The 144,179-nt window shown below is 41.6% G+C and overlaps 2 protein-coding genes across 13 annotated transcripts; both read left to right on the top strand.

The window, feature by feature from the left end:
• The first annotated feature begins 6,186 nt into the window (after positions 1 to 6,186).
• On the top strand, positions 6,187 to 18,577 carry NSMCE4A (NSE4 homolog A, SMC5-SMC6 complex component). The gene is made up of 11 exons (XM_061364195.1): positions 6,187 to 6,472; positions 7,751 to 7,831; positions 8,431 to 8,561; positions 9,664 to 9,809; positions 11,925 to 12,024; positions 13,555 to 13,645; positions 14,531 to 14,625; positions 15,391 to 15,439; positions 16,088 to 16,179; positions 16,718 to 16,809; positions 18,028 to 18,577. Exons 1-10 carry the CDS (start codon positions 6,223 to 6,225, stop codon positions 16,799 to 16,801), a joined length of 1,119 nt encoding a protein of 372 aa, XP_061220179.1. The 5' UTR covers positions 6,187 to 6,222; the 3' UTR covers positions 16,802 to 16,809; positions 18,028 to 18,577.
• Positions 18,578 to 18,683: 106 nt separating this feature from the next.
• ATE1 (arginyltransferase 1) lies at positions 18,684 to 106,217 on the top strand. 12 transcript variants are annotated; one of them, XM_061364174.1, is made up of 13 exons: positions 18,684 to 18,998; positions 20,555 to 20,618; positions 22,431 to 22,493; positions 23,170 to 23,273; positions 24,129 to 24,401; positions 29,625 to 29,857; positions 31,473 to 31,601; positions 32,601 to 32,729; positions 41,203 to 41,235; positions 48,150 to 48,331; positions 52,524 to 52,623; positions 82,505 to 82,625; positions 103,080 to 106,217. In XM_061364174.1, exons 1-13 carry the CDS (start codon positions 18,911 to 18,913, stop codon positions 103,256 to 103,258), a joined length of 1,698 nt encoding a protein of 565 aa, XP_061220158.1. In that variant the 5' UTR covers positions 18,684 to 18,910; the 3' UTR covers positions 103,259 to 106,217. The 12 variants fall into 12 exon arrangements, with proteins under 12 accessions (XP_061220158.1, XP_061220168.1, XP_061220155.1 ...); XM_061364171.1 differs by lacking the exon at positions 18,684 to 18,998 and adding an exon at positions 19,083 to 19,353; XM_061364173.1 differs by lacking the exon at positions 18,684 to 18,998 and adding an exon at positions 19,084 to 19,353 and having other exon boundaries at positions 24,129 to 24,398.
• Positions 106,218 to 144,179: the final 37,962 nt, after the last annotated feature.

The raw sequence follows: 144,179 nt of genomic DNA on the forward strand, positions 1-144,179 counted from the left end.
CATGCAGCCTTCTCTTCTCCAGGCTGAATGGCCCCAAATTTCTCAGCCTATAATGAAACCTTCCAAGTCATTAAGGAGTTCCTGGTACCAGTGAGGGTCTGACCTTGCCACAGTTTTTTTCCCTGACAAGTTTGGGCCTCAGGATTTTTTTCAGAGTTCTATTAATAATTATTCTTCTATATACCTCTGAAAAGACTGTTTGAAACAAGCACAATATATACCAGGATCTGATGGGCTGTAACCTAATCCACTCTGCTGAAAGAGTATCTGGTGACAGATTTTTATCTCCCATAGGGTTATCTCTAAATATGAAATAAAAGCTTCTGCAAGAACCAAGTGTATGAACATGCACTTCTACATTGCTAAACCATTTCTGTTTAAGTCAGCTGTGCTCATTAGAAGAAATTGCCCTCATCTGCGTTTGCTGCAGAGCTGGCATCTGAACAGCAAGGATCTCAGAGGTTTTGTTTCTGATGTTTCCCATTAGTCTCAGCCCCATTTCAGATTATGAGGGTTATTTTTATGTCTGGAGCAGCCATCACTGGGCAACAGGTCCTGTGTTGCCAAGTTCTTGGACATGCATTATCTCTTCATCTTGAATGGTAGCATTTATCTTGGTGTATTCAAGGGAAAATCAGAGGGATTATGCTTTAAAATCATAAGCAACACTCTTGGGCAGTAACTGAACTGTCTCATTTAAAAATGTGCCTTTCTCCTAAAAATGTGCATTTCTTCATTAATGCCAAGGAATGGCTGCTAACAGATCAGTGATCTTTGCATCAGAAGAACAATATTTCAGAACTGGACAAATTACTAGATTTGATACTGAATCAGTGGTGGTAGATCCATGGTTTATTTGCTCACTGGCATCTGAGATGTACAGTGAACACCACTGGTCATTCACTTCTCAGCATTGTAAAGAAACCCCATTACTGTTTTGTGTTTGCTGACAATAGAGTTGCCTGTTGCTGAAATATGGTATCTCCAGGAGCTGTTGTATATCGAGGTATATAGAAAGTATGCAGCATTAAGAATTATAATTCAATTGGAGATCCTCTGCTGAATGCCAGAAACTTAGTGCGCATTTCTGCACTCTGAGAGGAGGCAGAAGAGGGAATGGTGAAATCTGCACACAGTGAATCTCTGCTAACACATTTGAAATATTTCTTTTCAGGTTTCTCTATGTGAGTCTTCTCATTTCAATACAATTTTGCATATACGCATGTATGAGAACTGAGTGAAAAAAACAGTCATGGTGGGTAAAAACAATTTGAAAGCTCACAATCAGCTGGAGACAGACCATCTTCTTAAGTTCCTGTTTTCACTGTTCACAAGAACAATGGGTATATATGCACAGTAATGCCCAGGAAACTAGAGATGAATCATCTGGACAAGCAGAACTCAAAGTAAAAGCTACAGGGGAATGTCTGGCAGTATTGCAAAATGTTTAGCTCATATTAATCATAGTCAGATGATATTAAAAAATTGTAACTCACATATACTCGCATTTGTTAAACCTGTATTTGCATCCTGACATCTGGACTCACAGGGAGGAGAAAGTCCACACACATTAAGGGCATGCAAGGTAGTTACTTAATACTATTCCCTTATAATTCCCGTTTTTCTGAAGCTGTTTCTGTGTGTTTCTGTGTGTTGTGAGTTTACAGAAGACAACAGCTTTATTGTGGCAGGTGAGGTCTGGGACATGAGAGGTGATATTGCATGTGCTGTAAATTAGTTTTCAGATAAATAACGTTAACACTTAAAACAGAGGCAGTGGAATAGGAAGCAGAATCTGCTGGTTTCATTATACCACTTCTGGTTTCCAGCTGTTAAGCTGTGTTTGAAAATCAGCTACTGCTCCTGTTTTCCTAAGAAAATAATTGCCAGGGGGATGCCATATGACTGTGAATGGGAAGGGAATGCTGCTTTGAATCCTCTTAGATAATGCACAATATGCCCTTCCTATAGCTGAGACTGGTAACCTGTCCTATAGCCTGATACACTGGTTTTAGCCCTCATTCTTCTGCTTTTCCACGCTTTTCTCTGACTGTATCGGGATGCTGCTGCCTACAACACTGCTACAGCACAGGTCAAAAATCATTCACTTGATAAGATAGTTCATGGACAACTGTTGCAGCAAGAGCTATAAATACAGGATCTAGCTACTGCACAATGCAGGTACTTCTTCCTACTGAAATCAACAGGAGTTAAGAGCCCAGACATCTGTGTAGATCTAAGGCAGGCCTGCAGAATGTATGTGCAGAATCATCTGTGCTGACACAATGGCTCTGCATCACCCCCCAGTCGTGAGACAGTACCCATGGCTGTGCTGACTGACACCACCACCCCTGAAACTCTGTTCTCCTGTAAAAAGATGCAGTTATAGCTTTATACTCTATCCTCCCAGACTCAGTTTCTTCAGCTGACCCAATATACTTGGTTATGCCATCTGAAACTGCCAGTCTGTTCTCTGGAACACAGAAGAAGATAGAATAGAAATTAGGAATCCTTACAGCCTCCACCTTCTGTCTCACACATAGCTGCAAGGTGTGTAGTGTGACTGGTCAACGTGAAGAGCAGCAGCAGGCTTTTCCTATCATTCCTCCCACTTCCAAGTGACGTGCATAGCTTCAGTGAAAGGTTTTTTGTGGTGAAACTGAAAACTGAATTCAGATTAACCACCACTCATCTATGTGGAGTGGTCTTACTTTACATATCAATACAAGCTACAGAAGAAATGTGACAGAAACTGTTAAAATCCTTCTATAGTGCGCAACATTGTTAAAAGTGAATTTATAGGCTGCACGGTATTTGTTGCACTCTTGTGCTTTTTAATGTTTAATTTTTGGTTAATGTGGCTTGCGTCTCTAAGAACACTTTGTTAGTGTATTGTATATTTGAGACAAAGAGGCATCTGTGGGATATTTTGCTCTTGTACCTAATGAGTGAAAGGCCTTTCTTGTCTAAGTACTAGGAAAGGTCAAACACAGACTTCAGGAGAGCAAGCATCATCTTCAGAAATGCAAGATTAGTGTTTGCATGAAACTGGATACAATAGGGTTTCCTCAGCAAGGTATGGAGCCTTTCACCTCATATTGAACCTTCCACCACTTTGCATTTTGTACTGTATTCCAAAGTCTTTGGCATAGGGAATATTCCTTACCACGTGTTTGTGTACTGAATTGTACAATGGGCTCCAGTCTTGTTTGGATCCTCTCTTGAGACTTTCTGCGTTAGGGTCCAAAAGCGTATTACTCATAATGAATTTGCAATGCAAATTCAACAGCACTCTATTAGTCACACAGAGTATGAGAATAGAAAATTGTTCAAGAGTCCAATTCAATAACTTTGGACTGAAAAATTAAGTATTTTAAGCATATTTTGAAAGGCAGTTTATGCATAGCTGCACTCTGTAGTCCAGCAGAAGCACTGGTTTGGGGAAGACAAGGTAGAACCATGACTGTATATTGAATCAGTTTGATCTATGGAGGTGCTCTAGAACACCTTCTGAAGACACTCTAATAAAACACCACAGCAATTAGAGCAACACGGTAGTATTAACCACACAATGAAGTGCTAATGCTGTGTATTTATATTTTGTAGGATTCATTTGAATCCTTGAACAAACTTGAAAATTAAGCTGAGAAAGCTGCAAATAAATTCCTAATTGAAAAGGTGCAATTTTAAAGTCATCAGGAAAGTACCTAGGAATCAGCTTTTCATGTACCATAGTGTTATTCTAAGCTTCTATTATAATAAAAAGTTATATTGATACTATAAAGTATCACCCATTGCCTTTGAAACAATGTATTTGGTTGACATCCTCCTTTAGGTAGCTTTGTTGGAGTAAATGGGTTTACACAAGGAATTCATTTTGATAGGCAGTATCACTGCATGGATCAGAGCATTTGTGAACTTGCAAAGAGTTTCCCATTAACAGCATCGAGCCATAGTAAATCGTGCATTCAGGTTTTGCCTCAAGTTTCACAAGTGTATTAAGCTCTCATGGGAACCCAACACACCTCTGGGTTAATGCTCAACTAAATTATTAAACTATAAGAAATTTAGGGGATGACTGACATGCACTATGAAGAAAAGAAGATTGTGTTTGGGGAGTTCAGTGGGATAGAAATCCCTGCTCCTGTATGTGTTCTTTTAAAACATCTGGGATTCATCAATGCAACTAACAGTAGGTTTTCGTTATTTTGTTGCCCTCTTAATAAAATGACTTTGATTTTCAGTTGAGATTACAGAATATTCATCCCAATGCCTTTCCTGTAATATGAAGTGTATTTCATCCTGTATCAATAATGTGAAAGATTCCCAGGTTTGAAAATCTAAATGCTAGTGTTCACTATAGCTAGAATGCTCTTTTGCCTTCTTTATCTGACTTATGTCAATATACATTAACAGTGAGAGTCAGCTGGAAGATGCAGCAGTCTTGCAACTGTGAATCCTGTGTAAGAGACTTTGCTTTAGAACCAGTATAAAACTGGCCTTAGATGGTGCAAATGATGATGAAGCCACTTCTTTTTGTGTCTCTGGCTGCTATACCAGACAATGTCCAGCCCACTGAAGACCTCAAGAAGTCATGGTGAAAGTGTGAAGGGTCCAGACTCTTGCCTCCTGTTTCACAATTTACTGAAAGAGTAGAAACTTCAATGCAATTCTGCCACTATGTTTGACCACCACGTGGTATGTTGAAGCAGAGAGCAGTGTTGTAACATCATGAAATGAGTAAGGGGAGTTACTTGCTGTAGGTAACCAGGAAAGCAGGAATTAAACCTTTAGCATATATGGCTGGTTTAAATTACTTACAGTTGCCCAGAGAAGCTGTGGCTGCCCCATCCCTGGCAGTGTTCAAGGCCAGGTTGGACACAGGGGCTTGGAGCAAGCTGCTCCAGTGGAAGGTGTGCCTGCCTGTGGCAGGGGTTGGAGCTGGATGAGGTTTAAGGTCCCTTCCAACACAAACCAGTCTGGGATTCTATGGTTATAGCAATTTGATATTATTACATATTCTTTTAATACTCATGAGCATCTTGTGCAAACTCTATACTCACAACTGAAAGAGAGTGCTAATGATTGTTTTATCTGATTGGTGTGATAATATAAAGCAGAAGTCTATTTTAAGGAATTCTTAAAGTAGGATCATCAGGATGTCAGAAATAATCACTCAGCACACTTCCTAAATTGCTGCTATTTATACAAGAGAACGGTGAGAAAATAAGAGCAATGAGGGGCATTACAAAACCCACTGCTCCAAATCAGAAGCCAGATTCGTTACACTAAACTCAATTCTAATGGCACTGGCAATGGGAAAGGAATAGAATGTGAGGAGAAAACATGTATTAAAGATTTATTTTTCTTTTAGTCTGTAATGTACAATGTTCATGATTAAATGAGCATTTAATTGCCTGATTTTCCAGACTTGTAATGCTTGGTTGGATAAAACTACTGAAGGCACATTTCTTCCTGTTGAATTACTAATACACTTGCTTACATTTAACTCTGCTTTATTGTCTTTGGTATAAACAACACAACTGGTCATGATTAACTAATTTAGGAGTCTATTCCTCTTCAAAGAATACATTAGTTACTTTATTTTCTGGAGCAGAGAGCTTAGTGATTAACCTATACATGTATATGGAAACATGTATTAGAGATGTTCCGACAAGGGCATCATCCTTTTGTCTGCAGTTTTCCCCTCTTCTGCTCCTCAAACCTTAGAGAAGCTTAAAAGCAGATGAAAACCGTGTTACCACCAGGTTCATCCTGACACTTTCACTCCTCCCCCTCTAGGGCTTTCCTGTTTAAGTTTTTAGAGGCAGGAAAGTCACTTAATCCAAGGGGTAAAAAGCCCCATCTCGGCCGTGCGTGAGCGGATGTTTCGGGGATTTATTCCAAACAGCTCAGGCGCCGTTTATTTTTGACCGAGACAGAGACAAAGACAAAGCCCAAGGACAGGGACCGGCGCGGCCCCGCCTGGGGCTGACAGCCGCGGCGGCTGCTGCTGCACTCCCCCTCATTGCCTCAGAGCGGAGCTGGCGCCCGCCATGACCCCTGCCTGCGGAGGCCTTGGCCCCACCTCCCGCTGCTGTTTGACCCTCCCGGGCCACCGTCGCGCCCGGTAGCGGCGTCTCCGCGGCCTTGGCGCGCTCGGCGGTGCTGGGCTGGGCTGGCCGGCCCGCGGCTGCCGAGGGCCCGCGGCGCCACGCAGCGATGTCGGGGGCGAGCAGCAACGACGGGGTCGCCTCTCCCTCGGGGAGTTCGAGCTCGGAGCGCGGCCGCGCCTCGCTGCCGTCCACCTCGCGGAACGGCGCCGTGCCGCAGCGGCGGTTGCAGGGCCGCTCGCCGGGCTCCGCCGACGGAGACATGGAGGAGGACGAGCAGCCGCAGCGGCTGGAGGGCGATGAGCGCAGCAGGAGGATCATCCGGAACCAGTACCGGGAGCTCATCTACAGCGTGCAGCGTAAGCCCGGGAGCGGCGGCCGGAGCCCGGCCTCGCGGTGTTGAGGAGCCCGTAACGCTGCCCTGAACACCGGGCTCCTGGGGCTTCTGAATCGATGGGCCTGCGGTTGGATCCAGTTCTTGCCTCCCTGGAAGAGTTTACATGCCCTGGGATAGCAAGGGTATGAGGGATTTTCCAGCCCTAACTGCATTGCAGCGGGCCAAACTGTCAGCTTTAGACCTGGAGCTAAACGCAGAGCCTTTAATTTTGTCTTAATGGTGTTTGAGCTTTAATTTGGGTGCAGGTTATCTGCCCCGCCTTGAAAGTTGTTCGTGGGCTTTCCGCAAGTGCTGGGATTTTTAGCGAACCTTTAGGTAGATGTGTCAGCAGTTCTCATCTATGTCGTTGGAGCGTGATGGTTTTCTCATAGAAGCATCATGGTTGTTGGAGTACACCCTGCTGCATTAACGGTGTGCAGGGCTGGTGTTTTCTGCATGCTCAGTAAATGTGTGTGTTGTTTTACAAGGGAATACAATGCAATTCATGGATTATCCGGGCTGTGTTAAGCAGAAACCAGCAGTGGTATGTGAGGTCATTGAGATGGCGTAAGTCTGTAAAAGCGGTGTTGTGAGTAGCTGTTTAGAACTGGACCTCTGAAGCCCTGTTAAATCCTACATAGACTGTGATATACAAGTGACTGTGTTTGACGGGGTGATCTTCAGAAGTCATCAAGCATTCATTTGGGGGGTTTGTTTGTTTGATTCATGAAAATCCTTAGTAACCTAAAGGTAAGATGAAAAACATGGTAGCTGGTAGCAGCTTTGATGCAGATACAGGTATTTTACTGGAACCATGAGGGATCTGCTAACATAAATTCACAGAATCCCAGGCAGGTTTGGGTTGGAAGGGACCTTAAATGCCCATCCAGTTCCAACCCCTGCCACGGGCAGGGACACCTTCCACTGGAGCAGCTTGCTCCAAGCCCCTGTGTCCAACCTGGCCTTGAACACTGCCAGGGATGGGGCAGCCACAGCTTCTCTGGGCACCCTGTGCCAGTGCCTCAGCATCCTATGGTACAATATAGATCCATTGAAGGAAATTAAAAATTACTTCAAACTGAGTTAATGCATACACATTAATAAAAAATGGAGCCTAACATAATCTTGCAATTAATGTACTTAACTATATTCTGTATTTTTGTGTGTGTGTGACCCAGCGAGTTCTGATTAAGGTGTGAATCTGTATTTCTCGATGCTTCTATATTTAAGTAACATAAGATTTCATTTGTTTGTCCCCCAGAAAATCGTGAGGATATGCTGAGTTCAAAAAGCAACAGGCTGACAGAAGCTTTGGAAGAAGCCAATAAACTGTTTAGTGGAGGTAAAGCAAACTCTGTGGTCCTTGTTATAGAGGCTTTTGCTTGACAGTTGGCCAAGTGTGAGGCGATGATGCCTTGGAAACAAAAAAGGGTGAGAGAGTGAAGTTGAAAGTCAAGTACTTTACCAGAATTATTAAGGTATAACTTAAAACAGATATGTTTAGTTGAAGAGGAATTATTTGAATACATTGATATGAGAAAACTAATATTACTTTAGTGTTTATTTGCACTTGGAAAAATGCTCACTGCTTTATCTTGACACTGCAGAACTATACATAAGCAGTAGATATAGAAGCTATCAGTTAGAGGGGTTCATTTCACTTAGAGAGATGGAAAACATGTCAATAAAGAAGGCATTTTATTCTTTGGGGTGCTGTGTTATTTTTCCATTCTTGGTTTTGACAGTGTCATCCTCTCCTTTTCCTTTTCTCTTATTTTTTAATGCAAATGCTATTATAAGGATTATGTAAGTACAGGTGTTAGAGGTCATTGCAACAAAATGATTTATAAAGTTTTATACCTAGAATAGTCTGTATGCTGAATTTTCTTATTGTTTTTTTGACAATTTCATCTTATTAACATAAAATCTTTCCTGTAACAGTTTCCAGTGCACGAGAGGCTGCCCTTGATGCCCAGTTTCTTGTCTTAGCATCAAATCTAGGAAAGGAGAAGGCCAATGAGTTGCACTCTGAAATGACAACATTTGATTCACTAGTGTTTGCAGAAGACTTGGTAAGTTCTAGACTGACTTTGCCAACAGTTTTGCTAGGGGTTTGCCCTGTTTGTTTTAGAACAAGTTTTCAGGCAGTACAGGACAGTTCTGATGGAATTTAACTCTTCCTGTGCATTTCTTTGATTAACTTTCTGTTTAGTGTTGGTAATTGTTCTAAACTATGTATTGAGTATTTCCAGTATGCAGAGGGGAAAATATAACTTAAAATGCAGACATCGCCTCCCATTGGTGCATTGGTGCTACTTTATCACACTTTGGTTTGTGCTCTTAAGGTAGCCTTGTACACTTCTTTTATGCTCACTGTTTTGTAGCTTCAGCAGCTCTGAGTAGTTTCTTTATTCTCTCCACTGCTTTATGTGGTTTTGGAGTTCTTAAGGCCCCACGTCACTGACATGGGACTTTAGATTACCTGCATGCTTTTAGACTTGACATGTTTGCCTCTTTATACTGTGAACGGGTGGAACAGTCAGTTTAGAACAGCTTTGAAGAAGAATTTGGATTTTTTCTTCCTCCCCTCCCTGAAAATTTTCTCTTGTGTTACAGCAGATTAATGAGGAGTGTGAGTCTTTGGCCAAGTGTAGAACTCTGCAATATAAAAAAAACCCATCAAGTTAAATAGGGAGGTCTGGCTGCTGGCTGTAAGGTTGAGTCAAATAAGCTGTTTTATGGTGTTGAGGAGCTAAGCTCCCTGGAAGCATGTGGTGTTCAGAAACTGTGAGACACCTTAGCTTTATAGTGCAATTTAAGTAGTCCTGAAATGGTTTGGGTTGGAAGGGACCTTAAAGCTCATCTAGTTCCAACAGCCTGCCATGGGCAGGAACACCTTCTACTATCCTACAAGGTCATTTCATTAAAGTTCTGTTGGAATATAAGCAGTTTTATTTACCTATAGCTCTTTTTTCCAATGCTTGCTGTGAATATGAGTGTGTATGTGAGTGTTTTTCTGTTTTCACAGTATCTGCAGGAAAGTCGAGGTTCTTGTGCAGTGATATTAAGTATTAGTCTAGCAACACAAACACTGTGATATAGTATTTCACCATTAAAGTATTTGCTGATCTTTCTGTAAGTGAATTTTCATTGCAGCTTTTTTTTATCTTCTAGTTAACTTTTATGGGTATAAATCGCATAGAAGCAGAAGAAAATGATGATTCTGAGAGCATTTCAGGCTATTTGCCTAGTGATGCCTGGCATAAACTGGGAGAAGAAGCAGAAAAGTACTTCAGAAGAGCACCTTCTTTTCACTACATGTAAGTTTATTTAAGGAAATAGTATAAACTGCAGCACAAGTCAATGGCCTTAATTGATTCTTATCATTAATGCCCTGGGCTTGAATAGAGTTTAATCTTGGGTCACAGAGTATCAACAAGAACTCACGTGTGCTCTCTTTTCTTATGGTACGGTGAACTCCTTGTCTTCAAAGTATTTCATAATGTTTCTTTGATTTTGATTTGGCTTGGCTGCAAAATAGCATCACTTGTATCTAGTAGAGAAAGCAAGATATTCTTAATTTACGTGCTTCAGGCCAAACCCAGTAGAAGCGATCATCTTTCTTTCAAAAGCTGACTCTTCCCTCATCTTTCTTTCCCTGTACAAGTTGCAGCCAGAATCATGAATACAGGAAGGCTTTTCCCCCAGGTCTGTCCCTCAGGGTCTGTATCTTTTACCTGATGATTCTGTTCTTAAGAAGAGACTAACAGTTCTTCTCATATATCTGTGTTAATGGGTTGTCTTTTAGAATCTTGCGTTCTGTCTCTGCCTTCAGAAAAAATCACCTGATTACTTTCAAGTGGCCTGTGTAGAACCAGCATCATCTCTCGTTTTGCGTAAGGAACCATTGGTAGGAGCCTTTTTAGCTGCTGTTAGGTGACCCGTAGTCACCTGGCTTATAGACAACTCTTCAATTTAAATCTCTCATAAAGACAGCCATAGCAGGATCTAGTTGAATTAAATATCAGCAGTAGAGTTGAGAGAGTATTAAATAGTTGTCTATGCTTTCACACTTGTTCCACCCCCCAATAAGTCTCACTGTAAGAAGGCTGCTGAATATACTAATTTTGATCATACAATATCTGATATTTAATGATGGATGGCTCATTAAGATAATTCAAACTTGGCTTTGCACGTTCAAGCTCTAAAAGATAAGTATTTTCCAAACCTTTTTATTTTAAGACAAAACTGGCTGCAAGAAAAACTGTTTTCTCATTAATAACATTTTGACTTAAGTAATGATGGACTTCATTTTACACACATCTCCTTTTGATGGAGGATGTGTGAATATAAAGTGTTAATATAATCCAGTGTAGTTCTCAGTTTAGGAAAAGAACTGCTGATTTCTGACTATCGTTGATAGGTTCAAATTTAAAGAGGGGAAGTTTAGATTGGATATAAGGAAGAAGTTCTTTACAGTAAGGGTGATGAGGCAGTGGAATGTGTTGCCCAAGGAAGCTGTGAGCACTCTATACCTGGCAGTGTGCATGGCCAGGTTGGACAGAACCTTGGGTGACATGGTTTAGTGTGAGGCGTCCCTGCCCATGGCAAGGGGGTTGGAACTTGATCTTAAGGTCTTTTCCAAGCCAAACTATTCTATGCTTCTCTGCTTATCTGAGACCTGAGTTATTTTTTTCTCATGGTTAGTCTGTGATTTCTGAAGTGGAGCAATTGCAGCTCAAGACATGGAAAAATAAGTCCTGTAAAATATTTGTGTACCTGCTGAACTACCTTGAATTGAGTCTCAATTCACACTCTCTCCTTTTAGGCATCTAGTTCGGTGGAGATTCAAGGCACCCAAAGTTAGGCACCTAAGTTCCTTAATATAGTCAATGGAGAGAGGTAAGCACTTCAAGAAAGTGCTGAAATCTACCACATATATTGCACTGTTTAATGAGAAATGTTGGGTCTTGTCTTAGTGTAGTGAATGTTCCTATGATTGACTGTATATGAGAAAACTGTAAACCTGAACTTACAGAAACTAAACAATAGGTAAAAAAGAGATAAGTACTGTATGGAGAGAGTTTTCAGACAGGAAAGTCTGTAATAAATTCAAAAGGAGATAGAGGAGGGTACGAATTTCATTTCTTACTTAGCTTTCAGAAAAGGAGATTTAAAGTTTTCTGTTAAAGTTGGAATAATGGCACCAAATTTTATGCATCTGTTGTTAACTCTGCTATGAGGCTGCCAACATATATTGGGAACAACCTTAGGGGATGGTTGTTTATGGAAATCTGCGTGTGATGAGGCTTTATTTTTAGACATCGGTCATTACTTTGCATCTTTATCAGCAGATCAATTTGCTCACTTTATAGATTTCTTAGCATATCATATAAAATATATTTCCATATATGTGCTCTTTTTGTCTTGGTTAGGTTGGGATCTTTCAAGTCTGATCCTCCTGTACCAAGGCAACGGATTGAGAGACAGAAAAAAACTACAGGAACAGAAGGAAAAAGGGCAATGCCTGCTCAGGTTTGTGAACTGTTATCTTTATTGATGATTTCTTATGGCACAGTTATTACAACTGACTTGTAAATCTTTCTAGTTCATGTTGGTTTGGGGTTCGTTGTTAGGAACTGTGTAGTGCTAAAGGATTCAGGCTAAAGAATTCAGACTTCGCTATTAGGCTTCTCAATTTGTTTTGTGTGGACTGCAGTATTTCACTGAGTGGAAGGAAGTAGGATTTACAGCCTGATTTTACAAGTTCAGATTAGTTTATTTGCTCTGATACTTGTTGCTTTGAAAGGAAATGAAAAGAAACTTCTCTATATTAGTGTGTTTTCAACTTTTACTTAAAAAGCATCTAACAGTCTACATCATTTGCACAGAAATGCACATAACAGCAGACTAATTGACTCCCTTAATCACTGTTTTCTCTGCTGTTTTCCCATTCATTCTGTTGTACTCTGGCAGAAAGGCCAAAGTCTGAGAATACTTCCAGGGAGGCTTCCTTTGAACTAATAAACCATGTTGATATAGGGAACCTCTGGCTGATAATGCCAGTATGTAGAGGCAACATCATAGAATCACAAACCGGTTTGGGTTGGCTTATCCAGTTCCAACCCCTGCCACGGGCAGGGACACCTTCTTCTAGAGCAGGTTGCTTCAAGCCCCCGTGTCCAACGTGGCCTTGAACGCTGCCAGAGATGTGGCAGACACAGCTTCTCTGGGCACCCTCATAGTGAAAACGTTGAGTATGGCTTTTTAAATGCAGCCTACTTCATAATAATCCAAATAGTGATAGAAAATATTCTGATACAGTTTGTACTGGGAAGAAGAGGAGCTGGGGATTTTGAGACAGTTGTTTCCAAAAGCAAGTGACTGCTGTTTGTGGTTTGCTTAGGGAAACGCTGATGATCACATCACATCACATCTATGTAAATCTGTGTTGGATATAGTTATGTGTAGAAGTTTCTGTAGCTTGCAAGGTGGTCAAAGGGAAATTGTTACCTAACAGGAGCAGCAAACAGGTTGCTGAGGGCTGCTTGAGAAGCGTATTTGGTACTGTGCAGGGTACAGTACTTGGAGGGTGGAGTCCCCTGCTGTACAGCTCATGAGCAAATCTAAAATCACAGTCCTGTCCTTTGACCATGCTAAACTTCACTTTTCTTACATGTAAACTTAGGTGCTTTTCTGAAAAGATCTTTAACTTTTCCTTCTTTTAATGAACTGCTCTTCTGCACTTAAAAATGAACTTCTACAATAAACTCACAAACTGTGTGCCATTAGGCATAACTCGGAACTATTGGGAAGTCAACGTAGCCCTGTAAATAGGCTGAAAACATACAAGCTACAGCCTTTCAGGTTTATTCTTTAAGATGGAAACTGGTTCCTAAACCACTGTGTAAGTTGTCTTATGTTTCATATGTGTCTGTGACTGTGCATATGTGGCATAGAGAGAAAAATACACCTTTTAAGTTAGGTGTTCATAAAAGGCCCTTTTCATCTTCTTGTCTTACCACAGGGGTTATTTGAGGTGAAACTGTGTTTCTTTTTTTCCAGTTAAAAAAAATGGAGGAGTCTCATCAGGAAGCTACAGAAAAAGAAGTAGAGAGGATCTTGGGGTTATTGCAGACTCATTTTCAAAATGATCGTAAGTATGATTCCAGTAAGCTTTTAAAACATTAATTTAAGAAGATGAACGCTCTTAATCTACAGTTAAGAGTGATTAGACTATAGCAACAAAATTAGTTGGAGTTAGCGAGTAGAAGACTCTCAGACACGTTGAGAGGGCTGGGCTTGTTCAGCTTAGAGAAGACTGGGGAGACCTTAGAGCAGCTGCAATACCTAGAGGTATATACCTACAAGAAATCTGGAGAGGGGCTTTGGACAAGGGCCTGCAGGGACAGGCCAAGGGGAATGGCTTTAACCTGCTGGAGGGGAGACTGAGATGAGCTCTTAGGCAGAAGCTCTTCCCTGTGAGGGTGCTGAGGCGCTGGCACAGGGTGCCCAGAGAAGCTGTGGCTGCCCCATCCCTGGCAGTGTTCAAGGCCAGGTTGGACACAGGGGCTTGGAGCAAGCTGCTCTAGTGGAAGGTGTCCCTGCCTGTGGCAGGGGTTGGAGCTGGATGAGCTTTAAGGTCCTTTCTACCCAAACCAGTCTGGAATTTTATGGTTCTTCCAGGATTCTGTGAAATCTTCATGTTGAAGGATAGAGGCTATTTTTATGAACACTAATTGACTGCTGCTTGCTACAAAGTAAATTTAAACCCTATCCTTTCTCTCTTACTACAACATGCCATTTTTTAGAGGGGATCAAATAGTTACCAAGTGTGTGTATGTGTGCGGCAAAAGATGGAAGAAAACACTCATCTCTAGAACCTGTTTCTTTCTTCAGGCAACTGGGAATTCAGCTTTGTAACTGAACGGACATAAACAGTCAAGCAGCTTTTAAAAGGAGCCCTGGCTTTATGTTTGCATATATTAGGTCTGTGTACCACCTGTTTATTTTTTTAACAACCCCTTTTTTCTATGTCCAGCTAGTACTCCTATTTCCTTCTTTGATCTTGTGATTGATCCCAACTCCTTTGCACGCACTGTGGAAAACATCTTTCATGTGTCCTTCATTATAAGGGTAAGGTCTGACATGTTCTTGAAATCTTATTTTGGATATTGGAGTTATCTAGAAAGATGATTTTTTGTTTTTATGGCTTCAAGTTTGACAGATTAGGATTTAAATATTAGGAATCCTAATTTGTTTTCTACAAAGTCTGTGATATTTTAGTAATTGAATAAAAAAGAAACCAGAGTTGACAGTATAATATTTTTTATTAGATTTTTCTATTATAGTTAATGTACCAGCAAAACCATAATGAAACTTCTGCTGTTACACACATCTCAAAAAGGGATTCTGCCTCACATTATGTTAGATTTTAGAAGAGCAGTCAGGCAGTATAGAAGCGTTATTGAGGCTGAAGGAAAGTATGTTAGTGGAGTGTTTAATACACCTTTTGAATCTGTAGATTTGCACTTCATACTTAGTTTGTCAAATAACATGAATTTGGGAAAACAGAAAAACTTACAGAGATATTTGTCTAAATTCGGGTTTATAGTGAAAAGTGATGTGATCATGGAGGGTTCACTCCAGTATATTTAATGAATAATGGTTTTTAATAAAACTGATTTTTTTTTTCTAATCCAAGTTGCCAATTGTCCTATATCATCTGCATTCTTTGTGAATGAATGAATGCTGTATTTAAACTATTCTTATTTGGTATGCCAGTTATGACTGTATATCAATACATGTACTTGTTTATGATGTAATATATTAAAATATGATATCTCAGTGCATTACCTTAATCATGCCTAACTTATGAAACTGTAAATCCTGTCTTTTCAGGATGGTTTTGCAAGAATAAAGCTGGATGATGATAAATTGCCAATAATAGGTAAAATCTAACTTTAAAAGTCTAATTGTTGGGGGTTTATTTTGTTATTGAAAAGTAGCTACATCTTGCATGTTTAGGAAGTTTCAGGTGTATTTTTAGCTGCAGGAGTAGAGATCTGGGGATATCCAGTGAGTGTAATTGAAGGCATAATGAGATTTATGAGAGGAACCGGAGGTATTGAGTCTGTTAATAAAAGGAAAGGGAATAACATTTTATTTCAAAGTGGTATCTTCACTAATACATAAATGAACATTGTTAGGTTTTGCTGAGAAAACAGATTTTTGGATGCAGGAAGTCTCCTTTACCTGTGTTGGGAAGTGCTGCATCTTCAGAACAGTTGTAAGGGAAATGCCATCCTATGTAGGAGGTCTTTAGCTTTCATTCTCATGGGATATCAGTGGGATTACAACTGGTGGGATTTTGGAAAGGGTGAAATACTTAGATCCTTCTGTGAGTGAAATGTTAGTTCCTCAATTTTTAGGAGTTAAGACTAAAGAAATTTCTTAAGGAGTGTATGATACAGGCTGTTGCTGGAGACTATCTTTGTGCAGCATGTGTCACTGATTTGCTTTTTGTGAAGCTTTTGTACTCCTGGAGGAGACTGACTTAATGAGTATAAGGACTCTGGAAATGCTGTATTTTGCACAGAGCCTTCAGAAGACAACGAGGAAAGGGAGGATGGCCGTAGTGCTGGAGCACGGAACCAGGTTGTCTTGTCTCTGAACTACAAAGACTGGAAGGTATAACAGATAGCTCTCGATACTTTTGTTAAGTGTAGGACTATATGTACTGCATTGTTACGTACTCTGATGAGGACAGGAGTTCCTGTATTATCACTGCATTTAACTTTATGGATTCCAGAACTATCACAAATCTAGTGAATGCTTTTAACTGCAAGAACACTGACAATTGGGATAGCAATTTCATCTTTGATCCTTGAAGCCTGCCCAGTTTAAGTTGTGCAGTGACTTGCTTTTACTGTTTTGTATAAGGACTGCATAAATAGCATCTGTTTCTTCCCTTCCTGAATGATAGTTGCCTTTAGAGGAAAAGTTCTCTTTTCAGTTTCCTCACTGCTTGCTGTTTGTACTAGATCTTAAAACAAAAAGTAGTTTTTAGCATGTACAACTCCTCTCCTTTGTACCTTACTCAAATATACTTAGTAATTTGAAGTAGTGCTTCAGTATGAGAAACTTTATTACTTATGTGATGGTAACTTCAATGAAATGGAAATAATTCAGTTCTTGTAACTTACATGCTTTTGTCATCTCTAACCAGGAGATTGTAGAAACATTTGAAATAACAGAACCCATGATTAGCCCTCCTTATAATAGCAATGAAGATGAAATGGAGACAGATTAATTCTTCAGGTAAGTTCTTTTAATAAATTGAACTAAATAAGGATACTTATTTTTTTTAGTAAATCAAACAAAATAAAAAAGGATACAGTGAATGAGTTCCTTATGCATGTTGAAGAACTGCAGGGAAACTACCTGTGACTTATAAATGTAGAGAAACTATGAGCAGGGCAACTTCATAACATCTGGAACATTGTTGATGTCTTAATGGAACAAAGTAATCTGATCTTCTGTGCAGTAGTTAAATGAAAGAACCCTTTATTTAGAGAAGAGATTCAGAGCAGCCCTGCAGAGAAGGACTTGGGGGTGCTGGTCAATGAGAAACTGAACATGAGCCAGCTTCAGTGTGCGCTTGCAGCCCAGAAGGCAACTGTATCCTGGAGCGTGACCAGCAGGTGGAAGGAGGTGATCCTGCCCCTTTATTCTGCTCTTGTGAGACCTCACTTGGAGCATTGTGTGCAGTTCTGGTGTCCTCAACATAAAAAGGACATGGAACTGTTGGAACAAGTCCAGAGGAGGCCACGAGAATGATCAGGGGACTGGAGCACCTCCTGTATGAAGACAGGCTGAGAAAGTTGGGGCTGTTCAGCCTGGAGAAGAGAAGGCTGCGTGGAGACCTCATAGCAGCCTTCCAGTATCTGAAGGGGGTCTATAGGGATGCTGGGGAAGCACTCTTCACTGATATACTGATAGGACAGGGGGTAAGAGGTTAAAACTTAAAACAGGGGAAGTTTAGATCGGATATGAGGAAGAACTTTCCTGTGAGGGTGGTGAGGCACTGGAATGGGTTGCCCAGGGAGGTTGTGAATGCTCGACCCCTGGCAGTGTTCAAGGCCAGGTTGGACAGAGCCTTGGTTTAGAGCGAGGTGTCCCTGCCCATGGCAGGGGGATTGGAACTTGATGATCTTAAGGTCCTTTCCAACCCCAACTGTTTTATGATTCTATTTTTACATGTGTCAGTCAGTTAAGTGGCATACTTAATGCAGTGCTGTGAAGAATCATAGCTTAGTTTTTGTACCTTTTAACCAATTGACAGCTGATGTTGTTAATAGATTAGCGTGAAGGACTTGTGGGGGGAAAAAGAAGGGAACACCATCAGGTTCCCTCTAAAACCCATTCAGCCATTGCATTGAGTTCTTTTATTGCCACAGTTGTTTGCTAATCCAAATCTTAATGCATGTTGTCTTACTGGCTTTTTTCTTTTTTTTTTTTTCCTTTCTTTGCCCCTAGGTGCCTTACAGGAAATATTTTAAAATGTTTTATTCAGAAAGTGTTTTATATGTATATATGTTGTAAAATTATTTCTATTAGAACATCTCAACACTTCCTATGTGCTGGTTTGTTTCTACCTGTCACGGGTTTATTACCATATACCTCCTGTTTATTAGGGCTTAGTTTGCTGCTTTACATAAAGTTTACAGATGCTTCTAAGTAAAAATGAAATGCTATCCCCCTTCATACATCCCTTGCCTCTCCCCAGGAGCAGCCTGCAGGTGGAATTTACATGGTTAACCATCTCTGCTGTGATAATCCTGTTATCTAGATGAGTTTGGGTGCTGAAGGAGAAACTGATGATGTCTTTCTCCTCTTAGTCCCCTGAAAACCAAGGTTTGAGTTTGCAAGTTCAATCTCAGTGGCACTTAAAAGTCCTCCTTCCTTGGACTTAGTTAAAAAGACATCAGGTGTATCTGGTTTTGTAACAAGGCAGGACAGCTGTATGTGGCCATGACAGTATTTTTTTAATTCAAAATAAATAAACTTTAGCTCCATCTCCAGAAAATCCTCTTTGGAGGAGGACTGTCTCCGGAGTTTTTAGGACTTTATCATCAGGCAGGGTTCTGATCAAGCAGCTGGGGTAGGAGGTCCTGCTGATGCTGTTAGAGCGTGTTTCTGGGGGTGATAACGTGGGCAGGCCCTGAGGGCGTGTGAAAGCACAGTTCCACCATCTCTGCTCATCTAGACCAGAACGCAGAGCTCTTTTAGAGCAGCTCCAGCAAACGGGGCCAGGCCTCCTCCGAGGGCCGTCTCCACCTCGCTTCGCCCCGGCGGGGCGCTGCGGGCAGGGTGGCTGGGGCGGGCAGGGCCGCTAGGGCGAGGCGGGCAGCCGGACGCCATGCCTGTCGCCGTGGTGGAGTACAAAGGCCGGAAGGAGGGCTACCGCTGCGGTTACTGCGCGTCGGAGCAGGGGAAGGTCTCCGCCGGTAAGCAGGAGAAGGCGGGACGGGACGGGACGGGACTGGGCTGAGACACCGGTCTTAATGCGGCGGGGCAGCGCGGCCGCCCTCACTAAAGATGGCGGGTCCGCCATTTCCTGTGGACGCTCGCCGTGCGCTGCCCGTAGCAAAGATGGCGGCGGCGGCTGTTTCCGGTAGGCCGGGGGAGCGGTGTATGGCTGCGGGCAGGGCGCTGTCCTGAGCCGGGCGGCGGGGCAGGACTAGAGGGGCACCGCGGAGATGGCGGCGGCCGGCGGCTCTCCGAGCATCGTCGAGTACTTCGGCGGAGAGGATGGCTACCGCTGCGGCTACTGCAAGAACGAGACCGGCAACCTCTCCCACGGTGCGGCCCGCGGGCAGGGCGGGCTGTGAGGGCCGGGACGCTACCGAAGGTAGCTGGAGGCCACCGAGCTGCTTCAGCCTGGGGCTGAGGGAGGCCTGTGAGCGGCGGCGTGCAGCAGCCTCCGCCTTGCCTCCGTCCTGCCGGGAGCGAGCACTGCCCTTCTCCCGCGCCCCCTGCTCTGGGCATGGGGGCTCCGAGCTGCCCGGGGCACCCGAGGCAGCCCGCAGAGCCAGGCCGGGCCGGTGTGGGGCCGCGGAGGCCATGGGCTCGCCGGGAAACCTCGCCTTATGGTCGGGATGGATAGGAGTGCTTCTCCAGGCTAGGGTGAACCATGAGAAATAACGGGAAAGCCGTGTAGAGAGTGAAGTGTTTAATTGCTGCTATAATAATAACATGCACCCTAAGTAAGGATGTAGTTAGGGTCTCTCCCTAAGCGTTCTCTCGGTGCAGTTTTACTCCTGAGGCACAGCTGTCCTGCCTGACCCTTCACCACGGGGTTAACCCAGGGCTCAGTGTGTTGGCCTGGCCCTGCTCGATGACTCTAGATGTGTGGCTGGACAGGTTTAGCTTAGGACAGCTCGATGGGAAGCGGATGATGTGCTTTCCTGGGTGAAGAGATGACAGACATTCCTTGAGCTCTGCTCCACCTGGCAGCTGCCTGGGCAACTGCTGTCCAAGGGATCCCTGGGAATGGTGTGTGTCAGCTTCAGCGCTGCTCAGAGGAATTCTGGCTCCGTGTTTCCAACAGTTTAGAACAAGATTAAGGAGCAATTCTGTGTTATTTTGTTGGGGTATCTCTGGCAAAGATAGCAGGCAGAGTAGTGTAGAATCAGAATAGCCTGGGCTAGAAGGCACCTTCAAAGCTCACCTGGTCCAACCCCCTCCCTGCAATGAGCAGGGACATCTTCAACTAGATCAGGTTGCCCCGATGGCCTGGAATGTCTCCAGGTAAGGCACATCCACCGCCTCTCTGTGCCAGTATTTTACCACAGTTTTATTTGCAAGTTGGTTTGCATTTCAAGGTCTGCATTAGTTTTGGTGATTTTACACTTTGTGTGTTGACATCAGTAATTTATGACAGTCATTTATTTGTAACTCGCCGTGAGCCACTCAGATTTACAGTCATATTTTTGTGTATGTTCTTGTGTTTTAAAGCACGACCATGGTCAGTCAAGTATGTTGACTACATTATTTATTGCAGGTATGTGGGCGCATTCAATGACAGTTCAAGATTACCAGGATCTCATAGACAGAGGGTGGCGAAGGTAAGTTTAAAACAAAAACCAAAGCCCTGTTGACGGGTTAGATACAGTTTAGAATCCAGTTTTAAAACTTAGATCTTTGTCCTGGGTTCAGCAGTAGCAGTCATTTTTCTCTTACTTAGTAGCTGGTGCAGTGCTGTGGTTTTGACTTTCAGCCTGGGAACGGTGCTGATAACACCGATGGTTTTAGTTACTGCTCAGATGTTCAGTCTGACCAAGGACTCTGTGAGTCTCACGCTCTGCCAGGGAGGAGGGGAAGCTTTGAGGAAGCAGAGACAGGACACCTGACCCAAACTGACCAAAGAGGTATTCCATACCACAGCACGTCATGGCCAGGATGTAACTGGGAGTTACCTGGAAGGGCTGGTGTACTGCTGGGTCAGGCTGGGTATCGGTTGGCAGGTGGTGAGCAGTTGTATTCTCTTCCCTTGTTATTTCCCTTATCATTATTATTATTGGTGGTAGCAGCAGTGATTTGTGTTGTACCTTAGTTACTGGACTTCCCTTATCTCAACCCATGGGAGTTATATTCTTTCGTTTCTCTTCTCCCTCCCTCTGGGAGCAGGGGAAGGGAAGAAGGCAGGAAGTGAGAGAGAGACTGCATTGGCTGACTGGGCTTAACCACGACAGTCTGTGAAAAGCCATTGACTAGTTTCTCATAGTAATTGCAATAGAACTGTCTCTGCAGTGCTCTTTGAAGTTTTGCAACACGACTGAACAGGAAAATACTCACAAGGGCCCTTACAGCTCGCCCAGTTCCATCCCCCTGCCATGGGCAGGGACATCTTCCACTAGAGCAGCTTGCTCCAAGCCCCTGTGTCCAACCTGGCCTTGAACACTGCCAGGGATGGGGCAGCCACAGCTTCTCTGGGCACCCTGGGCCAGCGCCTCAGCACCCTCACAGGGAAGAGCTTCTGCCTAGCACCTAAAATTTTAGAAAGATAGTATTTTAATATAGTAGCAGAAAGCTGAAGAACTTGCTTCTTGGTTTCTGTTACTCATCAGGTAATATTTTGATATTATTTTAGAGAAGATATTCAGAGCAGCCCTGCAGAGAAGGACTTGGGGGTGTTGGTTGAGGAAATGAACATGAGCCGGCTTCAGTGTGTGCTTGCAGCCCAGAAAGCAACCATATCCTGGGCTGCATCAAAAAGAGCTTAACCAGCAGGTCAAAGGAGGTGATCCTGCCCCTCTACTCTGCTCTTGTGAGACCTCACTTGGAGTATTGTGTGCAGTTCTGGTGTCCTCAACATAAAAAGGACATGGAACTGTTGGAACAAGTCCAGAGGAGGCCATGAGGATGATCAGGGGCTGGAGCAGCTCCCGTATGAAGACAGGCTGAGAAAGTTGGGGCTGTTCAGCCTGGAGAAGAGAAGGCTGCGTGGAGACCTCATAGCAGCCTTCCAGTATCTGAAGGGGGCCTATAGGGATGCTGGGGAGGGACTCTTCATTAGGGACTGTAGTGATAGGACAAGGGGTAATGGGTTAAAACTGAAACAGGGGAAGTTTAGATTGGATATAAGGAGGAAATTCTTTCCTGTGAGTGTGGTGAGGCACTGGAATGGGTTTCCCAGGGAAGTTGTGAATGCTCCATCCCTGGCAGTGTTCAAGGCCAGGTTGGACGAGGCCTTGGGTGAGATGGTTTAGTGTGAGGTGTCCCTGCCCATGGCAGGGGGGTTGGAACTTGATGATCTTAAGCTCCTTTCCAACCCTAACTGTTCTATGATTCTATGATTTGAACAGAAAAGGTTAGTCTTACATTTATTTTGTAGTATAAGCAACAACAAATGGATGTATCTTTGTTATTATTTTTAGAAGTGGAAAATATGTCTACAAACCCATCATGAATCAGACATGTTGCCCTCAATACACAATAAGGTAAGAAGCTCAAAATCTACTACTGTGATTTGACTGCCTCAGGTATGTTCAACCGTTTGTGTTTACTGCTTTACATATGTAAGAGCACTCGAAGGGTTTATCTACTTGTAATGATACTTTGAAGGCTAAATAAGTGCTGTTGGGTTTGTGCATAGGCACAGCAGTGGCTCTCTGATAGTTCCCTATAAGCAATCTACTAAGTGTACACCCTTGCCTTTTGCATCTGGGTTGCAATCGAAAGAGTCCTGTGATTGCTGTCTTGCTGGCTGGTTTCAGGTGAATTATAATGTCTGTATCCCACAAACACTGTCTTAGTAGCCCAAATAAGAGAGGCTGTCAGTTAAACAAAGAATCTATTGTATTAGCCTCCTAGGAAGGCTTTTATGCACTGCTTGAGGTCACCTTGGCATATTTTAGTGATTATTGTGATATACACACAAAGCATGGCATAAAGACTGACATTATGCAGTACAGGTATTATATGTGTATAAGATATTATGCAGTATAATGTTATTAACTCAAAAGTGGTGATGAAATATTTGGCCACTTCATATAAGGAAAGTTAAGAAAAAGAAAATACATCTGTAGTGTAATTTTTTTAAGTGGTTCCTTAACCTATATTATTTCTGAAATAATCTTTCCCCAAAGAAATGGTGGTAATCTTTTTTTTTTTAAGGTGTCAGGCTTTGCATTTTCAGACCTCCAAATCTCACAAGAAAGTTCTGAAGAAAATGCTGAAGTTCCTTTCCAAAGGAGACGTTCCCAAAGTAGTGAGTGAAGGTAAAGAAATTCTTCATGTTTGAAAATGGACACTGATGGTTGAAAAGAGGATCAGGTACCTGCTTGAATGATCAAATGGCTGATATGCCTTGATCCAAGGGCTGGAGCAGCCCTGCTCTAGAGCCAGGCTTGAGAGAGCTGGGCTGGTTCAGCCTGGAGAAGAGAAGGCTTCTGAAGGGGAGACCTCAGAGCAGCTCCAGTGCCTAAAGGGGCTCCAGGAAATGTGGAGAGGGGCTTGGGGCAAGGGCCGGTAGGTACAGGCCAAGGGGAATGGCTTGAACCTGCCCGAGGGGAGACTGAGCTGAGCTCTTAGGCAGAAGCTCTTCCCTGTGAGGGTGCTGAGGCGCTGGCACAGGGTGCCCAGAGAAGCTGTGGCTGCCCCATCCCTGGCAGTGCTCAAGGCCAGGTTGGACACAGGGGCTTGGAGCAAGCTGCTCCAGTGGAAGGGGTCCCTGCCCGTGGCAGAGAAAAGAGAAAAGCAAGTAGGGAAAGGGGGGTTTTTCTTTCAGGTGATTCAACAGTCACACCTCATTTATCCAACAGCAAAGCCACCTATTTTCAGTTGTGGTGGAACTTGTGTTTGTTTCTGAATCATTATAGTTTGCCTCTTGTGTGTATGTGAGGCTTTTTTTTTTGATCTTTTTTCTTTTAGTTATTATTTGCTTGAAGTTATGGCATGAAATTAGTTGAATGACCCATTTTGGTGGAGAAAACTGTTCTATAGTGACTCAGGGCTGTAAAGGAAGTTTTCTGTGTTTTGACTATACGGTTGTAAAGTTTAGTATTAATGGTGCAAAATGTGAGTGGTGGTCATGCAGATTGAAATTCACTCATGCAGTTGTTAATTACTTACAGAAGAGCCTATGGATTCTCATATAGAGGATGCGGGCACCTGTGACTTTGCCTACAAAGGTGAATCGCATGTCAGTCAGTCTGAACTGACTCCCCTGGGTGTGGATCACACTGAGAGGGCGGAGGATGAAGATCAGGACACAGGAGAAAAGAAAGAAGAGGGGAATGTGCAGAAGGTGGAATCAGATTCTCTTCGGCTACATGCAGATAAAGAGACACCAGTCCCTGGAGAACCATCACATTCGGCTAAAGTTCACGCACCACCTAAGCCAGGTAGTAATTGGAATACACTGTCACGACTCACATATTGTTGAAGTCCTTTGTTTAATCTTGCCTAGCACATCAGTAATAATTTCTATTTCCAATACTCTTCCTAGTTTGTGGAATTTTATGGTGTAAATTAAGAGGTGCTGCATGGTACTTCTTTTCTTAGTTTTTTCTGAAAGTTGCATTAATTTTCATTATATTTATTGAGAATACATATCTACAGCTGATAGTTTTCTATGAGGTGATTGAAGCTCATCAGACATTGGGACCAGTTTCCAATTTGGGATACTTTTGTGTGCAGAATGAGATGGACATCCAGTTTTTTCTTTCCACTGTAGGATGTGGTGACTCAGGTTTTATGCACCTTGAGGAATGTTTCATAGAATCATAGAACATCTCAGATTGAAAGAGACCCATGAGGATCATCAAGTCCAGCTCTCTGAGTTGGATTCTGTGACTGTGCAAGACTAAGAGCTGGATACAGCTTTGGCTGCAGGAGTGCTAGTTACTCAGTTAGGTTAAGGCATAACCTTGCCTCTTGTACAGCAGTGGGAAATCAATTTAAGACGCAAGAAAAACATCTTAGTGTTGTTTTTATATTTCTTCATTTCTGTAAGCCATCTTCTTCTAGTACGGTTTGTATTGTTTACAGCCTGTGAATACACCCTTGAGAATAACTTCTTTAAGGCTGTATTTTTTATGCTCTTACAGGCTACTTGCCACAGATCTAACTGGCACCGGAAACACATCGGGTATATTGTTGTGTTGTTATTTGTAGGATTAAGGAGAATTGTATAGCTTTCTGCTGATTAAAAGACCTAAGGAAGTAGAGACACTTCTGGTCTTCTATAAAAAAATGACATTTTCTAGGTAAGCAGATTTAACAGATTAAAAAAACTATTTAGGAGCTTTCCTTGCTTTACGTATTGGTTAACTTTAGATTAGAAAACCAGTGTCGCTGGAGGATGTGAGCAGCCCAGAGGAGAAGGACTTGAGGGTGCTGGCTGACGAGAAGCTTCCCATGACGTGACTTCAGTGTGTGCTCGAGCCCAGAACCCCCCGGTGTGCTGGGCTGCATCTCTAGAGCGTGAGCAGCAGATTAAGGAAGGGGGTTCTCCCGCTCTGCTATGCTCTGGGGAGACCCCCCCTGCAGTCCTGATCCTGCTCTGGGGCAGCAGCACAAGAGGGACGTGGAGCTGTTGGAGCGAGGCCAGAGGAGGCCATTGAGATGCTGAAAGGGCTGGAGCAGCTCTGCTCTGGAGCCAGGCTGAGAGAGCTGGGCTGGGTCAGCCTGGAGAAGAGAAGGCTCCTGAAGGGGAGACCTTAGAGCAGCTCCAGTGGCCAAGGGGCTGCAGGAAACCTGGAGAGGGGCTTGGGACAAGGGCCTGTAGGGACAGGCCAAGGGGAATGGCTTGAACCTGCCCGAGGGGAGACTGAGCTGAGCTCTTAGGCAGAAGCTCTTCCCTGTGAGGGTGCTGAGGCGCTGGCACAGGGTGCCCAGAGAAGCTGTGGCTGCCCCATCCCTGGCAGTGTCCAAGGCCAGGTTGGACACAGGGGCTTGGAGCAAGCTGCTCTAGTGGAAGGGGTCCCTGCCTGTGGCAGGGGTTGGAACTGAATGAGCTTTAAGCTATTTTCCAACACAAACCATTCTTTGTCACGCATATTTTCAGAACCCTCTTGTTTTTTAAATGACTAATAAAAAACTCTGATTTACGTGAACTTCAATTGGGGAACAAACGAAGTCGCCATTGACAGCAGATGGCAGCCTTGGGTAAAGAGTCTGTGTGTTAAGTATGCCTTTTGTTTGGAAAAGGTGAGAGATACGGGCTTCAGTTCTGTGACAAATAAAATCAGGTAAAACTTTAAACACTGGAAATACAGATAAAGAAAGCTTGAGTCATTGTGCTCTTTGGGTTTACTTCTATAGAGGAGAAATAGTCATAGAATCATAGAATAGTTTGGGTTGGAAAGGACTTAAGACCCTCTAGTTCCAACCCCCCCTCCCATGGGCTGAGTTGCCTCACACTAGACCATGTCATTCAAGGCTCTGTGCTTCTTCCTTTCTGGGGGTTTAAAATGAAATAGAAAAGTGAATAATAAATGTATCAGAAAGCTTATTTAATTAATCTTCAGTATTTTTTTTTAGGGTACGTTGTGTCATAGGTCAAATGTAGTTTAAAATTTTCCAGGTAGAAAGATGTTTAGTTTTCATCTTGGAAAATGTAGACTTGTTCCATAATCAGATTGTTTAATTGCATTTTTATTCCATTATAAGCAAAACAGGTCATTGTCCTATAGGAATAATGGGCTGTTTCTGCACAGTTTCAGATGGAAAGAAGGTTTGCTTATGTCTGCATGCACATTCATTGTTTTAAGAAGTTTTTCTTGCTAACTTTCAGCTTATAGGAGACATGAAACAGATCCTGATACAGATGAAATACTAATTCTTCAACTGTATCATGAGTATTTTAAATAAACTCTTCCTCTGACTTGTTTGCCTGTGGACAGGTCACATAAGATCTGTAATTTCCTCATAGGATTTGTCCTTTTCTGGTGAATAATTTTAGCTCTATGGTTGAAACAAATACTTTAAAACCTTAGCTGAGAGGTAAGAACTCTAGATCATATAGTGGGGGTGTCTAAAGAGTGCCAAAGTGGTATTGACTTGTGTTCTAAGTCCATGAGATGCTCTCAGCATTTCAGCTCTCATGGAGAAACCAGACTGGGACTTGTCTGGGTGAGCCATTATGAGCTTGCTACTAGCTTGCCCCAGGAATATGCTTATAAGCTCTGTAAATTCTGTATGGTATGCACATTAAAAAGAATAGTTTATAGCCTTACTGATGCTTAAAAGAGTTGTCCCAATACAAAGTGTTTTGCCAGTTTCTATGATGTCTCTATTGCTAAGGAAAGATTCAGGCAGTGGCTCTGAGGGCTGCAGTTCTTTGCAGGTGAAGTAACTCTAACCCATCAGTGAGCTTTCACAGTACCAGTGCACTCACCGTTCCCAGTCTGCAAAGGGATAGCAGTGTTCTCATTGTCCATGGGAAGGTTTGAAGTGGATTGAGGACAAGAAAGATGTCAGTTTAGCTCGTAAGTTATGGGTAAGAAGGAGGAGAAGGAAAGAAAGATCTAGCTATGCTTTCATAGAAGTGCTGGGAAAAAAAAACAGTTTCCATGTAATTTCCAGGTGTTCAAGAGTCAAGTGGCATAAGCTGTAGCTAAGTCTGGGTTTGTATTCTTATAAATACTAGGAGTTGGAAGTGTGTTTCCTCCTAATGCTTCACATGAAAGCACCTCACTGTTCAGGGTACTTTCCCATATGACAAGGTAAGTCTTTCAAAAGCTGCCAGTGTCTTTTGCCAGTACATGGTTTTCAGGAGAAAGCTAATGGCTAAAGACTTCTCCAGCACTTTGTCATCATGTTTGTTACGGTTTTGGTCTTGCACAAGATGTATGGAACTATTTCCCTGTATGGGTGTTTTTTACACTCACATGAGACTTCTAATATGTGGCTCTTTTTTGGCCTCCAACTCATCTCCTACTGCCCTAAAAAGTAGTAATAAAGGCAGAATTAGAGTTACTTTTTGTTACACAAGCTGCCTGCTGATGCAGTTTTGAGTGCAGCTTTGCCTCTATACGGACCTTGCAACAGCAGCTGCTAAGCTGAGACAGATATTCCTGGAAAACTGAGTAGCCCTTCCACCACTGTTTGCAGCAGTGCAGCAGATTCATACAGCTCTTACACTGTTTCTGGAGGGAGGTGGGGTGTCAGTTACAACATGAAATAGCAAATCCCTTTGTGCAGCGATGTCCAAGTTTTAGGTAGAAATCAGAATGTTAGGAAAGATGTTTCTTGCTTTTTGTAATTTTTTCAAATTTGAATTTATGGATTTACAGTCAGTATTGATTTGACATTATACTGTTTGGGAAAATTGGTACTTTGCAGAATCATAGAATCCCAGCCTGGTTTGTGTGGGAAGGGAACTTAAAGCTCATCCAGTTCTAACCCCCTGCCACAGGCAGTGACACCTTCTGCTAGAGCAGTTCGCTCCAAGCCCCATACAGCCTGGCACTGAAAGTACTTGTAAGTAGATTATTTGTTTGGTAATTTCCTTTCAGTGCTTATAATGGGTAGCATAGGACCAGCCATCTTTTATTTATTATTTATTGAAGAAGATTCTGTGTGATTTTTTCTAGTCCTGGCATTCTCCTATCTTGGCTTTTTATCTTATATTTGTATTATAAGCATAAAATTAATTCAGCCTCTTTGCTGAGGAATATAAACCACTTGACTTTCTCTTTGTGCATGTGTTTGGATTCATTCTGCTTTAAAAGCTAAGTTCTTGTTATGCTATGTACTATTTTCCATGGTGCTCCATTTAGTTTCTAGCTTTGACTTCTGTTCTAAGTAAATAACATTTCACAAATAGAACATTATGGGTTGTTAAATACGGAGGTAGATTGATAAAAGTGGACTGGTTAGTAAAAGTAGACAATCTGAATATATTTTTCAAGCAAAGATGGAAGCTTATATAGCCTTTTAATCTTCTTTTACGTGACATTATTTAATCTTCTTTTACGTGACATAGCACTGGCAGGGCGTTGGAGCTAGATAATTGTAAGGTTCTTTCCAACCCAAACCATTCAATGATTCTGTGATGATGGCACTGGTGTTGGCAGCATTTCTATATGCTGAATAAGGATTCCAGGTGACAAGAAAAAAATGCTTTTTGTGTGTGTGTGTGTCTTTTACAGAAGAGTGGGGGAGCCACCTGGGTTTTGGAGGTAGCTGTGAGGTTTTGTGATTGTTTTTTCCCTGCAGTATTTCAGGCTTGTCCTATAGGTGTTTGGATGTAGTACACCATCGTACTGTACATTAAATAGGATCTTTCCTTTGTTTCTGAGAGGGAAATGTGGCAAATTGATTTAAAGACAGACTTAGCAGGAAGTCTTTCATTTTAGTTGTTAAATATATCCTTGGCTCTGGGGTGGAATCGTGGTCGAGGTGTTTCCATGGTAAATTGCTGCATTAAAACAGCTTTAGGAAAGAATCATTGCAACTGAGCTTGGCACTGAGCTTGGTTGCAGTTGTAAATGTGAAATCCCATGTTGTGTTCAGACTGCAGTCTGCAGTTATTGGTGATTTTAACCATTTCTTGTCAGTGATTATATAAGAACTACTTGTTTGTTGCAAGTCATGGTGTTCAATTCTTTGCCTGTGCCCTCTAGGGAAAGGGGCTGACCTGAGCAAACCCCCGTGCCGAAAGGCAAAGGACATACGTAAAGAAAGAAAACTGCAGAAACTCCTTCAGAACCAGACGTGTACAGTGGAAGGATCTCAACTTCAAGCAGCAGATCAAGTTTTCCTCTTGCAGAACTCTAAATCTAAAACAAACCAGCCTAAAACCATTGAAGACTTCGTTTTTGTCTCTTTACCCGATGATGCACAACACAAATTAGAGGTAATAGCTTGTTCACTGGTGTTGGAGGTGGAGTAAGGAAATGTCTAGTTAAGGAGGGTTTAAAATGCTTAGGTGTTTAGAATTTGTGACCTTATGGAATGAGAATAGTTTAAGTCTGGAAGTATATATGGTACTGCATTTTATATATATAAATATGTATATTATATGTGTATTGCAGGTGAGCTCTGTGTAACCACAAGAGGGTACTCGTGCACTTGCAGTCAGTTGTAACAGAGCCCTGTACAGTTACCAAAATAACTTGCAAATTGCTTTCATACAGTGTGACTTGAAAATGAAAGACTTTGAGTTAACCGAGTGTTGAATGATGAGAGATTCAATATTTAGTTCTGCAGTGTATAAATGCTTAAGCTATCTATGCTAATGAGTCTTGACAAGAAAGCAGTAACTGTTCATAAAATTAAACAGATAGGAAGACAGCTGCTCTTTGTAACTGCCATTGGTATGTGTGGATGTCTTTGGAAGCTGTAAAAGTGATGGTAGAAAACTTTGCTAACTATACTGGTTGCCAGTAAATCTATTAGGAATATAGAGACAGTAAGCTGGAAGACTTGGACTTCCTAACTTTTGTTAATCATAAACCCTTTTTTTTTTTTTCCCTGAAAGCTGTAAAACCATCTGAATATAAGTATTTTCCTGTAGTTACTGGTTATCAGTGATGGTATTGGAAAATAACTGACAAGAAGCCATGGAATTGATCCACCTTGCTAACTCCTTCAGCTTTGCTGATGAGTTGTACAGTAACAGACATATGATGGCTTTATCTGATCATCTGCATTTAGAAGATGCAGGTAGCATTTAAAAGGAGCATGGTTCCAGCAGTGTGATTCTCTTTGCTGCTTACTATGCTGTCAAGTGTGATTTGTTTGTTACCTAGATCAGAACCAAAGCTTTTTGTAAAGATAGAACCATACTGAAAATTACATGGGTTTTTGAAATGACCATGTCCTTAAATATGCTTGAAAAGAAAGGCAGTGTTGTTCATGTAAGGACATTCTTTTGGTTAGGGAGCAATCATTTTTACTAGGAACAATTTTGAATGTAGAGATTCTGTAAATATCTCTTTGTGTGTGTAAAAGTCATGGTAGGGAAGATGCTCACTTCCTGTTACAGTTAACTTGTAATTAAATATGGAAACATTGTTTCATCTTCCTCTTTCCATTTGAAAAATGCGAGGAATCCCCTTGGGATTATTGCTCTAAAAACAGTCTTCAGACTAAGAGCATGGAAGTCTACCACCTACACGGGTTCTTCAAGTACTTCTCAGTGTAGTGTGAAACGACAAGAAAATCTCTCTACAATGTCAATCTGCATAGTACTTCTTGGTATTATTTCCTGCAAACTATTTGTGTAGTTCTATGGGCATTTTAGTTCTCTTTAATTTGTGCTTCGTAAACTTTGTATGTTACTCAGTGTAAATATTAAAACCTTCAGTGGCATAAACGGAGCTGAAAATTCAAAGGCTATTTGTTAATGTGAATTAAATTGTGAAGGTCCTTGTGCAGGAGGTCAAAACTTCTGTTGTGATGTTTGTATGTATAAATATATAGTTATTGTATGAGATTGTAATAATGAATGTGTTTAACTTCTTCTGAAGGTGAGGGTGGTGAGATCATCTCCACCAAGTTCACAGTTCAAAGCCACATTTCAGGAGTCTTACCAGGTCTATAAACGTTACCAGATGGTTGTTCACAAGGACCCACCTGATAAACCAACTATAAATCAGGTCAGAAGGCCAAATGCATTTTGGGCAAGACTCAGCTCCCCTCTATTTCGTGTGCCTTGTTTCTAGTAGAAACAAATGTGGATTTTATATCCATTGTATATTCAGGAGTGTGTATCAAAGAAAATCGACATCCTGAAAGTGCAAATTCTTTTGATACCTTTTTGTGAGTGCCACAGATACTTGGTTTTAGTTGCAGACAGAGAAGTTAAGGAAGTTACGTGGATGCTGCTGGGTAAGAGGTAGAGAGGATGAGGCTTTTGGAGGTTGGTGCTGTGGGCCTTAAAAATACAAATCTCATAAGAACTAAAACCAGCTGGACATTTAGCTTAATGACTGGTCTCACTGGCTTTGGTTTGTAATGCTTCCATAAGGATAATCAGGACTAACAATTGAGCACACATACAAATTGTTGGTGTAAAGGTCACAGAAGCTGTATAAATTCTCTTAACTTTCAGTTTAAGCCCTCCAAAATGTAATCTGTGCGCTCCATCTAAATTACACATTGTTTCTTCTTGTAATGCCCAGGCAGAGCATAACAGTTCCCTGTCAGGCACACTACCTCTCTACTGTAAGAACAAAAGAAAAAGAACTAGTCAGGAGTTTGGAGACATATGTGGGAAGAATACCTAATTGTTAAACCAGGGCAATGAGTTATATGTTATTAAAAATAACACATCTTAAAAGTCCTTGAGACTGTGCAGCGAAAATATAATGTGTGGTTGGGTTGTTAGATATTTAGTAAAAAAGAAAGAGGTTATATAAATTGCTTCTTTGGAGTGTTGTACAATTTTTGTCCTTGAAGGTATCAACAGTCAGTTTAAGCTTAGTTTCAGTTTTCAGACTTCCCCCTGTAGAAGGTTATGATGTTTAAAGAAGAAAACTGATTTCGGAGGCTTTGAAGTGGCTAGGAGGAGATCTTTCACTAGCCTTACCTTCAGAAGCATGTTATCTGATGATATGCACTCAAACCAGTCTGCTTGTATTTTCCTTGCTCTGAAGGTGAGGTTAGTACCTGTCTCCTTTGAGGACCCCCAGTTCAAATCATCCTTCAACCAGTCAGCCACTTTATTTGCCAAGTATCAGATGGCTGTACACAAGGATACACCTTCTGAGTGTGGTGAGAACGAGGTACAGTTCACTGCATGCACCTTTATGAAAACATGCTTTCGAATGCACAATTAAATGATGGGAAATGGTGTCTCTTAAAGAGTGATTCTAAATGTTAAGATACTGGAGTTTCTGTCTTGGGGTGGGGGGGAAGTGTTGTGGTTTTTAGCAAGGTTCTGTTGCAAGGCTCCAGCCTAGGGGAAGCCGAACTGAAAAGGGAAGGGTTATGTACTATCATAACTCAAAACCTGATGTTAATGAGTTAAATGGAGCTTGTATATGGTTGTAAAGAGGTCTGGGACTGAGAGTTTCACTGGAAAAGGGGTAATAATATGGAAGAGCTTTTTTGATACCAAGAGCATCTTCTGCTTTAAAGCTGTTGGGTACCCTTTTCATATTTCTCCTTATTTTTTTGGTGGTCTTGCTTAATTAAACAGATGAAGGTTTTAAATATCTTGAGTTTCATTCACATGTCATTGCTAAGCAAAGCCCACTTCCCAATTAGAACTCACCTTGGCAGTAGAAACACGGCAAAAACATTCCCACCAGCTGCTTGTCTGAGATTCAGTGAGAGCACATGGCATATGAATAAATCCTGTTTTTGAAACAGTGCTTACAGGATGCTAATCCTAATTCAGTAATACTAATAGAAGTACTGGTAGGATTCTAAAGAAGCAGCAACTATTTCTTTGGCAGGTGGCACAACATTTTCATTAATAGAATCAATAAAGCTGCTACCTCAGATCTGTCATTTCTATTTACCTCAGAAGTCCAACTTCAGTATTGCTCAACTATCTACTCAGACTTTAGTGTTCTTGTGAGCCATACCTGCAGAAGTGATGCCCAGCAAACTGTGGCTGCTTTCCAGGTAGAATAAGAAAACCCCATAATCAGTTTTGGCTTTAGTTCAGAAGAGTGTAAGGAGAGCTTTTCTGTGAGCTCTCTGTAATGCTACTGTGGAAAGCCATAACATTTATTTCCCTTTGTTTTGTGAAATAACAGGACTTGTAACTATAAGAAATAGTCTGTGCTCTTTTTATAACTGCTGATATAAGCTGGATTAATTAAAATAATGTAAAATTTGAAAACATGCCAACAGAGATTGAGCTATTTATTAGATTTGTACCAGGCTGATTTAGGGACTTAATTTGTCTGCTATGATGGATGTTTTTCAGCTCTAATGCTTGGATACAGCGTATATGCCCCCATGCTTTTGCTCTGAGTATCTGGTTGCTGCAGAGTGGCTGATAAGAACTTTATATACTTATTCTTTGTTTAGAATTACGGATTTATTTTTGAATACAGTCATTACATTGTGGTGAATCAAGGGCAGAATCATGATGGCTTCTTGCAGTTCAGTTCTGAGCACCAGTTAGCTCCGAGTTCACCTAAATGCTGTTTGGGCCAGAGTGTGTTTTTTTGGTGTAGACTTGGGTTTAATCACCCATGGAATAGGGGAGGAAAACTTATAAAGATGTATTAAGGACGATTCAGGTTTCTGCTGTGTTAAGGTGTGAAGTCTATAGTGCGAATTACTGTTGAATAGGAAGGAGATTGATTTTATTTACTTCTAATAGTTTAATGGATTTTTATCCTCCTCTTTTCCCTTGTTACTTACTGTAGGTAGTTCCCTACTTTCCAGAGAGAAGATAAAGGCAGTTTGTGCAGGAGTAGTGTAATATTCCAGGGGAGACACAAGACCTTCTCTGAAGCATCTAGTAAATGTACAGGCTCAATCTGATGCTGATGGGTTTTGATTTAGGTCCCTCTTTAGCACTAGCAAATTCCGTTCTGTGTTCACATGACTGTCTGGTTAAGAAGATCTTTTGGTCACTAAAGCTCTGTCACTTCAATCAAAGCATTTTGTATTTGATCCCTGCAGGAAGTAAACTGAAGAATACTTTACACAAAATGTATTTTGAGGTAGTCTAGGAGCCTTTTTTCCTTTTCATACTGTGTGGGAGGAGAATTATCTGAATCACTTTTAAGAACAGAAGGTACCAAAGAGGGTAAAACTGATCCAAGTTATTGAGGTGAAGGGTGGAAAATGCTATTTGAAAGACCTCAGACTTTTTCTTCTTTCTCTTTTTTAGACTTTACTATATCATACAGACATTATGGAGCCAAGTAGATTTTTAAGTAAAGATAGAATAAAATCCTGTCCTATACACAGTGCTTTTTATCAGGGGAGTCACAAGTCTGTGTTGGGCTTTAAAGTGGCAAACATCCAGGAATTTGTTTTGCATCTAAAAATCAAATATAGCTTTTAATCTGTGCAAACTAATCTGTGTATGGGGGACGAACCTCCTTTTTGGGGAAAGCCCTGCATGCTTTTGTGTCTGAGGAAAAGTATTCTATATTTGGCTGAACACTTCATGTTCAGAAACCTGTCTACATTTAAATTGAGAATTCACCAAAAATTGTTAATGGGCACATATTAACAACTTTTTGGAATATATTCTTAGATTGTTGGCATTACAATATACTGTCAGCCTGTATTAGCTGCTAGACTAGTTTAATATTGTCCTTATTATATTTAGAGGCAATTTTAGGAGTAGATTTAGAATATTGGTGATTATATGAAAATAGAACTAATGTGGAATGTTATAAACGAGTTCACAACATTAACAAAAGGTGTGTGAACCACAAAGTTGGATGAGTGTGAAAGCAAACCCTCTTCTGCACCCATGTAATCTATATCCATCTTTCATCAATGTTTTTATGGGAGATGAGGGAATAGATGATTTCCAGGACAGGGAATCCATGGAATATTTGACACCAAAGGTGACTTTGGACTACTGGGTGCTCTCAAGTGCCACTTTGAGATCAGTGACAAGTGGTCTTTCAGTGTCCTTTGACAGTGGCTTTTCCTGAATTTTGGCTCTTCCTCCTTGCTTCTTCCTGCTCCTCTTCTTCTGCATCTCTGATGGATGTCGTGGTAGCACTAATGATAGTGATTGTCCATAAAAAAGAATTAATTTTGATATTTTGCTAGGTAGAGTCCTGCAATGGATTTCAATGATGCAGTGCCAGTTCTTGATAAAGGCAATGATTTCTGTTTGTTCTAATAAAAAGCAAGGTAGAAATTCCACAGTGAAATAAACTTTTTCTAAGTCCCAAAGTTGCTGCTACCCCTGTGGTGATGAAACTTGTCTTTTCTATGGAATCATCATTGCAGCGTTGAGTACCATTCTCATTGGTGAGTAGAGAGTTTGGTGAGGTAGAATGATATCTGGTATCTGTCACGTAAGTTTATATTCTAAGTTACTCTAATGGTTTTAAACTGACAGAAGGTTTAGATTCAATATTAGGAAAAAAATCCTTAATATGAGGGTGCTGAGGTGCTGGCACAGGGTGCCCAGAGAAGCTGTGGCTGCCCCATCCCTGGCAGTGCTCAAGGCCAGGTTGGACACAGGGGCTTGGAGCAAGCTGCTCTAGTGGAAGGTGTTCCTGCCTGTGGCAGGGGGTTGGGACTGGATGAGCATTAAGTGAACTTCCAACCCAAACCATTCTAGGATTCTGTGATCTAAAAGCTCTCAGCTAGGTTAGTTCTTTAGCTATATTCAGTTATTGAGCTAAAAAAAAACCCCTAATGCCTGCCATACCAAATGGAGTTTTACACATAACATTGTCCTGTAAAAATTTGAAATGAATCACTTTTTTCTTCCTGCCTCTTTCCTGGTGAACTTAATGGTTGCTCTGGGGGCAGCAATGCGATAACACCTTGTCCATTAATGTGATTTTGAGGCTTTTTACAGTAGTCTTTGTCTTGAAGAAACACGGCTCAAGTGTAACTGAAACAAGTTATGTAGCAGTCACACAAGTTAGAAAACATTTCCATAAAAGATCATAAAAATTCGACAGTGGTTTCCAGAAAGAGCAAGAGTTGAACAGTTTATTGCTGTTTAGACCTCCTGAAGCAAACGTTTTATTTCACATTTCATGAGTGTTTTATAATGACAAACTTGAAGGAAAATAGAATGTGTCTCCGTTCCCTCTGCAAAGCTGACTGGACACTCTTTGCTTTGTGCTTAACTAAATATTTGTCTTGGAAGTAAAGAGTTTCACAACACACAAAAGAGACACTGTTTGAGAAGGTGCAAAGAATTACTGAAATAGGTGTAGTGGGGTTTGTTTTTACATTCCCAGTGTTTTTTGGATTTGCCTCCCAGAAATCCACTTGAAGTACTATAGAGAAGTGAGTGAGTAGTGTGGGACATGCCAAGGAGCACATTTGGATCCATTTGAAAGCTGGAAGCAGCAGCCGGTTGCACACTTTTAGGTCTCCCTAATCTATTTTCCTCTTTCTTTTGTAGCATTCCTTAAGTTCGAGGTTATTTTTAACCTGCTGTCACTTGCCTTGGCAGCCATATACTTTTATAATGCTCTTGAATTAGTTCTTTTATCATTTTGGGTGATGGCAGCAGTAAGGTGATGATTGACTCTTTGTGGTCGCTGCTGCAGTGACCTCATGCTGCAGATCCCTGATAACGCTGATTTAAAGTATTCCTTTATCAACCTGATTCCTCCCATTTACTTGCAAGACCCTTGTGAACTGTAGTGCTGCAGGTTCATGGATTTTAGGCTTGAAATGCCTAAAAAGCCAAAGAACTTACTCATCCAGGCAGTTAAGTGGCTTGTTCACAGTCATATAATTTCAATTCAGATTCTTACTGCATCAGTTTGCGTTGTTTCTCCTGGTTTTGACACTCAGTTTTCTATGTATCCATATGAAATTAAGAAGTCTTCACACTGATACTAACAAATCCCCATTATTTTGTAGATAGTTTTCTGAGCAGTCAAAGCCTCAGGGACTTCTGTCATTCCAGAAGGGAATTGAAATCGTAGTTCTGAAATGTACATTCTGTCCCATCAGCAGTTATTTCTATTTCATGAGTTCAATTCTTGTACTGAACACTACCTTTGAGACATGCATTTGAACTTTAAGTTGTCTCTTTCCTTATGTGCTATGTTTTAAAGCCTCTTTCTTCACCTTCAGGTCTGTGGATATCTCTGAAAATGTATTTTGTTAGCATTCCTGTATTGTTGAAGTCACTGTTGAAACTGCTGAATAGAGCCAGTTCCAGAATAAGTCTTACCTACCTCTAGACCTTAGGCAGAAGCTCTTCCCTGTGAGGGTGCTGAGGCGCTGGCACAGGGTGCCCAGAGAAGCTGTGGCTGCCCCATCCCTGGCAGTGTTCAAGGCCAGGTTGGACACAGGGGCTTGGAGCAAGCTGCTCTAGTGGAAGGGGTCCCTGCCCATGGCAGGGGGTTGGAACTGGATGAGCTTTAAGGTCCCTTCAACCCAAACCAGTCTGGGATTCTCTGACAGTTCAAAGCTGTTTTTCCTGAGCAGGCTATGATGTGTGACATCAGTAACTCTTGCCTTTAGAAAGTTCCTGAGCTACCAGATGAAACTGTTCCAGCACCTGAACATCTTCCCCCACTTTCAAAAGGCAGCAAGTATTAACACCCTAGTTTAATTACAGCTTCTTAAAGCTGTGCATGTGCTTTTACTTGAGCAATTAATTTTGGGTTGAACCAAATCTTCCTTTTATTTTTCCTGCCCCTCCTGCCTTCATTTACTTCTCAGTGATGCATTCATCCCTTAGTTTTATTAATTCTATTTAAGCTTATTTCCTGTTGTTCTGTTAGTTCTTTCTGGCAGTTGCAATTAGCTTGCACCACAGTAAAAATGTTGTGGATTTCATCTATATTGTACATTTTTTGAAAGACTAAAGTTTATGTAATTCAGTTTGAAATTAAAATTGGAAAAGCATGGCTTTGTGAAAGGAATTCTGATTGTGCTTGTGTAACAGATTGAGTTATTTTACATGCAGCACCAGCTTTTGACTGTGTTTCTCTCATGGTTTATTGACTCCTTTTTGAATTGTGTTCATAATAAGTTTGCAGTATTAAATGAGTTTGTTAATTTAGAAACTGAATCTTATGTTTACTTCAGTTTAAATACATGTATAGATTCCATAGGTCCCTGGGTGAGGAAGAAAGGGCTGTGAGTTTGGTCTAGTGGAAGACGTCCCTGCTCATGGCAGGGGATTGGAACTGGAGGAGCTTTAAGGTCCCTTCCAACACAAACCAGTCTGTGAATGTATGATTTTGGAAGGGAGAATAAGTGTTGAGAAGGTAAGGGCAGAGGTCAGCTGATCTAAACTCATTAAATTCTCCAGCTTTATGTCAATTAAATTCTCCCTTAGCAGAAAAACCCAAACAACAAACAAAGAACAAAAGATTGGTGGGAGTTTGGGTAATTGTTTCTTAATAGATTTCTAGAGAAGATTGAGTCTTTTGAAGCTTTCTATGACTTAAGGAGATTGTCTCACCTGAGAACGTTAGCAAGTTTCAACAGGTAAAAGTAACAAGACTTGCAAAGGTGTTTTTTCCCCATCAGATTGTGATACAAATTCAAGCACAGTTAAGACTTTGTTTTCTAGCCAGCAGTATAGGTAGCTGTAACAGTATATACTCCTCAGCAAGCAGAAGTCATGCTTCAGCTACACTTGGAGTCCCCCTTTGCCCTCAAAGCCAAGGGATTGTTCAGCAGGGCCTGGAGAACGGATAACTGTTTGAACAGTGCCGTTGGCTCCGTTTTCTCACCCAGAGGCTTTAACTCGCACTATAAAGCTAAAGTTACAGATTAAGAACTATTGGGGGTCTTCTGACATGAAAATTAGTAACACATGGTTTATTATTTCTGAAGCCTGCACATTCTAAACTCACTGGATGTAAGGACTGATGCAGCCACAGTGTAGGAATTTGTAACTCTGTTCTTTAATGGAATGGAACAATTCAAACTCTGAATTACTTTTTATTTCTCTTTAAGTGTTATCTTTATTCCCCCTCTTGTTCTCTCTTCCTATCCACCAAATCAACCCCCCCTAGAATTGAATTAAGATACATCATTCAGTTTTCTAAACTGAGTAACTCAGAGGGGTGGTGACTAGGTCTGAAATGGCTCGTTATAGGAAATGCACAATCTCCTGTCTTCACCTTATAGAAATTAAGTTTTCTTTCATGAAGTCTGTGTTCAAAGGTTTACTGTTCATCCATAGCTCAGCTACTGCTATATGTTTGAGGGGGGGAAATCTGAAGTAGATGATCTTAAGGTCCTTTCCAACTCCAACTATTCTGTCATTCTCTAAGTAAGACTTGTACAAAGCCTTGATTATTTTAGCATCAACAGATGCACTTCCTTAGAGACACAGGTTTAGAGGAGGTTCAGGTTGTGTTCGCTTCAAGCTACAATGAGAAGGGTCCAGTTAATCTTTGCAGATCGATATATATATAATCTACCAGAGGCTGTGGTTTTATTGCTGAGACCTGTTTTATAGCACCTTCTGAAGAAAAGGGGAAGTTTTAGGTACTTAGGCTGTGTATGAAACTCTGTTCTAAGTCAGCAGCTTACTTTGTTTGCACTTACTGTTGCTTTCCTTCCTCTCCTCCCTTTCTCTGGGAAACAAACAGGATGACTGGCAAGTAATCTCCCGATTTTTGGTATTCCTCTTTAAATAGAATAATCTTCTTTAATTAATTGAAGAAATTCATGGAGTTCTTGACAACAGTCATATTTTTATAGGTGTCATATTCTGTTTATCAGACTTTGAATTAGAAGTTCCTATTTGCTATTACTTTGCAGTTTGCATAATGCTGGTGTATTAAATCATCCAGCCCTTAGAGGAGGGAGGATTAATCTGTGTAACACGCATGAGCTTTTTAACAAAGGGGTGTTTGGGGGTTAAACACATACCAGAACTTTACAGCACCTTTAATGTGGAATCCACCAATAAGGAAGTATTTGTATCAAATAAGTAAATGATGGTAAATAAATACCTATTATGTTTTATTACTGTTAGGATCTTGAACAAGCTCCAACTCATTAAACCTTTGCTTTTCGGGTTGATTATCAGCAGCACATCACTTTGTATTCAGTAAAGAATATAGGTTTGAAAATGCTTGCACTTTCAGGAAGTTGATTTTCGTTTCCTTTTGTTTCCTTCATCTTTAGACTTAAAATGGGCTTGCTTATGATTCTGGATGTAAATAGACTTAATAAATGTATATTAAAAGAGATGAAGGCCCTACTCCCCTTGCTTTAGTGATGGGGCAGGTACCAAGGGGATGGTGGGAAAAGGCTCTATATTGCAGGCAGGGAGAGAAGGGTAATGGGTAATTTAAAATGAAGACACCAGAAACAGACCTGTATTATAAGGTGATAATTCACCTCACATTTTAAAAGTACTTCGGAGAGTCGATTATTGTTATCTATTTGTACTTCTAAACAAAATAGAATGTGGGACGACTTAAAATTTGTTTTACCTCTTAAAATCTGATGGTGTTCTTCAAATAGATGGTTTTGAAAGAGTGTTTGACTGTTACTGTGTCCTGATGTGCTGCTAATGTTCTTCTTCCTTTTCTGCTTTGCATATTTGGACTGTCTTTCTGGGCACGTATTTCTGATGAATCTACCTCGATGCAGTTCACACGATTCCTCTGTGATTCTCCTCTGGAGGTATGTATCCATTTTAGATGCAGGTTTTGAAATGAATGTGTTCTTTCCTTTCCACTTCCTGGAGACAGCAAGCCATTACGATGTAGGTGGTATAGATGTGTAGCACAGTGCTTATATCATCACTAACTGGTGAGGAAGGTTGCATTGTGTTTTCAAAGGAGTCTCAGAACTCTTTTGCTGGATAATCAGCAGGATAATAAGCTACCACTGAATTTTATGTCACTCCGTTAGGAGCCAGGAGAAGAAAGTGCTGTCTTTTCTGGTTTTGGTTTATTTCTATGAAAGAAAAGAATATATTACTAAATAGCTTCCTGAACTTGAATTTGACTGCAGTCTGAGTTAAAAGTTTAGGGGAGATGCTTCATTTCAAGCAAGCAAACTGCTATGGATTTCTAGCACTGTCTTTCTTGTTAGTCTTAAAGAGTTAAGCACTGTGTGACTGTAATGAAATTGTCAGGTTATAGTAATTACGCCAGTAATGTGATATGTCGCAGCTTGACTGAATCCATGTGTGGAAAGTTTGTTGCTTTTCTCTGCTGAGTCCACTGGCCTTTACATTCCTGAAAGCTGAAGAGTAATAGAGCTCATTAGACTTTATAGGAAAAGGGCTTTTATCACCTCGTCAACTCAGGCAGCAGACTGCCATTATAGTCTTCATTTCGTATGGCTATGTACATGTTGATGCTCACTTCCCTGCCAGGTTTATACCAGTATTGTTACTTACAGACACTTTTTATTGACATTTCCAAGCTTGAATTCAATTTTGTGTGGCACCAGTACACATGTCTTCAATTAGCTGAAGTTAAATAAAAGGGGTTGTATATCAGAGGCCAGGGGATTCTTGGAATTCTTGATTCTGAAGCAGTTGCCACAAGCAAAGGTAGTAAGTGTGTAGTCTGTTTACTCTTCTGAAGAAAAATAAGGGAAGGTTTAGATTTTACTTTCAATTCATTCAATTTGTCATTGTTTGCACTGTCAATGTTGTTATTAGTTGCAAATAACATGAACACACCAACTCTTCCTGGCTTTTTTTATTCTCTCATTTTAATATTCTCTTCAGTTTGTTTTGGCTATGGGCTTTGGCACAAAAAATGAGTAACTTAAAGATATGATGTGTAGTAGCAGAAACAGAGGCAATTTCGTAGCAGTAAACAGGGTAATGTAGAGGGAACTGTTTGAGTAGGTTTTATTCATCCTTTATTAGAAGCTACATTGAAACACTTGCCATTTTACCACTTCACATAGGCAAATACTACCTTGTTTGGAGGGGTAAAGCTACAATATCTAAGAGATGCAGGAGTCTTAGCCAAAAACCAGTGTGGCCTCATTCCCTGTTGTTGCCAAGGTGAGGGTGTTTATGGCAGAAGGGCACAAGGAAAATATGGACTGCTTGGGGTGATTCCTAGTTTTTGCTGCTTGATTAGGAGGGTGTTTGGGCCCATAGTTATATCTGCCTTTGTCCTTCCCAGGTTGTTCCATGTCATTATGATGCAGCAGTTGGAATGAGTCTCAGTGCTCAGATTTGTTGTAACATTCCACAGTTGAATGATGGTTTTATTTTGTTTTAAAATGCTTCTCTAATTCTCTTTTGTCTTTTTCCATCTTGACTGATGCTACATCCATTTATGAAATGGATGATTTCATAAAAGTGCTCTGAAAAGTATCTTTTGGAGTGAATTGCTAATTTATACGTGTTGTTTTGAATGTGTGTCTGGCAATGTTTCTCCCATGCATTTATGTTCTGTGGGTTTATGAACATTTGATATTTCCTCTGCCTTTTTAATCATTCAGTATTATGGATTTTTCCTATACCTGTTTACACTCAGCTCTTGTTCTTTCGTCTTGAATACTTTTAAATCACCAGCTCAGTTTGCTGCAATGTTGCTCAGTGAATCACCTACCAGTGTGGGAAATATAATGGATTCAGTGCGATGGAAAGTGAACTGCTTTCATAGCATCACAGACTGGTTTGAGTTGGAAGGGGCCTTAAAGCTTATCCAGTCCCAACCCCTGCCACAGGCAGGGACCCCTTCCACTAGATCAGCTTGCTCCAAGTGCCTGTGTCCAACCTGGCCTTGAACACTGCCAGGGATGGGGCAGTCACAGCTTCTCTGGGCACCCTGTGCCAGCGCCTCAGCACCCTCACAGGGAAGAGCTTCTGCCTAAGAGCTCAGCTCAGTCTCCCCTCTGGCAGGTTCAAGCCATTCCCCTTGGCCTGTTCACTCCATGCGATTTCCATTATGTAAATGATTATTTGTTCTCACGTTGTTGCCTATAATCCATGTTGAGATACTTTTGAATTCTAAGGAACTGAAAGATGTTTGTGAAACTAGATCTTTGTTCTTTGAAAAGCATGTCAGCTTCTGCTCTGCATTATTTGCTGTATTGGTACGTGTTAATTATTAGGAGATCTAATAACAAATGTTACTGGTGCAAATCTGTAATTCCCAGGATCATCTTCTGTAGAATGGCCTGTTTTTGTCTGTTCAATGCACTACTCAGGACTAAAAACTCTTCATTTGGAGATCTTGGGAAACTGCTGTTTTCTTCATTGCACCGTGATGTCTGTGGGGTGATACTCAAAAATCTCTTGCTGCTGAAGTGCCTTGTACCTTCACAGCTTCACTAATCTTTTTAGCATTTTAAGCTTGCTATAACTGTCCTGATTAAATAGCTGACAGTATAGCTCACATACTATACTTTTCCAGTAAGGTGCATAAGTTAGCTCTGTAGACAGTGTCTTACGTTTTGATGCAGTGAGTTGATTAACTTTATTTTGATACAGAATTGTTCAGGTTGGAATTAACCTTTTGAGATCCAACTAGTCCAACACGAGCAGATTTGGTTACAGCAGGTTGTTGAGGACCATGGGTTTTGAATATCATCAAGGATGGAGGCCCCACAGGCTCTCTGGCCAGCCTGTGCCATAGCTTGACCACCTCATTGGATAAACCCTGTTTCCTTCTGTTCAGATTGAATGTGTTGTAATTTGCAAGCATTGCCTCTTGTCCTGTCAGTGGTAACTACTGAGAAGAATCTGGCTCCTTTATCTTCATTGCCTCCCATCAGGTATTTCCTGATGTTGATAAAACCTCCCCATGTCACCTGTCCTTGAGGCTGAGGTGTTGCAGCTTTCTTAAACTCATTGTATCCAGCAGATGCTCCAGCCCCTTAATCGTCTTTATCGCCCTTATGGACTTGCTGTAGTAAGTCTGTATTTTAATCACATGGGGAAGCCCCATCAGTGCCGAGCAGAGAGGAGAGCTCACCTCACTTGATGGGCTGGTGCAGCCCACAATGCTTCTGGCTTCTTTTTCATCTGTGAGGGTGCATTGCTGGCTTATTTTAATGAAAACATGCAGTGCTACCTCTGTGCTGACACAGTGTTTGTAGGCTGCTTTCACAGCATCTCCACTAATCCCTAATGAAAGGAGGACATAGTACTGAAAAGGAAATATGTTGCTAACCAAGAGATAGAGATCAGCCATATGGCAGGTTGTGTGTTTGTACCTTTGGGAAAGGAACTGCTGGAATGAATCAGTTTACTTATTCAACAAATAATTTCCACTGGAGTGTAGAAGTCCAGGGTTTCCTGTCTCTTTTTCTTTTCTCTGTGTAAGGGATAGCATGGATTTCATGGCTTCCTCCTCCCTTCATTCACAGCAGAGGGTAAAATGGAAAAGGTCAAGATAGGGAATCTCATGAAACTTTAGAGAGAAAAATAATCATGCAGTTAGTATGGTCAAGACCCATTCTGGGTAAGGGTGCAGTGCCTTCTGCAGTTCACAGTGGTCTGGCATGTGCACTAACAAGTGAAATTTCCATAATAATAATAATTATTATTATTAATAGTAATGATTTAATACAGCATCCCTTAAAAGCAAAGACCAATGTGCTTTGGAGAAAATTGAATGCTGTCATCATCACTGAACTTCAATTACAAGCAGTTACTGCCTGAGGTGGGCTAATTGGGGCAGTATGTAGTACCAGTTGCTATTAAGTATTTAGGTTTCAATAATGCGTTGTAAAATATGAGCAATCAAATGTGTCCATGGAATCTTTAGCTAGCAAATATGCAGATGGATAGAATTAAGATGGGATGGAATATATTGTGGTTTTCTCTGCATTATAGTCTAATCATTGGAGAGAAAATGACTTGTTTCAATTTTTGTACTGGATTTACGATGTGATCTTAGGAAGAAGTTCTTTATAGTGAGGCTGGTGATGCACTGGCACAGGTTGCCCAGAGAAGCTGTGGCTGCCCCATCCCTGGCAGTGCTCAAGGCCAGGTTGGACACAGGGGCTTGGAGCAAGCTGCTCTAGTGGAAAGGGTTTGGAACTGGATGAGCTTTAAGCTCTCTTCCAACACGAACCAGTCTAGGATTCTATGATTTAATTCTAAAGTTTACAGTGTAACCAGATTATAATAATTCATTGTATTGAAGTTTGAGTAGAAATTGTCAATTTCAAGTAAATTGGTTCATCTGGATTCATTCCAGGGCTAATAGATAATTTTGGGTAGATAAGGTAAGCCATTACTGGTGGGGCTTGCTCACCTGATGTCCCTGGTATATCTTATATCGCCTTTTACAATTGTGGTCTTAGGTGGACCTATCAGTAGTGTGAAGTGGTATAACCATAACCTGCTTCAGGAAGATTTCATATTCCAGGCATGTTTCATGTCAAATTGTCTCCATGGTGCATGAGAAATCAAGTTAAAAGAGCCACGTATTCACTGAAAAAATGAGCAAACAAAACACAAGCATTGCAAAGGGTAAAAACTTCTGAAGGAGGAGGAAAATGTTACTGTTTTCGAAGTGTTATTTGCTTAATGTACTGGAGATCCCTGATGTTTAGCCTGAAATCAATGCTGTGCTTATGCTGTTTGTCACAGAACATAAGCCTTTTGTGTTCATGACCTTTCACTGTAATTGCATTAGGGAAATAACTGCAGTTTATGCTTTGCTAGAAGTTCTTCACTGATGCTAACACTTCAGTTTGCAGAAGTGACCAAACCCATCCAATGCCTTTTGGAGGTTTGGTGTTGCACAGACACAGCATTTATTTAACTTCAGAAGACTTTGCTCTGAGTGAAAACCTTTTCCCATGTTGGCTTAGAGTGTCTTTTCTAGCATTCATTAAATGCTGTGTGAAGAGTCTGACAAAGACTGAAACTTTCTTAACCAAGTGTGTGTTACATTATCAATCACATTTCCCCTGGGCTTGCAGGAGATGATTCACTTTTTCTGTCACCCTAATAGCTGAGAGGGGAACTTGGAGACAATCTCTTACTTGACTGTGTCCCAGCTTTAAAGTTTTGCTCCTGACCACAGGATTTCATTTGGCTCTATTGAAAAGTTATGGATATTGTATGAAACCATAACTGTTGAATAAGTAGGCTTTGCCTGAATGAGAAGAAACCCAGTTGCATACGCTGCAGACTGAGCTCTCAAACATTTGATTGTTTCATTTTTCCAGTATCTGTAGTTCCATATCTAGTCTTCTGCTCTGTAACTGTATAAAAATGCAAACCCTTTATTATATGGTCTTTATGTTGCAACTTCTTTGTTGGGGAAGTCAGTTGAACTGATTTTTGTTCACGTGATTGATTCCTTTTGACACATGTGGTACCAATTAGAATAACTTCCACTGCCCATCATCTCTTCAGTCTGCGCTACTGTATCAAAATACTTGATTAAACCCACCTTCTGTTGTTGTAATGCAAAACAGTTGGTAATAGTAGGCAATATTGTCAGATTTATGGAGTGAGAAGCGGCTTTCTGAAGATCTGGCAATGCAGTGAAAAACATGACTAGATGGATAATTAAGTTGAGCACAGTGGAATTTGGGATTAAAGTAAACTTGACGTGGGAGAAAATGGCATGCCAAAGTTGGTTGTATAATACAGTTTAAATGAGAAGATCGTTTTCTTCTTAACTTGAAGCATCAGGTTTTGGCTGTAGGTGCTTTACCCTGTCTGGAGACATTCTTCAGTGTACATCCAAACCCACAGCGCACAACAATAGCGAGTTCCTTAGGGGGTTTGCAGAAGATGCTCTGATGTGGGCTGACAAAGAAGTTCCACAGATTTGCTTGCAACACAGTTCCAGGTGCTTGGATAAAAGGTGTTTTGTTGGTCAGGAAGAGTACAGCTCAGAGTAAGCTGATCAGTTCTCTTTATAAATGCTTTTCTCAAGCAACTTTAGTGGCCTCTCTGACAAACTGATTTTTCCAATACTTGGGGACATGGGGGAGAGAAACACTGAGCTCCTTGCTGAGACAAAGTGTCAGAGGAGCCAGGCAGTCACAGCCTGCCTTGGGAACAGCCAGCACAGTGAAATGTCTGTATTTCACCTTTCTGCCTTAGGGCTTTGTCTCTTGTTGGAGAGTAAAGAGGTAAAAGAGTATCTGCAGAATTTGTGTGTAATAAAGTGTTAATAACTTGATGAATTGCGTTGTTTTATCATGTCACTGCTATATGTGGTGGATGGCAGGGGCTATTTGCAGGTTCCTGACTGGGAGGATGGCTGCCCAGAGAAGCTGTGGCTGGCCCATTGCTGTCAGTGCTCAAGGCCAGGTTGGACACAGGGGCTTGGAGCAAGCTGCTCTAGTGGAAGGTGTCCCTGCCCGTGTCAGAGGTTGGAACTGGATGAGCTTTAAGGTCCCTTCCAACACAAACCAGTCTGGGACTCCATGTGTAGAGTTTGCCCATCGTAAATACTGCGAAGGTCACAAATGTGAACTACTGTTGTTCTACCTGCTTCTCAAAGTCCTATTTTCCCTTTTCTAAACACAGACAGAAGGAGAATTTCTTACAGTTTTTATTTCTGTGTTAATACTCTTTCTCAAATCAGTTTTTATACTGAGAGTCTGCCTGTCAGGCAATCACATCCCTCTTCATTCTTTTTGCTCAGGCAGAGAATGCACCAAATGGACCAGAATGTGGCTATGGTTCTTTCCACCAGCAGTATTGGCTGGATGGGAAGATAATTGCTGTTGGTGTCATTGATATCCTGCCCTACTGCGTGTCCTCTGTCTACCTGTACTATGATCCAGACTACTCTTTCTTATCTTTGGGAGTCTACTCTGCATTACGGTAAGAGGACTTTTTGTTATCTAATAGTAAGAATTGATGCTTATTCCTCAACTTGAGCTTTTATTTCCAGTCTAAACACTGGTAATAGTAAAGTATTTGTGGTTTATTTATATTTACTTATTTCTTATTAATTCTCTGTGGTTGGTTCTATTCCAGATACACTTGTAAATGCCATCCTTGGACAGGGATGGATCTTTCTAGTTAGCTAAATACTTTTACAGATTAAGAAAACACTCAGAAACAAAATACCCAGTTCTTATTGCCCTTGCAAATAATTTAGTATTGCTTGGTCTCAGCAGGAAAAGCCCCTTTTTTGTTTGAATAGAAATAATTTTTCCTTTGACCTTTTGCTTAGCTAAGTCACCAGATTAAATTAATCACTTTTATAGTTTTATGCACATAGAGATCATAAATAAGAGAATACCTAAAACCCGTTGTCTTCTGAATTAGTAGTCTCCTGCTGTACTAGCAGTAGTACTTTCAGGTATGTTAATCTCATTATCTTAGTCTTCAGGAAACCTGATGGGACAGAGTAATCTTATGAATGTTAAAGCCTTAAATTAACTATCAGTCTAGTCATGCAAAACAGTAGGAGCTGTGGGTAATGCTTTTTACTGTGAGTAAAACTTGCCTGCTAAACCGCAAGTTCCTGTTCTTCTTCCATGAGCAATTTTATGATTTCATTATTATTACAAAGGAAAAAGAAACAACCCTAAAGAGTGGAAATATTTGTGCATCTCCAGTGGTCTATATCTGAAAGTCTGAATTATCACTTTCCTGAGGCATTCAGTGGCACTGGTGATGTTAGAAGATTAATCAAAATTAACAAATGTACATAAAACATTGGAACTCCTGTGAGTTAGAATTGGTGTCTTCTTTCTGTCAGTGGTCTAGATTTTTAGAAGTGTTTTATTAGCTATGTTAGGTTTTTTTATTTACATAAGCTAGATATTACAGCCTATAAGAAAGCTGGAGAGGGGCTTTGGACAGGGGCCTGTAGGGACAGGACAAGGGGAATGGCTTGAACCTGCCCGAGGGGAGACTGAGCTGAGCTCTTAGGCAGAAGCTCTTCCCTGTGAGGGTGCTGAGGCGCTGGCACAGGGTGCCCAGAGAAGCTGTGGCTGCCCCATCCCTGGCAGTGTTCAAGGCCAGGTTGGACACAGGGGCTTGGAGCAAGCTGCTCCAGTGGAAGGTGTCCCTGGCCATGGCAGGGGTTGGAACTGGATGAGCTTTAAGGTCCCTTCCAACCTAAACCAGTCTGGGATGCTGTGATATTTGAAATTAGACTGATTATTAATTTTTCCATGCAAGAAGAGCATATAACATAAAAAGCCAAGTCCTTGTAAGAGAGTTGGTTTTCAGTATTTGTACATATCACATTTCTTTATGTAATAATAGACTGACATAATCCCTGCTTATGAATTCTTGAAATGATTTTGAATTTTCTACATCATAAATTGAGAACTTTGTGGGTGCAACATGCGTGAGTGGCTCAACTAGAGAAAAAGCAGCTTATAAATTCTGCAGCATTTAAGGCAATAAAAATGACTTCCCAGCAGTCTTAGGGGGAGCCAATCTTGTTCTTCTTTCAGAAAGGGGAAAAAAGCCTGGAGAGTTAGGGAGGATTTAGGAAGTTGCAGAGGAATCTGATACCTTCAAAGCTGTTGCCAATTTTACTCCGAGGAGGTTAAACTGCATTGCAACGCTGTCACTTCCACTTCATGCTACTCTGACAGTTCTTGCTGCTGAGTCGTAGAAAGGATGGGATTTGTGGATCATTTTGAACTATGTAGGCATGTAAGTAAAGAATGAGGGGAGAAGAAGCTACTTGTGAAACACCAGACTTACCAAAGGAAAAAACAGTCTTCAAGAAATATTGAGTGATTCTTATTCTTCTTTGCATGAAGAAGTTAAACCTTCCCCTTGCTACCCAAAATCATGAGTCGTAGACAAGCGTAATACTCATCACCTCTACTTAGTAGGAGGACAAATACTTGAACTACTTTTGCAGTTGGGTTATGTAGCACTGAAATACTGTCTGAATTTTGTATTGGTGAAATGAATAGAACTTCCTCCCTAGCTGATAACTCCTGCCAAGTGCTAGCAGCCATCATAACTCTTTAGATGTGTACCATGACCTAAAGCTTTACAAAAAGAGTAATTGAAAGTCTGTAGTCTCTTTTCCATAGGAAAGATTTAGGCAGAAAGAACACAGGTAGGCCCATGTTACACCATACAGTGACACCTCATCACTGCTCCTGGTGAAAAATAGAATCATAGAATCCTAGAACGGTTTTGGTTGGAAGGGAGCTTAAAGCTCATCCAGTTCCAACCCCTGCCACAGGCAGGGACACCTTCCACTAGAGCAGCTTGCTCCAAGCCCCTGTCTCCAACCTGGCCTTGAACACTGCCAGGGATGGAGCATTCACAGCTTGCCTGGGCAACCCATTGCAGTGCCTCACCACCCTTACAGTGAAGAACTTCTTGCTTACATCTAACCTGAATTTCCCATGTTTCAGTTTAAGTTCATTGCCCCTTGTCCTATTGCTACAGTCCCTGACAAAGAGTCCCTCTCTGACGTCCTTATATATATGGATGTTAAATGGAGTTAGAGGATGCTCTTGTATTGGATCATAGCATACGTTCCTGAAAAGCAGAAAGAGAAGAATGTTTTAGCACCCTCCTATTCACCTTTTCCTGGAGTGGAGTTGGTTGAATAGATAAATGAAAGATAGAGCAAGAACTTGAGTTAAGGGTCCTTACCTAGAGCATATCACTGAAGGCTGCAGCCCATGCAAAGACATTGGCAGTAGTTCTAAGCTTTGGTATCATGTGCACTAATTCGCTGGCATAAAGCTTTGTTGCCCATGGTGAGACTTGTTGCTGCAGCCCAATTTTTGCCTCGTTTCATTATGGTTTACTTTATCTTCTGTTCAGTTTGAGTCTTTTTGTTTTATTAGATCAGATACTTTATAGTCCAATGGGAAAGAGTGTTAGGAGCCTTTTGAAGTGCAAAGATCCTTTTCCCTTTTAGTGTTCCAGCTTTTTGAATTGCAGAAAGGTATTTAATTAGGTCCAGGATAATCTGCATGAGACAGTAAGCTTGTTTAACTTCATGCCATGTTTTTAAGATTATCTGTGTGAAGTGCATGTTTGCACATTTTGGTAGTACATAATTCCAGCTTCTGGAACCTGTTCTTTTTACCTGGATTTGCAGATATGGGGTAACTTATTTCCGGACATTCTCCACTTCTTGAAGAAATGCATATGGATAGTTAGAATGAGCTCATGACGGTCTCAGCAAACTAAATGCAACTGAAATGTTAGGTTTTCAGTACATTTAATCATCCTACTAACTAAATATTAAGGGATAAACCCCTGAAGTATTTGTGTATACTCCATATATGCACATGCTCCTCCTTTCTTATCCATTTGACATTGAAAGTAAGAACCAACATTTATGTTTTAGCAAATCTGTTACAAAAGTGAACTGCAAAGTTGCAGATGCTGTAAAAATTAGCATTATACTGGGAACACTGGCTGAATCTTTGTGATAATGCTGCTTTCCTTGTGCCAGTAAAATCGAAGCAAACTTCTTTTGGAATAAATTGCTGCTTCTGTTTCAGAATAAATGGGAAAATCAAGCAATCAGACATGGGGAGGGTAAAAAATACCTTTTGTTGCATAAAGATGGATGTTTTAACATGTAAATTGCTAGAATGCAAGTAGTTGAACAAACAAGAAGCTGATCCTTGAAACTTGTTTTTTAAATATACACTGGTGTTTGCCTGAGCCACATTAGCCAGTCTGTTTGCAACTGCTGGGCCAGTTCCTGGAGAATTCCAATGCATATGAACATTAACAAGAAACCTGTTAGATAGAGGCTCTTACTGGCTTAAAAGTCAAATAAGAGTAACTAAATTGACAGGACAAAACTGAAAGTATTTTTAAGCCTGACATGGTCTTTTGCATTTTAGTGATTTCTTTAGTTGTGTTTTATGCATCAAATTTCAGTTTATTGACTTCTTCAGCATTGGGTCTGAGTTGCTCATCTTCACTCTTTACTTCATAGAAATCTAATCCCTTAAATAGGTCATGAGCCAGGCTGCTGTGAAGTGTTTCAGTATGAAGAGGTAAAATGAGTGTAAGGATTGTATTCAAAATTAATTAGTCTTTTTTTTATCTTTCACAGAGAAATCGCTTTTACAAGACAGCTCCATGAGAAAGCTCCTGATCTCTGCTTTTATTATATGGGTTTCTACATTCATTCATGCCCCAAAATGAGATACAAGGTAAAGTGTGATCTTACTTCTTTCCTTCGTGTACTGTTAGTCAAAGCTTTTGACAGTGTTCATAGTAGTATAGTGTTTTCTAATTGTCAGTTTGGATTTTAACATCCACTTTCTATGGTTAAATTTGAGCATTGGTCACTATTTAACTTGGCTTCCAGTTTTTTTTCTCTTTGTCAAAATTTAGCTGCATGTGGTATTTATTACATGTTGGCTTAAAAGCGGTTCACACGGAGAGGTTTTCAAGGCTGTCAGATGATAGTTTGTCATTTGATTACCTGCCTGTCTCATGTTTACAGTATATTCTCCTGTTTTAGGTTTACATACCTGTGGCACTGCCGCTTGGTGCCTGTGGGCAGTGATAACGTCTTCCTGGTCTTGGCTGTACTTGGGCTTTCCCTCTTTGTTTTTTTGTTGGAGAAAGGGGACTTGCTCTGCTGATGAAACCAGTGGCAAACTGGGCTGGCAGCAGTTCTGAGCCAGAAAACCAGATTTTGAAGGGAAAGGGTCAGGAGAATCTGCAGAACATTTAGAATAACCGATCTATCACCAAACCTCCTTTGTAGCTCCAGCGAGCTTCAGCTTTGTTTAGACCTGAGACACCTAACAGTGTCTCTTTCCTCTGTTTTCTGTGACCATTATGAATGTGGTATCTTTTCTTCGTAAATATATCATTGCTTTGTGAAAATTATGATACAATTTTTTAGATGGGCACTTAGTGACAGGACAAGGAGGAATGTGTTTATACTGAAAAAAGTTAGACTGAGCTGAGCTCTTAGGCAGAAGCTCTTCCCTGTGAGGGTGCTGAGGCGCTGGCACAGGGTGCCCAGAGAAGCTGTGGCTGCCCCATCCCTGGCAGTGTTCAAGGCCAGGTTGAACACAGGGGCTTGGAGCAAGCTGCTCCAGTGGAAGGGGTCCCTGCCTGTGGCAGGGGTTGGAGCTGGATGAGCTTTAAGGCTCCTTCCAACACAAACGAGGCTGGCATTCTGTGATTTTTCAGAGCCCTGACCATTGATAAATATTTGTTGAACACTGGCACATAACCAAAATTCCTATTAATAATGTGGAAAGATACATGAAATATAGAGTAAGAGGTGCAATGTTTTCTTTTCCTTCCCCCCTCAGTGAGCTAAAAGTCTGCAGTGTTTTCAGCTAGTTTTCAAATAGCCCCCAAATTGTGAGGTTCATTGAAGTGATGATTGTGACAGAGGAAAACATTTCAGCTTTATTGTGACCTGCAGTACAGGTAACCATAATGGTTCAGTGTTTGGAAAATAACAAACCCCTCCCTCTCCTTTTGCTAGATGTTTGTCTGTCCTTCCCCCCCACACCCCTCTTTGCCAGCCTGAGTTTATCATCTCCATCTGCTGGCCAAAGAAAGAGGATATTAAGTTTTAAGAGAAGGATAATGGGTGAGTTGGAAAACACTGCCCCTTTCATCTAAATCATCTTAAAGGCTATCATATCACCAGCTTGAACCAGCTCTGATTATTTGTTTTACTCTTTGGAAATACTTAAAAGTTTGGGATTCTTTGTTCCTGTGGAGACACTGCAGTTTAACATCCCTTGTCTGTTCTGCAACCTACGTAGTTCAAGACTTGTAAAAAGTATGCATTTAGTTTATTAGGGCACAAGCAAATCTGAGAGACAAATCTGACTATGATGGGAAAAAGCATCCCAGTTCTGAAAGCTGTTATTGCTAAGAAGCTTGGGTTTGAGTCTATTGAGTCTGTTTGAGTTTTAATGAAAATGTGAACTTCGGAGACATGGATTAAACACAGCTCGTGTAGGAGTCAGTGTATTAAAGTAGCCAGCAAAAATATGAAGATTAAATGCTGTAAAACTGGGAGCTGACCTCAGCAGCCACTATGTATTTGTGTTATATCCCCGGCACAAGAGGGACGTGGAGCTGTTGGAGGGAGGCCAGAGGAGGCCATGGAGATGCTGCGAGGGCTGGAGCAGCTCTGCTCTGGAGCCAGGCTGAGAGAGCTGGGCTGGGGCAGCCTGGAGAAGAGAAGGCTCCTGAAGGGGAGACCTTAGAGCAGCTCCAGTGCCTAAAGGGGCTGCAGGAAACCTGGAGAGGGGCTTGGGACAAGGGCCTGTAGGGACAGGCCAAGGGGAATGGCTTGAACCTGCCCGAGGGGAGACTGAGCTGAGCTCTTAGGCAGAAGCTCTTCCCTGTGAGGGTGCTGAGGCGCTGGCACAGGGTGCCCAGAGAAGCTGTGGCTGCCTGGCAGTGTTCAAGGCCAGGTTGGACACAGGGGCTTGGAGCAAGGTGCTCCAGTGGAAGGTGTCCCTGCCCATGTCAGGGGTTGGAACTGGATGAGCTTTAAGGTCTCTTCCAACCCAAACCAGTCTTGGGTTCTGTGATTGTATATTATAATGTGGTGTCTCTTCTGTTGAGCTTGTTCTGTTGAAAATAATTGCATCAAGAATGAAATTATCAGAATTCTTCTAGTTTTTATTCTCAAATAATGGAAATTGAATAAATTGTAATGGGAATATTATAACATGTTTTTTTTCCATTATTATTATTTTCTCTGTAAATGATGAGAATTTCCAGGGCAGGGGATGGGTAGAAGAAAACCTATACATATGTATTGAGAACACGTGCAATAGAAAGTAAGTAATTCTCCATGCTGGGAGAATAATTTAATAAATGAATTTCAAGGGTTTCCATGTTATTTTAGATTTCTTTTCCTGTGTATTTTTGTTTTGTAAATAATACAAGTGAAAATCAGGTTGATGTAAGTTGTGTAGGGCCACTTTACCCTCGCTGAAATAGTACACAGAAGCAAATTTTATAGGTAATGCTGCAACTCCTGTGAACTGACTGGCAATGGGAAAGAAGGATGGGGAAGTACTGATATTGTGAATTAAGCAATTTCAGTAGTTCCTGGTTGGCTTATGTGCATTATGTGCTGAAGGCTTTGCTTTATTACAGTCTAATAGAGATGTTGAAGGCTTCCTTTCCTTAATGATATTAGTGGGGAACAAAGGCTGTTGTTAAACTGATACCAGGTAAGAAAAATAAATGCAGGAAAGAAATGGAAGCAATTGGAGAGCTAAACACTGGTTTTACCCTCTGCTGGTAATTTTCTTTGCAAATTATTTGGCCTAGGATGTTTAGAAATGGAGGCTAGGCATAATACCACTTCTTTACATAAGCAGCGTCTGATGGAGAGCACCGTAAGCAGTGTCTTGTGAAGCACATATGCACGTTATCCTTATTCACAGTAAAGTCACAGGATTTTGGAGAGCTTTGAAAGTTTCCCTTCTTCTAGTCACAGATTGTGATCAGTGGAAATGCCGAAGCTGACATTTGCATTTGGTTTTTGATGGAAAAGCAGTACCAGACTGCTTCTAGCAATGATTCCTGAGCTTGACTACTGTTTTGTACCAAACAGCTGTGTATCTTCAAGCTGATCGAACAGGGGTAGGGGATGAATAGGGAGCAGTGACTTTATGATGTTGATTTAAGGAGTTTGACAGTGTTCCACTTTGCATAGAGTCAAACTCAATATTCTGTGCAAAATATAGTTGGAATAATTGAGGAACTTTGCAACGAACTGTTATACTCCTATTACAGTCCAAGACTGCATTAGTGTTGTGCACATGAGGACATAGCTGGATGTTTTGCTTTTAAATACATATGGTTCCTAGATGGGAGGTATAGACATCCAAGCATTAAAGCCTTTTTCTGTGTGGGTACTTTCTTGGAATGCAAATTATAGACATCTCTTCTGGATTCTAACTTGTTTTGGGATGTGATCATATTATATACCAGTGACTGGGTCATATACAGGAACAGCCTTGGTTGTGTTGGATGTTCTAAGGACCTCTAAAGCATTGATAGAGTATTTTGTTGAAGTATTTGTTTTTAAATAGGGCTGCTGACATGCTTGTTCTGCTTTTTATGCAGTTCTTAGAACACTGTCAGTGTCTTTGTCCTAGAACATTTCTCTGAGCAGTCACCTTTGATATGGCCAGACCACGCCATCAGTTGTCCATAGCACAACAGCTCCATGCAGGTGCTGACTACTTTTAGCCACCACTGAGCAGGTCAGGGAATGAACTGACAGAGAATACACTATTAGGGGTCAGTGTGTGACCTTTTCATCTGAAGGATTTTACTGCCACAGAAAGTACACTTTGGGGCATTTATAGTGCAGTGGAAGATTGGAGGCCTGATCTTCCTGGAAGAGGATCCCCAAATCAGGATTCCCGTGGCTCAGTAGCAGAGTTTGAGAATTCTGAATTATCAGGCAGGAAGGTGAATGGTTAAAAAGTTTAGAATCATAGAATCAGCCAGGTTGGAAAAGACCAGTAGATCATCAAGTCCAACCATTACCCCAGGCCTGCCAAGAGCACCACTAATCCATGTCCCTAGGTGCCTCATCTATATGGTTTGTGAACACTTGACAGTGATTCTACCTCATGGAAGTGGATGATGCTTCTTAAAAAAGGTTGGTTTTAAAAATAAAGTTCTCTTTTTTTTTTTTGACTCACTATTCCCTTCCCTTTGATCCCAAACAGCTTGCATTTGATTTCAGTGTGATTTTACACCAGTGATGGGGAAGGGAATATATTGCAATATTAGGCTATTTTTTAGTTCCCAGCTTCTAGATTTGTTCCCATTTATGGGTTAATATTTATGAACTGGTGAAATAAAATCTACATTAAATTGAGACAAAAGGATTTCTGTGTCCTATTAACTATGTTAATATGGAAAAATGCTATGAAAAAACCTTAAGCAATGGCTTTGTTCCATTTTTTCCGGGTAGGTCAGGGTAATACAAGAATAAAATGGTTCTCTGAAGAAATTCATGACCTTGTGGTAAAACTTCTCAGGCTCTGTTAGATGTGGTAGTTCTTACGTTGGAAAACAGTCTCCTGGAACATTTTCCTAGACTCATAAGATGCAAAGTCTTTTTCCTAATGCATTTTAGAGTGTGTGATAAAATCTTAAGTATAAGAAAGTATTTTACTTGAGGATGATGTTGGTCTCAGGCTCGCTTCTGATGCGTTTAAGAACTGTATCTGTACTTCTTAATGCTTTTCAGTTAAAGACATTTGTTTCCATGGAGCTACAGAAATAGAGGAATCCCCTTTAGTGAACAGCCATATTAGAGAGACGCTTGAGAGGGTCTTGGACTGTTTTCCTATACCGATACTCTATTTTATCCCACATCTTTGCAAGTAACAGATGTAACTGCATGGTTCAATGTTGCTAAATTCACATTCTTCAGTTACTATGGACTCCTTGAGAATCCCTTCTGTAATTTCTGTTGCAGTTCTTTCATATTGATTTTGAGTTGTGGTGGTGTCACTAAATAGATCTTGGGTTTGTGCTTCTGGTGTAAATAGTAAGTGACTTTGCTGTTGTGCGTTTGTGATGCAGACCTCTGGGGACCTTTAATCAAATTCTCCTCTATGTTCTTGTGTTAGAGAGGATTTGTTGGTGATGTTTTCCTTAGTTCTGAGTTTTTTCAGTGTCAATATTTGCATGCAAACACTGCAATTGGAGCACGTATTGTTACTTGTTTTGGTCAATGATCTCCTTTCCCTGAAGCCACTCCACTAAGCTTGTAAATAACTACCAGTGTACTTTGCAGTACATAACAGATTTAATGTCTTCTTGCTGTGTTATCTCTGTGTACCATTTTAAGACCATTCTGTGATGTGAAGAGGTGTTTTGACTGAAATCTTTATCCAGACTTGTATGCAGGCCAAAGTAAATGGAATTATTTCAAACAGTCTCCTTTGGTATCAAGGCATGGCCAGACTTCAGATAGACAGAGTACTATAAAGGGTTCTGAAATGTCAGAAAAGAAACAAAAGGCTGGTTCAACTGTGATTAATCATTCTTGAACTAAATACCTCGGCCTGACTGTGGTCATAAGCGGTGCCCCTGGAATTTTATGGCACTCAAGAGCCAATTTCTTTGGCTGCTTTCAGGAATTCCAGCATCACAACTCCTACAGCAGTGAAACGGACCTAGTGGTAGCCTGGGTTCCTCGTCCATGGAATCCACAAAGGTCTGGCTTCTCCTGACTCTTTCACATTTCTGACTGTGGAGTTAACCTTTCCAATAAGCTTGAGTTTGCTGAGTCAGCTCGACTGTGTGAGGGAAAGAGACTTGATGTGACGTGACTTCATGTGATCCTCAATGATTTTGGGGGTATAAGCACACACCGTTACAGTTCTGCCACTGAGCTTTGCAAGCTGTGTCACTAGTTCCCCACAGAAAGAGCTGGCATTTCCATACCTCCATGAGTGCTCTTTCTGTTCAGCTTGTACTGAAGGTGCTACCAGCTGTCAGCTTGCTTTTCTCACTGGTACTGCTATTTACCTTGAAATGGGAAAACACAATAAGCTAAGAGTGGATAAGCTTTGGAAGACTAGAGCTGTTCTGCTCAAGTCTGTTAGCACTTGTGCTAGTGGTTTTTCCATGATTAATTTAGTCAGTTTATAGGAGTAAATATGCATTCAAATTAATACAAAACAATTTTTTGCATATAAACAGGTCATAAATAGTCAACTAAATATTCTGAAGAGTCAGTACTTGTTAGTGAGAGCCAAGTTGTTGCTTGCAATAACTTGTAATTTGGTAATAAAGAACTGAAATATCTGGGTTGCAAAAACCATTATCTACTCTTAAGAAAGCAATAAAGGTTTTGGCAACACAGTGGTTTTGCTCTTTTTGGCAAGACTGTTAAAAACAAACAGCAAAATAATGGTATGTTTTTGTCTTTGCTTATAATAATAATAATAATAAAATCCTGAGAAGTATAAATTGTAGAACTGAGGGGGGGAAATCTGTTTTTCTCTGTCTTGCTAACATCACTTTTACCTGCCTCCCTTCTTCCTTCCTTCCATTTCTTCACTGGACTCACAAGCTGGGATACTCCTCTACATTAACATCATCAGCTAAAATTGATCATTCATTTCTTCAGAGCTCTGAACTTACCCCCTATGTTCCTTCTAATTATAGAATCAGCATGGTTTGGTTTGTAAGGGACCTCAGAGCTCTTCTAGTTCCGAACCCCTGCCACGGGCAGGGACACCTTCCACTAGACCAGGTTGCTCAAATGGTTTTGGTTAGTAACCCAGGGAAGACTACTTTGAATTACATTGGAGTTTTGGTGTTAAAACCCATTTTGATGGGTCTCATAAAGTGACTTGCCAAGACTTCCAAAAGTAGTTTGGAAGATTGACTTGGTGTACAAACGTTAAATGCTTCTGAAAATGAAGATGCCTTAATATTCCATCTGGTTGTTACTAGTGCAAAAAGTCCTTATCTATCTACATATACTTTATCAAATGTGTTTTAAGTAGAAGCTTGGCTGCTTTTTTGATCTCATAGATCGTACATGCACAATTGCAGTGTCAGGTTATGAAAACTATATTATTATGAGCATTGAAACGCAGGAATCTGGAGATGCTCCCTTGTGGAGAGCAGCAGTGTTATTGAATGCTATCAGTGGATTTCCACTGAAAATATAATTATTAAAAGCAAAATACTGGCTTCCATGTCATTTTCTTAGCAGGTGATGATAGTGAATGTAGTTACTTCTTTGTGTTTCCTAAGCTGCTGTTGTACCCTGTGTGTAATTGTAAATTGCTATAGTTCTTCCTTTGTGCAAGTGTTGAAGCTGCGCTGAGTTTCACGCAGCGTTTGCAGGGATAAAACCAGATGGAATCCCATTTTTTTCTACTAGAAAAAAGCAGAGATCCCATCCATGGCTTTTATTCTTAACTTTAGTTTTCCTTTTAAATTATTTGCAGTCAGGACTTAGGTTTTGGTCACTTGGAACTCTCTTGGGAAAAATGTGAACATGTCGCCAGGCCTTTATTTTACTCATGTCTGAAATGTGGATTTCTTTACTTGAGGTTTAGGGTGATTGAAATGTAGCAGAACTAAAGTGAAAATGGTATGTATATTTATGCCTGATTGTATTATTTGTAGGCTTTTATGAGGCAGAAAATGTCTGTTGTACAGGTCTCTAAAGTAAATGAGTCTCACTCTCATTACTGTAGTGCCCCTTGAGAAAGTAAGCTTGTGTCCAAAAGCAGAAATTTTGGGGTGTATGTTGTACAAGTTTCAGTGGGATTTACCTGAATGTCATTGTCAGGGTGAAGTCGTATTTGTGAGGCAAGGCCTTCCTGCAGTTTCAGCTGTCTAGCTGTAACCTTTTATTGATGGGTCTTTGAATACAAAACAGATTTCATCAAGTTGAGTAAACTTTATTTTTTGGGGGCTTTACTTCTGTATATTGGAGAAAGAAATGCTATTAAATAGGAGTATGTCCTCTTAAAACTCTATTATCTTCTGTATGAGGCTTGGATCAGGTTACATTATTTTCGTGCAGTCTTAAAACCCCAAACACACCCTCCACCCAAACCCAACCAGCCAAAGAGCTCCCAAAAGAGCCAGTTCCCATAGACGTTATTTCAGAGGAAAGTTCAAAGTGTCTTTTAAGTAATTCCATTACTGATTTAAATATCAGGTAATTTAAATATCAGACTCAAATATTGATGATTTACTGATTTTGATGATGATAACTTTGCTTATAATGATTTTGATATCTATCACTAAAGGATTTGCATAAGGTGGAAATATGTTTGTGCATAAGGAGGTATATGTTCAGGTTTCACAGTTCAGATGTTGTGATAGAGATGGTATTAACTATCTGCATATGCACATCAGCAGGGATAAGTTCTACACTTTTTACTTGTTACAGGAACTGTATTAACTTGGGATAACTTTCCTGTAGTGTTTCTTTAATAAGTGGGATTTAGTTAATCTGTGCAAGGCTGACGTACACTAAAATCTAACCTTATTTTCATGAAAGCACAAGAATAAGAGGTGTGGTTTGTTAAATTATAGGCCAGTTCTATACTGGTGGATGCTCTCAGAGTTGTTAGAGGTAACTTGCCTGTCCCTGTTAAAAGGAGCGGCTAAAAAGATTTATTGAGGATCATGTGAATAAGCCTGTGGCAAACCATCTTCTGAATGATACCAGCAGCTAGAGATTTATCATGTCTATGACTCTGCATAGTCATAAATCCATTGCTTAGTGCTGACTTGTACTGAATCTTATTTGAAGGCTTATTTGGGGGGCTCCATAGCAACCATTAGCAATTAAAGTGAGAACTGTAAACTGAAATACAGAGACAAAAGAGATGTAGGTTTTGTTTGGTTCATTTTTGGTTTTAGAAGGGGAATAATATATGCTTACAATTCATGTGTCTTTAATTTTTCTCCTCCACCTGAGGTATCACAGAATCGACAAGTTGGGAAAAACCTTTAAGACCATCAAGTCCAACCACAGTTCACATTTCAGAATATTCCAGTTGCAGCTCTATAAATCCATTAATCCTTGCTGGTTAGTAAGTAGAAGAATGCACGGAATTAAGTGTATTTCTGAAGTTTGTAATGAGAAAAGTGAATTAATCTCATGCTGCTTTGTTAGCTTCACTTCATTTATTGTTGATTTAATCAGTTTTGGATGGTTCTCAAGCACTAGTTAACATTCTTTACTTCTGATTCTTGTCTCTCTACCTGCCCCTTTACGGGGATTCCCAAAAGTGAATGAATTTGAATATGCGGAGATGGGCATCTTATAATGCAAAAGGTTAAATATATTTATGAAGATAATGCTCTTCACTTTTCCTAACACAGTCTCGGTGTGAAGTTGTTCCCAGTCATGCCAGTTTTCAAGTTCATGTGCCCTTTAAATCTGTCCCTGAAGTGCAAGTCACAGAACCACTGCTTCATTTTATCTATTTACCACAGTTACTGCATCTGTCAATGCTTGGAGTATTGGATCTCTCCTTTAACTTCAAAGAGGATTGCTGTTACTGGAGTCTTCCTTATTTTTGCAGTTTTGCTGATTATATTAGCTCTAATTAAGCAATATTGTCAAGTGGAATTTATTTGGTCTGAAAGCCAGGAACTCCTGCTTTTCCTGGCTCTGCTGTGTTTCACCTTGTGGTCCATACAGTAGGAGCTGGCTGACAAGTCAGTTAATCTCCACAAGAGATGTTTTTTCTCCAGTTTTCCAGGAAAGATTTAATGGTAGATACTTTAATGAGGTCTGGTTTTACTAAGACCTCATTAATTTCACAGAGGTCTCGGTGCACTTCTCTGAGGTGTTACATTTAATCTAGATGACAATTTATGGTTTTGAATGATTATTTTCTTTGTCTGAGTTTGTTTAGCTGCTGACTGTACTGAGTCTCCAAGTATAAGTGCATTAATGAGGTTCTATTTAGCCTCAATCCTGATAATTCCTGTAAAGGGGAATGATTTGGAGCCAGGAACGAAAAATGGAATCGTAGCAAAGCAGACTTGTCAGTGGCTATGGGGGATTATGGAGTCCATCCCCTTACTCCAACACAGGTTCAACCACATGTTAACTTTTAAGACCCATTGGACATTTGTATGCCAGAGGCCTCGCTTGACAAACTTATACAGGTCTCCATGTGTTGGTGGCTATATACATACATATTCATGTACTTCATATTCATGTGCATATATATTCATGTGCTTTAGGGGGCCTATAACGATGCTGGGGAGGGACTCTTCATTTGGGACTGTAGTGACAGGACAAGGGGTAATGGGTTAAAACTGAAACAGGGGAAGTTTAGGTTGGATATAAGGAGGAAATTCTTTCCTGTGAGGGTGGTGAGGCACTGGAGTGGGTTGTCCAAGGAACTTGTGAATGCTCCATCCCTGGTGGTGTTCAAGGCCAGGTTGGACAGAGCCTTGGGTGAGATGGTTTAGTGTGAGGTGTCCCTGCCCATGGGAGGGGGGTTGGAACTGGATGATCTTAAGGTCGTTTCCAACCCGAACTATTCTATGATTGCCATTGAAATGCTTTTCTTTACTGTCTGACCTGAACTTTTCTTCTGAAAGAATGCTACATTTTCTCTTGACCTACTCTTGTGCACATAACCCCCCATGTTATTTCTCTTTTTTTTTGTAAGGCCCTTGTTTCTAAACCTGATGTCCAACTTCCTATTTCTTCCTGGCCTTCATTTTGCTAAAACCCAACCCAAGCACCCACCAGAAAAACCCTTTCTTTTTTCCGAGTCTCATTTTTAAGTCATTTTTTATGCAGTCAAATGGATTTTCATCAATGAATGCATTTATGTCCTAGGGAATTATATGTAAAACTAGACCTCAGATGCTGAGGTCAGCTTCTACCATTTACTTAAATAACATGAGTTATTGCCTTCATTGTGCCAAGAAGATGGTAGGCTCTGGAGGCAAGGAGAAAGGGTGGAAGGGAGGAAAAAATGGGAATTGTGTGATGACAAAGTTTCAGAATGGGCTAAACTGGGACATGGGCTGAGGTATTTTTAGTGTTTGTGACTATGAAAGCACAGTTCCATGTCTCTGATGTTCACTCTGGTTTAGATAAGTGTCTGTTAGAAGTTACGTTTCTCTTGGAGGAGGGAATATTGCATCAAATGAGGTGGGCACAGCATAAAGGGGTTTACAGTTGTTACTTACAGTGTCTTTGGAGATCTTCTCGATGAGTTTTATCTTCTTTCTTACAGTAAAACATTATTTCATATCACAGACTGGTTTGGGTTGGAAGGGACCTTACAGATCATCTGTTACATTTATAATATTCCTGCAAATGGCATCTCAGAGAAAGTGGTATATTAAGAATAAGCAAAACCCAGAACAAAGGTGGAACAATACTGGATTGCAAATGATGGCAATCAGTTGTGTTTTCACACCACTAGCATGTCACTGGTGGATAGCAACCAACCTCATACAGATGCAAGCCATTTCAAACCCAATCTATGCTCTTTTTAATTGGTATTAGAAGCAGTGGTTGAAGTTGGTGGAACCTGGCAGGCTCTTGCATGGTGCTGTGGTTTCACAGAGACTATCATGAGGGCACTGGGGCTCTGAGAGATTGCACAGAGCAGGACCCCAAGGAGGAGGGCCAATGGAGAAGTATTTTTGTGACAGCTTCTTTAAAGCTTTTTCTTAATCTAATAAATTCAGTTCCCAAGGGCTTTCAAGGGTTACCTTATTGAGGAGGCCTGGAGAGGCCTGGGAGCTTGGGAAACTGTTGTCTTTGAGTGTGAAATGAAAAGAAAACAACCACCAAACGCCCCTAAACCTCTCTTGACACTGCCCTGAGGTTTCTGCTTATCGTGTTAGAGAGTTAACCACTGTCACAGACTATTTTGTTCAGTTGTTTTCAACTGAGTAATTGAACTGTTCCAAAAGGAATGTCTGAAACTGTTAAGAGCGATTATTTGCTGTGTTAGATGTGAGGAATAGGTTTGGGATTCTTACTAGAAAGGTTTCCATGGAATAAATCATCTTTTTTTAATAGAACATGATACTGTTTGCTTCCTTCCCCTTTCTTGTTCGGAATCAAAATGTTGTCACTGAGATTGAATGACACCCCCCCCCCCCAAAAAAAAAATAAGGGTATTAAAATGGTCCCATTGTCAGCGAAATGAAGAAGAATGGGTTTGGGGAGCAAAAGTACACAGGAATCAAACTCTGTTTGTGCCAACACAAATGTGCTGCTGTTCTATGAATGGACAGAAGACAAGATGAGCTTTTTGTTCTGCTGATCCCTTGGGTTTATTTATTTATTTAAGATATTAAGGCTACTGTTCTGAAGGGATGCCTAGTGCTAATATGGGCAGTACAATTGATCTGTGATTTATTTTATCAATTACTTTTTTCCTACTTTCTTTCTATTTTAGTCTTTACCACTTGGCATTGTGTGGTGGTTATTCATTGTTTTTAATGATCTTCAATTCAGGGGGGAAAGGAGAAAGGTGGAGGGATGTTACAGGATATTGCTACTCGTTGCATCCTCCATTTGTGTCCTACAGTGGCAATGAGGGACCCTAAGCACAATGCAGTAATGCCAGCTGAGAGCCCAAGAGCCTGTCTCAGGTTCTGACTTTGCTTCTCAGTTTGGGCAGTTTGAGGATCAGAGAGTCAACGAGGTTGGAAAAGACCTTTGAGATCAAGTCCAACCACTCTCCAGCACTGCCAAGGCCACCATTAACCCATGTCACTGAAGGCCTTGTCTACATGGTCTGTGAACGCTTCCTGGGATGGTGACTCCACCTTGCTCTGGGCAGCCTGTTCCAATGCCTGAACACCCTCTGGGAAAGGAATTGTTCCTGATATCCAGTCTAAACCTCCCGTGGTGCAGCTTGAGGCTGTTACCTCTTGTTTTATCACTTGATCATAGAATTGCATAGAATAGTCAGGGTTGGAAAGGACCTTAAGATCACCCAGTTCCAACCCCCCTCCCATGTGCAGGGACACCTCACACTAAACCATCTCACCCAAGGCTCTCTCCAACCTGGCCTTGAACACTGCCAGGGATGGAGCATTCACAACTTCCCTGGGCAACCCATTCCAGTGCCTCACCACCCTTACAGTAAAGAATTTACTCCTTATATCCAATTTAAACTTCCCCTGTTTAAGTTTGAACCCATTACCCCTTGTCCTATCACTACAGTCCCTAAATATACTTGATACTTGAGAGAAGAGACCAGCCACCTTCTGGCTCCATCCTCCTATCAGCACTAAGATTCGGTAGGACGTTCTGCGTAAGGAGAAGCTTTGGGGCTGCTCCACCACAATTCCTGCTAAATCAGGCATGCCATTGAGAAAGGATTCAAAGGACAGCACTGCTGCAGCCTGAATTAGCCCACGGTAGTATTTTATGTGTTTCTCTTGAATCATTTTGTACTTCTAATAGAGCTCATTTTGTGAGACCTCACTGAAGCTTGATTTTAGAAGACAAACTGATTTCTGTCTCAGAATTGTGTCTGTTTTACTGTTTGTTGCTGATGATGGGTTAATGGATTTATAAATAGAATATGATTCTCTGTTAGTGAGGGGTGGTGAAGAAACTCAAGGTTAAATGCTTTGGTCACACTGATGACTGAATTGTTAGCCCTCAAATGCCTGTACTAACAGCCCCACCTTCTGATGGAGTTTTAAATGGTAGTACATTTACTTCCTTGTGATGTGGGAAGAAGTCTGATGATCCAGCAAAAATATGCTAATACTCCTGAAGCCACCACCCGTTAAAAAGCTGCAAACTGCCACTAAAGCCTCTAAAATCTCTAGTATGCTGCAAGCTAAGTTCTGATGGGCTTTCCTTAATGCTCTTGTCTCTGTGGTGGTTGCGTGTCTTCAGAGCAACAACAAACGAAGCACCTTCTCCTGAGGGTCTCCTAAAGCTGCAGATGTTGTTCCTTTCCTGGGATCTATGAACCCTTTCTGGGTTTTCAGCCACATCTTTGGCTCCTGGCTGTGTTTGGGCTGTACACCACCAGTGTGCAACTTCCCTAAAGGGGTGGCTGGAGACCTTCTGCAGGGGAGGTGATGGAGCTGGAATGTGCCACACTTCTGCCGATGCTCATCAGCACAACAGCCTCCAAGCACCCACTGCACATACACTGAAACAGCATCAGAGGCCACCAAGGCTGAACAGGAGGCAAGACGGTTTAGAAGCATTTTTGGCCACTGCTCTTTAGATGTGTCGGTCTAGATTAAACTGTTGTGTTAATATTTGTTGGCATATGATACTGAGCATACAATTATTAATTATACTTTGGTCTCTATTTTAGAAATATGTTAAAAAAGCATGGAAGTGTGTGAACCTGCTTCTGTGTTTCAAGATATGCATGTACACAAATACAGCATGGAGCTTTATGGACTTGAAGCAAAGGGATTGCCTGGGCAATTTTTAATTAGTTTAAACTCTGAAAAGTGAGGACTAGGAACTGTTAGAATGTTAACAAAGTGCTTGATTCTTATAAGTGAGTTCTAATTTTAATACTCCCCTTATCCTGTATTTGGATGTATGTTTAGTGTACTAATTCCAGCCCATTTGCCTTCAGACTTGTTTTCTTCTGCGAGGTGATTGGAAAGAAAACAGTTTCCAAACATCTGGCATTAAGAGAAAACTGAAGTGTTGATGTTTCAGCTCAAAGACTTTGGGGATACATAATGTTAAACAGTACGTTTTCCTAAAGGTGGAAAGAGACATTTGTGTACCTTTTAATGGTGGTAATAGAGACGAAAGCATAATAGTGAATCTGTTCTAATCAGCTATGAGAATAGTGTTGGGCAGTTTTACAGAGCCACAAGCATGCACGTGTGCATTTACATTGCTAATAGATGCAAAAGCTGCATGCAGAATTGCATTGCAGAATTTGCTACTCTGATTTCATTTTGTTCAGCTTTGTATAATAGAAGTTGACTTATTTGAAAATAATTGGGGTATTATACATCTGTTTACAGTTAAGGAGAAAGAGTTCATTAACATAAGGAGGCGTTTGAAAATAATCAGAGTCCTAGAATGGTTTGGGTTATGAGAGACCTTAAGGATCATCTGGGTCTACCCCCCCTGCCACAGGCAGGGACCCCTTCCACTAGAGCAGCTTGCTCCAAGCCCCTGTGTCCAACCTGGCCTTGAACACTGCCAGGGATGGGGCAGCCACAGCTTCTCTGGGCACCCTGTGCCAGCGCCTCAGCACCCTCACAGGGAAGAGCTTCTGCCTAAGAGCTCAGCTCAGTCTCCCCTCGGGCAGGTTCAAGCCATTCCCCTTGGCCTGTCCCTACAGGCCCTTGTCCCAAGCCCCTCTCCAGGTTTCCTGCAGCCCCTTTAGCCGCTGGAGCTGCTCTAAGGTCTCCTAAGGAGCCTTTTCCTCTCCAGGCTGCCCCAGCCCAGCTCTCTCAGCCTGGTCAATGTCAAAAAGAGCATGCTAAAAGGGTGCAATTGTTTTTGCTGTATTATGTCCTCAGGCAGTTGTTACTCCCTTCAAAACAGCCTAACAAAAATCCAGAGCATCTCTTCATCTAGCCATATTTTCTATGTCTTATTCCTACTTTTGTTTAGTGTTCCCATATTTGGATTCTTCCCCTAGTTAAATTTAGCATGGTCTCAAAAGGGACTCAAATATTTTCAGCCTTAGGAACTGGGGCTCTCTTCAGTATTTCGTCTGGCAAGTAATGCAGCTGCAGCCTGTTGTACAGAGTGTTAGGTGGAGAAGAGGAACAGAAGCTGGTATGGGTTGTGGTGGCAGTTCAGATTCCTCCTTTGGAAGCATTGAGGTGTTTGGCTTGTGCAGCAAATGTTTGCAGGTGATGTAGGGGAACCATGATGCTTCACTGTTTTGCTTTACACACAACCACTTTTGGAGACCACATAGATTATTGTCTCATTTGGAGGCTGCGCAGTGAGATTAAGAATGGCTTCAGTTCAGAACTGGGGTTTGGGAGCTCCACATGCTGAGATGGTCCCAAGGTGAAGGAGATGCTCTCCTGCTGAGCACGGACTCCTCGAAGAGCACAGAGAGGCTTTGTTTATGAATCTTGCACTCCCAGCAAACAAAGCCAGCTTGTGTATCAAACCCTGCACAAACAAAACGGGCCTAAAATTAGAATGCTTATTTCATGAGTGCAAATCTGCTGTGAAAATAAACAGTTTTAGGGGCAATAGAAGAAACTTCTTCTAAGATGCACTTCTTTTGATGGCCCAGAATTTACAGACAGATACTTGTTGACAACTTTGTACAGATAGCTGTTGGTTTACTTGCTGTTAAAGTTTAAGTTCTAACACATGCTTGGAACACTGGTAAAGTGAGCCTTTTTATTTATTTCTTCATTCTTTAATCGCAGATGTAAGGGAGACAAGTAGGTTTGGGGGTTTTGGCAGAGGTATGTTATTCTGTTCTCATAAATTGTAGGCACTTAAACGTGGTGTTCTATCGTTGCCTTATTTTAGCCTTCAGATTTCCAGTCTGAATAACATCTTTCTGTGTGTGTTAATTTGAATTTATCAGTAGTGGGTAGACTGAGCTGAGCTCTTAGGCAGAAGGTCTTCCCTGTGAGGGTGCTGAGGCGCTGGCACAGGGTGCCCAGAGAAGCTGTGGCTGCCCCATCCCTGGCAGTGTTCAAGGCCAGGTTGGACACAGGGGCTTGGAGCAAGCTGCTCCAGTGGAAGGGGTCCCTGCCCATGGCAGGGATTTGGAACTGGATGAGCTTTAATGTCTCTCACAACTCAAACCATTCCGAGTTTCTGTGAATGCTGTTTAGTCAAAAAAATGAAGGTTTTACTGCTAAGCATTCTTGTGCTGTTTTCCCTACAACATTAATCCTTTCTGTTATCGTAAACCTGTTGTTAACACTTGCTTGTGTATATGTACCCGTGTTGTTGAAGTTTTCATTACTAGGTTGTGTGTAATTCACTGTTTAATGACTAAGAGTAAATTATCTTGCTTTTACTAGCTGTTTGTATTGTTAGACTTAAAAATCATGCCAAGCTACCATCCATTGCTAGAAAGCCTTAAAGTTATTAATCTGGTACTGTTCTGAATTATCAGTTGATCGTGTTATTTCTTGTTCTTAGATGAATGGAAGAAAACAGAAATGAAAAAGGCTGGAGTGGCAGTTTTTCAAGTGACATTGTTTTTTCCAACATGATTTAGTTGCATAAATACTGTAAATGCTTTTGAAGATCCCACATAGCATATCTTAATCTAAAGCCAACATCCCCCTTCTCAGCTGCTAATTAGGAGTATATTTCAACATGGGAATATCAATGTTTCATGATTTGAAAAGCTGTCAATTACTCTAGTATTTATTATGTCTTCAGCTATTCCACAAGCTGAGTCAGTAGCTGGGCATAAAGGCGAAGTATGAAATCATTTGTTCAGTGTAAGGCTACCATCAGCCCAGCCTTCTCTGCATACATCTTGTTTTCTTTCCCCCAGAGCCTTGTCTGGATAGATTTCTGGCAAGCTTCTATGTGTTTCTGGCTGAGTTTTTGGAAACCCCATTAGAAGAAGAAGCAGGACTTTGGGAAATTCCAGTGCAGGGTTGTGTTCGCAGTGGTGGTGTGATGGGTATGGGTGCTAATGCACCCATATGCATGGGATGCATCGTGTATGTAAGGCGGAGCAGGAGAATGGGAACTGAGTAGCAGGAGTGATTGGAGCGGCTTCTGGCTCATGGATGAGTGGGATAAAGGGCTGAGTTTTGGAGCTGGGAGAAGGTTTGGGGCTCCAGGGAAAACTAAAGGAGAGTCTTTGGAGAGACACCAGGAAAGAATGGGAAAGCTTGAATGCTCATGAGCACTGGTGCTTGTTGGGGAAAATGGCACAACGTCTTGGAGATAACCACTGAACACAATGGCTGTAATGGGAGGTTTGATTTGAAGATAGATATACAGGCAAAGAATTGTCAAAAGCATTACAAAGAAATTCCAGGACAGGAAGAAATGCAGGTTCCTGTACAATCTGTTGGTGCATAGTGGTGGACAGTTTTATCTAGAACCCAAGAACATACAGTTAAGTCAAGTGTGTATTAGGCATCTCTAGAAAGGTAAACTGGAGACTTCATAGATACCTGAAAAGTAAATACTGTGTCCCATTACAGAATATACCTGCTTTTCTCTTGTGTCATTGTTCAGAATCACTGCTTTAAAAGATGAGGGAAAAAGCAGATTTGAGTTGAAGTAAGTCATGAGTAAGGGTAGCAGGTGTAGTGCCTCTTGCTTTTCATCATCACAGAGGATTAAAAAGTTCATTTGCATTGGTGTAATTCTTGGTACATCTTAATCACAGTCAGCGTGTTCTAAAATAAGCAAAACCTGATGCACTCTGCCCTCACACCCATTTCCATTGTGCTGGTGGTTCAGTTCTGGTGCATGTTAATTTTCTGGCTCCCTGTGCAGTTGTACAGAAATATGTTTTAAAACACGCTCATTTTTGCTTACTTTCTGTCAATTTAATGTTATGTTTGGATTTCTTTTTTTTTCCCTATTAAATAAACATGGTCTGTAGTGTTTTTATTTTGATAACCAGATAGTAGTAGCCTCTTTGACAGGGCATTAATTTAGCTTCCCTGTGGAGCACGTCTGTAGGCTGCGTAGATGAATGCTGTTCTTTTAGCTGTGACTCCAGCTAGTGCAGCATTAATGAATGTTTAAATCTATTTGATATCAGTGTGACAGCTTTGAGTATGTCAGTGTAAAGAGTGAGTATGATACTCTGCATATTTTCCCTGTGATTATTTCACTTTATGTTAAACGTAAGAAAATAAACTTTAATACTTCATTTCATACATTTAATTTAATGAAGTAAAATAATGCTGTCAGTTTATGGCAACTCCTTGAGAGAAAGATATGGGATCCACATGTTTAAAGCACTCACTTCTCTTTCCTTTTTCTTTCTTTTCCTTTTCTCCTCTTGCTGCTCACAGCTGCCAAAATAAACCCCTTTTGAGATAGACCTAAGTCAACATTGTTGGTGTGTCTCTAACGAAGCATTCCTCTTGAGGCCCCTACTTGGGTTTTATCTTTTTGTCATAGTTCTCTTTAATCTCCCATTCCAAGTTTAATGCTGGGGTCCCCTTAAGAATTTCGGCTGAGATTTAAAGTAAACAAGTTCCATTTCAGTATGCATGTGATTTTATTCCCAAAGACCTTCTGTTTGTTGGGGTAAAAAGGCAACGTGTATTACGTTCTTTTTTCTTCAATACACTTGATACTGTTTTACGTTGTGGAAAAAGTTGGCTAAAATGCAGAGAAGTGAATATTCATCAAATATACAAGCTGAACTCTTCTTTCTTATTGTTCTCTGCTCAAACTTTCTCAAACCGTGAGGATTCTTGAGTAGCTTTCTCTGTAAGTAAGATTGATGCTAGCGTCCAGCTTCCGAAGTGTATCTCTGTGGTATCATCTTTGATTAGTTCCCAACTGTATTTTTATTGGCAATTTCCAGTAAATATTAACTGGTTTTATGTAATTTTTCTTTAAAATCACAAAGTCATGTTTTTTCCTGTACATTTTTGAATATACAACTGAATTCATAGGGAATTCAATGGAGAATTCATAGGGAATCTCAGTCTCTAAATATGTGCAAATACACCCTGACTTAGAAACATTAGAGCCATTAACAGCCTTGTGTTAATGTCACTGTTCTGCCAGTTTACTAACACTATACTAAATATTACTAAATGAGAAGGATAAAATGGCAATATTTGAAGATAAGCAATATTTTAATATTCTTGGTAACAGCCTCTGGAATTCCAGCCAGGAATGTACAGCAGAGTTTTCCTGTAGGTCCCATCTTATATCAGTATCTCTTCTTTTTTGTATGTCCTCAACATAAAAAGGACATGGAACTGTTGGAACAAGTCCAGAGGAGGCCACGAGGAGGATCAGGGGACTGGAGCACCCCCCATATGAAGATAGGCTGAGAAAGTTGGGGTTGTTCAGCCTGGAGAAGACTGCATGGAGACCTCATAGCAGGCTTCCAGTATCTGAAGGGGGCCTATAGGGGTGGTGGGGATGGACTCTTCATTAGGGACTGTAGTGATAGGACAAGGGGTAAGGGGTTAAAACTTAAACAGGGGAAGTTTAGATTGGATATAAGGAAGAAGTTCTTTACTGTAAGGGTGGTGAGGCACTGGAATGGCTTGCCCAGGGAGGTTGTGAATGCTCCATCCCTGGCAGTGTTCAAGGCCAGGTTGGACAGAGCCTTGGGTGCCATGGTTTAGTGTGAGGTGTCCCTGCCCATGGCAGGGGGTTGGAACTGGATGATCTTAAGGTCCTTTCCAACCTTAACTATTCTATGATTCTGTGATTCTATTGTCAAAGTTTATATAGCAACATATATAGCTCAGCTTAGTTTGAATAGTCTATTTTAATAAAATGCCATGTGTACAGCACAGGTTAACAGATATAAAGAAAAAGGAAATGATTGGGGAAAAATAAGAACCTTGGGAACCACAAAACAGCAAACCAGCCACATCAGTAGTTTGATAATGTGAAAGTACTTAGAAAACATGCTTGAAAAGTGTCCCTGATTTTATGTAAGCTTCTTGAGTAGCTGCATACTTGTAATGCTTCTCTTTGTTTCTCAGTTTCAGGAATTGTCTTCATACTTGTCTGTCATGTGGATAGATTTTCAGCTTTGGATAAACAGTCAGCTTAGGGCAGTTCAGAATCCAAAAACTTGCTCTTGTCATCAAAAGCCAGGAACGAGGGTACAATAGCTGTCACAGGGTAAATAGTGTTGTAGGGTAAGTTACTGGTCTTGAAGAGTTCATTTTGTAATGGTCTGTTTGTTGTCTGTATGGTGTGAAACACCATATAGGTGGCAAATTCAGCCTTGTAGCATTCACTGTTTAGATTAAGCTTACCAGAATGTAAGAACAGCAAATGTGGAACCTGTGTGTATGTATCTGTCCATCTTTCTTACTCTGGAAAAAGAATGAGTGAGAACAGATGCAGGGTGGGAATAGGCACAGGTATTTAGTGGCTTGTATCCAAGTTACTGCAGTTATTGCACCCATTGCCTTAAGTAAATCTCAAAATGTGGAGTCTGATCATAAAAGACTGACAAATGCCCCCCTCCAAAACTTGTTAAATTACCTTTTCATAAGTATTCCTTTAAATATGTTTGTCTATCTAGTCACTGAGGAGATTTTACAAGTGTAGTTGTGTGATGTAATTCCTGAACATACATACATCTTTTTACCTCTGTTGTGCAAGCCTAATTAACTGTGTTTATTCCAGGTACAGTGGCTTTAACATGGTGAATTCACATAGAGTGGCTTTAGTTACTTAGAACAAGCAGTGGAAAGCTCTCCCTTACTGGTCTTTATAAATGAAAACCAACAAACTCTTGGCAAGAAGTCTTGGAGGGGAGAGCAATGCTTGAAGGTGGTTGACAGTTATAAGCCCATAGCTGTGTGATGTGTTTAGCTCTGGGCAGTTGCATCTCAAGCTAATAAACCAGAGATGCTAAATGCCTGCTGTGCACACGTTCCTGCAGAAACCCTCTAGGACAGTGAAGCTGAAGTCTCTTCAGCATCCTAAGTCAGTTAACTTTCAAACTTGAAACCAGAATTATCTCACTGATTAATACAGTGGTGTCAGAGGGAATCTGTTTGAGTGTGGTCATGGCTATGCGTTATCTAAGCAGCACTTTGTTGGCTTCTTGGATCTTGCAGGTGGCACATTTGTATATTGATGTGCAGCAGTTCATAGCTTGGATCTTGTGGCATAAACATCCACAGCTTCCTTTAGCGTGTTATACTCTGTGAGTGGAGGGAGAGATAACATTGGTGTTTAAAAGAAGGCAGAAGAGCTGGACAGAGTTAGAGATTAAGGGGGTGGGAGGGGAAAACCTGTCCCACATTTCCTCCTTTTTCTCTAGCAGTTCATAAGCCTTTTCAGACACCTGTTGGCCACTTTCCAGTATCAAAAGCAAGCTAGAAACTGTTAAATATTTCAGATAACATCTATGAAAGGAAACAGGGTTAAAACAGCTATTTTGAGTGTACACCAACTCACTGAGTTCTGAAGATAGAAGAATCCAAACAATTCAGGAGGTACCTGGGAATATCATGAGTTGGGAAAACAAAGAAATGATACTGCTTTCAGAAAGTATTTTGATGAGGGGAAGTATTCCTTTTGTAAGTGCTTCTGTGCAGACCATACGCTGAACACAGGACATAAATCTCAGCACTTCATATGCTTATATATATATTTACCTTAAATCTGAGTGATATTTAGAGATGAATTTTATTTAATCCCTTTTATGTGTTGGGTCAAGAGCATGTAGAAAGTTAATGGCAAAATAATGGCATGATAGTTCACGGATATTGAGCATGGACCTTGGCTGTCTTCCGTTTTGTCTTTCACTTATTATCTTAACCTGGTTTACACTTAACCTGAGGTATTTTATTTACACAAGGGACACTATGAAAAAAACCTTCTGAAACACTAAGATTTTCTTATACTGAGTGAAAAACAGATGGGTAAGAATAGGTAGACAATATTTGTAGGAAGCTGTTTGCTTCTTAGTAGTTGTAAGACCTCATAGGAAGCAAGTGCCATAACTGTTTTCTCCTTGGAAACAGTTTATCATTAGTTATTTCTGTTAATGCTTCACATTGATAGGGAAATAAACAGAAAAGAGGTGAAAGCTGGCAAATTATCTCATTGCTTTGGTCAGTTTAAAGGTTGTTGGGGCACTGGCACAGGGTGCCCGGAGAAGTGGTAAATGCTCCATCCCTGGCAGTGTTCAAGGCCATGTCGGACACAGGGGCTTGGAGCAAGCTGCTCTAGTGGAAGGGGTCCCTGCCTGTGGCAGGGGTTGGAACTGGATGAGCTTTAAGGTCCCTTCCAACCCAAACCATGCTGTGTTTGCATCATTATTAATCTCATTAATAATTAATCATTATTAATCTTTGGATCATTATTAATATCATAATCTTTTATTTGTTTAAATGGATTCAAGTAAAAATGTGATTATGAGGTGGGAGTGAATTTGTGCAGGTTGGTTTTGGGCGAGGGTGTTTGTTTTCCTAAAGTCTTTCAGGCCTTCCACAGACAGATCTCATGTGAGTGGCATGGATTCAATCCCAAACAGATTCAGATGTCCCCACTCACCTTGTGGGCACAGCGCAGCACGGTCCAACCTCCCACTGTGAAAACAAAGCAGCTCCAGTTACTTGCAAGGACTCTCCCAGGGATGGATAAAGTCCATTTCTGTTTATGTAATGAAATCAGGGAGCAGGGGTCTGCTGTAGTATTCTGCTGATGGGATTCCAGCGGGGTTGTCTTTCAATGCAAAGACTGAATTTAATAAACCCGTACCCCTGCATGCTCTTTCTGAGCCCATGCTGCCCCGCTCTAATGGATTGCTGTGCAGTATTTGGGGTTACTTTATTTACCTAGTCAGAGAGCTTCTTTTTAGGCAGCTGGCTGGAAATGGAGCTGGAGGAAGTCTTAATTCACTTTTAATAAAAGATCAACGGGTTTATTGTGAAAGAATAGATCACAGATGTAAACCCTACCTGATAAAAGAATTAAGTGTGTGTTTAACCCTCCTATTTTGTTTTTTCAGTGCTACTGGTGCTTGACCTTCTTTGTTTTTGTGGCTATTCTCTTTCTGGGTAGTTTTACATTTGAAATGTTACTCACACTACAAAAACAAACTCTGCTGGTGTTTTTCATCTCATGTGCTTACCAGATCCCTCAGATTTTGCGAAGTATTTCAGAAGTAATCTCCAGCTAAAGTCTCATTAAAACCTTTGCCCTTCCCATGGAACAAAAGTTCAGAGACATTCTTGGTCGATTCTGATTTGGAAAGTGTAAAACAATATCATGGTGTGAAGTATTCCTTTAGGTTTCACAGCTTCACTGTAAAATAGAGTTCCAGAAGCTTCCAATTAAAATAATAGACTCATAGGATAGTTAAGGTCGGAAAGGACCTCAAGATCATCCAGTTCCAACCCCCCTTCCCACAGGCAGGGACACCTCACACTAAACCATCTCACCCAAGGCTTCGTCCAACCTGGCCTTGAACACTGCCAGGGATGGAGCATTCACAGCTTCCCTGAGAAACCCATTCCAGTGCCTCACCACCCTCACAGGAAAGAACTTCCTCCTTATATCCAATCTAAACTTCCCCTGTTTCAGTTTGAACCCATCACCCCTTGTCCTATCACTACAGTCCTTGATGAAGAGTCCTTCCCCAGCATCCTTGTAGGCCCCCTTCAGATACTGGGAGGCTGCTATGAGGTCTCCACGCAGCCTTCTCTTGTCCAGGCTGAACAGCCCCGAATTTCTTATCCTGTAAGGGAAAGCACCTTAAAGGCTCTTTCTTTTATGTTATATAGGAGGGAAAATGCCCCAAATAGTGAAAGTGAAATGTCTTGGAGGCATTTTTAATTAAACAGTCACATTTATACTGCAGTAAGTTGACTTGATAGAAGAAATCACATACTCAGGAATTTATTACCTATACTAATTTTCAATATTGCTTTTTAAATCAAGCCATTTGATAGATTAGTCAGTATTTATAAAGATGCACTTTATTCCTTTTGTTTTCTTTATATCTTTCTTCTACCTTGTGCTCTCCTGCTTCTTGAACAAAGCAGTTTGGATGTTTTCCCTCTGTTTCAAAGGAGGGATTGACTAGGATAGGTAAAGGTATAGAATAGCTTACATGAAAGGATGCAGTACAGAGTTTAGGTCCCTTCAGTCTGGTGGAGGTACCATCATGTATAAAATCATGAGCAACATGGTGATAATGCAGTGATTGTTCACTGCATTTCTGGACTAGAGGTAGCAATGGACTAAAGTTTGCAGATTGAAGGAAGTCAAAGCAGTTGTTCAGGATTATTGAATGCATCATTACTAAAGTTACCTGGTTGGGGAAAGATCTGTATTGCAAAGTGTTGGAGGTCAAGAGAGCATTGGCAGAATAACACTATGTGTTTACACTGTTCTTTTAGTCTTTGCTGAGTAGATGGCTGTGAGAGATGCAATATTTGACTATTCTGTGAACATCCACTATGACCTGCAGTGGCTGTTCCAAACAGCTCAAAATGTGCCTGTATTCTGTCTCCAGAAGGGTGTTTCTGGATGTCCATGAAAATCTTAAACAGCACCAACTCCAATGAAATTTAAGGAAAATGTATTCTTTATTTCCAAAACCATTTCAAAATAGCCCATTTTATGTCTTGTTGGATATTTCTTGACAAAATATACAGACAGAAATACGTGCAGCTGTACATGGGCAGAGTGCATTTCAGCAGCAGGTGGTACTGGATTTAAGATGCTGAAACATAAGATAGGTGCTTAGGGATGGTCTGTAAGATGATACCATTTGTTGAAAGATTTGTGGTCTAAGTATTGCCAAGATGGTCTGGACAAGCATAAACAGTGCTACTGTGCAAGAGCTGTTATAGTACGAGATAAAAGAAAGCAAAATGTTTTCAGTTATGGAATTTTACCATCGATGGAATTACTTGTGAGATGTGGGCGAATTGAATCTGGAGCCAAAGAGAAATCTTTTTCAAAACCAGTTTTGCAAATCTGATGAAGTTCGATGGTGATAAATAGCTCTGGAGCAGCACCCTTCAGGAGATCCCTTTTCTATTTTGGATTTACGTTAGGTGTATACTGCAAATCAGCCATAGTAAGAGTGACAATGAATGTAAGTAATACTCTTAGAGGCAATTTTTAATATTATGCAGTTGTTTTACAATGAATAATGAAATGTGACTATTTTTCATAAAGTAAAGCTGCTCCTGTACATGAGGCAGAATCTGGCTGGGATCTCAGGTTCAGTTGTTTTCACAATCCAGAAATAAGGGAAAGGAGGCAAAAATAAGGTGAAGTGGATTCATAGTTATTTTCACATTGAGTTTTTTGTAAGAAAGGAAGCAAATTGAGAGTAACTACTTAGGGGTGGGGAAAGAAAAGGCAGAAGCCCTTGGAAATCGTTGCATTTGATTTAACAAATTCTGTGGATTCCCTTTTTAATTCTATCAGTACAGACACAGCGCCAATGTTCTTCAGTGGGAAATGCTGCAGTATGTCTATGTGCTACCACTTCCTTCCTGGAATGAGTCATGGGATGTGGGTTTAACCAGTAGTGTAAATAAAATGCCTTTACGGGAGAAATAGCTGACTTCTAGTGTGTTTGGATAGAGAGGATATTGAAGATCATCAATGACTTGTTTAATTTTTACCTTCTAATTACCCTGTGTGTCATCACCGCAGCTTCATGTATCTTCAGGGGTGTTTATTAACAAGATTCTAAATTTGAAGGAAGGAAAACATCTAAAGGAAGTCACCTCAGAACTATTTCTTCCTCTTTCCCTCCTAAGTAGGGTATTTGGTTGCCCAAAATTAATACTGAACCTACAGTGATGGACTGGATAATCAATTCTTGCCATTACTCTTTTGCCCAGTACTAAAGCTCTTTCTTGTTATAACCAAACTAGTAATCCTGCAGTGCAGTTAATTTTATACATAGAATCATAGAATCATAGAATTGGGTTGGAAAGGACCTTAATATCATCCAGTTCCAACCCCGCTGCCGTAAGCAGGGACGCCTAACACTAGACCATGTTGCCTAAAGCTCTGTCCAGCTTGGACTTGAACACTGCCGAGGATGGAGTGTTCACAACTTCTCTGGGCCACCTGTTCCAGTGCCTCACCACCCTCACACTAAAGAACTTCTTCCTGATATCTAACCTAAGCTTCCCCTGTTTCGGTTTAAACCCATCACCCCTTTTCCTATGACTACAGTCACTGATGAAGAGTTCCTCTCCAACATCCTTGTAGGCCCCCTTCAGATGTTGGAAAGCTGCTCACAGGTCTCCACGCAGCCTACTCTTCCCCAATTTTCTCAGCCTGTCTTCATACAGGAGGTGCCAGCCCCTTCTTATCCTCGTGGCCTCCTCTGGACTTGCTCCAACACCTTCATGTCCTTCTTATATTTGGGACACCACAACTGCACACAGCACGTTCCATTTTACGGCAGAATATGATGTTATAGGAGTAATGGGGAAATTTAGACTAGGGCAGCATGTGAAATAATTTTCACGTGTTGGACTCACAAATGTGTTGCATTTCAAGATGCAGGGGCAGTGTCTTTGTAGGAAAACTGTAAGTGATTGAGCAGACTTTACTTATAGCTCTGAGTGCATCCATAAAACTAGAAAAGACTAAATTGCCACCTTGTACTTGCTGTGCTTAAGCAACAGATCTGAATGATGCTGTCTTGGCTATTTCTGCCGCTGTTGCCAGTTGAGAAAATGTCTTTAAATCAACAAGAAATGATGTTCTATTTTTTCTTTTTTAACTGACTGAAAAGGCTTATTTTTTTCTCCCCAGGTCCTTAAATTGTTTCATTTGAGTAATGGTGACTAAAAGTGTTCTTTAAGCATTACCTTCACATACCTTTCAACTGTTTCTGTTTAGATAGCGTAATGCTTCAAAGTGGTTTATTTAATAATGTCATTTCCATTCCTTGGGTTTAGAGGATTTTCTAAGGCCTGGAGGTTTAAGCTTCTGCATGGAATGGGAGGGATATTGTTTTAATTTAATATAAAAATTTACATTTAATTAAAAATAGCAAAAATAACCTCAAAAAGCAGCATCAGTAGTTACAAGGAATGTTTTTCAAATGAGAAAATGAGAGTCATACAGACTCATTTTGTAAAACTACATCAGGTATGTGACAGTGCTCAGCATGAAGCCTGGTTTGGGTTTGGTTGGGTTTTTTCATGTGGACAGTTATGATTTTGTTCTTATCACAGGTAATTTTTGTATTTCTTACTCAACAATTTACAGTTAGTGGGAGTTACATAGTAAAAAAATGTTAGTTCTACTGTAAATATCATAGAATCCCGGCCTGGTTTGTGTTGGAAGGGACCTTAAGCTCATCCAGTTCCAACCCCTGCCATGGGCAGGGACCCCTTCCACTAGAGCAGCTTGCTCCAAGCCCCTGTGTCCAACCTGGCCTTGAACACTGCCAGGGATGGGGCAGCCACAGCTTCTCTGGGCACCCCCTGTGCCAGCGCCTCAGCACCCTCACAGGGAAGAGCTTCTGTCTAAGAGCTCATCAGTCTCTCTGGCAGGTTCAAGCCATTTATTCCCCTTGCCCTGCCCTTACAGGCCCTTGTCCAAAGGCCCTCTCCAGGTTTCTTGTAGCTCCTTTAGGTACTGGAAGCCTGTGAAGATTCAAACCTTAAGAGAACAAAAGGAACTGGGAATCTCTGCAAACGTTAAAGAAAGGTTCTTCTGATTCTCCAAAATTGGGTATTGTTGAATAAGATTTTGTCTACCAGAACAGCAAAGCTTGTGAATGCAACTTACAAAATCAAGTTCTTATCACCAGATTGTAGCCACAGTGACTATCTATGTCCCTTCCCAAACCTTGGTCAAGGCCACCTTACCTTTTTTTCACAGTAGATGTTGGAATAAAAATCAAGTTGACATCAAGCTGATCAACTTCATTTCCTATTTAAAGTATTTGACGAGAAGAACTCTTAGTTGCATCAACTGCAGTGTGAATCCTTATAATGCCCATTCTAATGCTGTTCCTTCAAGACCTGTATAATTGAGAGCCTTAAACTTTTTCATTCTGTTTTGTGTATGTCTTTTTCAAGCTGGTAAGTATAAGGAATTTTCAGTTTAAAAATGGATTTGATATTGTCACCATATGGCTCTACACATTGGGAGGGTATGGAGAAAATGAATAATGGCTCAAAGATAGAGTTTTGACTCAGGTTACGGGCTGGTGAATAATCTTATTTCAAATCAAAGGAAGATCTGATTCAAGGAGGTTATTATTGCTGAGGTGGTGATTTTTCACTGCAGCTGAAGGGAAAATAATGATGGCTGCTTAATTTCTGGGAATGTCTGCAAAGAATGCCTTTTTAATAAATCAAGGGAAAATGGTAGCATTTCACTAATCGTTCATTACCTGTAAGCTTTTCCAGGAAAAACTCCATGAATTACAAAGAAAATGCTGCTATTTAAGTAACAGTGACCAAAATGCTTCATCACAAATGCAATAAAAAGAGCATCCTTCTCACTTTTAAGTGATTTCTTCTATTAGGGCTTTTGATTTGGTGTCCATTGTTTGCTGGAATTGCCACCACTCGAGATGAGCTGCTTTGGAGGTGCTGAGTTTTTTAGTGTCGGCACCAGCTCAGCAGAGCTCTAGAGGATAACTTAAATACCGCGTTTCAGTCAGCAAAGCCAAAACCTTTCCAGTTCTTCTTGGATACCATAAAAATGTGTTATGTTAATTTTATGTTTTCATCAAGTGCCAAGGCTGAGTTTGTATTCCTGAGGTGGTGCTGAAATTACTGAAGAAGTAAGGCTGTGATTTCAGCTTCAGTGAAGCCGTTTCTGACTCATTTGGTGTAGATTAGATTAAAACTATTCCTTGTTCATGGGAAAATCTGGAAAGGTTTAGCCAGAGTGTTCTTGTGCAACTGATACGATGACTCTCTTTTTCTCCTTGTTTTTATTTCTCTCCTTTCTAGGGTCAGTACAGGCCCTCTGACTTGTTGTGCCCAGAGACATACATCTGGATGCCTATTGAGCAATGTCTCCCGCTGCTTGAACACTCAAAGTACTGTCGATTCAACCAGGATGGAAAAGCAGGTGAGTTTATAAATAGTGCTAAGCCTATACATTGTCTGTCTTGTTTTTATAGTGTATTGATGTCACCTGATGCTGAAGCATTATGGAAATTTTCCCTGTAAAGGACAAAAAGTATAAAATTCACAATTCCATTAAGCCTTAGTCAAAAGAGAGCAATACAGTGTTAAGTGCATCCTGTTTTCCAGACTAGGTATAGTTTAAAATAGCACCTATTTCTGCCTTGAGAATAATTTGTTATTCTGTGCATGAATAAAACAAATCAAATAATTGTTCCTCCCTTACATTCCAGTCAGGTGAATGCATAAAGAAAGGGAATTAGAATTAATACAGGAAGGTGAAAGGGCTGGAGAAGCTTAGAGGTATCAAGTGCTTTTGTTAAGAAACAAGCTGGCAGGTTTAGTTTAACAATCTGTCAGTGAATTTGAAGAGCGCAATGAACAGCAGAAACACCTTAAATGTCTTGAAGTAGATGAGAAATAGGTTTTTACATTCTGTAAAGTAGGTACTTTGTGATTTGCCAGCATGGAATAGTGGAAAATATTACTGACCAGAACATAATACAGGAATGATACTGTAAAACAATGCAATTGAACAGAAAGAAATACATGGACTTGTAGCTACTGACTCTGTGGGCTGAGTGCAGGCCCTGAGGGAGCTGTGTTAGAGATGCTTGGTGTGGTGCTTGGATGGAAAGGAAAAACTGATCAGCTGTTTTCTATTAATTGCAAATTGCTGAATATCCTTTTCCTGAGATTTTCTCTTTCTCTAGTGAACAGCAGTTGGGAAAGGCTGTGGTATTGTTCAGAAATGTCAGTGATTAAGCTCAAGAGTATGTAACACCATGGTCTGTTTCTAGCCATCAAAATACAGATTTGGCTGTCTCTGAGTGGTCTTCAACAACTGCTTCTTTCTCTTTACTTTCATGGCTATGGTTCAATACAGTTTTCATTCACTACCTGTTAAGTGTTGAAAGGGGAGGGTGGAGGTACATTAATGGAATTTGGAGGGAGATGACTGACCCTTCAGCAGGTTTGTGAACTTCTGCTTGAGTTCCTTGCTTTTCCTTCTCCTTTGTGTGCTACTGCTTATGCTGTGACTTGGTTGCTCCGCTGGAACGTTGTAAGAACCACAAAACTGAGGTTCAGATACAGATACTGATTTAAAAGTTTTAGTAGCAGAATCAGCTTAAATGTGCAAAGAGCATAGAATGTTCTTCAGTGCTGGTTGTGCAGGTGGACATTTGAAGTGGTGGGAAATTGACTGGGGAGCATGCTTGAGTCCTCTCTGGAAAGAGCATTTATCACCATGGGACAAGCTCAGTGTGTAAGAGATGTAAATGGGTGGCACACCATGTCTTGATTAACTAGAATAATCATTAGGTTGGTGAGAGGATATTGGAAGCAAATTACAAGGTAGGAGGAAGAAGGGAAATGGTGTTGGGGGCCAATGATGTTCAAGATACTCTTGGTATTCAGAGAGTGTAAAAATGACAACTAAACTACTGCCTTTGAAGTTGTGAACCCCAAACAAGCAAAGGGGCATCATCATCATCTCAGTTCTTTTGAATTCCTGTGGCATGCCATGCACGTGGGAATGCCAGGGTCTAAAACTTTGCAGCATTATCAGCACATAGTCTCTCACTCCAGACATTACTGGAACCATGACATATGCCCTGTGGCTTAAAGAAATTAAAACACAGCTACACGTTGAAATGCATTGGGCCTGCTGTGAGCTTATCGTCATTTGAGGTTTAAGTGGCTGCTAGCTCCAAGGAAGCTATTTCTCAGCTGTAAAATCAGTCTCCTTCTTCTTTACTCTCCACAATAGTAAGTAATAGGAATTTAATGAAGCTACAGTGACTTTTAAAAAGAGCATCAGGAATGATCATGTGCTTTATTCCTCTTGAATCAGCTTTCTGTTATACTGCCCATAATTATGTCAGTTAGGCAGATTGTGTTCTATCAGGAGTGGGGCTTCCAACATAGAAACTGAGGGCAAGAACCAGTCAACCACTGGGGGAAATAGTGCAACTTGCATTGCTGCCTGGGGCAATGAAACAGTCCCTGGAAATGGTCATCTTTTAGTATTGTCTGTAATGCCAGAACATTTCTGAAACATTACCTCACACTAGCTTGATGATCGTGTTTGGTAACTTTGAACTTCTTTTCCCTCCCTTTAAAAGAGTAAAAAAACCCCAAGCTAATAAATGTACCAGTTGCAGGTTATAAAAATGCATCATAGAGCAGCAATGAGTGCTGCTTCAGAGAGAACCATCCAAGTCTCTTCAAGAGGACAAGGATTTCTGAGTATCCATGCACATTACACTGCAGAGCTCTTTCCTATAATCAGATTTATTTTTTTCTTTTCTGGAAGAAAGAACAGAAAAAGAAAAACAAAGTGCTGAATTTATTTTAAAGTATCAGACAATATTAATTGATATTTGCAGAGCAGTTTTGCCTGGTTTGCATTATGTGGTTGTTCCAAGCTTGTGCATTTTCAAATGGTGTTTAAAGTGTATTGTTTTCCATCCCCCTCTTCTGATGTCTGGTACTTTTGTTAACAGTTTGAGAATGAAGAAGAGGACGGGCAAAACTAAACAGAGTTCTTAACTCTTTATAGCACAGAGACAAGTCTAGAAATGTGTCTAACAGTTAATAACTTAAAAAAGCAATCCCAAGAACCAGAATAACTGTATTGTTTAGGATGGCAAATCATGGGCACCTGGTGATTGAACCAGGTCCAACTCTTCACTACTTCTGGCCAGTGTAATGAGATCCAACCTTACTTAACCTCAAAACTCTGCAGTCACACAAAGACAGCAATGAGGTCTTGTGTCAGCAAACACCCAAATGTGATAAATAAACTGCTAGTGGGTCCTTTATGTGCAGTTCCTAACATGTATTGAAAAATATCAGCTACTTCAGGAAAAAAGCATGCATCGAAACACTCAAACAGTGTTGATAGAATCACAGAATGGTTTGGGTTGGAAAGGATCTCAAGATAACCCGGTTCCATGGGCAGGGACGCTTCACACTAGACCGTCTTGCCCAAGGCTCTGTCCAAAATGGATTTGAACACTGCCACGGACGAAGCATTCACAGCTTCCCTGGGCAACCAATTCCAGTGCCTCACCACCGTCACGGGAAAGAACTTCTTCCGTATATCCAACCTAAACTTCCCCTGTTTAAGTTTTAACCCATTACCCCTTGTTCTATCACTACAGTCCCTGAGGAAGAGTCCCTCTCCAGCATCCTTATAGGCCCCCTTCAGATACTGGCAGGCTTCTATGAAGTCTTCACACAGCCTTCTCTTCTCCAGGCTGAACAGCCCCAACTTTCTTAGCCTGTAAGGGAAAGACCCTTTTATATTATATATCTTTTATATTATATAGGAGGGAAAATGCCCCAAATACTGAAAATAAAATGTCTTGGAGGTGCTTAAGTCCCCTGATCGCTATTAGTGGTTAATAATAAAAGTCACTTATAGATAAATACAGAGATTAATAGATAAATAAAATAATAGATTCTTTGGATACTAATGCATTCTGAATATTGAGGTGGTGCTAAACTTCATTTAACAGGCTATTAGATGGAAGCACAGATAGAGTTATATTAAGAAGTTAATTAAAAGATTGCTTTACAGATAAATACTTGTCAGTGACTTTGACAACATACCAAAGCTGGTGATCGAAATTCATTCACATGATGGTGTCTGCTGACATATTCCTGGGTATGGTCTGTTTGTCCTATGAGTTATCTTCCTTCTCTCAAAGCAGTCTTCAGGGTTTTACTTTGTTGGTGCTTTCATCTGCAGCTTTGTCCACAGAACAAATGCAGTATGAAAAGAATTACAAATAATGTACTTGGCATCCCGGCAATGCTTTTATCCTTCCACTGACCATTTTTTCCTGACAGTAATCCAGTGCCATGTCTTTTTCTAACATCTGTTGAGATTTTCAGTTTGTTTCAGCCTGAGAAAAATATGTTCATGAATAAAATCATTGTGAAAATCTACTTTTGGGATGATAGTTAAATCAGTGGGAAACCTCAGTTCTTTATTCCCATCAGCACTGGACTGTCAAGACTTTAAAGAAGCAACTTCAGATACGGGCAGATACAATCTCAATGTGGTGGCTTCAAAGCCTTGATAGTTTTATGGTCTTCTGACTGTGTCATACATGTGGGGTGCACATTGTGCCAGCCAGGGTGAACAGGGTGCTGTTACCCACGTGAAAAAGGTAGGCTTGATCTGAATTGCCTGTGCCAGTCTCAGTGGTGGAAGCAGCTTCCCATCTCCCTGTGTCCACTGCTTTGAGCAGAAGCTTCTAGTAGTGCAGATCAAAAAGGACTTTTCTTGCCTTGACTCATTTGTTTGCTGAAGTTGATATATTGCCTGAGCTGATACACATCTGTTCAACTTCCTGTATATCTAATAATAGAGTGAAATCAAAATGGAATCAAATGCAATACATTAATTGAAATGAAAGTACTTAAGTGTTGAAATATACACTTAACAAAGGCATACATAGTCTCCTCTGTTGGCTTTGTGTGTTCATGGAGACAAGACACTCTTTGCTCCAAAGTGTCTTAACTCAAACCACAATGGATGCAAACAGATGGTATAAAGAAACTTCTGGTTTGTCTGGTCAAGTATAGTAATAGACTAAATTATAGTAGCATAGTAATAGACTAAACTCTATGAATTTTCTTATAAACAACACAGTGAAGGAGAGTTTCAAAGAGGGATCTAAGGAAGTACATTAATTATCTTTTAGAGGTTATGGATAAGTCTTTTGCAGCATGAGAGGTGTAGGAGAAATGAAGAATACCGGAGACACAAAGGAGCTTCCTTTGAAGCAGTTTTGTTTCCTTGAACTTCCTTTGGCAGTTCATACAAAACTACTGATTTTAAATATAAATGGAGACCTCATAGCAGCCTTCCAGTATCTGAAGGGGGCCTTTAGGGATGCTGGGGAGGGACTCTGCATCAGGGACTGTAGTGACAGGACAAGGGGTAACGGGTTAAAACTGAAACAGAGGAAGTTTAGATTGGATAAAAGGAGGAAGTTCTTTGCTGTGAGGGTGGTGAGGCACTGGAATGGGTTGCCCAGGGAAGTTGTGAATGCTCCATCCCTGGCAGTGTTCAAGGTCAGGTTGGACAGAGACTTGGGTGGCATAGTTTAGTGTGAGGTGTCCCTGCCCATGGCAGGGGGATTGGAATTGGATGATCTTAAGGTCCTTTCCAACCCAAACCATTGTGTGATTCTGTGATTTGGTAGCTGATCCATGCTTTCCATGCATGGAAAGACAGGAAAGTAAATTTTGCAGTAGTTCATACAGGGAGAATGATGAGGACTTGACAAGAACAGAAGAAAGCTGTTGAAATAAGTAACGGTAAGATTAAAACTTGAAAGTCCATCTAGATATTTGTAGGGATGAATGAGGCTAGTTTTTAGATCCACTACGTAGAAAAAAAGCTAGATATGAAAACCCAAAGAGGTCACAAAGCCAGTCATATGCCATAAATTTGCCAGTGCCTAACAGTTCAGCAACCACTTTCCTCTCACTCTTCTTGATGCAGACCAGACATTGCATCTGTCATCTCCACGTAGCAATAAAGACCTTGCCTTCTTCCAGGAGAGGCGTGGAAGTCCTTAGAGGAATTGAGGCTTTAGACTTTTTCCAGCTGGTCTGAGCCAAAATGACGATAGGCATTGAAGTCAAGCGAAGATAATTTGTCTTTTCTGTGCTTTTCAATGATCTGCCTGCAGCCACCCAGGAACTGGTGGGGCTACATCTACACAAAAGGCAGATGGTGAAATCCAAGGTCTTCTAAATTGCCTTGTGTTCACATACAAGTCTTAGCCTTTGGAAACCCCCCCAAAACCAAACCAACACATACACTAAAATTGGTGCCTGAGCTCTGCTTTCCAGGAGTGCCAGAGTCCTGGCCACTGCACATAGCTGTGTAGAGGTCAGAATTTAAAGTGAGAGGTCTCCTTTCAGTCTTGCAAGAATCACTGTTAAATAAACCCCATTCAACCTTACGAACAAAGTTGATACCAAATCACTGTTTGAACTAAAGACAATTAAGATTTACACTCTTCTTCTGTAGTAGTTTTATAACTTTTGTTGCAAGATTTTATCATTTATTTAAAGCTTCTGGAAATAAAAGCTGAAAAAAAACCTTTTTTTCCCCTTCAGAAATAAATCTTTCTGAGCTATTACAGAACTAATTCCATTTTCTTTGCTGCATACAAGATGACAGTTTCCACAGCTCTGCAGCATTGTTATTCTGCACATAAGAAGCTAGAGCAGCAAAACCAAGCAACATGCCCAGTGTTTAATAACTTCTGAATCCTTTTACTAGTGACTTGATTATGTAACTTAATGCTTCGTGCATGAAACTTAGGGTTGTTAGTTCTAGTAAATAGAATTCACCTAGAAATCTGCAGGTTTGGGCAGTTCATACAAAAGTATTGATTTTAAATATATATTTGTGTGGATAGTGCTTTCACCAGAAAGCAACTGTTTCAATAATGTTGATTTCTAGTGCTGTGTTTTACAAAACCTGTAATTTTATGCACAGTTTAGATACTATTCCTTGCTAATGAAAAGGGCATATTTCAACCATGTTTTACATTTATTGTGAAGGCAAATATTTGATTTTTTCGTTCCACATCAAGTCCAGTGGCTGTTTAATTTTAAGATATATTAAAATAATATAGAGTATTAATATGATCCTGGTCTTGCTTCTCTTCCTTCTGTGAATGGAAAAGCCAGGGTTACGTATTTATATTAACAGAGTGAACTGTGGTTGCCATTTGGTCACGTCTCATAGTGTAGATCCTTGGCAAACTGATGGGTACGTGTAGGGGTGCAGCTTCAAATCTACTCAGATGGATTAATGCGGAAGACAGTATCCATTCATGTTTATAAGGGTCGTTGTGATGCAGATTAATGTTTATAAGGAGAAATGCAGTGAAGTTCTTGAGACGATGAAAATGTGGTCACAAAACCCTCACAGATGGAAAACATTAAACAAACTGTTTAGAACTGTGCAATCATCTGATTAGGGAGAAATTGCTGGTGTGCTCTAACCAACTGCTGTTTATAATTCTTTAAAGATACAGTGTTGTGTACTTTGGCAAGGTAGGAAACAGTTTAAGTAAGTTTTGGTAAATCATGATCTAAATTCTTCTAAAGAACTAACTTTCCACTATGTTATCAGAGCTATTGGTAATAAATGTAAAGTCTATAATCAAGAAAAAGAGAGATTTATCCGTTCTTTCTAGCAGCTTCTTTCGAAGAGATACATCTTACAAGTTTGTATCTGTTTCTAATTAGGTTTATAAACACTTAGAATCATCAGAATGCAGATTTCTAAATCCAGTGTGATCCTTGAGCATACAAGATATTTAAACAACGAAGATAGTGCCAAGAAGGTATAGCCAGATGCAATTTTCCCTTTTCTTTTTAGTATGTTTGGATTAAATTGAAAGGACTGTCATGGGGTTTTAGCCTCATACACGAAAATACGCTCAACTATTCCACTGCTTCTGTAACAGAAAGGTAGTGCTGTTAACTCAACTGGTGGCTCCTAAAAACTGGCACTGCATAAATTGGTGTGTGGGGGTTAGAAATGACACTGAACCATGAGCTCTGCAGCGGAGTCTCCCAAAACAATTGCAAGGACAGAAAGGTCTTTAAAATGTGATTTGAAGTATGGTCATAATATGAACTTCATTTTGCATCCTTCTAGCAAATCTCAATCTTTCCTAAATATTTCTGATTTACAGGTTTGTATTTATTGATATTCTAAAGAGATCTTCTGACATATATGTAGCAGAGTAAACCAATGTCCCTTGAGAAGCACCATTGTCTGACTTGGAATTACAGAATCACAGAATGGTTTGGGTTGAAGGGACCTTAAAGCTCACCCAGTTCCAACCCCTGCCATGGGCAGGGACAACTTCCACTAGAGCAGCTTGCTCCAAGCCCCTGTGTCCAACCTGGCCTCGAACACTGCCAGGGATGGGATAACCACAGCTTCTCTGGACACCCTGTGCCAGTATCTCCAGGTCTGCTTCTAGTGGAGTTCATGAAACAATTGGCTGGGACTTCAGAATTCCCAAAAGTGTGTTTTAATCCAGAATGACTGTTATAAAAATTGTGTAATGAACGGATGTATCTTGAAATTACTTATTTTATTTGAGGACTTTGCTTGGAAAATAAAGATACCCTGACATACTTCTCCCATTGGAGAGATGGTTGTGTGCTGTGCTGAAGATACTTCTTCACCATTTGAATCAATATTCAATACTTATATTGATTGAATATTGCCTCTCTAGAAGAAGAATTATGCTTTTTTTTGATGGCTGGACCAGAAGTGAACTCATTGGTTGGTGAAGATTCAGGGGAATGTGGGGAAGGTCAAGGAGTGCCAAATCTTGTAGGACTCATTTTCCATATGCAGAAGGTGTTAGAAACATGAGAACAGAACTGAAAAATGAAATAATATGGGATAAGCAGGGAGATCATGCAGATTCGGGCCATGCTGAGGATAACCAGCATATGGGCTTCATTTCAAAACGCGATAAAAGTTAAAAGCTGTAATTAGCTGCAGATACAGAGCAGCTGTGGAAGCGACACCGCAGGCATGTGCCTTGCTCAGCCACACGCCACCAGCCACCATGGCAAACTTTTTCCAGGGTCAGACCTTTTGTAACGGCCCTGGGTGCCTCAGAACATGATTACTGGCTGTCCTGGTGACATCATCCCAACTTCTCACATGGAACATAATTGCTTCCATGTTTTAATTAATTTAGCCAGCAAATTGATTGCTGTAATCTGATTTATATGGTCGATAAACTACTGCCAATTGCTTCAGGTTTTTTGCCTATTTCATGGAAACGTTTGCAATTGGAAATGTCAGCTTGACTCTTGTATTTCTGTTTCTTCCTCCTCATTTATCAATCTTTGAGATTTCTTTGATTTTCCCTTCTTTTTGGAAGATCCTTTTACTGCTTTCTGCCATTTTCATTTCTATGAAGTTCAAATATTTTATTAAATGGTATTTAACTCATTTAGTCTTTCACATTTTTTCCTTTTCCATCCCATTTTTTGGAGCTGCAACTCCTTAAAGCATAACCCTCATAGTTTTGTATTGTCTTTTATCCCATTGGTTGTACTGTCATTGCAAGCTGGGGGCTCATTATTGCATTTTGCTGTTAGTTTGAAGTGTCATTAAAACCTGGGATTAAAAGTTTCTGGAAGTCTGGTTGAAAATGGAATTCTAGGAAGCTTCCTTGTGAAAGCCTGAAGTCATCTTTAGCTGCCCCTCACTGTCAGCTGGCTCAGGGTCAGTCCCTAGGGTTTTTCCTTCAGAAAAAGACATAAAACAGCTAAAAATTTTTATTCTTGCACAAGTGTGATGAAAATCAGTATCTGAAAATATGTTTATAAAATAGAATCAAAAAAGCTCATCCAGAATTGCTGAAACTCCGTTGATTTTGATTAATATTTCTAGCCCATCCACGGAGAATGCCTTTAATTCCCTGGAAGCAAGTTTATAATCCAGAGGGTGAGGGTAACTATTAAAGTTGCAAAGTGCTTTTTCTTCATTTGTGCAGTGCAAAATGACTCCCAAAATCTATGAGGCAATAACTCTTTTTCTTCAATTTTAGCTGCTGTAATTTGACATGAAAAATAAAGACTAAAGCACTTTTACATGCCATAAATGGCAGCTTTGGAATCATTGGAAGTTACAGAAATTCACGTTCTTGGAAGGAGGTCAGTACACCTCCTTAGTCACTATTTGTGTGACAAAGCTTAGAGTACCTCTTCGTGTCATTTCACAGATGGAAAATCACTGATTTTAGTGGAGTCCAGGATTTGGCTCCTTGGGTGAATCTTACTGAATGACAAGGTGTTAATAGTTGACATTAGTTAATTTTTATTATTTTATTATAACTATTATTATTATTAGCAATAGTTAATAGTTGACATGAAAATACAGCTTATGTAGTGCTCCTTTTTCACATGCAAAATATGCTCAGGAAATAGATGGAATAAGCTGTTCTGTTTGGGATGTCAGTGTACTTACCAGTTTTCAAGTTCTACTCGAGTTAGGAATGAGATAAGCATTCTGCTTTTATCTAGAAAAATATTTACTCATGTTTTTCATAAGAAATTAATGAAATATTTCATTCATCCCTACTGGCAGTGTTTGTGTGGCGCTTGCTTTCCATCCCTCATCTTTTCTATTTCAAAATACATCCTTAATTTAGTATTCTCAACATTTAATTCACGGATTTAATGGCGCGTTTAATGTGTCTCTCCCAACAGTAACTGAGTCACTTCTGATGGTGTTCTTGAGACAAGTAAATTCTCTGGAAGGACACGTGTGCAGTTTTTAATTCCCTGATAGTGAGGAAATTAGTGTTCCTTTTTTTGTGCTGTTTCCAACTGCGTGTTGGATTTTGTCCATGATTTTCTCTGTCTCTAAAGAGAAATGAGCAGCTCAAAATACTGAATATTCCTGTGTTATTCTGAATAACTTGGATACCTTGGGGAACAGAAAAACTCGGCTAACAAAGGTTCTGAGAGCCATAGGGGAGATGCATCTGATGCAGAATAAAGCTTGGTCTGGTTCAGTGCTGACCCAGAGAAAATAAACCTTCCCAGAACGCAGGAATCAGAATTAGGAATTAGAAGTGCCTGCAGAGTCCAGCAAAAATGAATTGGGGCAAGAATAAGCGTGTAAAACTTTGAGCAAGCTAATCTGGATCTGCAGAACCACCTTGTGCAGTCTGCTGATGGGCTGGGTGCTGCAGTCACCCCTAGTTTAGGGAAACAGGCTGCAGGACAGCACTGGACTAGTGTCTTGCAAACATTAAAACTGAGCTGTACCTGCTGCAGTTCTGCTTCTGTCCTTACATGCATGGAATCATTGAACAGTTTGTGTTGGAAGGGACCATAAAGCTCATCCAGCTCCAACCCCTGCCATGGGCAGGGACACCTTCCACTAGAGCAGCTTGCTCCAAGCCCCCGTGTCCAACCTGGCCTTGAACACTGCCAGGGATGGGGCAGCCACAGCTTCTCTGGGCACCCTGTGCCAGTGCCTCAGCACCCTCACAGGGAAGAGCTTCTGCCTAAGAGCTCAGCTCAGTCTCCCCTCTGGCAGGTTCAAACCATTCCCCTTGGCCTGTCCCTACAGGCCCTTGTCCCAAGCCCCTCTCCAGGTTTCCTGCAGCCCCTTTAGGCACTGGAGCTGCTCTAAGGTCTCCCCTTCAGGAGCCTTCTCTTCTCCAGGCTGCCCCAGCCCAGCTCTCTCAGCCTGGCTCCAGAGCAGAGCTGCTCCAGCCCTCGCAGCATCTCCGTGGCCTCCTCTGGACTTGCTCCGACAGCTCCATGTCCCTCTTGTGTTGAGGTCTGCAGAGCTGCATGATGCATTTAAACTAAAGGCATATTTGAAAGTTGATTAGATGAGCAAAAAGCCCATTTAAATCAAGAAAAACAAACAAAACACCCAATCCCAAAAGCCTCCCGAGCGTGCAGTTAATATTCTTCATTGGCAGTTCACATGGTCATTTCTCGTATCTGAAGTAATCAAGAATAATCAGAGATACAACTTCAAAAGAACTGACTAGTTCATTTTGTCTTCTGGAAGAGCATCTAAAAGTGAAATAGTTATCTTTGTCACCCTGCCATCTACTGCATTAGATTCCTTGGTTTTTGTATTAGTGTCTTGGCTTTGGAGGCACCAGATACTGTTTTTCAAATGGGAAGTTGTTCATTCTCATTTAAGTGACATTTTCCCCAGGTACTACTTGGCTTTTTTCATAGTGCATCCCTGAAAAGCAAGTCTTGGAGAAATATCAGTATCATTTAAGTCCAGCCCTTCAGTAGCCATTTCCCAGTCACCATATTTCATGATAATAAATTGAGGTAGGCTAGAATAATTGCATTATGTGGGAGCTCCTCATAAATACATTGTGAATTTTATACTTATTGTTTTATGGGCATCCCTTTCATATGTGTCCAAATGTGGATTTTTAGTCAAGTGTGGGTTAGGCAACGTAGTCCAAGGGCTGTATTTGCAGGTAAGCCAGAAGCTATTGCTGGTTGCTGTGAATTCCAGCTGAAACTGAGAGCTCCTCTGAATTGCTGTATTCACAGGAAATGTTTTCCATTGGCCCCTATTCATGTTTACTACTAGAATAATAAGAGTCAAAACACAATGAGTTATTGTTTCCGTGTGGCACAGCAGTGCTAGTGGCTTTTGAATGCGTTTTGTCAAGTGATTAGTCTGCTCCCTTCTCAAGATTGAATTGCAAATCATAAACCAGTTGTATGATTTCAGGCACAAAGCCCAAAAGTTTTGTTCGGAAAGCGTCTTTAGGATTTAGCCTTTCTGCTACTTCCTGTCTTAACCCATTTTAAAGTTCCCTGTAAGTTATACTTGTAAAACTCTTAATTCTTCTGTCTTCATCTTTTAAGGATCATTGATAATGTTTTGATGAAGTGCATTTTCCCCCTCTGAAACATTCTCTTTCTAAAACATTGATTGCAGAAGTTCCTGTTTTTCCCTTGGTAGAGGACTTGCAAAGAGTTGGCTGACTGAGAATATCCTGAGTGTTTTACTGTACTCCCTTTGTGACTTGTGCTGTCTGGATTTCATTAAGAATCCTTTTCATTGAATTTTGTTATTGTTGTTTATGCTTCATTTTAGCTGTAGTCTTATTTTGGTTTGAGTTAGCATTTATACCCCAAAGCATGCTGGTCTTTAATAGTTCTTAATGTGTGAGTCTAGTAATACAGAAGCAGTATGAGAAGAAACACATTTCAAGTCACTGTCGTATATAAATATTACTATGAATGGATATTATCTCATCACTGTGTGTTGTCATTTAGGTTTTGAGGATGATTTCCTCCTATGCTTTGCTGTTGAGCACAAAGAAATAATGCTTTAAATTGAGTGAAAAACGAGCTTAAATTCAGTGGTCAAATAGTTAGACTTGTGACTGAGGTGGAAATCTTCTATTTCCAGTCATTAATATCGCCTATAGTTCAGTCATAAAATCGGAAAAGTCCATTTGTTTCTTCCTTTTAAAGGTATTGGTTTAAAATCATTGCTCATTGACTGTGACAGGGTTATGTAAAGCAGCTGGAGCTTTCTTTCAAAAAGCATTCCACAAGGCTGTAGTGCTTCTCAAATCAGTTGACATGGCCATGGTGTAACCAGCAAAGGATGGGTGCCTCTTTTGATCATTTTCACACCTAGTTTGAAAGCTTTGGGTTATCAGGAAACTTTTTAATTCCTTGTAAATGGAATGTTAAACCCGTTAATCTTTGGTTTGGAAAATGTGAACACTGTGTTCATCTTTAAATCCATGCAGGTACAACAGCTTCAGAATTGCAAATGAAAACCCAGGAACAACTTGAAACAAACCCCAAATCCAACGTCCCCTTTTGGGCTGTCGGTCTGTAAATGCAGCTGTCGTCAAGTGTTAATCTCTGTATTTTTCCCTATAGATCTAATGCTTAGAGATAACAATAGTTTTTCTGAGATTCCATTTTTAAGCAAAATGGAAGCTAATTTATAATGTGAGTTATTTAGACGGGTCTTTCCTTCAAAGACCAGTTCCAGAGTGAAGCACAGGTTTCAGTTAATGGCACAGGTTTAAATACTTTAGATTTTGAATTAGGTGTGGTTTCCTTTCTGTTTCCTTTCTTTCTTCCCCTGTTTCATGCTGCTATGGGTGTTCCCTGTGTAGCGTGGGAGTCGAAGCACAAAGTGAAGATGGCCAAATGCTTTCTTTGTTCCACGGGGTTTAAGTAGCATTTAAGGAAACTGAAAGTTATAATCAGAAACAGCGTTATTTCAGGGGTTAGCAGGAGCACCGCGTTTCATTTTTGAATTAGAAATACCAGACCTCAGTAAGGCTTCTTGCTAATTCCGAACCCATTCTGCACAGAAAATGTAAGAGATATTTCCTGTGACTAGTGTGGGGCTTGAGGACATTGGCAGTTTTCTTTTTTCCTATTCAAAAAGTAAGAAAGTCAATAAATTTGTCGCTTATTTTTTTATCATTTCTTCACTTGTTTTCCTGTAAGTGGAAAAATGCACTTTACAAAAGATGTCAGCTTGCTTGCAGCTCTAGATTATACCTCTGACAAATCTGTCGTGTTTGTGAAGAGTGTATTAAAGGGGATGAATGAAGAGGTACCATTGACCCGGCACCCATCACGCATGGCTCTGAATAAGAGTGGTACAGAACACTGCTGCTGCAGGTTGTCCTTTGATCAAAGCCAGCTTGACCCAAATCAACCACCACCAAAAAGCTTGGTTTAGTAACAGTTTGCTGCAAAAACCTTTGAGCTATTACACACCTTTTTCAATGTGATATTGGCTCCAAGCCTGTGTAGAGTTGCAGCGGGCTGTTGCAGAGCTTGCTCTCTGAGTTTCACTTGCACAGCTTTGCACGTGCTTACCCGGCTTTCTGAGCAGATGTCGCTGGTTTTCACTTCAGCTTATATTGGGTAGTAATCGTAAAGATTAATGCACTTGGAGAGTAAAAAATACTTGGCTGTCTGCTTCCCAAAATAATTTCATAGATACTAATCAATTCCTACGCTGTAATCAAAAAATTCAGATCATGCAAGTTTGAATTTCTTTATAAATCACACCCATGCCCATTTTGCTCTTGCCCCAGACAAAAATGGTAATAATTTTTCCTCCTTTATGCTGGTATTTCGGAAGGAATGCATATCAGCGTTTGAAAATCATGTTTTGGTTTTGGTAGGGAGCTTGCAGGTTGGGGGGAAGTTAATGGGTTTGCATAGAAATAAAACCGGAGCTGTACAGGAGCATGTCAGACTTCCTGCTCTTCACATTCCCCCTTGTCCCTTGAGTACAAAAGCATTTCTGGGGCTGATTGCTGGATGAGGCTGCCTTTGAAGACCACTGTTGTTACTTTTAGCTTATTGCTTGCTGTCGCTCAGCAATGTGTGCTCTTGCAAAGGTGCATGCATGGAGCTGTTCCAAATAATCAAACCTGTATCTGCCTGACAGCACAGCATCACGTAAAGGGTCTTTAGATTGCTTCTATTTCTTACTTTGTTTTTTACCCATACTTAGTAATGTGTCTATATGCTTTGCTGCTTCAGAAAATAAATCCTTCATTTAGAATTGCATTTAATAGTGGTATGAGGAGAGGGAACAAAGGATTTTAACACCTCTTTGCAAGTTTTTCATGGGATCAGGGTGGCAAGGTTGAATTACATATGAAATCTCTCCTATATTAAAATTTCAATAGCTGACTGCTATATAAACAGTTTTCTGGTTTAGGAGCATAGGGGAGAAGAGAATGAGGTGACAGTTAATTTATGCAACAAGAATTCAGCTGTATTGTTAGCTTTGAGACTACCGGGATGATATGGCTCTGGAGACAGACAGTTGGCATCTGTAGTTGCTCAGTTTCCTAAAATGTATCTACCATCCAGACTACATTGATAGATGTACCTGAATTAAAGGGTGAAACATTTTATGTTTTATAAGTCAAGTGACAGTGACAGTGTCTCTTCTGTAGGCTACAATTAATCAACAGCTCCATGAGAGGATAATCTGCGCAAAAGCAAAGTGCCGCATCCAATAGTTAAGAACGTGGAAAAGTAATTTTGTCTTCAAACCTATGATGTTAGATTAGTTACGAGGAAAGAAGCTCTTCTGTGTGAGGGTGCTGAAGCACTGAAAGAGGGTGCCTAGAGAAGTGCTAAATGCTCCATCCCTGGCAGTGTTCAAGGCCAGGTTGGACACAGGGCCTTGGAGCAAGCTGCTCTAGTGGAAGGTGTCCCCTGCCTGTGGCAGGGGTTGGAACTGATCCCTTCAACCCAAAACAGTCTGAGTTTCTAGGATTGTATCTTTGAGAGTTGTATCAATGCACCAACTGTTTGTGAGGTGAAGCACAGGCTAGTGGGAGACTCGGGTGGTATAAAATGAGAAAGCATGAGAAGGTGAAAATAAGGGGTTTTTGGTTTTTGATGGTAACAGCACTGCATTCAATAATGATTAAAGCCTCCCTTTTATTTCACGATTGTTCCACTACCTGATGAGTCTGGGTCTTTCCAGAAATGGAAATCACTAACCAAAATTTCCTTATTAAAAGCATGGTAATAACTCTTTTTGATAGAACCGTTTTTCTTGTTTTGAACAAGTATGGCATATGATCTTATTTTGAATTGGGATTCCTCCTGTATCCCAGCATCAATCATGCAGAGAAGGCCTGTTAGAATTCAGTTGGCATCTTCTTAAATATAAAGCAAATTTTATCCTGTGCCACTCAGCAGGAGCAGATATTTGAAGTTTTAATTTTGGGAGGGTAACTTCTATCTTTAAACAATGCTGGAGCCCAGTCTGCTTTTATTTCCCATTAAATTCTCTTAAACCTATTCTGTTCAGGTTTAAATAATGAGTAAAGGGAATACATTCCTGAATTCATACAGTGTTGCCTCCAGAGCAGTAGCAATTGAAAGGTGGCTGAATTTTAACTCGTGGACGTGTTGTTATGGTGACACAAGTTCCTATTTGCCTGCTCTAAAAGCTTAACGAGGTACCCGAGATTATTTCACTGACACTTTACATTTCAGTGAAAGGTTTCTTTTTGAGATGGAGTTTAAATTGTATATATTTAAGTACATTTACAGAAGGTTATTTTTATCATTAAAGTTTTTATTTTGAGGGGAGTCAATGGAAAAGTCTTTGTAGACACTTGGACTGTTACTCTTCTGCCTTTCAAAGCTTATTTGCAGAATCTGGAATCAACCTTAATGTGTAAACCAAATATAAACATAGTCCATCAAATGTAAGTTTGTAAGGCGAAGTATATCTGGCTTTCAACATTTCCTGATGACAAACTCATTGCTAAGTCATTTACATATGTAGTTTATGCACAGAACTTACTGTGTTAAGCTTAAAACATGTCTGAAGTATTCGTATTATAGTGATTTTTTCACTGTACTGCTCTGGGAGAGCCTTCTCCTTCCTGCCTGAGGGTTTTGTTATAAACCTGTGCCACAGACCTGGCCAGGAGAGGACTGATCTACAGCACGGTTTGGCAAGCCTTACTTCTCCCCAGAAAACACTTGGCTACGGTGCTTAAACAAATTTGATGGAACCCTGGGTCAAAGCAGCAGTTTCATATGGCTGTAGATCTAGCATGGGCCTTGAGTGCAAGGAGGGCAATTCACTGACTGCACTTGATGGCATGAGTAAAATTAGAGTATGAGTATAAATGCTGAGCAACAGAGTTCAGTCGAGCCAGTAAGGCTGTAGTGAAACCAAAGTTACAGTAGCTTTAGTTACTTTAAGAAGTTGAATCTGATGCCAGGAACGTTACAAGCCAAAGGATGAACTCATCCAGAGTATCAAGCTTCAGTACTATTAGAAAGCAATGAGTATCAAACAGTGAGTAGTGAGCAGCTTTGAAAGTGCTTTTGGCATGAGACCATGAAGGCTGGGCTTGGCGTAAATCCATTTCAGGACACAATCTTATATTCAGCCAGAGGTGCAGTAAATATAAACGTTCCAATTTAAGAAGTTAAAATAACTTTACACTTGTGTCACCTCCAGAAGCAATACTTGCAAATTTTCCCTTAGTGAACTTTCAGAGAGGAGGAGGTTCTAATAGAAGTGGCAGGAGGGCTGGTAGTAAAACCAACCTATTGGGATATCAGAAAGGTGTTGGCCATACATCAAAAACCTAATGGATTTCAAAGAGGAAAGGAAAGCCATAAAGTGTTTTTGACTTGGTGTTTATCTAAAGCAATTGCCAACAATAATTAGGGGAGAATGCAATCTTAGCAAGTACTGTTCAGATTTTCTTCCTTCAAACCACGTTTTCCTAGTTAAGTCTTAAGAAATACATGTTGCTTTTGTGTTAGGAATCAAAACACAGATAAAAGTAATGACGTCATTCTAAACTTTGCAAAGCAGGCTTCGTTAACTTGCACATACTAAATTTAAGCAATCAGCAGGAGAACGCTGATAAGCCATTTCTGTGGATGAATAGGGGCAGGTTCTTAAGAATGTCCTGGAAAGAAATGAGTTTCATGACCTCTTTTGTCTTCATTAAAGCATAAAAAAGGCCCAAAAGGGAGTATTAAGCTTTTCCATAGTTCAGGCTACTTTTGAGTAGAGATTTGTCTTACAGAATACTTCAGCTTCTTACAGACAAGTTATTTAGCTTACCTGTGGCAAGTCTAGTGAGCGGGTATGTAAAACAAGAAGGCAGAACTTGGTGACCGCTCGGCTTCCCAGAGCTCATGTCACATCCGTTGCACTTTGGATAATTGCCATTTGTGAAATGTGCTCAGAAAGTTCTACCTCTATTTATTCTCTTACAAATAAAACCTTTCTTTGCCCATGAAGTAGCTGTTTGAGTTACCTGTTTTTCCATGGCAATTGGTTTGATTTTGAGTCAGCTGATGACCAGCGGGCGCCTTCAGTGTCTGTGTTGTAAGCAAGGAACAATGTAGAGTGGATACCACTGAGATCCTGTTCAAGGATCTTTAATGTTCTAACCTAAATGCAGAAAGTATATGAACATAACTAGTATTTTAATTTGGGGCAAACTGATGTAGTACTTACAGCTAAGCAATTATACTTACTTGTGCTAGCTCTTCAGTCAGAGGAATGTCCTGATGGCTGTGCTGGTTTGGGCTGGGGTAGAGTTAATTTACTTCACAGTAGCTAGTAGGAGGCTATGGCTGGATTTGGGTTGGAAACAGTGTTGATCACACAGGGATGTTTTGTTATCACTGAGCACTGCTTATGCAGAGTAAAGGACTTTGCTCCTCAACCCACCCCACCAGTGAGGAAGCACAAGAAGTTGGGGAGACATAGCCAGGACAGCTGACCCCAACTGAGCAAAGGAATATTGCAGATAATATGGAGTCATGCTCAGTATGTAAAGCTGGGAGAAGAAGGAGGAAAGGGAGTGTTGGGAGTGATGGTGTTTGTAGGCAAGATGGAGCCCTGCTGTTCTGGCTATGGCTGAAGGAGAATGAATGGGAAATGATGAATGGATTTCTTGTTTTGCTTGTGTGCACAGCTTTTGCTCTACCTATGAAATTGTCTTTATTCCAACCCATGAGTTTTCTTGCTTTCACCCTTCCAGTTCTGTCAGCCCTCCAGGAGGGAAGGAGTGAGGAGCTGCATGGGGCTGAGCTGCTCATTGGGGTTAAACCACAACAATGACAAAATAAGATTGGGTCTTTGTATAGTTTATGTCCATAAATGCTGATATTCTAGTAAGCAGCTCTTCTCTGTTACTGTTTGAATTTGCGTGGTTCCATTCTCAAACTTGTATTTCAGACTCTGTGTTCAGGTTGACTCTCACATTGCCAGCTTTTTAAACCTGAAATTCAGGAAAGTCTAAGGGGCTTTTTTAGCAGTATTCTGTAATGATTGTATTAATTTTCCCTGCAATGGCCTCAGGTGTGTGGCATGTTCTCTTGCTTTCTTTAAAGAGTTTTCTAGCACTTTAGAGCCAATTCTTGTGACACACAGCAGCAATATAACATTATTATTCAGCGGTAGTAGCATCGATTGGGTTCATAAAAACAAGGAAGTTTTAACTTGCTCAATGATGCTCTTATGTGTATGATTCTGGTTAAATTAAGTCACAGGGGGTCTGTAGGTGAGGTTAATGAGATTCAACTGTGGTGTGTGTATATCTTTTGACAGCTTGAGGAATTATGTTGTGTTCATCCAGCTAGTCCTTGCACTAACTCTGTTGGGGGTCAGACTTGAAGTAAGGGCATGTGCTTAACTTCATTCTACTACAGGAGGACAGAAACCTGTATAAATGATGAAAAAAAGATGGGATTGGAAGGCCAGGGAGTTTTACATGGGAAGGGAGTTTATTGCCTGATGCTTACGTAAAGACAACAGCATGGAGGCTCCTTGCTGGACTTAATACACTTTTCACAACTGGGGCAAGGGAGCACTCTGTGCTGGTAGATACTGAAAGACGTTTTAGTTATTAAGTGAAATAGACAACAACAGTGAATTGCTTCTGGTCGGCTGTGTTTGAAAGTATTTTCCCAGATAAAGTTTCACTTCTGTCAATGGGCTCCAGCGAGCATTAAATGAATGTGAATTTTAAAATATGGCAGTGGAGGCATGTTCAGAAATACCACCATTAGAAATGTGTGATGCATGATTTATCTTTCCACACAACGCGAGTACAGTTACTTCTCAAGCTAGGTTCTGTTTCCAACCATGATTCAAGAGGACTGCTCTGTAGAGCAGCTCTGCTTTCATCTGCTCTTCATCTGCAGATTAGTTTTATTACTTCATACAGCTGTCATTATGCCTGTTGTAGTTGCATACATTAAGATCAGAGGGGCAATCTACATAACTAATTTTTATGTTCTCTGCTTCTCTTTGCAGTTGATGAAGGTCGGATCAAGGAACTGGGCAGGGTGAGAGTACTCCACAAGAGAACCGTCATGCCTTACAGTGTGTATAAGAAAAGACGAAAGGGACCAAGTGATGAAGCCAGTGTCCAGCAATATGCAAGTCTGGTTGGACAGACCTGTTCAGAAAGAATGTTGTTGTTTAGAAGTTGAGAAAGGGTGAAAAGGCGTTTTGACGGCGCCTCATCTTATTGCACTGCCACTGGGTGATATGTACTATAGTTGTGTGTTGGTATGCCTCCTCAAATAGCAGTATGAACTACAGGTATATATCTAGGCTTGTGTGAATACATGGTACTGTGTTTTAAGGCCAATTCCAATAAAATTTACAGTACAGCAAGGCTTTAGCAATATAAGGTTAGAAAAACATGCTTGCAATATATTTTAATGAAGTAGCTCTAGCCTTTCTATGCATTTTGAATAATTCCGAGTGTCTAAGCAAAATGAAAAACAGGTGTCTTTTTTTTTTTTTGTAGAGACAAAGGTTGACTAAATCTGAATTAACAATAATTACAATTACAACTGGTCTCAAATAGCACCTTGGATATCTGTCATTAAAAATTGCCATGAAATTTATGCTCGCATTCGTATTCTCCTGGACTCTTGCAAAGAGAATTGGAACGTGCTGTGACTTTCTAACGTGAAATCTGGCATGGTTTGGTTTTTATTTCAATAGTATATTTAAAAATCGGAAGAAATTGTTTTCACTGCACGTCCTTCATTTGTTTGAAGCAGTAGGTTAGTGTCTGAGGTCCTAGTGAATGTAGGAGTTCACAGTGGATTCTTAGTGGCAGGGGATGCAGTGCTTTGGAAAACGTTCCCCTTTAGAGATGAAACAGAATAGTTGCACTATAAATATACCAAAGATATGCAGCCAAGAGGCACAGTGGGTTTTTGGTATAAGCCTTATCCTTTGTCTAGAAAGAGTGGATATTGTAGTATCAAAATTTCCACTAATGTGAAATAGAGCTTGGAAGGTTTATCCTGCAGCTCTTCGGTGCACATTTCAGAACTATGCTAAAACCACCAGACATGAGGTACCACTGCTGGGGTTTGTTGCAGTTGTTTTTTCTTCTGAATTGCATGGGAAGACTTAAATATCATATTCCTGCGTTTTTTACTGTTTTGTTTATGGTGCAGCAGCTCACAAGTTAACATCTTGTATGTTGACATCTTAATACCATTGTATTAAATACTTCTTTTGGAAACACGGGAAGTTGCGATGCTTTATGAAAGCACTTTATTAACTGATACCTGAATGTTGTCATTAGTAGTCTGCGCACCTATCAAGCCATACAAGTTATAGGCATTTGGGGAAATAACACTTGTATAATTTAGTAATGTATTACAACATTTTAACAATCCCAATGCATTTGTGTTTCTTATCTTCATGGATAACAGAAGCTAGTATTTACCTTGAATCAACTTGAAGTTTCCTGTTAACTCTAGAAAAAAGATTCCTATTCAAGAATACACGTGTAGATGGTTTACGCCAGAAAGGAACCAAATTCCACTTTACCCTCTGAAGGTTACATCTATCATTCATGGGTTTGATTTAATTTTAAACACTTGGCCAATATTATTAATCATTTATTTGTATGTGAAACAGGAGATTCAAGAGCATCATAGATTTAACTTATTTTCCATATCTTTTTGATCATTCTAATAGCATCGATAGCAGAGTACAGCTTCAGCAGTGATTTCAAAAAGTCATTTTGTTTTATTAATTGGGATGTAGTATATTGATCTGCTCCCAGCCTGCAACAAAATTGTTTCATTCTGTCAGCATTATAGGTGGTATGTATTCATCTGTTGCCTGGTACCAAGAAGTTTCTGTATACTGTACCATGTAGCTTGTCCATGTCTTATCTAAACCTGTTGCCACGGGGGAGCCATTAAATACTGCTATGAACATTAGTATAAAGAGTTCATTTCTGCCGAGAAGGTACTCTTGCCACTCAGTGAAATGTCAACTAGTATAACGTTTTCTGTCTACACAATGTGTTGAAAAGCGGTGATGCCCATATGGCCTAAAACCAAAATAAATGAGAAAACCTTTTTGTATGATATAAGATCAGTTAACGGGCACAGACTTGCAAAATCCTAAAGATTATCAGTTATGAGGATTCCCATTTCATGATGGCCTCGCTGTGCTCCTGGAGAACTTAGAGTTTCTGTTAAATAGCACAGGAGCAGACTTAATGTCACTACTGAGAGTTCTTGAAGAGCTCCATCTTTTTGTGCCCACTATTTGCTACTGATATGCCTTCTAGATATGTGTTAGACTGCTGTCTGATGCTGTTTCTCTTGGGGAGCTTTTAATGACTGCAGTTAACTAAAAGTGACATAAGATTGAAAGGTGATTACAGCATAAGGTTGTTGTTAGTGTGACCACTAAAGGTAAATGACCATTTCCTGTGAATTCTGAAATGGTGCTTTCACTTTCTGACCTCCACTGGAACTGCATCACCACGTCATGCTAGGCTTGGGACTCTTCCTGAACTCAAATAGGTATATATCTCTGTATATATATATATATACACATATATATATATGTAAAAAATCAGTTGAGTTCATCTGATGTATTAAGGTGAGATCTGACTCACTTCTTTAGTGTTATTTCAGAAGGAGATCAGTGCAGTATTTTTTCAGGACTGATACCTCTGCTTTAGAAGTGGAATAGAGTCCAAGGATGAAGTTCTGGACTTCAGTGGAGCAAAAAATTCACCACTATTGCAAATTTATTTGTCATTGAGAATTACTGAAGTTAGAGAGACTTAATTTAGTACAAAACTATTTTATAAGAGAGGGTTTTTTGTGTGTACTTAGTTTGTGAGAGTTAATCCCTAACGTAAGATCGCCTTGTTCTATCATCTGTTGATAAATGAGCATGAAACAGTGGTAAGAAAATGCAGAGCTGTGACCAGTGCTAAAAATACCATTCTTTGTTTTAACTGGAAATAAATGGGGAGCTTTCTCATTTCCAGCATCAACACGTTTCGGTAAATGCAAAAGTACCCGCATGTTGAGTTTGTAATTGCTTTTCGGCAGCCCTGTTTGACTTGCAAGTATAGAAAATAAAGTTATTTCTAGTCTCTGTGACTTATTCTAAGTACTAGCTCTGAGGATGGCTTCTGTATTACTTTGCAGCTTTTTGCAAATGGAGACTAGATAGGAGTAGCTGTTTATTTTAGTTAGGCTGTACCATTTCTAGTTGGTTGGAAATAACCCTCTCACTGAAATAAGGAGGCAAACAAACACCACAGACAGCTGGGTTCTGTGTACAAGGATAAAAACACTGATTCGTTCTCAATGAATGAGGCAGGATTCCAGCTAATCTTGGCTTCCTGAATGAGATTTTTATTGAAGCCCAGTGCCACTGCGGCTCAAAATTTTGGTGACACTCTGTCTCATTGATCCTTTGGAGTCTACATCCATCAGTGTTGTTGAAGCTCTGTTAATATTATAGAATCCTGGAATGGTTTGGGTTGGAAGGGACCAAACTCCATCCAACCTGGCCTTGAACACTGCCAGGGATGGGGCAGCCACAGCTTCTCTGGGCACCCTGTGCCAGCGCCTCAGCACCCTCACAGGGAAGAGCTTCTGCCTAAGAGCTCATCTCAGTCTCCCCTCGGGCAGGTTCAAGCCATTCCCCTTGGCCTGTCCTTACGGGCCCTTTTAAAAAGTCTCTCTCCTGTCTCTGTCAGGTGATTGTTCTGAATTCCCTCTCTTTCTGTTAGTCCCATATAATCTGTCAAACATGTATTATGTGCTGTCCTCCTCAACCTTTTCACCCCCAGCATCTCCCCCCAAGCTTAACGGTTCTTTTTGCTCATTCTGTCCCAGTCCTGCTACAGAAAGAGTCTGCATTTGGAAGGGTGTAGATAATATTTAGGGCAGAAATCATCGCCACATTTCAGGGACATCATCAGTGTTTCCAGCAGCATCATAGCCACATATTGTACCCAATATGTTTAGAAAACTGCACCTTCAGAACCTCTTGCATATGATCTCACCTACTGAGCATAAAGGAAGACAGATTATGTTTCCACTTGCCAAATGATTTGTTTCCCTAAGCTAGTCGAAGCAATGGAGCATTTCCAAGCCCTGACTCTGTGGCTTTCCTTAGGAGGCCAGGGTGGTGAGCTGTGTTCCTCGGTCATGCTGGAGCATCGGCTGAGGAAGGTGCTGCAGAGGGAACACTGAGGAAGGGTTGGTGATAACCCAGCATGATGGAGAGGAACCAGAGGTGGCTGCATTAACAGGTAAGGAGCCATGTGATTTGCCTTTAGTTATGAGAGAGAGATTGGTCTCACTGGGGAAATAAAAATGCACTGTGGAAAACAAATTGTATAAATAACACCATTTATACATGGTGTTAACCATGTGTGTTAGCCGTAGCTGCTAACAAAATGAGTATAACAGATAGGAGGGTTATAATAAGCTCATTTTACAGAAGTGTTTTTGGAAAACATGGTTAATAAGTCACCAGGTATACAAGCACTTGCTAAACAGAACAATATAAATACATAAAACCGTATTTATAAATTATCTGCTATGTGCATTTTATAGCACATTTAAAGCTCATCTTGAAAGCTTTAGTTTTGAACAGTATTAAAATAAGTAGGAATGTAAATAGATTGAATTAGTGTATAAGCCTAAGTACAGCGTATGTTAATGCTATCTATATTAATAGGAAACAATATTAAAGCAGTGACTTAATGATCATCTTAGACAAGTAACAGCTCAGCAGCTTTCTGGCTGCATCTCTTCATGGTTATGTGCTAATATTTTGATGTTTATTCATTTCCTTATTATAAGTATTCCCATCAGGTTTTTGTGCTTCCCATCAGTTATTTCCACTTGGGGTTTGACACATAATACATGTGTCTGCCAAAAGTCCTGCTGAGAGATTGCTATCAGGACAAAAGAAAGTGTTGGAAAGTCTGTTAAGTAGCGAGAAGGGAGCTCCGCAGGGACAGTCAGTCTGCAACCTTTGTGCTGCACAAAAAGCAGGGTTTATTTACAGTTTAGTCTGCTGCAGGCTTTAAAATGAATGTGTCAGTTTTCATGCATTTCCCTTGGTCGCTGACATCTGATTGTCATTGTCCAAGAAGGATCAATGGAGCGTTGTGGAGTATTAAAAAGAAATCATGTTTTAAGGTCGGTGTACTGCATCCATAGCAAAAAGCTTGAGAATGCAATTGTATGAATCGCTGACAGAGGGGAGATTTAGAACGGGTATTAGGAAGTTCTTCCCTGTGAGGGTGCTGAGGCGCTGGCACAGGGTGCCCAGAGAAGCTGTGGCTGCCCCATCCCTGGCAGTGTTCAAGGCCAGGTTGGATACAGGGGCTTGGAGCAAGCTGCTCTAGTGGAAGGTGTCCCTGCCTGTGGCAGGGGTTGGAGCTGGATGAGCTTTAAGGTCCCTTCAACCCAAACCAGTCTGTGGCTTTATGATTCTATGGAATCTGCTGGAATTCTCACTCAATGTCTACACACGAGCAGAAGAGTGTAGGCTGGATGGGACTTCCAAATCCTGTTTGCTGCTTCTCCCCTGTCTTCTCTTCTTGAGGCTGAAGTAGAGTAAGAATATGTCCACCATCCCTCACATGGGTGAACCTCACTGTTTGCATTAATCTCTAGTGAAGGTGGTTCAATATGCTCCTCAGAGTGTTTTTTCTGCACGGAATGGTGTCCTTGTTATTGAAATCTTTAAAGCCTGGTTTCTAAGTTTCATATTTTCAGATGCACATGAACCTGGCTCATTTCATCCTACCTGAATATGAAGAGTGCTTATCGAGGTTCCTCCTTGCAGCAGCTCTACACACTTTAGAAGACCGTTGCCAAGTTAACCTCCTCTTTCTTTTCCCTAAACTAAGTGATCCCTATTGCCTTTCAAAACAGTCATTTTATTAAGATATTTCATTGAGTTTTCTTAAGTGTTCTCCCCCTTGCTCCACAGTTTTAGTGAGGTGCCCAGCTGCCAGCTGCTCCAGTAACCAAAGTAATCATGATTTCAGTGCTTTATACCAGCAAATAAATGTTGCTTTTCCAAAATAATAATTGGCATGATCCTAACTGTTAAACGCAGATCCTGATTTTCTGTTTATCTACCACACATCAGGGAAACAGGGTGAAAAGCCAACCCTTACTATACCAGCAAACACAAGTTTTTCCTCTCCTTAAATGCTCCCGACCTGCAGCCAGCAGAGGGCATGTTCCAGCTTGCAAAGTTCATCGTCGCACTAACCCTGCTCCTTGTTTGAGTAGCTAAATTTTCTGGTTCTCTTTTATTAACGTCTCCTCCTGAGTTTTAGCTTTTTACTCTGCTCTTAATTGCGGTGTATCAGAAAAAAAAACAGATGTGGTCAACTGAGGTTGAGAAACTTCTGTGCTTCATCAGTAGAATGAAGGACGAATTTGTTAAAAATCAGGATTAAAAGCTATTTCAAGACAAATAGTGTAGCTTTTACAACACTAGATTTATTACATATACTACCTTCTCTACTACTGAAGTTCAGATCCACAGGACACTTTAAGGAGGGATCCACCTGGAAGAGTTACCTATCACAGAATGCTTCCCATGTGGTTCCAGTCAAGCTCAGTGCAGTAGGAGCATTAATAATGTCTAATACACTGTTTGTTGCATGCATTTTGACAGCTGCTCTCTCTATGGGATTGCAACAACTAAGTCAGTGCATCCCAGGAAAAATGCCATCTCCATGCATGAACGAAGTGCGCTTCCATCTTCTGATTCAAGAGGTGTGCATTGTGCTCACTGACTACTAACTGCGGTTGCACTTTCAGTTACTAACAGCTTGTCTCTGGTCTTGCTGAGGCCTCTCTTCAAAAACCAGGTGATTTTTAAGTCAAATACAAAGCTTTATTTCAAAAGCCCAGTATTCCCTTCTAACCCTCTTCTTGTCCCATCCTTGTCCCCTCCTCCATAAACCTCTGTTCTCAGTAGATGTCTTGGTGAGGTTTCTAGAGCATTGATTGTGAAAGCTTAAACAACTTACTCAAAAGTGCATTATGTTTCTGCTTTCTCCTTTCGCTTTTTCACCGAAGTGATTTTGATACCTGGATTTCTTTCTTACCTATGCAGGAAATAAATGATGCCAAAGCCAAGGTTTCTAATAGTGAATGTAGAGATCAGGAGACTTGAGTGCTTTTCTTTATTGCCAAGGGCATTGAAACCCATTTGTTTTGTGACTGTATTCATCTCTATTGCTCAAGATGAAAGCAGTCAAAGATATAAGCTGGAAAAACCACAGTTCCCAGTTTTAAATTGTTATTTCATAGCCATGCATTAGTGCTGTTCCCAGAAACCTGGAGGAGGTTTTGCTGTGACAGCTGCTGTGTGTGTCCTCAAGTTGAGATTATCCTCATCCCTGAAATTTATGCAGTCCATAAAATCCCAGATGTCTTGTAAATACTCCCTTCTTTGCTGGCTTCAGTAAAGGCAGTGAGTAACTGCTTGCAAGGTGGAAGGCTTCGAGGAGCTGGGGTTCAGTTATTGTGCCTCTTCTTAAGGGACTGGGATGCCTTGAGGCTCACACTGGCCATCAGGGAGAGTGGACCCCTCCTTTACTGGCCTTTCAAATCAGCACATTTGATTTCCTGGTTATCATATAGAACAATATACAATCACAATGCTATAGTATTCTATACCATATTTTTATACTCTTCTTGCTGTGTTAGCATTTTGAGAGCTTATGTACCTTATGATACCTCTTTTAGCTTGTTCTCCTAAAAATACTTAGGTGAAGAGGCATTGTGATTCTAATGTGAAATGGGGACGTTCCATAGCATTACGAGACAGCAGTATTCCTGACACTTCCTTCTTTCGGTTGGAGGCTGACAGCACATTTCAGCCAGGAATAAATTAGCACATTCTTACCAAGTAGTAATAAGGGGATACGTGAGACACTGCCTGCTCAGCGAGAATGAACATGGCAGCAGTCTGACAAAACTCTCATCAGAGCATCCCAGACTGGTTTGGGTTGAAGGGACCTCAAAGCTCATCCAATTCCAACCCCTGCCACAGGCAGGGACCCCTTCCACTGGAGCAGCTTGCTCCAAGCCCCTGTGTCCAACCTGGCCTTGAACACTGCCAGGGATGGGGCAGCCACAGCTTCTCTGGGCACCCTGTGCCAGCGCCTCAGCACCCTCACAGGGAAGAGCTTCTACGTAAGAGCTCATCTCAGTCTCCCCTCTGGCAGGTTCAAGCCGTTCCCCTTGGCCTGTCCCTGCAGGCCCTTGTAAAAAGTCCCTGATTTTGAATATATTAAATCTATATTTTCTTTTATTGCTTTGTATTTTAAAATAATAATAATTATTAATACAATGGGAAAAGCAGAACACTGAAATAGAAAAATGATACTTGCTGGAATTAAAAATTGATGTTCCTGACAAGGCAGAGCTCTCCTAACAAAACCCCACTCAATCCAAAGGAGTGAGGTTGTCAAAACAGACCTCCCATTAACAAAGAGGAATACAATTTCTACGCTTGAAGATTTTTGATGCTTTTTAACAGCTGGTTTTCCATTTACAGTTTCTTTGGGGTCTTTTGTTGTGTCCTCAGTTTTGCTTTTGCACACATGAGCATCTTTCAGATCGGTAGAAATTGAGACATTTATCCACAGCCAGTAATTCAAAAGCATATTTAGTTGAGCCATGTGTGTTCTCCATTATTACCTTGCAGAGTGACCTCCTAGGAAAGAACAAGGCATTGACATTTACAGTTGATAATCTATCGATTCATGGTGGAAAACAAAAGCAATCAGCAGTGGGGCTGTAATTGTTTCATTAAATACAATGAAACAACACTCTGTACATTGATCCAAAGTGCCTTGGAGCTACAGCTTCACAATGTCATGACTCTCCCCATGGGCACCTTAGTTTTCAATTTGCTGGTGCTTGGAGGTGCTTTGATAATCACGGAATCCCATCACTCTGAGCCACTCTTGCTGTCACTGGGGCAGGAAAGCTGCTGTATAATCCAGGCACTGAGTGCAGAATGGAGTCAACCCCTTGCATAGTTGTTGAGGTCTTTACAAGTGACTCCACTGTGCTCCAAAGTAGGGCCAGGGAAATCAGATGTACTGGTATCCGGCCTTACTGTGCCTCAGCTCTCTTCTGCATGGGGTCCGTGGAGTATAACTGTGTTTTCTTACTCTGCAAAGAGCAGAACTGATATGATGGATTTAAATCCAGCCCTCTGTCCTCACTTGAAGTCCTGCAATAGCTGGTTCTGTGTAGTAATGCTTGAATATTTAATAGAAAGCTTGATTCTGCTCCAGCAAGAAGGAGGTTTCCCAGCTCCTGTTCCAGCCAGCATCTGGGATCCTTTTCAAGCTTTGCCATGCCATTGTTCATTAGTGTATTTTATAGTAAGTGAAATCAGGATTGCAATCTCCTGAACCATCTGGTGGTCCTACAAATGCAACAAATGAGTGTCTATGCCTCTTGGGTTTACTGGAGATAAAAAGCATCTGGATCAAGAAATAAGCATGTCTAGTGGAAGGTGTCCCTGCCCATGGCATGGGGTTGGAACTGGATGAGCTTTAAGGTCCTTTCCAACCCAAGCCAGTCTAGGATTCTGTGATTCTATGTACTATAGCACAAGCTGTGAACACTTGTCCTTCTCAAAATGTTGAAGTTAGGGTGTAACATGAATTTATAGCTTGATGGTTTTTCTTAATTATCACCTCTGACTTCAGGGGCTCAGTAGAATGACCACACATCTTGTGACTTCATCCCTTTTCTGAAAGCTTTCACACATGGCCATGTCCCTTTTCCCCCTGCACACCTGCAGCAGTAGCTTTGGTGTATCCAGGCCATAAAGATCTCATTCTCATTGTACTTCTCAACAATTTCACCTTTAGAAAAGTGTGTGGAAAGATGGTCTCTGGCTGTTAGATGCAGTATCTGAGATTTCTCAATGTTCTTGTTGAGTTAATCCTGTTTTTCAAGGGTTGTACTGATAAGAAAAGCCATAAATTACCTGCAGCATTTCCTTGTTAACTTGAACCAAGAAAAATGGAAGGGGTTTTGTCATAGAATCCTAGAATAGTTTGTGTTGGAAGGGCTGGCTGGGGCAGCCACAGCTTCTCTGGGCACCCTGTGCCAGCGCCTCAGCACCCTCACAGGGAAGAGCTTCTGCCTAAGAGCTCAGTTCAGTCTCCCCTCGGGCAGGTTCAAGCCATTCCCCTTGGCCTGTCCCTACAGGCCCTTGTCCCAAGCCCCTCTCCAGGTTTCCTGCAGCCCCTTTAGGCACTGGAGCTGCTCTAAGGTCTCCCCTTCAGGAGCTTTCTCTTCTCCAGGCTGACCCAGCTCAGCTCTCTCAGCCTGGCTTTTATGTGCCAACTAGTTGCTAAGTTACTTGCAGTTTTAAGTAAGGGCCTCCTGGTCTGGGCAGCAAGTCTTGTCATAGTAAGTGTGGTTACACTGGAAAGAGAACAGCCTTCCTAAAACCCCTCAGTAAAATGGCCAGGGCAGCAGCTATAGCTCTTCTCATAATGATGGTACAAACCTTCACTAAACTTCTAATGATTCTGATGTTTATAGCTTAGAATATTTCACACATATGTTCCAACTTTGCATTCACAACATTTGTTAAACCAACAAGTCTATAGCAGACATGATAGCTACCATCAGGAAACTTGTTTGACAGTTTAAACAGACAGCATCTGTGTTTCCTACATTTCATAGTACACAAAAAGAGCGAGGATTGCCCGTAGCTCAATTAATTCAAGATGTTGTCACATGCTGGAACTCTGTTTTGGAGATATTAGAAACATCTAATTGAAAAAAGGGATTTTGCTCTTGTATTTGGCTGAGTTTCATCAATATCACCTCCTTGGTGGGGTATTACTGAGAGTTGGTTTGAGTTTGGGAAATGAAGATAAATTGGTGTACATGAGGGCTGCCCTCCTGTGCTTCAGCTATGTCTTTGTGAAATGGAACTTAGGACTTTCAAACTTCAAATAAATGTAAGAGACTTTATTGGGTCCATAGACTGGTTTGGGTTAGAAGGGAACTTAAAGCTCACTCAGCTCCAACCCCTGCTGCAGGCAGGGACACCTTCCACTAGAGCAGCTTGCTCCAAGCCCCTGTGTCCAACCTGGCCTTGAACACTGCCACGGATGGGGCAGCCACAGCGTCTCTGGGCACCTTTGCCAGTGTCTCAGCACCCTCAAGCATCTCTTACAGTAGCACTGAAATGGTCACCATAGTCAACAAAAAGGCCATCAATAAAAGGAAAGGGGACCCAAATGTATCAAAACCAAAATGCTGTGAAAGCAGGGCAGTGGTAAGGAAATCAGAAGTGAGTTCTTTATCTGCATGACAGGAGGCAGCCTATGTGTGCATCCTTTATACCATGTAATGAGAGTCACTGCATTAATGATCAGCCAGAATTGTCATCCTCTGTGTTAGTGAAGTACAAACCAGAACTAAACCAAATACAAGGCACTGCACATCAAAACACTACACAGTGCTAACACCAGCCAATGCAGGTTAGTGTGGTCCATTGATGACCTACTTCTTGTAGGGGAAAATTGCATTGCATGGCTTGGGCTTAACATGAACATAAACCACATAAACCAGTGCTTAAGGCTAAGCCATGAGGGATGTTGGGATGAAGTGGACTCTACGAGAGCCAGGACACTCCAGTGTGTTCCAGCATTGCTGTTCACTGTAAAGGATTTAAAGCATTGCAAGATTTTAGTTAGAATTAATAGGACCACATTTTGGCACCTGCTGCAGAATCTTCCAGTTCTATGTTGCCAGAAAGACCTAAGATACAATGAAAATTTCCTCTTCTATGACAAAATCCCTTCAACTTACCCCAAAAATGGGTGGAGGGAAGAAGTGGGAACGTTTTCCCAGAAGCTGTAATCCCGGCTCAAACTGTGATAGCCGTGTTGAGTGGTATCTGAGCCCATGATTTCATCTGTTGGCTCCATCAAAGCTCTTTGCAAGGTAAGAGACTATTCAATGTGTTACGTCTGAGCCTCTGATTCTTGCTTCCAATGCTACTTGTGTTAACAGACGCCGGTTTTATAGGGACTGCTCATTTGTGCCACAGTGTGTGCTGGTGCCACTGGGGACACCAGTCCACAATACAGCACCTTTGTGTCGGTGTCTTTATCGGATGTCAGCTCAGAAATCCTTCCCCACACAACTTTCTGGCTTCTTTAATAGAGGACATGCAGTGAAATTCATCCTCACTTGTCTGAAAATGTGTGGGTTGACCCGAGCACTGTCTCTGGGGATGACTCCTTGGGTCAGTCAAAGTGAATGAAAACCAAATGTGTCTGGTTTTCATGTTTACCCTTCCCATAAACATAGCACATATGCAGTGTGCAGCTGCTACCCTGAAAGGGTTTTTTTTCCCCTGGTATTTGGAGGATCTACACTTTAAGAGTATATCCCATTGATAGCGCTGTAGAAAGAACAAGGGATGCTGGACCGCCTCACAACTCATTTATCAAACTCTCTGGAAGGGTTTCAAGTGAGGTATGACAGCAGTGAGGCTGGAGCTAAGGCAGTTAATGTGCAGTGCACTTCAGTAAATAAAAACTAACCAAAAGGCAATGCCTTTCCCCTCTGCTTCTACCGACTGCAGGAGAAATGAGATGAAAGGTGCAGGACATTTCCTTGGGGGTACATTACCGTTTATTGTTATTGATTAGGGCCCCCAGTTTGTGACCTCAAGCACTCCTGACAGTTTCTTCCCCCTCCTTTAGTTGTTCCTTGGCTTTGATGAAGTGGTTTGCTGTTGTTTTCAGCAGTGGAGGCTCCTCAGAGCCAGAGCTGCTGTGATGCTCTGGTTCGCTGCACTGTGGTCAGCTGGGCACAGCGCTAATGCATGGAGCAAAGCCTGACCAGGGGAACTTAATGCTGAGCCACTTAACCCCTTGAAGACACCATTCTTCCTTCTGCAAAACAATATTAGGCAGAAGAATCCTGTTTTTAGGGCAGGTTGATGGCATTCTTGAATTAAACGTGGAGGAAGATCGTATTTTGCCACAAAGGTGCCAAATTGTCCAGTGAATACACAAAACATGGTGTAGGGACTCACCACAGCAACATAACATTCACCAGCCTAAATGTTCCATCTCCTGTGGTTTAGCCCCTGTTTGTTCCCTTCGGAGCGTAAATGAGGATACCTTTTCTTCTGGGTATGTTTTGTATCATTAACCAAACCTCTGGATAGTGAGATGCCATAGAAGATGCAATTGATGGAAGGGAAAGACATCATATAATCCATCTACAGAGAAACCAGCCATAGAAACCTTAAGACCCAAGTGCTGTGTGTGGCTTCATTGCTGGCAAAACATGTAGCTCCTGTTGTTAAACTGCAACCAGTCTCTACACCAGGTACCTCATAGCTCTGGGTATGCAGTTCACTGGCCCATCGGATAGAGCAGAACTTAATCTTTGCCTGAGCTAGGGGAAGCCTCAAGCTGGCTTTGACCTTGTGTTTTCCTTTCCTTGTTTGATTTCCCCAACATTTTCAGCAATTACCCATGTCCTTCTCCTTCCTCTTAGCACGATGGTTCCCTTTCAAGCCCCGCTATTTTAGGGGTCTGGATGAGGTCTCTTTTCCCTGCCCTCTTTTGATCCCACCCATGGCAGTGGGCTGGGAGAACAGACACATACGATGGCACCCACCAACCTGGGGGAAGTGAACGTAATGAAACCCTTTCCTGGTTGAATAGGCTTGCAGAATGTCACCCAATTTCCCCAGCCAGCCCGGACCTTTTGGAGTCATTCTATATCCTTTCATTGCCGTTGCCATAGCGAAAGGCACTAATTCACCTTTGTGTGAAACTTAATAAAGATCAGCCCATCGTTCACTTGTCCTTAGATCATTAGAAATGCTTGTGCTGAATTTCACAGACAGGCTTTTCACAATCTATTAATCTACTTGCTAAAGAGTTGCTTATCCCATTCTCTTGAGCGGGATCCTTACAGGGCACCAAGGAGTTGCTGTACTTGCTTTGACTACAGTCATCTGGAAATAGGCAGAAAGGCACACAGTGACTGGGGTTTAACTTAAATGCGGAGATTACCCTTGGGATGAGCACTCTCTGCTCTTCAGAGGGGAATGGAGCTGCCTGGGAAACCCCAGCAAAGTACTGAGAAGACTGAATTGGCCTGGCACTGATCAGAAATAGTCTTTTAGGGGCTAAATTAAAGGGGCTGTTTTACAGATACCAAGGTTTGCATTTGGGCTGTTCAGCGAGTTAAAAGGGTGGCATACTGGGGCAGAGCCAGATTGCAAGTGGCAGTGTGCTATGGGTCATTCTACCTGGGATGCGTGTTATTGGAAGACAAAATGCACTAATTTACCCTTTAAACTGAAAGAGCTGCTTTTGGTTTGGAGGTGTACGGACACCACTGCTCCCATCAGAAGACCTGACTGGGGGGATAACAAGGATAAAGCCTTGTTTCTTGGTATTCTCTAAAATCAGTGTAAAAAGGCAGGAATTATAGAATCATATCATAGAATTCCAGACTGGTTTGTGTTGGAAGGGAGCTTAAAGCTCATCCAGTTCCAACCCTGCCACGGGCAGGGACACCTTCCACTACAGCAGCTTGCTCCAAGCCCCTGTGTCCAACCTGGCCTTGCGTCCAACCTTCTCCCTACTGCATTTTGATCCAGCTGTGGAATCAAGGGATCAATTGAGAAATACTAATCTAAATGTTGTCTTAGATCACAAAACTCTTTTTTAACCAGCAGCAGCATCACTTCCCCAAACCCCAACGAGCAGCTGAGTTCTGTAAGGTTACTGTAAGCAAATATAGAAAATATAAAATCTAATCTTTCAACTCAAAATCTACTGAGTTGCTTTAACAGCTGCAGGTAAGACACTGTCTGTACCTAAATCAGTGAGGAAAAGGTTATGAGAATAAGCATGTGCTTAATTCATATAGGCAGACACAACTGGGAAAGGAGGAGGCAAACAGGTAGAAACAAAGCAGTGTGAGCACTGGGATGTGCATCAATCTCTGTACAGTGAGCATCCCTGCTGCAGGCTCATTTTGCTTACTGGGGTGCCTGAGTGATGAATGGATGTTTCCCACGTTCAAGCAGCAGCTCCTTCCTCTCCATCCAGACTTGGACCACTGCAAAGGGGTTCATCCAACCCCCTGAAACCCCCAGATCCAAGCTGGGATCCCCTTGGCACGGGGTGGCTGAGCTGCGGGCAGCCCCCGAGCCGCGGCAGGGATCCCTGCATTGTGCTCCGGGTATCAATGCTCTCAATGGGATTAGAGCAGAGAAGGGGCGAAAGGCTGTGGGAAAACCTGCGTGTGTCATATTTCTCTCGTCTGCTGTCGCCGACAATGGGGTTAAAACAGTTTAAGAGCAACTGTTGGGGTAGCTCCATTTTGAATTATGTATTCATGAATCTGCATAATGGCCTTTCAGCCGCCGCACTGTTGTTTAAAGCACAGGCTGGGGATTGTGAGAGGGGATGGGATGGAGGGGGGGGAAGAGGGATGGAGAAGCACAGGGGGTGGAAATGTGGAAAGCTAAGACTTAATCAGAGGAGAGTGACAAATTGTATGGAATGAGACTGTGTTCCTGTGAAACAAGTTTTCACTTGGAAATGCTGACTTCTCTCCCAGCCTTGTAATACTTGTGTTTTCTCTCTTGGCTAAGCGCTTAGAGCCCTAAGAAGGAGTAAAGCAAAGCTATAACTGCATATACCTGCTCTGCTGATCCTACTCGCCCAGGTACTACTGGATTTTCCTGTTTCTTATACAGGTAAGATGAGCAATGAGCTACCTTGGTCTGCTTAATGTCAGGCTGCACAGTAAGGTGTCCAGGAGAGAGACGTCTTGGGAAAGTGTTGAAAAGATGGGAAGCAGCCAACAGGGGCCAAGTTGCTGGTCAGTTTTGAATGCCAATACACAGACCCTGATGCCATCTCACTAACATAGTTGCCTTTTAAATGTGTTTGAGGACTTCTCTCCTACAACAATAGCTGTGGGCCCTCAGGAAGATGAGTGCTGTGATGGGCAGGAGTGATAGGAGGTGGTGGCTTTGTCATCAGCCCTGCCCCAGGAGCCAAACCAGGACTCAGTATACCAGAAGCTCTCCTTCTTCTGCTTGCTTAATGGGTACAACACAACACTGGGATTCCAAATACATTTTCTTGTGAGCAAAACTGATTTTCTGTTATTTATCCCCTTTTTTCCTCCCCCAGACTATGAGGGAAATGGAACCGTGGGAAAATATTTTCTCCCCCCTCCCAATCCATTCCAAAAAGCATGAGCCTCTAATCACACTGGTGTAGACCTTCCTCAAAGCCTTCAAGACCCTTGCTCAGTGTGCCAAACGCACTCCTCGACTCGGAGAACACATCCCCTTTATTCCACAGCGCTGGAAAGTTGAGGAATTCTCTTTCTGCTCCAAGTCCCTGTACAATTTGCGTGAATGTGCCCAAATAAACTTGCTGATCTGGCAGAGCGAGCATAAAATTCATTACTAAAACACACACTATAAAGTCCCCAATCAGCTAGATGTGGCCTGCGTTTCTGCTTAACAGACGTGCACATTGTCAGTTGTGACAGCCTCTGGAATTTGGCCCAAAGCTGCAATGGCTTAAAGCACAGGGATTTTCCATAGCATCTATTTTTAGTAATTATATAGGCTCTGCTCAAGGTAATACCTGCACTGCTCTTGATGTGCAATGTATTTATTCTCCCTGGGAGGTCGGAAGGAATGAACACAAGCCAGTTGGGCCATGTTGTAGCTATTCTGCTGAAGAGCTGGAAACTGGTGGGCTTTATGCCTCTTCTCTATAGGTGAGGCACAACCACGATACCCAACCAGTCTGAAGCCTTTTTAATGCATTAGGTGCAATTGAATGTATTTCTAAAGCTGTCTCCAAAGGTGTCCCCCTGCTATGGATGGAGTTTAAACAATATGTGCTATGCTGTTCTCACCCCTCATATTCTTCTTACACATGTTCTATGTAAAATACCACATTTATGTAGGTTTAAACATCGCCCATGTTGCATAACAACATTATTTGCATTTCCAGGAGCTCATAAGCTAAACAGGGGATGCATTTGCTTTAACTGAGCTGTAAAGTGACTTTCTGGAAGCAGATTGTGACTTGGGTTTTGTTCTTTTCCCCGGTCCCACTTGGCCTGTCTGGTTGTGCCCCATCACGTAGCTACATTCACTGCGTGAGGCTGCTGCTGTGCTCCCGCCTATGGCTCTCCTCCATAGAGCCACATCTGGCCCTGTACCTTCTAACTTCTTCCTTTTGTGCCATCTGGGATGAGTTTTTCCCTCCTGCCACTCATGTTGTCTTCTGTTTTGCCTGGACAGGGTTTTTCCTGAGTTAGTACCTGTCTCCTGTGACTCATGTTTTGCTGCTGTTTGGCTTGTTACCCTATGCCATCGCCTTGAGTTGCTAGTGGATGAATAGGCTCTATCCCAAACCAGGTTTTGCCTTGGGCTGGATTGTTTCAAGCTGCACGGACTCATCCTCCTGTCAGTTGTGGTACCCTTTGAACATCTGCTTTCTGCATCCTGTCCGCCGGACCAGCAGATAAATCCTCCGGCTCCGCTCAGGTTTGAGTGGTGTCTCTGCATCATGATGTCAGCTCTTGCAGCTACTGAGACTGCTGTAAAACTCCTTCAAATAAAACCTGGGCTTGTATATACAGCTGCTCTCTCACCTTCCCTCTCGTGGCACTGGATGAATTTTGGCCAGTTCCAGAACATGAATGCTTTTACTGTTTCATTCGCTCCCTGTGAAGCTCTGTTGGGCTGCCTGGAGATGTGCAGCTGCTGCAAAAAGCTGGCTCTGCACAACTGTATCTTCCTCCTCCATTTCTGAAGCATCAGAGACCTATCTCCTGTTTACTTTGTCTGCATCCCATGTGTTTATTTCATGGTGCTCTGAATGCTTGAGGCCAGCCTGCCTTTCCTCACTGGTGCTTCCTCCTGCTTTCCTTCCCCCCCAGCACAAGTCAGCAGTGTGTTTGCTCTGCCATGTAACTGTTATTTAGTGTTGTCCATTAGGAACAGGCGTGCTTCTTGTTCCAAGTGTGTCAGTGAGTTGACTGTTGCTCATCTTCAGAGCAAGAACGTAAAGGGTCCTTGTGTCTGTTCATGTTCTTCCATTGATGTTCTCCTCAATAGAGTTATCTGCCTCTTCAGTGCTGCTTTTACCGTTCAAATGATGCTGCGAGGGCTGGAGCAGCTCTGCTCTGGAGCCAGGCTGAGAGAGCTGGGCTGGGGCAGCCTGGAGAAGAGAAGGCTCCTGAAGGGGAGACCTTAGAGCAGCTCCAGTGCCTAAAGGGGCTGCAGGAAACCTGGAGAGGGGCTTGGGACAAGGGCCTGTAGGGACAGGCCAAGGGGAATGGCTTGAACCTGCCCGAGGGGAGACTGAGCTGAGCTCTTAGGCAGAAGCTCTTCCCTGTGAGGGTGCTGAGGCGCTGGCACAGGGTGCCCAGAGAAGCTGTGGCTGCCCCATCCCTGGCAGTGTTCAAGGCCAGGTTGGACACAGGGGCTTGGAGCAAGCTGCTCCAGTGGAAGGGGTCCCTGCCCGTGGCAGGGGTTGGAACTGGATGAGCTTTAAGGTCCCTTCCAACACAAAACCATTCCAGGATTCATTCTGTGATTCATTCTATGAAGGCTCTCACAGTCCTTCACCAGACCTCTGTAAGCTGGATATCCTTTCCTCTGAGTTTAAAAATGCTTTTCCTATTGGAATCTGATATTTGTGCTATACCTGTCTCCATCCCACAAAGACTCTGTCTCAAGCACTTTTTCTCCACTAGTGGCTATCGTCATTCACTCCTCCTGGGTTATTCAGCTGCCACTGCCATGTGAGGGCATTTCTCTAAACTTAGAACAGTTCCTCTTAAAAATGTCTTCTGCTGAAGAGAGGTTATTCCTGTGTCCTAAAAATGATCCCACCCCTATTTGGCAAAATGTTTGTCTTCCAAAGTAAGCACAGAGTGTTTTGCTTCCCTTCTTCCTGATCTTCCTGTAGGGTATATGTGAAAAGAGTGGTACCTCTCTATAGCCTCTTCTGTTTGAGATCACAGGACTCCCTGAGCACTTTCATTAGGTGTTCATTGTGCCTGGCAATGGCACATCATCGCTTCTTGCCTCTTTTCCCTTGTGAGGTCCAAAGAAACTCTACTTTCCTTTTCTCCTCTTTATTTCCCTCTTGGTGAGCTCTGAAGTCAGACCCAGTTCTTGCTCCCATTGCTTGCACAAGTGTTTTTACTCTGGGAACTCAAGTTGCTTGGCAGCCTGAGTCCATGTGGCCGACTCCAGACTTGTTTTCTTGTTAACCTTATATGAGGTTCACTAGTTAGAGCCTTTGCTATCCTTGTATGCCTATTTGTCACCCCTCTGATGTGTGACAGATGTGTGCGAGAGAAGTCCGTGTTCACAGACTATCCACGCTGGCTCACATGAGAACTAGGGCTCCAGTACACAATCATATTTCCCTGTGTCAGCAGAAATTTGGGCCCAAGCCCTGTGTGTGCTCCTGATCTTTCACAGAAGTGGTGCAATTCATCTTAATGCAATCTGCTGTGAGAGGGGTTTTGCTAGTTCTCGTTATTTTGCCTTTGCTGAGGGCTAAAAGCATGCACGGAATGAGCTGTAATGCCTCAGCTGATGGGGAATAGCTGATCATGCACTGAAGTCATGTGAGATGTCCTGTGAGATGGAATCATAGAATCATGGAATCATTTAGGCTGGAAAAGACCTTTAAGATCATCAGGTCCAACTGTTAACCCAGCACTGCCATCACTAAACCATGCTCAGTGGCACATCTACACACCTTTTGAGCATCTCCAGGGATGGTGACTCCACCACTTTGCAGGGCAGCCTGTTCCAGTGCTTGACAACCCTTTCAGAGAAGAAATTCCTCCTAATATTCAATATAAACCTCCCCTTGTGGCCATTTCCTCTTGTTCTATCCTTCTTCAGACAGCGTTGACCACGAGCAGCAGTTGAGGACCACAGTAGCCTCCTTGCTTGCATCAGCTGATAGCTGTACCAAGAGGTGATTCACCTCCTGAAAGGGCAGGAATTATCCTTTACCAAAGGTCTGTGCAGCACTTTGTGGGTTGCAGGCTGGGTTGTAGCCCTCAGGTGATACTTGGAGTCAGTAACTATAATACCTGTATTCAGGTAAACCGGCAAATTACAGCCTTGACAAATCCTTGCTACTGATCCCCACTCGAGGCCTGTGGTTATGATGGATTATGAGGCACCACAATAGTGATTTGAACTGTTCTCTCTCATTTGCTTTTCTAAGGACAGACTGTCTAATCCCCTGGAGTTCCCAAACAGTGGGAACAAAATGTTCTAGGCTCTATGGCTTGGTGCACAGAGGATTTACTGCTGGGAGATGATGAACATACTTGAGGTAATTTAACATTAAACGAAGGAAACATAGCATCAAACTGTAGCCTTCCCAAACAACTTCTGTAATGGAATACCATGGCTAGATGTCTGTGACATGTTGGATTTCTTTGAGGTTGGATTTCTAACTCTACTTAACCAGTGCATGAAACCTAACAACCAGAGATGTGCTTTTTGGGGAAAGTATGAATACCTCTTTGGCAAGACTTGAGAGGAAAAAGTAGGTAGGTTGTAGAGCATAGTCCAACAGGCTTGCCACTTTAGATGTAGAAAATGAGGTCATAATGATGCTTTTCTCTGCTGTTTTTAAGCAGCTTGATGGATAAAATCTTGTGCAGTCTTGCAAGCTGGTTGTGTCACCTGCAACTTTAAATATTGACCCACTCCTGAATGGTTTAAGGGAATGGAAATAGGAAATGAGGAGAATAATTTACCAGATAATGGCTTGCAGTGCTTTTTCTAATATTCTCCTGTTGCTAATTGTCTCATGAAGAATATGTTTAACACCATGGTACATACATGACATTTTGGACAGTTACATTTCTGGTATGAATAAAGTAGCGAGATTGCACTGATATTAATGTAGGTTCTATTTCTCCTGAATGGCACTCATTCCGTTCAGGAGAGTCAATCCAGCAAGGAGTTTGCATTGCATCTGCTTTGGAGAAGTAATCCTTGACTGCTTTCAACTGGAAAAGCCTAGGCTGCATTGGAAAAGCAACACTTCAAAGAAAATGGTCCTTTTCCCAACAAGTTCTTCAGGAATTGTGATTTATTCCAGCAAAATGCAACAAGGGATTTTATTCTCATTCATATGTAAGAAAATAGCATTAAAGTTGTCTTTCTGAAGCACTTTTTTCATGCAGTTGTAAGCTTGCATTTGTTCATGGCCCTGAATGTTTAAGCAGTGGAGAGCAGGAGAGGCTTCTTAAAACTCTGGTTTAAAATGGTATGTTGAGAGTTAAAGTATAAGCCCACTTGGATCTAGATAAGGGTCTAAGGATCTTCTATAATGAAGAAAATGAGACAGGAAAGTAAATAGTTGCTCATATAAGAGTGCTAATGCACATTTAAAAGCCCAGACTCTGAAATCCTCATTTTAACAAATTTAACAAATACTTGTTTTTTTCAAAGTAAATCACCTCTTTCTATCTTAGCAGTTTTGCTTCATGTTGACTTCAAGCCACTCTCGTGTTTGACAGACTTGACTCTCCCCTTGCTTCCAGGGACAGATCTCTCATGGGTTTTGACAGACCCACATCAGCCCCTCAATGAAAAGCTCTCTTTAGCAGGGTCAGAAACTGCTGTGGTATTTCCTAGGTGTGCCTTGCATATCCCACCTCATGGCTCTGCTTTCATTACCCTTCATAGCTATTGTGTCCCAAAGTCATCACCCCAAACCTACCATAATGGGTTTCTTTAACAGTTAACAGTGTTATGAAGCTGATTCCCAGAGGTATTTCATATGTCATTGACTGTCTTCTGCTCCTGCCTACCAGTTGACCACGTGCTTTCACTGTGATGAGGCGATAGTCGCAGCCTGTTTTTCTGATGTAACAGATTCAAATGCTTTTTTAACTCCCACAATTGAAAATGGAAGCAGCTTTAACAACCAACCAAGTCAGAAGTTAGCTAGACACTGTGCAAGGTGTTGGGTGAAAACAGTCTTTGTTAGAGAGGGAGGAGTGTTTTAGAAAGGAGAGCTACAACATTGTGTGTTTCATGGCATCCTACTACATGTGCAAATGCAATTAACTCTCTGTATCTGGGTGCCTGGAACTATGTATAACTGAATTGGAATCTGATCTTATACTGAGATACATTCATGCAGTCTTGATAGTTGGGAGTGAGATATGTGAATGCATACAGTGGCCAGAAATCAATGGCATTTGCCTCCTCAATAAGTTGGACACTTGAAATACTTTTTCTTCACATTTTTCATTGAACTTAGATCAGAAAAGCCCAAACCAGGTCTCTCCACGAGTTGCATTTTTCCTTCCTAAGACTGTGCTCACCCTAAGCCTGAATTTGGCCACTTTGTAATTACTACAATGCTCATTTTCATACTTTTGACTTCCTATATACGGCCTCATGTGTTCTGCGATGTCATACAGTACATGTCTTGAGAAGTAACTAAAAGACCCCATTGTAGGAACTGGTTAACAATCCTATGTTGGTTCCCCCACCCCAAGTTCCTTGCTGTTTAATGAGGAAGTTGCCTCTACATATTCCTTAAACTCTCTTTTGTAAACCTCTGTGGCAATTCCACAAAATATCGGGATTTATTAACATCCCCCTAATCCTTTATATTGGCTCTTTTGAAGGTGGAATGAATCCCATGGGCAGTTTGTTTTCTTCTTGAAAATATCTATAAGATTGGATGCAAAAAGTGCATATTATAGAATCATAGAACCATAGAATAGTTAGGGTTGGAAAGGACCTTAAGATCATCAAGTTCCAACCCCCCTGCCATGGGCAGGGACACCTCGCTCTAAACCGTATCACCCAAATATGATATCACCACATTAGAGTGAATGTGTTAATTAATTGGACACATTGTTTCAGGGTATATTATTAACTGTTAAAACTACCTTAAAAGTAAGCAAAACCCTGTCAAAAATGGTGATTGAATAATATGTACGAGGGAGTAAGAGAGATCTGCTGGGTGAATACCAGTTTAATCAGACCTGATGGCGATGCGGAATCGCCTCTCACCCTCATTCCAGTTGGGACTTTTCGTCTGGCACAGCCACGTCTCTGAATCCCTGCAGATACAGTATTTGCAAACTTAATCAGGAGCAACAGGTTTTTCTCATGACCTATTGTATAGTCTCCCTTCTGAATGGGCTGTTGTGCCGTTGCATCTGCAAGCGGCTCTGGCTGCAGCATAAAGAGCTCCGCGTTGCCCTTGTGCCCCTCTGTATTTCACAGTGGTGCGTGGAAATGGCACTACACATCTCTGCTTTCATCTGACACCGAATGGTTCATTTTCCTCTCTATTCATGGAGGATTTAATTGCCCTGCACATCAAAAGCGGGCTATCCCCCAATTACCATCCTCCTGCCTAGAAAATAGCTAACTGCCTACCTCAGGAAAGTTGCCAAGAGATCCAAGCACCCGGAGGAGAATGGAAGTGTCCAAACACAGGCCAGGGGAGCAGGGAGAAAAGAAACTGGCACAGACAGGCAGGTGTTAAAGCTCTCCTTTATTTTCCGTGCACCTCCATCTGCGGAACATTCCATCTCCTGGAGCACGGTGCTTTTCAGCAGCAGAAAGGGAGATACACAACTGCCTTTGACAACATGCTGGGCTTATGCCCTCCTATCCTAAATGAGGATGCACAGTATTACTACTTTAACAGTGCAGTGATTGTACAAAGCAATAGGTGCCCCTGCCCTAAAAATACTTCTCTCCACCTTCTGCAACTAAAGTTATTTGCCAGTTATAAATAATTATTGATGAAAAAACATCAGACCAGATGCAAAACGAGTCAAGAACTGGGATTTTTTCGTTAAAAACTACCTGTCAGGTTGCTCTAGGGCTGTTGAGCGCAGTCTTACAGACAATTAAAGCTGTTTTTTTCATCAATAATCCTCCCAATCCCCAAAATTTCAAGAGAAAGCCTCTATGTTGTTTCTTCCTCATCACCCTCTTTTCTGCCTGGATTTCTTTTGTACCTGTTTTACACCCTTACTAGAAGATGAAGCTCTGATGGTTTGTCACTGGTAGGGTTTTTCTAATGCAAAGCTAAGTCTGACTGCATTTCTGCTGCATGGGAATCTTGCTGGGTGCTTGCAAAGGTTTTCCCTTCCAGCTTTGCTGCAACGTCGATCTCAGCCAGAAACAGTGACTTAAACCATTTGCCATCTCATACAGGAGACAGGAAACTTTCTAGGCTGATTATAGAGATACGTCTTCAAAGGAAACTAGGAATTCAGAGAAGAGTTCACTGGAGCTGCATATCAAGGTAAAGAATGTCTTTGAATTGGTAAGCAATGAGAAGGTTATTCAAACTCCCTAGAGCTTGCCTAAATAGGACAGTCTGGGAAGAAAACTGGCAGTGACTTGGAACCTTTCCAAAGAGACTTCCAGATATGAAACCCGACTTCTGGTCCTGTCCTGCATCCAGACCCTTTCCAGGATGCCTAGGAAATGCTTTGCTGGAGCCACTGACTCTCCAGGGAACTGGCCAAGTGGTAGCTGGGTAGATGCAAGAGTGATAATTTGCATCACCGCATGGCTGGGGCTCCCAGCCATTTAGGTTAGCCCAAGTAAGACTCAGTCTTGACCCTGTCCCTTCTCCCTTCCACCCTGTCCTGCTGTGTTACAACACTGCTGCCTCCACTACAGCTTTTCTGAGTAGCAGTTCAGAAAGATGTGGTGTGTGTTTGTCTAAGCCTGTGCACAAGGTGCACCTTGTGACCCTCATCCTGCAAGTACTTATGTTCTTCAACACATGAACAGTGTCCTTCAGGGAAATGGCGTGTTTGTGTGCTTCAGGTTAGAGATAGTCGGTATTAGGGCTTCTGATGACTGCACACATATGTTAGTGCGGCAGTTTCAAGTGTCTGACTAGACATTACAAGCTTAAAAGTGAAGGAAATGGAGAGGGACAGAAGTTCTCTTGTGGATGGAGGCAGGCATGAGGAGATGGTGTGTTTCTGAAGAGTGTTCAGGAGCTGGAAAAAGCACCATTTGTCAGAGTTACGATAGACCAGTCTAGACAAGAGTAGTGCCTGAGCTGGTTTCCAAATCCTGACATATTAATGTAGGCTACAACTTGGAAGTATAACTCAGATTTTGACAGAGATTTCTGATGCATTCGCATTGATGCACACACTCGTTAGCATATGCACAGGCAGAGGGAAAATTCCATTTGGTTTACCATGTGGATTTATCCCTGTGGTTTGTAAGGTGACCCTCAGTCACTAGGACCACAGACATAGCAGGATGTTTGCAAATGCCCAATTCAGGCTAATGGAAAGCCCTTTTTTCCTCTTGGCACTAGCTAAAAAAAGCCACTAGCTGTCATTCAGAGCTGGATTGCAGAGAAGCAGGTGGGAAGCAGAGGCATCACCTCATTGGACTGTGTGAACAGGCAAGTGTAGATGGAGATCGTCTTCATAAAAAGGATGATAAAATTCAGACTAAATCATCATTCTGCTGTCCTAAATATTTTTCCCTTGCTATTTTCCATGTCAGACCCCCCCGACCCTTTTCCCTCCTCTTCTTCCTCCTGAAGACAGTGTGACGGGCAACACATTCCGGTACCTAAAGGGGCTCCACTACTTAAAGGGGCCAACAAGAAGGATGGAGAGAGACTTTTTACAAGGGTCTGTAGGGAGAGGCCAAGGGGAATGGCTTGAACCTGCCAGAGGGGAGACTGAGCTGAGCTCTTAGGCAGAAGCTCTTCCCTGTGAGGGTGCTGAGGCGCTGGCACAGGGTGCCCAGAGAAGCTGTGGCTGCCCCATCCCTGGCAGTGTTCAAGGCCAGGTTGGACACAGGGGCTTGGAGCAAGCTGCTCTAGTGGAAGGGGTCTCTGCCTGTGGCAGGGGTTGGAACTGGAGGAGCTTTAAGGTCCCTTCCAACACAAACCAGGCTGGGACTCTGATTCTAAGATGCTGCAAAAGAAGGCTGTATTTTTACTGGGATAATGTCCTAGCTGGCCAAGCATCTATACTTTTACATATCATGAGTATCTGATGTCCACACTAAACACTCAGCTCCCATTTGCTTCTGAGCATAAGACAACCATCTGCTTATTGTCTCAGAAGAAATCCTGCGTGCTTTTGTAGGTGTAATAACACACAGTTTCATTGTCTGCAAGGAGGTATGGCTCTTCTTTTTAACCAAGACTAAGAAGACACGGAGACATCACCTCCAGCATTCCCTGTTGTTGTCAGCTTCTTTCAAACTGTCCTGACCTGTTTCATTAAAAGCTGTTCCCCATCCACCCTCCCCGAGTGTTGTGTTTAACGACAGCTTTTCCCTGCTAGTGTTGGTTTTCATTACTGGTCTTTGCACTCCCAGCATCTGGGAGCAGAGAACAGAGCATATGTTCATATAATTTATTTATATTTAGGGAAAGTGTGGTGTAGGTTGTGCAACGTGAAATTCCCCTTTGGACGGCTGTTTCCTTGATGTGTTAGCACAGTGTTTTCAGAGCATTAGTGTTTCCTGTAGTAAAGACTTGATTCACTGTTGTGTCATACCATGGATCCCCCGATACCCCTGCAATGGTATTTTTAGTTTCAAATGAGGGTTCTGATGCTGTGCAAGGCGCCATGGCCAAAAAACCCCCTCTATTTGGCTTTCCCTAAACACCTCTTTATATCTTTGTCTTTTGGATCCTGTCTGTTAGTGGAGAATGGGGTCAATACTCTTCAGAATAAAATTGGATGGCATAATTATTGTTCCGGCTCAGTTAAAAAGCTTGAATGTTTCCATATTAATGTCTGTCATTCTCTTATTCTGGGTGACAGTGCTTCTGATTGGGAGCTGCCAAGAACAGTTTGAGCATTAAGGATGCATGAGTTAAAACACAGTCTTTCTTTAAGCCGGTCCATTTGAATGTCTTAGAAATAGGAGTTCATATCACATCGAAACTGCCGGCGATGGCAGGGTTTTTCCTTTGCAGAACAGGGGCCTTTTACACAGTTGTATTCATTGGAGTTAAAATTAGGATTCTGTGGTGTTGACTTGCAGCCAGCTTTTCCCACAGGGCAATTTATTTAAAAAAAGGGAAAAAAAAAGAAAAGCCCTAAACGAGGAATGGGCAGATGACATCTTCGGTGCGCTCAGGAGTCCATTTGGACCAAAGCTGTCTTTGTATTGTCTTTGTCTATGGTGCCTTAAAGTGTGGTCATAAGCTATCTTCCCTGTCTAACATAGGGAGTGTGCAACACTTCTATCCATTTTGAGCTTTTACAGGTATATTCTATGAGATTATGTTATATTATATTTATATTATATTATATTATTATTATTGTTTTGGAACTGTTGGAACAAGTCCAGAGGAGGCCACAAGGATGATCAGGGGACTGGAGCAGCTCCTGTATGAAGACAGGCTGAGAAAGTTGGGGCTGTTCAGCCTGGAGAAGAGAAGGCTGCGTGGAGACCTCATAGCAGCCTTCCAGTATCTGAAGGGGGCCTATAGGGATACTGGGGAGGGACTCTTCATTAGGGACTGTAGTGACAGGACAAGTGGTAATGGGTTCAAACTGAAACAGGGGAAGTTTAGATTGGATATAAGGAGGAAATTCTTTACTGTAAGGGTGGTGAGGCACTGGAATGGGTTGCCCAGGGAGGTTGTGAATGCTCCATTTATGGTGGTGTTGAAGGCCAGGTTGGACGAGGCCTTGGGTGCCATGGTTTAGTGTGAGGTGTCCTTGCCTTTGGCAGGGGGGTTGGAACTGGATGATCTTAAGGTCCTTTCCAACCCTAACTATTCTATGATTCTATTATACTTAAAGAAAAGGAATAAGATAATTCCTTGAACCATTGATCATGGAATCGTAGAATAAGTTCCAACCTGGTTTCAGCTGTAACATTTTTTTTTCTTCCTAGTAGGTATTACAATGCTGTGCTTTGGCTTTGGTCCGGGAATACCAAACACAGCACTGCTACAGTGAAGAAAAATAACTGCTACAGCTGAAAAGAGTCTTCAGGACTTGGTCCAGGAAGATAGATACCCTTGGTTCTCCCAGCTGTGTTGCTTGGATTTATAGGAACAAAAAGAAGTTGGATGGATGTCAGTGTATATTTTTTAAGAGAAAATAGTAAACTTTACAAATGGACGAGTACTTGCATGCATCACTGAGCAAGTAAACTGGAGTTTGTGTTTGTGTTAGCACTGTGGTTTCCTTATTTTGGTACACTCCCAAGGCAGAGGTCCTCTGTGGAACTGAGGACTTCTCAGAACTGAGAGATCCTCAGAACTGCCCACTTGGGTGACAGCGAGCCTCCTTCCTGCATTTTGGCCAGGGTCAGAAATAAATCTGGGACTTTCTCCCAGGCAGACATTGTTCATTTTACCTCTCCTGCTTTCTCCTGGCTCAGCTCCACAACGCCTTGGAGCGTGGTCTGCCAGCATACCACCAGCATCACTGGGAACAAGCACTTCCCCATGTCCAGCTTGTCAGTGTGAAACTGCTTATAGAAAAGAGTTTCTATGATTCAAGTGCATATAGGAAGGGAAATGTGGTGGTGTTGACTTTCACAGGGAGGTAGGACCCACTTGCTGAGCGCTCTACCCACCTCTGCTTTTGGTCTGGCAAATGATCTTTTGGGCAAGTTACAGGTGGATGATTACTTTCATAGAATCCTGGAGTGTTTTGTGTTGGAAGAGACCTTAAAGCTCATCCAGCTCCAACCCCTGCCACAGGCAGGGACCCCTTCCACTAGAGCAGCTTGCTCCAAGCCCCTGTGTCCAACCTGGCCTTGAACACTGCCAGGGATGGGGCAGCCACAGCTTCTCTGGGCACCCTGTGCCAGCGCCTCAGCACCCTCACAGGGAAGAGCTTCTGCCTAAGAGCTCATCTCAGTCTCCCCTCTGGCAGGTTCAAGCCATTCCCCTTGGCCTGTCAGTATATGCAATTCATTTGATTTCTTTTGTGAAAGGTCTAGTGGATGTTGATGGGAAAAAGTGAGTTAGGGCTCAGGTGTTATTATTTGATCATCAATTTGACCATCCTACCAAATATGTCAAGGGGGTGAAATACCAATACTTGTATCCTTTGTCAGTATCTGCTCTGTGCAAGGCTTCTTATCCTTGAAAGCTATCTACTCATTATCAGTCCCAGATGGTGTTGCTACACCTGCAGATCCATTACAAGTAAAACGAGCCTCCACATATGCACATTACATTATTTGATTTTGCAGGGAGAAAAATGTACCAAATGTGGTTACATTTCAACCCTTGCTTCTTGGTTTCTGCTAACATCCTTTGATTCACTGCTACAGCTGAACGTCGCAGGTTTCCCTGAGCAAAGTGCAGCCGAGGTGGAGCCTTAAAGATGGCCATAAATCAACCGAGGTACAATAGCTCCCTTTTTGACACCTCCCATAAGCCCCTGGTGAATTCCACTGGGTTAATTTGCAACGTACTATAGTTTAAAAAGCAAACCCCACATTTTGAGGGCAACGTTACTGAAGGGTTATTCATGAAGATCAGTCACCCAGAAAAACAACACACATCAAAGCAAAAACCTTTAAACAGGACCTAAGTTACCAACAATTATAAAATGAATGCAGGATGCTTCAGTATCAAGGGAACTTCATACGCTTGACAATGATATTGTAAGTCAGTATAACTGCAGTGGCTCAATCTCCTTCCAGCAGTGGTCTAGGCCATGAGGTTGTAGATGTAGTACTACATCCCCTGTCCTCTGCTCAGTCCTTGGCTCTGAAGAGATACCTTGTATTCTCTACTTCCCAGCTTTCTATTTTTCATTAACATCCTACTAAAAGGGGTGAGAAACAGCATGTTTTGTTCCACAGCATGCAAACCCCAGCTTATCTAAGAGTTTTAAGTGTAGCTATTTTTATTTCTCTTTTTAACTATTGATATTTAACTATTGATATTTATCTATTTTTACGTTTTATACCTAACTTTGGTTCATTTTTATCTGCAGTTTCAGTAGACTGAGAGCCTCTAAAGCCAGGTAGTTTATCTATTTGTATGAAGGAATGGGCATGTGAAAGTGTGCGAAAGGAATAGGATCAATAAACTGAAAGGAAGGTGCTCTGAGAGCCCTTTACACAGCTACTGAGACCTGTGATTTTTTTTTCTGCTGTCAGGTTTGCTTAGGTTTTGAAGGGTTTATTCTAAAAATGAGCTTCTCTATTTACTGAATCCAATTAATGACACTGAATAAATGTGAATAAATGGATAAAGCATTCCCCACCCTTTTGTTTTTAAAGCTTTGTCTACAGCAAAGTCTCTCTGCATCTCGAGTGGAGAAAATGAACCATTCTGCCTTCTTTTTTTCAGGGTATGACAGCTAAACTAACATTTGTGCCTGCCAGCTTCTCTTGGAGTGTGAAATTGAATCAAGGGCAGGAAAGACTCTGAAAAGCAAGGGGTTTTTTTCAACATTTTAGGTGTGCAGAAGGACCTGTTTCTGTTTGCATTACGTGAAACTCCTAGGGAGGGCTTAGAAAGCTCCCCTGTGCTTGTTTGCATTGGCACATAGAGCAGCAGAGCTATTGAGCATCTGCTATAGGGCTTGTGGTTCTTCTGAACGGGGGCTTGGAGAAGAAGGTTTGAAAGGGCCGAGGGTAAACTTGGGTTTAACCAGCTGGTTGTTTCTTTGGTTTTGGTTTGTTCATTTATTTAATGACGAAGATGGAGTTTGATCAGCTCTTTGATCAGCTTGAGTCCTAACCTGGATGGAGCCTGCGTAGCTGGTCGTCTCTCCTCTCTCCGGCCGAGCCTGAGCGCTGGCATTCCTAGTGGAGGCAGAAAAGCCTTTCCCTTCCATACACAACCTTTGGCTGCTTCAGTGCCAGTAAAAATAAGAAAACGGCACTGCTCAAATAGCAGACCTCCCTCAAAATAGCTCTGTGGTCATGAGCTGAGGGCAGAGACTGCTCCTTCTCCATAGCATACGTGAGATAAATGATTTGCGGGATCATTTCTTCCCCGTGCCCCTTTTATAAAGAAAGGGTTCAGCGTTTTGAGCAGTTTCCTTCAAGGAAGTGCAGGAGAGCTATTAAGCACATATTTCTCTTGGAAATGTTACTGGAGCCTTCTCTTCCCCGCAGTGGAGAAAAGAAGTGTATTAGAACACTTTCACTGAATGGAACCTCGCTGCGCTGTTTGACTGGGTCTTTCTGCTCAGTCTTATCTATTCTTTGTCATTTTTAGCTGAAGTGGCTCCTCTGGCAACAAGTAAGTTTTCCTAATCAGACAACCGAGCCTGGGAATGTCTCTCATTTACTCCACAACACATTTCAGTAGGTGGAGGAACAGGGAAAACTGAGGAATGCTGAAGCGCCTTTGCACACTGGCATCCTGAGATTAAAGTTCCTCTTTTTCTCACCAGAAACCCCTGACCCCTCCACTTTCTTATAACACAGCAACCTCTAGATGGCCCTTAGGCACAGCTTACTGCGTGATGTGTGCCGATAGCGTGATAATAGAGCTTCCTGCTGTGAGGTTCTTATGGATTCTGTGAAATCCCAGAGGGATTCAAGGAAATCTGCATTAGAATGCGCTGTTTGGTACAGGTCTGTGCACTGAGCGGGTACACAAAAGGTAACGGAAACTAAATGTGTCAGGCATCATCTTTCTAATCCAATGTGGGGTCTGTTTAATCTCTTTCAAAAGATGTCTTAAGAACTCCCAGTGTCTTCATTGAGCACTGGGCTTTCACTGCTGCTGGATGGGGGCTGGGGCTGTTGTGTGTTGGGGCTCTACTGGCCACTGCTCCACATCATGGGGAGCTGCCATAGATGGAGTTTTGCTTAATTAACACATAGAGGCATGTCTGCTGCTAACCCATCCTTGCCGCTGGCTTCAGCCTGGGCAGGAGGCTCTGGTACTCGGTCTGGAGGGAGCGACTATAATCCTATAAACAGCTCATTGAGGGGCAGGGGGAGAGAACTGGGGATTCATTCCCTTTCTGTCTCAAGTAGGAGAAATAGGAAAGCCCTCAGGCCTCATAGAGTCAGGGCAGCAAGTGTCAGACCATCCCAGCTACAGCAATGCCAGCACTGAACTCCAACACCTCACTGTGCCTATGTTTCCCCAGGCACCAGATCACTTTATAAGAGTTTAAGACCTCCTGCAAAGCCCTCTGGCTCAGACCTCAAGCTCTGGACTCGGAGCTGGACTCAGTTTATCCTTTTCCCCATATAAATTTCAGTCTCCTAAGCCAGCTATGGAAAGCTGAATGCCATGGGAAAGTGGAACGGTGTTTGGAATGATGGGGGGTGAAATGTGTGTTGAATAATAATAAAGTCTTATGACCCCAAAAGCTCTAGCAAGGCTGCAACTCCTGTTGGCTTCTGGAGGTGTATCGTGCTTGTAGTATAAGTCCCACTGCTTCATGGAGCAGTGTTAGTCCAGGTTAGACAGAGGCTGGGTGACATGGTTTAGTGTGAGGTGTCCCTGCCCAGGTCAGGGGGGTTGGAACTGGATGAACTTAAGGTCCTTTCCAACCCTAACTATTCTGTGATTCTATGTTATGTTATATGTTCGTTATTGAGGAATCTGGGGAGGAGAGAAGTCCAGGTTCTTTGGTGGCTTAATATGGCGTTTACCAATTGTAGAGTAATATACCAGGAAGAAAATGGATGTGTTGAATAAGTAAAATGGACAAAAAGCTGGTACAGGCGGGCCAAAACTTTATCAGTATTGATCTTTGTCTGCTTGTGTAGCTTGGCAATAATAACTTTTGGCTAGTTTGGACAGCATAATACGTGAGCACAGAGAGTAAAAATAAGGACAGATAGTGAGAACGATGTTCATCTTTATTGTATAGCTCTGAGTGAGCCTAGGAAATAAATCTGAATTCTTAAAAAGGTAAAAATCAGCAAAGGAGACACAGTTCAGAGAAGAGTGCACATCCTGCAGTAATGAAGAGCTGGCTGCACTGGTTGTGACTCAGTTGAGCTACATTATGTCTATGTATAAAGCTATAGACTTTGCAAAGACACAAAAGAAAGGGAGAGGTAGGAAAAAAGTGCAGAATCCCTTTCTTTTAATCTACCTTCTAATGTTTGGCTTAGCCTCAGTGTAAGTAATTGCAAAAGAACAATGTGTATTTGTTAACTGAGCACTAAAGCTTGTATATAAATGTCTATAGAAAGAAGAAAACCATAAGACTTGTGAAACCAGTCAAGCTCTGTCTCTTCTTGTTGGCACTGGGATCTTTAGTCTTGTCCAGTAGCAGTCTAGCAGGTCTTTGTGCTACTGGGACAAAGGAGCTATGTCTTTCCAAGCCATTGACCACCATCACCATCACTAACCTGCACTCCCTCAAAGTGATCTGCTTCTTGGTCTGTGCCCAGGAAAAACTCCCAGCACCTCCCATGGGAAGAGCCTGCCTCCATGTTCAGCCAAGAACTGAGACTGCAACAGAACCATTGTGCTTTGTCAGTCCCAGATTGCCTCAGCCATTGCACCTCCCACCTCCCTCATCCAGCTTTCAGTGGCACAGAAAATGGCACTTTGCGTGGCCAGAGGTGGAGGCATTGGAAGTGTTTCAGGGATGCCAGTCACCACGTGGGTCCTGATCTTCCAAAGACCCACCTGGAGTCCTAAATTACTTTCTAAAGTGGTGCTTAGGGTGGTGATGTGGCAGAAGATACACCAGGAATACCCATCAGGAAGAGGCTGAAGCTGTTGCTATTGGAACCAGTATGTCTATAACATCATACAACAATAACTATTTACAGACAGATACCTTGGGACAAATTCTGGACTTTAAATCATATAGTCAATGCTCTGGCACTGGTCTTCACCACTCCAGGGCAGAGGCCCCAGAGTTTACCAACAGGGCTCTTAATTACCTTCATACATTCTCAGTTGATGACAGGCAACTGAACCATGCAACATATTGCCCTTCTATATCTGTGCTGGCCCTTTCTGATGGTATTGTGTGGTCAGAACTGGTGGAAAAAATGCAATTGCAAAAGAAAATGTGAAAACACATTGAATATTTTTAAAAATTCCAGACTTTCATAGAAAATAATTGCAACTATCTCTTCATTTATTTGTTTTAAATAGCGCTTTCATGTGTTGGGACAAAGGGACATTGTATTAATTGTGAAGTGTGAAATGTTTTTCTTGTTTGCTTGGGACAACAACTGGGAATACATGGATTTGCCTATTCACGCTTTATTGTTATGACAACATTTTTTCACTAAGTGTTTGAAAGCCAGCCCTATGAAAGGAGTGGAGTTGGCTATAAAGCTGGAGGAGTTTCATGCTTTTGTTTTAAGCTTGCGTGTAGGAGCTTTGTCAAGATTGTGAGTCTTTCATCCATGGTGTCTGCCTGACTCAAGGGTTCTTTTCTTGTTCAAATATCCTTTAGTAAAAGCCATTCGACTGAAAGGCTGTGCAAACACAAGCTGGCTATGATAAGAGTTCTACATGAAATCTTTAACATGCTTTGTCAGCATGAGGGTTTTTCAGCTGTGTGCCCTGGTAAATATTCCCCCCCTTTTCCCCCTGCGGTAAGTTCTTTTTCTTGAAGTGCATTTCTTATTTATAATTGCTGTAATTTTGTGATGGATTTATGACAGTACGCCATTATGCTGTAGGTGAAATGTTAATCCACTGTGGATTAGCGTTACTTGAAAAATACTGCCCTAGTCCAAGCTGTGTTACTAAAACAAGCTGCATCAGAACTTAGGTCCCAGCCATGACTGAGTTTGCAGTGGATCTGTTTTCTGTGTCTCTCTTTCCTAAGTTATCAATCTTCTTTAAGCACTGAAATGCTCAAAGCCGACGTCAGGATGGTTGGAACTGGATGACCTTAAGGTCCTTTCCAACCCAAATCATTCTGTGATTCTATGATCATAAGGAATCTAATGCTGTAACTTTGCTCAGCACAGAAAAGGTGCTGGAGGAGAACACATTAATCAGCTTAATCAAAACTGAAAGACACGCTTTTCCTTTCAAATGTGTTTGTCATATGCAAGTACGCGATTACGCAGGCAGGAACTGAGGACAGACGGGCTCATTTAACCTTGTCTCTGCTCTGTAACATCCAGGATAGCTGGTGAAAAAGAAAAGCTGGTTTTCCTGTGACAAACTTTCTATCGTGCCACATACAACCTATTTACTCCAGTTAGTCTGAGCCTGCAACTGCTTTATAGGAAGAGCAAGAAGTAAGGTTTTCCTTGAAAAACTCTTTGCTTTGCTTCTGTTCATTCCTGGGCTCCTGTTTTAAAGCCTGAGCTTTTCCAGCTCCTGTTCATCTCCACTCACCTTCGCTTTTCTTGGTTAAAGTCTACATTGGCAAACAGCTCTAAGACAGGAAACAAGGAGAAATTTTACCACATGCCTCTGCTAAACACTAACTAATAATATGCTGGATATTTTCCACTCCACCCAAGCCGTATAATTGTTCACCATATGAAATGAAGTTAATTCTCTGTAATGTTTTGATGAGTAATTTTAATCGGGGCTGTGGAGAAACTGCTCTCAAGTCTGGAAACGTCAGTGCTTCCTGTAGTAAACAAATCTTGTGGTTTTAGCATTTCACCTAATTTGATTTTTCAGTTGACAGAACATGTTCCTTCCCTTGCCTTATGGTCTTCAAGACTTAGGAGCACTTTCGTAGCCCAATTTAGTTTATTCCTTTAACTTAGACCAGTTAAAGAGGAGAGAGAAAAAGGGAGGTTTTGTCTTTTCCTTTGGCCAGTTGGGAGGAATCTTGACTGTGATTTCTTTAATTTCACCAGCCCTTCATGCAGCTACTGCATGAGTCTGCTGTAATGCTCTCTGAATACGAATGGCTTCTTTGCAAAGTGCACACTGGATCAGTGTCTCCTTGGAAGAACGCATGGGGAAACTGATGAGTGTGACTTGATTTGACACCTTCCAGTGCATGGCAGTGACTGCAGGCACCTGGAGCCAAATGCATTGACCAAGTAAATCTCTTGACTTCTTGCAGTGGCTGCCAGGATGAATGTGGTCCATAGAGCTTAAGCAATCGTTATTGCATGTCCCAAGCTATCAGGTGCTTTCAAGACTCCTAAATACACAGGCTTTGTTCTAGTTTAGCATTTGAGAGTGGTAAGAAGTTGCAAAATGAGTGGCTGGTAAAAGTACTTCTATTGCATAGTGGTTAATAAGGAGTTCCTTGTAGTTTGGATTAAAAAGCCTGATCTTTAAGCTGATAGAGGGTAGGTTCAGATGAGCTCTTAGGCAGAAGCTCTTCCCTGTGAGAGTGCTGAGGCATTGGCACAGGGTGCCCAGAGAAGCTGTGGCTGCCCCATCCCTGGCAGTGTTCAAGGCCAGGTTGAACACAGGGGCTTGGAGTGAAGGGGGAGGAGGGCGTAAAGGTCCACAGATCACTATGGATGTAGCATATGTATTCATGTGAACACCCAAAGCTGGTCACAAATGCAACTCTTGGAAACAGATTTCCTGAGAAAAAGTGAATGGTTGCAAATCAGGAATTCACATTTTAAAACTGCCCTCCAGTATTTCCATGTAAGTCTTTAGATTTATGAATTTTTCATTAATAATCTTGTTTCCCAGAATGTTTCCAGACAGGAAACACGAATAGGAAAGTCATGGTCATTTTAATGTATATGTGTATAAAGGAAGTCGGTGGTGTGATGCAGGGGTTACTAACATTTAGCAATACCCCTCCATTTACTATCGGTAAGCACCATTTCACACCCCTGTTCGAAGTTTAAAGTACTGGTCCCATGAGCTATCCTGTCTCTCTCTCTTATTAAATTCTTTGTCATGGATTTGTCCCTTGCCAAACACATTACCTGCTGCTTTCAAACTGAGAATCTCCAGATGTTAATTTTTTATGCTAAGGCAGATTTAATGTTCCCCCTGAAAAATAACCACGGCAAACAAAAGATGCATGCTGCTACAGAAATGACAGGTTTCTTTTACTTGGCAGGTATTCAACAGGCTGAGAGTGCAGGGAGTGTCTGCTGAAGTCCATGATTCCCAAATGCTGAAATCTCTTTTCATTCCACACTGCAGCAAACAGGGATGTGCTTTTGCTACTGTGCAGTATCCATGGTGCAAGCTTACCCTGGTGAGGGCAACAGGGAATAGACAGTCCTACCTTCCCCTACAAACAGCTCTAGAAAACATTGCATGAGATCTCCTCAGCTATTAAGTTTATTTCAGCCTTTATTTGCTAAGGGAAACCACCTGTGGACATTTAACTTGATGCATTGGGCTGTGACATCCAGCAGCAGCATAGCCCCAGACTGCAGAATGCTCCACCTGCCTCGCATGGATGGGTCAGCCACAAGCTAGCGAGGAAAAAAGGTTTCCCAAACGATTGCTGTCCATGTAGAGCTGGGTAGGGATTTATGGCACATCTGAAGCACTCGTCAAATGCTCAGCACAAGAACTTGGGATGAGGAGATGGCAAAACAATCACTGGGCTGAAAGGGATTCCAAAGCATGCACGCTGACAGGGTGAATTGTGTGTAAAACGTGTATTTAAGAGAATAATACAACATTGATTTTATGTGACCTGGATGATTTCACAAGTTGTTTTGGCACTGCATTTTTTACCTAAGCTGTCTAAGAGGATACTGCATATCCTTGAAAACCCCCCTTGTAGCTCAGTCTTTCCTTGTCCTTCGGTGCATAAGCATACCCAAGCTGTATTCATTTCCTCTCAAAAGCATCGTCCACTACTGCTCTTCCCTGTGTGTTGCCCTGATTTATCTCTTACTACATGAAACACTGATTTCTTCATTCAGATTATCTCTTTTTTCACTGGCATTTTCTTTGGTTCTGTTGATAACACAGCTACAGCAAAACAGGATTTGATAATATTTTAATGTATTGGTTTTATCAGCCTTTAAGATTCCAATGTGCATTTTCTACAGACAAAGCAGGTTCTGATTCTGTTTGCTACATAGGGGTTTACCTTTGGTGAAGCTCAGAGCTGTGTATCAACTGTATCCTTTGGTCTCCCTCTTCCTTCACCAGTAACCTTCAGACCAAGGCTTCTGGAGTCAAAGCTTGGCTAGAGGACATCAGTCTGGCTGCTTCATTGATGTGCAGAGACACCGGCTCAACACCTGCGACACACAGCTCGGAGCGGGTACCACATATTGTAACCTTCACTTCCCAGAGCTCCCCTGCCTACACGGGGACAGAACAGATTGTCAGCTTCTGCTGCAGCCATCTAATAACCCACCATCTGGTTTTCATTTTTAATTTAGACACAAGCAATAGACCCGGGTCGAAGCCGCGGTTCCAGGTCCCATGGGGGTTGATAGAAATTCTTCTGAGTTTAATAATTAAATAAACATGAAATAATGGTTTAATCTCTCAGCAGAAATCCATCGAGCTGTGCACGTGCCTGCCATGGGCAACTGCACCCTCATTACCTCATTCATTCCAGCCCCTGTTCTGTTAGGACTTGTTCCTTGTCACATCTCAAGTCTGTTACCGTGATTTCTTCAGGGCAAGGACTGTGTGTGTTTGCTTGGTAATGTATCTATGGGAATAACATGAAGTACTAATGGTATTAACAGCAAGTGTGAAAGGTTATTTGGAAACTGGAGTTGATTTTGAAGTTTGGCTCTATGGTTCACCTGCAGTAATTAGGAAGAAAAGAGGGAGAAAGAAGAAACATCCCCCTCAGTGCACTTAAAATTCCCATTTGAAATTAGAAATGCCACCAAAGCCATGATTGCTGTCAAGGAAATGCCCAGCGAAATCAGCAGCCATTCCTGCACTGCTCATGATCCCTGCTCAAAGCATGGACACCAGGACATGTGCTTCCCTTTGGTGTCTCAGGGCTATGAGCAAGGTGAATGCGATCTGGTGGGCATAGTGCAGATCCAGCTAGGAATGTGGCAAACAGCTTGGGTACAAAAGGAGGAGAGGTTGTGCTGGACACAGAGGAGAGGCTGTGTTGGTTGTGTTGAAAAGGCTATTTGGAGACATAATGCCTTCCAGTACCTGAAGGGGGCCTATAAGGATACCAGAGAGGGACTCTTCATCAGGGGCTGTAGTGATAGGACAAGGGGTAATGGGTTAAAACTTAAACAGGGGAAGTTTAGATTGGATATAAGGAGGAAGTTCTTTACTGTGAGGGTGGTGAGGCACTGGAACAGGCTACCCAGGGAAGCTGCAAATGTTCTGATCCTGAAGTGTTCAAGGCCAGGTTGGAGCAACCTGCTCTAGTGGAAGGTGTCCCTGCCTTCGGCAGGGGATTGGAACTGGATGAGCTTTAAGGTCCCTTCCAACACAAACCATTCCGTGATTCTATGATTCTATGACTGCAGCAATGACTTTGGATCCTGGTGTGGGGATAGCTCAGTCTTGCCAGGTGGAAGCAATGACTCAAAGGGACTGCTCCTCCTCCTGATTCCTCTCCTGTCCAGACGTGGCTCTCTCCGTACAGCCTCTGTCATCGCCTTCTCCTCTTCAGCCCTGTTGATGCATTCCCAACCTGCCTGCTGGCAGCCCAGGGTAGGCGTCTACCTGGAAAACTGAAGGAACATTGGTATAAAGGAATATTACCAAATTACAGGATTTAGGGGTGAGGCTTTCCAGGGACTGTCTGAGGCTGCTGAGGAGTGAAGAGATATCAGAGTCAAGCTTTTAAAAGGACTAACGTGGTAGTGTTAACAGGACAAAGAGAAAAGGGAAAGATATATCCTCCTGGTGTACATCACTTGGAGATATAGAATCTGAGTGAGCCCATGTCACTCCATGGACTTTAACAGCATCGTGCTGCTTTACACAGACCAGAAAGGATTGCTACAGATACTGCTCTTGGAGCAAGTGCTGGACTTCAGCTTCTGTATCACTACCGGTTCCTCTAAATTCATACTACAGATTACAGGGTTTGATTCTAGAATTAGTTGTGCTGACTGGGTGCCACAGCACATAAAGCTGGCAGATCTGAGGGCTGGGGCATCTCAGCTCAACTTCTGTTTCAGAAGTCTGACTTTCCCAGCATCCCCTACTGCTATCAGAATGAATGAAGGTGTTCATCAATGATGTCAGAGGGTCGAAAAGCATTTATGGGCTGAACAGGCAAATGTCTCCACATGAAGACAGTGAGTGGTGCAGTCCTTTGTTCCTCAAACTTAATGCATATGTTGTGGCTACAATGCATGTTGTGGGTCTATGATACTCAGTTTTTGTTGTTCTGTCTCCAGTCTGGGGAGTGAAATGCTACCTTGAGATTCCAGCAGCATCTCAAGACAGTCTTTGGTAAAGAAGTGTATGTGAACAAATGAGGTTCATCCCTGATATGGTTGCAGGGACTTCTGCCTTGTGCCCCTATTCTCCTTGGGATAGTAAACAGAGCAGAAGCCAAGGCTCTCATGGAGTGAGGCTGGGTTACAGGGATGAAGCAGAGCTGGATTTGCTCCAGTGCTGCATCTAGCAAGGCCTTAATCTAAAGACTTCTGGTGGGAGAAGCCATCATGGAACTGGAACCGCATGGCTGGATGCTGGCAGAGAGACGAGAGACATCTCTCTCCTTCTGGCATCATTAATAGTCTTGTCTGTTTTGCTTCTCCCTGCCATGCCAGCATGGTGAACAAGCTGACAGCATTTGTCTGGTGCGAGTGCCAGCCAAGAAGGGCAACAGAGCTGCTGAAAGTCATGAAGAAATTATGTGGGGCTGAGACAGACTTCCCTCTTGGTCTTACCTCTGCTTTAAAACCTGGAATGTAGTCTTGGAGTCGATTAGAGAGAGCTGCTGCCTTCCTCCAGCTCCAGCCTTACCCATGAGACAGCATCCGAGCTGCTGAGCTGGAGGGACTATTGTCATCCTAGTGCCTCTGCTGTTATTTCCCCCCTAGGAAAACAGGCATGTGGCTCTGTGCATGGCGAGAAAGGTTTTGAGCATTGCGTTCAGGCCTGGACCTCTGAATGGAAACACTGAGCTCTGCTCACCACTGAGCGAGGCTCCGTGCAGCTTTCTGCCCAGAAGCTGTGTCTCCTGTGCCAGCTCTCAGCCGTGC

Source organism: Neopsephotus bourkii, unplaced genomic scaffold, assembly GCF_033783945.1.
Source record: "Neopsephotus bourkii isolate Nb327-2 ecotype Australia unplaced genomic scaffold, CSIRO-AGI_Nbou_v1 NB_1189, whole genome shotgun sequence".
Classification (NCBI taxonomy): Eukaryota; Metazoa; Chordata; class Aves; order Psittaciformes; family Psittacidae; genus Neopsephotus; species Neopsephotus bourkii.

Bases quoted from the DNA above. Each gene is read 5' to 3' on its own strand.
- ATE1 (XM_061364171.1), top strand. From the start codon at position 19,251: ATGGCGGCGGCCGGCGGCTCTCCGAGCATCGTCGAGTACTTCGGCGGA. The intron at 23,274-24,128 runs GTAAAGAAATTC...AATTACTTACAG, and splicing joins TCCCAAAGTAGTGAGTGAAG to AAGAGCCTATGGATTCTCAT. The intron at 48,332-52,523 runs GTAAGAGGACTT...TATCTTTCACAG, and splicing joins GGAGTCTACTCTGCATTACG to AGAAATCGCTTTTACAAGAC.
- NSMCE4A (XM_061364195.1), top strand. From the start codon at position 6,223: ATGTCGGGGGCGAGCAGCAACGACGGGGTCGCCTCTCCCTCGGGGAGT. The intron at 6,473-7,750 runs GTAAGCCCGGGA...TTTGTCCCCCAG, and splicing joins GCTCATCTACAGCGTGCAGC to AAAATCGTGAGGATATGCTG. The intron at 13,646-14,530 runs GTAAGTATGATT...TTCTATGTCCAG, and splicing joins GACTCATTTTCAAAATGATC to CTAGTACTCCTATTTCCTTC.